Source organism: Phascolarctos cinereus, unplaced genomic scaffold, assembly GCF_003287225.1.
Source record: "Phascolarctos cinereus isolate Bilbo 61053 unplaced genomic scaffold, phaCin_HiC Scaffold_4;HRSCAF=312, whole genome shotgun sequence".
NCBI lineage: Eukaryota > Metazoa > Chordata > Mammalia > Diprotodontia > Phascolarctidae > Phascolarctos > Phascolarctos cinereus.
In genome coordinates, this window is record NW_027555847.1 from 479,546,348 (window position 1) to 479,690,526 (window position 144,179).

At 36.8% G+C, this 144,179-nt stretch overlaps 1 protein-coding gene across 3 annotated transcripts; it reads left to right on the forward strand.

The window, feature by feature from the left end:
• The first annotated feature begins 2,206 nt into the window (after window positions 1-2,206).
• On the forward strand, window positions 2,207-114,217 carry ATP6V1H (ATPase H+ transporting V1 subunit H). Of its 3 annotated transcripts, XR_013486223.1 has the most exons (15): window positions 2,207-2,347; window positions 3,952-4,120; window positions 20,652-20,754; window positions 23,276-23,365; window positions 25,399-25,512; window positions 28,436-28,540; window positions 31,490-31,543; window positions 43,167-43,264; window positions 45,509-45,701; window positions 52,331-52,509; window positions 60,715-60,840; window positions 73,008-73,109; window positions 78,894-79,007; window positions 107,831-108,115; window positions 113,799-114,217. XR_013486223.1 is itself a non-coding variant. In XM_021005913.2 (14 exons), the coding sequence occupies exons 2-14, from the start codon at window positions 4,008-4,010 to the stop codon at window positions 113,857-113,859; spliced, it is 1,452 nt and encodes a 483-aa protein (XP_020861572.1). In that variant the 5' UTR covers window positions 2,209-2,347; window positions 3,952-4,007; the 3' UTR covers window positions 113,860-114,217. The 3 variants fall into 3 exon arrangements, 2 of the variants coding, with proteins under 2 accessions (XP_020861573.1, XP_020861572.1); XM_021005913.2 differs by lacking the exon at window positions 107,831-108,115 and having other exon boundaries at window positions 2,209-2,347; XM_021005914.2 differs by lacking the exons at window positions 31,490-31,543; window positions 107,831-108,115 and having other exon boundaries at window positions 2,208-2,347.
• Window positions 114,218-144,179: the final 29,962 nt, after the last annotated feature.

Sequence of the window (144,179 nt, forward strand, 5' to 3'; positions counted from 1 at the left end):
ATGTCTTTGCTATTCAGTTTTACCTCACATCTGGACTACTGAAATAATCATTTGGTTGATCTCCCTGCCTTAAATCACTTTCCATTCTAGTCTATCCTTTACTCAGGGTCAAATTAATTCTCCTAAAGTGCAGTTCTGATCATGTTGCCCCTCTATTCAGTAAACTTCAATGGCCCCCTATGAAGTTCAGGATCAAATATAAAATTCTCCATTTAGCATTCAAACCCATTTATAACCTGCTCCCCTCCTACCTTTCCAGTCTTCTTACACCTAACACCCCCTATTTCCCCCAATCCCCATCCTCTGGGATCCAGTAACGCTAGTCTTGATATTCCGTCAACAAAACAAGACACCCCTCTCTGGGTGTTGTGACTGGTTGTCCCCCCTGCCTGGAAATCTAGCCCTGCTCATCACTGCCTCCTGGCTTCCCTTGTAGAGGGAAGGCACTAGCAACTAGAAGCGGGGCAATCAAGCTAGAGATTGGAGGTGATACTTGACCTGAACTTTGAAGGAAGCTAGGATCCTAGGAGGTAGATGTGAGGAAGGGTGCATTCCAGGCATAAGGGGCAACAAGTATAAAGGCAAGGAGATGGGGGGTGGAATATCCTATATGGGTGAAAAAGCAAGCAGGGTAGTTTGAAATGTAGAGTCCATTTAGGAAAGTAATGTGCAATAAGCCATAAAGGATAAGCTGGTACTAGATTGTGAAAGGCTTTAAAAGCCAGATAAATTTGCATTTTATCCTAGGGGCGAAAGGGAGCCACTGGAGTTTCTTAGGAAGGGAGTGACACGAGATATTTATCCTAGAAAAAGTTTAAACTTGGTATATTTAACTTAGGGGTCATGATACCTGTGCTCAAAAATCTGATTTGCTATCACATAGAAAAAGTATTCAATTTGTTGTGCTTGGTCCTAAAGGATTCAAGCAGCAGGCAAGTTCTGAGAGGCAGATTCAGGTTTAGTGTATCGGGAAAACTTCAATAACAATAACAATCAGAGTTACCCAAAAGTCGAAAGGGCTGCCTCAGGAACTAGTATAGTCCCTTGACTGGAAGTCTTTAAGCAAATGTCAGTTGACTTTTTGTTGGGGATGCAGAAGGGATTCTTACGAAACGTTGAACTAAGGTTTCTTCCAACTATGATATTCTAAATCTGTTCTTATGTGGAGCAGTCTGAAGAAAGTTGAAATCATTTAATCCCCTTTAATATTAGTTTAGGATTCTACTTACATTTTTTTTTCTTTTTAAATGGCCATTTGATTTAATCAAACGCTTTAAGGTTAGAAAAAAGAGTAGACATAGCAAAATCAACTGGGAGAAGAGAACAGTGAGTGAGTGTTGTCTGTTGGACCTCAAAGCTCGATGAGTACTGACGGAATCGGTCCAGTCAGAGGGCTGGGGGAAGGTGAAGGGACTTCTCCTGCAGTGGTCTCAGCCCAGCTCAGCTCCAGCCGCAGAGTTCAAAGAAACTTTGGAAGAAAAACTCAAAATGGAGCCTGACCGTCCCATGCCCTCTTCAAGGTCAGCCAACAAGAAGCGATGACCCTGGCACACGTAAACCCACCTACACCTTTTCAGGCATGCCCAACCTTAGCACATTCTCTACCCCAAGACCCTTCGGGGAAGACTTGGAAAAACCTCATGGTTGTAAATTAGATAAACTGTATCACTTAACAACTTTACTACGATTCGATGCGAAAGAGTGATAGAAGAGGGGGTGGGGGTGGGGCAATTCAAATCCCAGCTCTGCGGACTACCGTGGTCAATGCACTTAAATCTCTCTGGGCCTGAGTTTCCAATCTGTATAACGGGTGCTGGGGCTGGACGATCTCCGAGGACTCTTCCAGGTCTAGATCCACGTGCTTGGGGCCTCATTACGAGGTATGGGAGCGAAGGTTCCGGATTTGGGGGCGGAGGCCACTGCCTCAGGTGCCCCTTTCTGCCCGCACCGTGAGCAGGGGTCTCCACTATCTCTGGTCCGGCCTGGGCACGGTGGGCGGTCCCCGAGGACATGCCTCGCTCTCGGTCCTCCAGCTTCTCCGCCGGGCACAGGCCGAGCCTCCAGGACCGCAGGGTGACGGAGCGACGTCCCTCCGGACTGAGCCCCGCCTCCTGCTCCATCCTTCCCCACACCCTGCGAGCCCCCAGAACCCTCCCGGCTTCCGCAGTCTGGGCTCGTCACGTGCCGGCCCATCACATGACCCGCTCTCTGTCAGTTCGAGACGGCCACAGCCGGTTTCCCTGTGGTTTCTCCGCGGCCCCAGCTTGTCCTGGGGCTAGCGCTCTCGGCGTCTTCTCCGTTCACACCCACGCTCCGGGACCTCTGCAGACCGCGCGCCCAGGACCGGGTAAGAGACAGACGCCAGTGCGGGGCCAGAGCGGAGGCTGGGGCTGCACCGGGAGTGGAGGAGAAGGCGCCCCGGGCCCGCCTCCGCGCCCGTAGCCCCTGCCACTCTTTGGTTCGCCTCCAGTGGGATGTCCTCGTCTGGGGTTTAGAGGCCTGGGCTTGGACGATTCCTAGCTTTCTCAGACGAGGATGTAGGTAAAGGAGAGGAAGAGGTGGGAGGCTGGGGAGCCGCTGACTCACCTTTCCAGACTCGCCTCGGGTCTCTTTCCCCCGCCCCTACTTCCTTCTCGTCCCCTGCTGCCCTTCCCTTAAGACTGAGTGTGGAGTCCTTGTTGCTGGATGATAGGAGACCGGGGGAGGAAGGCTCCCCCGCAGAGTAGCTGGGAGGTGGCCGTTCCCCAAAGCTGCGACACATTCTCTTCTTCCTCCCCCTCCCCCCTTTTCTCCATTTGGGCCCTAGAGCGTGAGGACTGGTTCGGTTTAGGCTTTAGGTTGATAGGGGCTCCTCTGATAAAGGTTGTTTCTAGTACTCAAGTAATTATCTTCGTCTCTGATTGCCACAATAGGAAAACCTGATTAGGCCTGGGCCAGTTGGTTGCAGAGATCACCTGCTGCTTCTCTCTGGTCTGGCCTGTCCTATCCTTGTTATAACCGTTTGTTTAGGTAGCAAATCCTTAGATAATGAAATTAGCACTAAAACTGAAGGTCTTTGGTTATGTACAATAGAAAATGGCAGGTTGATCTTCGATTTTTTTTGTGGGGATATATAAAACTGGCAATATTGGAAACGTATTTTGTATGTTGGCAACATAGCAGTTGTATACCTGAGGAAAAAGTCATTTATTACATAAAGACGTTAGATGTCCTTGATCATAATAGACTTTCAGTACTGTTTACCCTTGGATATTAGTTGTTTGCAGCACAGTCTTGCAGGAGAACTGATATGTTTGTGAAATAACAGAAGAATTTATTTCTACTTGGAGCAATAACTTTTCCACTCTCTCAAAAATTTCATTTTAACTGATAAGTCAGTCTTTTAGATCAGAAATATTACCCTTTAAAAAGTTAAAAAAATTTTTTTTTGCAATGTCATTCTTTTAGTCAATTGATAAAATAAGTAAATTGATGATTTGTATGGCTTTACTTTCACTTTAGAGGTTCTGCACATTTACATTCTCCCAGGAGAACACAGAAGGGAAGTTGATCCTATTTGCATAAATTTGAAGCATTTTCCTTATATTTTTGTATCTTAAATAATTTCTGATGTGTTATTTTAAATGATCTCTAGTATGATGTTACCTTTACATTAATGGAAATATTTTGAAGAGTCTTTTTTTCCTGGAAAAATGAAAGTTCAAGATGAAAATATCTCTCTTAGGCTATAATCCAGAGTTGGATGCCAGGAATCTTAGAGCTGGAAGTTCTTTGCAATCATCTGTTCTGCAGTGAAAGCTGCCAGTCCTCCCACCTCCCCCATTTTACATTATATCCAGACACTAGAGGGTTAGTTTTATGTCTAAATAATTAAAATTTAGGAAGTATAATGTAATTTTGTTTAATTTTTGGTGTGTTTTTTCTTTACATCTGACTTTATGATTACTGAAGATCTAACTCATTAATTATTGAAGATTTGTTGAAAAAGTTCAAGACTACAAATTTAGATGACCAAAATGGATATCCGAGGTGCTGTGGATAATGCTGTCCCAACAAACATCATTGCTGCCAAGGCTGCAGAAGTTCGGGCCAACAAAGTCAACTGGCAATCTTATCTTCAGTAAGTATAGATTTATAATGAATCATAGGAAGTCAGCTGCTTCTCATTCAATCTGGCAGGCTTTTTTCCATGGTCACGTTTCTGTGATGGATCCTGGAAAAACATTTATGATCTGAGTAAGTGGAAAAACCTATTTGAAATAAATGGCTGTCTTTTTTGTATATTAAGATTTAATGTGTTTGGGTTTTCACTGCTCTTCATCTGCATATGGTCCTCTTTTTGTTTTCTTGAGACCTGGTTTTATCATCAGAGATATTATTGTGTATATTGATGGATAGTTATGATAGAATGGATTCCTTTTTTATTAAAATACATATATTTGATATATATATATATATATACACATACACATACCCGTGTGTGTGTGTGTGTGTGTGTGTGTGTGTGTGTGTGTGTACATCGTGAATAATGAAACTTAGAAATTTCTAGCTACAAATTTTAATTGTTTTCTAAGTGGAGGAACTTGAGTTACAAAGATAATTCTTTTAATCACTCCTTTTGTGTTTATGTGTGCTACTATAATAATTTGTAGGCAGTGAAATGTTGGGGTCTGGTTATGTATCCTGATTTCTCTAGTCTGGAGTCAGTTTAGGCTAGAGAGGGCCTAAAGAGACCTAGAGAGGTCTATTTATAACCCTCTAGATCTGTTTACACTTTAAACAATGCTGTTGTTATTCATTATGAAACACAGACTGGTAGGGTTTAATATATAATGGTGGCCCCTTAAAAAATGTTTTAAGTTTGGTGAACTTTTTATAATGCTCCATTTCCTTTTATAAAGTTACTTTTTATAAGGTTGTTTCCCTTTTCTACTTCCTATACATCTGCATATTCTTTTCTCCTGTATGTCTTCATTGTACTTCACATGTCCTCCATGAAAGCCATTGTAACTGTTATAGGGAATATAAGAAGTAGATTCCTGTTCTCAAACAACTTACGATATGTTAGGGGAGTTAAGACATACAAATGAAAACCCAAGTTCTGGTTTCATATTTATAGCTGTTTACTGTATGTGCTACCAGCATTCCAAACCCAGCTAAATTAACCATCCAATTTAATTTTTGTTCTTCCTCTTGATTTTCCCTATTTCTGTCAACAGAATCTTATTCCTGGTCACTGACTTTCAAAACAATCCAATTTCTTTTCTCTTACTTCCAGTATACTTACTGTATTTCAGGTACTTATTACCCCTCTCCTGGACTATTGCAATAGCTCTTAACTTGTCTTCATTCAAACTGTTTCCTCTATAATCCCCTATACAAATAGTTATTGGAGCCTGAATTTGCCTCTTTGCAACTTCTACCTACCTGTTGCTCCTAGGTCTCCATTCTGGGGCCCAACAGAATAAATCTAATCCCTCTTCTATATGACAACACTTTAAACCTTTGAATATGGCACCCCTCTTCATGAAGTCTTTTTTCCTCTAGACTAAAATCTCAACCAATCTTCATATGTTATGCACCCTGGGCCTTTTATCCATCTGATTACTTTTCTCTGGACTCCCCAGTGTATCAGTGTGGTATGAAGAACTGAGAGCAATTCTCAGGTTGGAGATCTGTTCAGGATAGAGCATAACAAGATTGCTGTGGTCGTTTAGTTATGTCTGACTTTTTGTGACCCCATGTACCATGCAGTCCGTAGGGTTTTCTTAGCAAATATGCTAGAATGGTTTGCCATTTCCTTCTTCAGTGGATTAAGGCAAATAGAGAATAAGTATGTTGTTCCCATTTAGTTAGTGTCTGAGGCCTTATTTAAAAAACTTAGCTCTTCCTGACTCCAGACCCAGTGCTCTATCCAGTGAGCCATATAGCTGCTACCTTAAGTTTACATTCTAATGGGTTGTCGTGGTTTGGTTGATTAGTAGTGTCCGATTCTTCATGACCCCACTTGGGGTTTTCTTCATAAAGATCCTGAAGTGGTTGGCTGTTTCCTTCTCTGGCTCATTTTACAGATGAGGAAACCGAGGCAAACAGGGTTAAGTGACTTGCCTAAGGTCACCCAATTAATAAATCTCTGAGGTGAGATTTGAATTCGTGAAGATGAATCTTCCTGACTTCAGGCCTGGCACCTTCTCTACTGTGTCACCTAACGAGATTATTCCTTCTGCAATCCTTGATAATACCTACTTTTTGATTACTAAATCATGTTTTTTGTCTCATTGAGCTTGTGGTCCACTAAAAGCCACAGATCTTTTTCAGATAGACTGTTACAAGGTATGTATGCTTTATTAATCTTTACCTGTGAAGTTGATTTTTTGAACTGAAAGATAAGAAATTACATTTATTTCTTAAAAATTTCTACTTAATACATTCAACCCAGCATTCTGGCTTGTCGTTATCTTATTGTATCTTGAAATTTAGAATGATAACTGTCCCTCCTAAATTTATGTTATCTGCAAATTTGGTAAATATGTTCATCTAAACCTCCAGCATTTTAAAATCAGTGACTCAGTTAAGCAACATTGGACAAACCACAGATCTCTGGGACATTTTACTGAAGATCTTCCTCTGGGTTGATAGGACAGCCCTTTGGATCTGGCCAATGTACTATTGTAGTCCACTTAGCATGAGAGACATCATCAAATGCTTTGCCAAAATCTAGGTATAATCACTATCTATAACATTTACCTTGGTCTTATTTAGTAATCAAAAGAGGTGGATTTATTCTTGCAGGACCTATTTATTTTTTAAATTTTGAACTTAAAAAAATGGGAAAAACAAAGGACATTTCCATGTACCTAGCAGAACATAGAGGATTCAATATAAAACCATGAATTTCCACTTCAGACTGTTTCCTTAAAAAAAAAAAACTTACGTAATAAATACTATACATTGTTTTCAAACCTACCTTGTTTTTCTGTGCTTCCGTCAAAATTTTCTTTTGTTCTCTGCTGTGCGTGTTTAATTTTTTTCCCCTTGCTGTAGAGAAGGCTGCAATTAAACACAAGTACACGTACGTGTGTGTGTGTGTGTGTGTGTGTGTGTGTGTGTGTAAAACCATGCTATACATACTTCTGTTTATCAGTTCTTTCTCTGGAGGTGGATTAACATGTTCTTTCATAGTTCCTTTGTAGTTGGTTTGAGTATTTATGATACTGAAGATGAATTAGTCATCCTGAGTTGTTCTTAGTACCGTATTTCTGTTACTATGTATGACATTCTCTTGGTACTGCTTATTTCACATTTCATTATTTCATCTAAGTCTTTCCATGTTTTTTCTGAAACCAATCAGCTCATCATTTCTCATGGCACCGTAGTATTCCATCACAATCTTTTTTTTTTTTTTTTTTGACGAGGCAGTTGAAGTTAAGTGACTTGTTCAGGGTTACATAGTTAGTAAATGTCAAGTGTCTGAGGCTGGTTTTGAATTCGGGTCCTCCTGACTCTAGGGCATTCCATCACAATCATATACCACAGCTTGTTTAGCTGTTACCCAATTGAAGGGCATCTGTCATTTTAGCCAGTCTGGTAGGTGTAAGATGATATCTCAAAGTTGTTTAATTTGCATTTCTCCCAGGGGTAGGGAACCTGCAGCCTCAAGGCCATGTGTGAACCTCTAAGTCCTCAAGTGCAGCCCTTTGACTGAATCCGAATTTCACAGAACAAATGCCCTTAATAAAAGGATTTGTTCTGTAAAACTTGGACTCAGTCAAGAGCAGCCACACCCAATGACCTAGAAGGTGACATGTGGCTTCGAGTCCACAGGTTCCCCACCCCTGCATCTATAATGATTTAGAGCGTCCTCTCATATGTCTCTATATAGGTTTGATTTCTTCCTAGAAAAACTGTTCATATCGTTTGATCATTTATCAATTGAGAAATGACGCATTCTTATAAATTTGACGAAGTTCCTTATATATTGAGAAATGAGATCTTTATCTGAGAGACTATGAAAAATTTTCCCAATTTTCCGCTTTTCTTCTAATCTTGACTACATTGGTTTTATTTGTACAAACCTTTTAAAATTTAATATAATTGAAATTATCCATTTTACGTCTCACAATATTCCCTATCTCATGTTCATTCATAAATTGTTCACTTATCCTTAGGTCTGATAGGTAATATGTTCTCATATGTTCTAATATGATGGGTAATAAGTTCTGAAAGATAATATACGCTTTATATCTAGGTCATGTATTCATTTTGACCTTATCTTGGTAAATGATTGAAGATACTCGTCTATGCCCAATTTCTTCCAGACAGCTCTCCAGCTTTCCCAACAATTTTTACCAAATAATGAGTTCTTATCCCCCAGACTTAAATCTTTACATTTGTCAAACACAAAATTACTACAGTCCTTTACTGTGTATTGTATATCTATTCAGTTCTACTGATTGACCTTTCTGTTTCTTAGCTGGTATTAGATAGTTTGGTTATTTACTGCCTTATAATATGTTTTAAGGTCTGGTACTGCTAGGTATCCTTCCTTTACTTTTTTTTTGCATTTTGGTGAGGCAGTTAGGATTAAGTGACTTGTTAAGGTCACACAGCTAGTAAGTGTCAAGTGTATGAGGTTGGATTTGAACTCAGGTGCTCCTGACTTCAAGGTAAGAGCTGTATCAGCTGTGCCACTTAGCTGCCCCTCCTTTACTTTTTTTTTTATTAGTATCTCTGAAATTCTTGACCTTTTGTTCTTCCAGATGAATTTTGTTATTATTTTTTTCTAATTCAGTAAAATATATTTTTTTAGTTATTTAATTGGGATGGCATTGAATAAATAAATTGGTAAACTTGTCTTTTTTATTATGTTGGCTTTGCCTACTATGAACGATTGATATTTCTCCAATTATTTAAATTTGTATAAAGAGTATTTTATAATTATGATCATATAGTACCTATTTTGGCAGGTATGCTTTTAGGTATGTTATACAGTCTGCAGTTATTTTAAATGGGGTGTCTTATTATTTCTTTTTGCAGGGTTTTGTTGGTGATATATAAAAATACTGATTATTTATGTGGGTTTATTTTACATCCTTCTACTTTGCTAAAATTATTATTTTAACTTTTTAGTTGTATCTTTAGGATTTTCCAAATATATCATCATATTGTCTGCAAAAAGAGGTAGTTTATTACCTCATTTCCTATTCTGATTCCTTCAATTTCTTTTTCTTCTCTTGTTGCTATTGCTAGCATTTCTAAAACAGTTTTGAATACTGTTGGTAACACATAATATAACTTTCCTGTTTATTTCTTTTAATTAAATCTGTTTTAGCTTTAAGATCATGGTTGCTACCCCTACTTTTTTATATCAGCTGAAACGTAATAAATTCTATTGCAGCCCTTTATTTTAACTCTGTTTGTATCTCATTTTTTAAAAACTGTGTTTCTTGTAAGCAACATAATATTGAATTTAGATTTTAAATCTGTTCTGCTATCTGTTTTCCTTTTATGGGTAAATTCTTCCTATTCATGTTCAAAATTATAATTACTAGTTGTGTATTTCCCTCCATCCTATTTTTTTCTCACTGTCCTTCTCATCCCTCCTCAGGAGTCTAATTTACTTCTAACCATTACCTTGCCCTCCTGTTCCTACCCACCCCTCTAAGATTCCCTCACTTATCCTTTTCTCCCCTCCTAATTCTTATTCTTCATACCCTTCTAAAAGTCCCTTCCTTATCCTATCCCTATCCCTCTAAACGTAGAAGACTCTTATGCCCTTCTAGATGTATATGTTGTTACCTCTTTAACCCATTTCCCATGAGAGTAAGTTTCCAGCACTACTCGCCGTCTACCCCCCACTTGCTTCTTCTGTATCAGTTCTTCCTTTCAGCCCTCATTTTTTATATTTGCTCCTTTCCCCCTCTTCTTATCCAGTTTAATTTTTAGAATCAACACATCATATTCAGCTCAGCCCAAGCCTTGCTTTCAAACTACCCAAGTAATGATGACAGTCTTAAGAGTACTTATAACATTTTCACTTATAGGAAGTAAACAGTTTGACCTTATTGAGTCCTTTATTAAGAAATGTACCGTACGTTTCTCCTGGATCTTATATCTTGAATTTTCTATGAAGTTCTGATCTTTTTGTCACAAATACCTGAAAGTCTTTTCAGTTATTGTATGTCCTTCCCCTCCCCCCCCCATTCAGGATTATATTCAACTTTGCTGGATAAGTTATTTTTGGTTGCAACCCCAGCTCTTTTGCTCTTTGAAATATAATGTTCCCAAGACCTATGGCATTTTAATCAGAATCTGCTAGGTCTTGTGTGATCCTGATTTTAGCTCCCTGGTACTTAATTTTGTTGTTGTTGTTTGTAGTGTTTTCTCTTTAATCTGGGAGCTTTGAAACTTGGCTATGTAATATTCCTGGGATCTCTTTTCAGGTGGTGATTGTTGAATTTTTCAATTTCTACTTTGCCCTCTTGTTCTAAAACTTCAGGGCAATTTTCCTTAATGATTTCTTGTAATACTGTATCAAGACCCTTATTTTGATTGTAACTTTCATGTAGTCCAACAATTTTTATATTGTCTCTCCTTGATCTGTTCTCCAGATCAGTTTTTCTAATAAGATGTTTCACATTCTCTTCTGTTTTTCATTCTTTTGATTTTGGTTCATTATTTCTTAGTGTCTTATAATGTCATTAGCTTCCCCTTGCCTAATTCTAGTTTTCAAGGAGTTACTTTCTTCCTTAAGTTTTTGGATCTCTTTTTTCTAATTGGTTGACTTTTTCCGTAATTAAAAAAAATTTTTTCTTGGATTGCCTTATTTTTTTCCCCTAATTTTTCCTCACCCTCTCTTATTTGATTTTTGAAGTCCTTAAGAATGCAAAAGTTATTCCAGGAACTCTTTTTGGGCTTAACATTTCTTTTTGTAAGAATGGCTTTTTTTTAAAAACTTCACTGTCTTCCTCTGAAAATGAACCTAGATCTTCTCTATCCCCGTACTAGCTGCCAGTGGTTGATTCTTTTTCCTCTGGTTACCCATTTTTCTGTTTGTATTTTGTTTTATTTTTAGTGGCTTATTATTGTAATCAGGCTGTAGCTCTGAGTTGTGGGGAATGGTGCCCCAAGCCTCAGATCCTTCTTACTCTTATTTTCTGAGCTCTGTTCTGGAGCCCAGCCTTCGGCACTCCTTCCTCTCTACCCTAAGCCACAGCTAGGGCCCCCAGCCACCTGTCCCTGAAATGCTCTTCCTCTTGGTGGTCCCTCCCAGGAGTGCAAACCAGGGACTCAGCTCTCCTCTAAGTGCCCACAGCCAGCAGGGTCCCTGCCCCTGTGCTGCTGAACTCACCTAGCCTGTGCTTGCTCCATCTGGCCCACAGCCACAGCCTGGGACTGTGTCTGGTCAACACGGGCGGGACTGGTGCCCTGAGAAAGCAGAGGGTCCTTCAGCCTTCCCCTACTCAGCTGTCTAACCCCTACGCTGTCTGTGAAGTGAAAGTTCTGAAGCTGAGGCTGCAGTCCCAGCCCAGCTGTCTGAAGGGCGTGTTTGTTGACTTGGTGGATCCCTGGAGGTCACGTTTTTCTTCAGGTCCTCTCGAGTTGTCTTCGAAGGACAAATGCTTTACCCTACATTTTTTATTTCTGCTGCTCTGCGTTCACTTTAAGGGGATGTTCTGCCTTTTTTGCGGAGGACATCTAAAGAGCCTGGAGTTTACTGACCTTTTCATAGGACTATATGCTGGATAAATTCCCTGTGCATCTTCCTCATTACATTTGTTTCTTGTTGAATTTTGAGAATTTGAGAATTTTATTCTTCAGCTTTCCCAGCTCTCCCAGGCTGACTTCATGGTTTTCTTTACTTATAACACTGCTTTTTCTTAAAATGCTTAGTGTCTCCCCACTATTTAACTTACTGAAATCAATCTAAACTCCTTTGCCTGGCATTCAAAACCCACCACTATTTGGTCCCAGTTTACCTTTCCAACCTTACCTCCTTCTTCTCCCCTTTATATACTTTATATTTCAGTCAAATTGAATTACTTGCTTTTCCCTAACTGTATCCTTTGCTTTTCTTGCCTTTGTTCATGTTATTCCCACTTCTTGAAGTGTCCTTTACTCTTGGTTCTACCTTGTATAATTTTTAATTACCCTTCAAAGCCCTGTTCAGATGCCTTCTATTTCATGAAGTCTTTCTTCCCTGATTCCCCTCAAAGAGAAGTAATTTCTTCTGAATTACCTCTTTGGGTCTATTTCTATACTTTTTCATTTTCTTCCTCATATTTTAGTTATTTGAGTAGTGTAATAAATGAACTCCAGTAGACTGGAAGCTCCATTAGGACAGAGATTGTGTCTTATTCATCATTGTATCTTTCACAATGTCATGCATATAGTCAGTGCCCAATAATTGTTTAATGATGAAAGAATAAATTGAATGAAGATATTATTGAATAATAATAATGCCTTATGTGATCCTTGCAGTTTTAAAAGTGCTTTCACTTTGCCATTTGAATCCAGTTAGATGGGGAGAAGAGGTATTAATCTCCATTTTACAGATAGGGCTTAAAAGGCTTAAATGTCTTGACTGTTGTAACACATCTAGTAAATGTCACGGAGGTATTTGAAATCTGATGTCTTCTGATCCATCCAAGCTCTGTACTCTTTCCACTATGCTTATGAAGCTTTGGAAAACTGCCTTTGGCCTTAGGGCTGTTTGGTTTTCTATCTCCAAATAAAGATATAAATTGTGTTGCTCACGAGGTTGGAAAGAGTTAGAGAAAAGATAAATAAATGTGAGATGTAATTTATAGGGAGGATTTTGAGGAGAAGGTTCAACTTCAAATTGGTCTTGAAGAATGGTAGTATGTAGATAGAGGTAATGGAACGGGGAAGGAGGGCAGAGCACGTAGACTAGTCATGCCTGACTTCTTTACCCATACATCTTTTTCCCACTTCCTTTCAAATAACTTTAATATGTTCGGGGGTTTGGAAGAAGAGACAAATATTGGAAGCTGTCAGGGTGTTTACTGTGGACATTGAACAGTAATTTAGAACTTAGATTGCATTGTGTGTGTTTTTTCTTAGTAACTTTAATGAGTTATAATTTAGACTGTTCATTAAGACTTTTTGTGATATACTTCTTCATATGTGGATAATTCTGTCAGAATTGCTGAAATTTTATAATCATATTTTTGAAAAGTTTTATGAATATTTTTTGAGTACAGTTTCATGTTAATTCAGTGTTCTGAATAAATGAGAGAATGAATAGATGTGAGCAAAGGGAATTTATGTTAAGGCCACACTTTCAATTAAGAAAATGGATTTTTGTATAAATGATGTTTTAAAATTAGTTTTTTTATGTTAGTAAAAAAAATCATTTCAAAATACATCTTGTTCCCCTTCTTAAATTTCTTTTAGCAGCTTCTTTCTTCTTTATGTATAGGACTATGAAGTTGGCATAGGGGAGATGCTGCCTCTGATTCTACTGGCTCTTCTCTGTCTTTACAGTGCTCACTTCTGTCTAACCACAGTGTGGGTGCTGCCTTCCACATGAGGTCTTTACTTCCTGCCCACCTCTGTCTCCAGTGTTTGTTTTCACTTCCTCTTGAAATTAATTTGCATTTATATGTACGTGTTCTGTCTCCTAGAACGTAAGCTTTGAGGGCAGGGACTATTTTACTTTTGGCTTTATATCCTTAGTGGCAGGCAGCAAGGTTTTGCTGTAAATCATGCTGTTTTGATGCTGTCTCAGGCACATACTAGTTCTCCAAACTTTTCTTAGCCTCATTTTCCTTATCCATAAAATGGAGATAATGATAACACCTACTTCATAGGATCATTGTGTGGCCTCAAATGAGACAACATATGTAAAGTGCTTTTTAAATTTTAAGGCACTCTGTAAATGATAGCTGTTATTATTATCACAATTATTAGTGCCTAACACAGCCCCCTACTCATAGGGGGCTTATTAAATGTTAAATGGAATTGACTTTCCTAGTGAATATTAGGGAAGCCAACTTTGCCAGATTTTACATTTGTTGTGGCTCCTTTGTGGCTGTAGGAATCACTTACTTAGCTTGTTAACTTGTTTTGTTGTTGTTTGGTTGTTTCAGGCTTGTTTGACTCTTTGTGACCGCATTTTGGGATTTTCTTGGCAAAGATACTGGGGTGGTTTGCCATTTCCTTCTCAAGCTCATTTTACAGAGGAACTGACTTGCCCACATTCACTAGTAAGTGTCTGAGGCCAGATTTGAATTCAGGAAGATGAGTCTTCCCAATTCCAAACCCAGTGCTCTATGCACTGCACCACCTAGCTGCCTTGATAACTTGCTTAGCTCCTTTTAAAATGTGTTGCCTTTTAGTAGGTATTTATGTTTATGCCTGAGGTATCACTGTTAAGACATATGTATTAGGGCATCCTATAACTATTTTAGTACTTAAAAGATCTAGATTTCATCAGCTCTTACTATGTGCACATATTGCAACTTCTTTAATAGCATTGGGTCATTCCTCTCAGGGAACGGGGAAGGAGGGCAGAGCATGTAGACTAGTTATGCCTGACTTCTTTCTTTACCCATACATCTCAGAGAATCTTGCCCACTAGTGGGTTTCCACATTAGAGTCCAATAACTTCAGAGATTGGTTGAAAAGGAAATAAAAGGGGGGCCCATTTGCTAGTAAGTACGCCCCTGAACAGTTAGGATTGCTTTGAGTAGAACTTGTATCCCAATTCCTAGCTCCCACTGCAAAAGTCACAGGCAGCAAGCAGCATTCTGCGGCAGTTTGGGTCAGATTAGTAATAGTTTTCAAAGCACAGAGGAAAGAGAAGAGGAAAGGGGGTGTCCAAAGAGAGAAAAGGAGGTTTCTAGGGATGTGTTTGTCCTGCAGCTGGTAGGATGTTACCAGGTGGGAAAGCAATTTCTGTTCCAGGGCAGGAAGGAGGAGGTGACCATATGGATAAAATTGTTATGATCTGTTAAGACAAGAAACCTGTTTGATTCAAGGCAGCAGGGGTGAGGTAGTCTTGTCTAAGGACACCAGATGGGTTTTACAACAGAGAATAAAGCCATCTGTTAGACAGTGACCTGGAGCCTTTTCTCCTTCAGTGATTTGTTGTCTTGAGTTGCTGTGACCCTCACAGTTAGTTACCAGGGGTTTGACCTTGTGGTGATGACCCTGTATAACATAGCTAGACTAGTTTTTGGAGGACAGTTATGCTTTCTCATCCTTGCCAGCTTTATGTGAACTTGCTGTCAGAACCTTCATGCTTTAACCCCTCCCGGTTCTGTTCTGACTTTTCTGGACTCCCTCCTAACTCCTCCTTAGCTGCCATCTCACCCTGGAACTTCTCTTAGCCCCTGGGACTTCCTTACTTTAGAACGGGAGAGGGGAACCTGTGGCCTCAAGGCTGGATGTAGCCTAGGTCCTTGGGTGCAGCCTTTTGAATGAGTCAAAGTTTTACAGAACAAATTCTTTAGTTAAAGGGGTTTGTTCTGTGAAGTTTGGATTCATTTAAAGGGCCACACTTGAGGACTTAGAGGGTCACACATGGCCTTGAGGTCACAGGTTCCCCAGCCCTGCTCTAGAGCATCCAACTGACCTTTCAGCCCTCTCACTTGGAATGTCCCTGAACCAAGCTGTTTCCCTTTCTTCCACTGGTGTGTTCCTCTAAGGGCTTCCATTTTGTAGAGGGGTGCAGGCCAGCCAGCTTTCATTCCTCTTCAGGTTTTACTTCTGACATTCTGGACTTGCTACTGACTTCCCTCCCACCTTGGGAAGCACCACGGCCTGCCCCTGCCCCCGCACCACATTAGGACTGCCTTACAGTAGGGTTTTAGTGGAGATACTTTATCAAGAGATGTAGCCAAATTTTCCAGAATTTGTTTTTTACTCGCTCAGTATGAATTATTTTCCTTTTTTCCAGGGCTAATTTTAATGTAGAGTGTATCTTGATTTAGGAAAGCTTGATGTATAAACTCTGGAATTTAAAAAGAGATACATTAGGGAATGATTATATCACATTAGGATTCATAGCATGTTATTTAAAATATAGAACACCCTTAGTTCATTTAGAATGATTATCCGGTTTCCAAAAATTTGGTTTATATGACATTTTTCATGAACTCATGAATTATTTGTTGTATAAGTGAAGTTTATTGTATTTTAAGGAAAGTATTTTGAATCATGCTAAAACACATAGATTCTCATGATTTTGCTAAAGGAAAATATACTGAAGTATCTCTTTTTTGGCAAAGTAGATTTTGTATTTATACAAATGGCAGGATCTCTTGATGAAGAAAATTTATTTGTAAGTTTTAATTTAAAATTCATCTAATGCTGCATATATGGTATGGTGAAAGAGAAAATTGGAAATGCCACTTGGCTTTCTGATGTCATAGTTTAGTAACTTAAGGAGGTATCTGTCATTTCATTGTTTAGGCACTTTCAAAAGAAGGGGATTACAAACCTTGATTAGCTTAGTGGATGGTCTTTGAGAATTACTCTCATCCTCAAATTCATCATTTTATTGCCAACCTGATGAGCTTTTCTGAACTTAGGCTATTTCTTGGATGAAAAGCCTTTAGTCCATTACTAACTTCTTACTAACTTCTACCAGACCTTTCTAGCTTGTTAGGAACTTTGAGAGCTAGTATTCCATTGGCATGGCCTTCAAGAAGACAGGAAGATGTTCATGCAGAGATGAGGCTTTGGAGTAGGATTTTAGTGGAGGTGAATAATGTAATATTGAAATATAAAATGCCTTCTTATTTGCTTGGATTTAAAAAAATTTTTGATTTGAAAGTTTTTTTTTAGTTAAATTGATCAGTTCTATTTTGACTCCTATGAAACCTCCATTATGCTCAGGTTTGAATCTGCCATGGTCTGTAAGTTAAGGAAAACAGGATGAAAGAATTATTGTGACTAATAGTACTTGCATGTAACCTTATACTTAAGTAGTTTTACATTTTTTTAAGAGAAAAGTGTTTGTGCTAAGCTTCCAATTTTTAAAAAATCTGTATTTTATTGCCCTTTAAAAATGTCTTCATTTATATAGTTGTATATATTGTTATTTTGGTTCTTCTTTGCTCACCCTGTATTACTTCATAAAACTCTTCCTATGGTTATATTAGATCTTTGAGCATATATTGGCTAGTAATCTTTTTTTTATAAAATTAAGCTTGTGCTTAAATTTATTGGCATTGGTATGGTAAACATTAGCTGAGTGTTTATGCTGCTTTGTTTTTGTTTGTTTTGGTTTTTAGATTGTCTTCTATCTCACCCAAGCTGAAAGTGCAGCAACCACTCATGGGCTAGATTCTACTACTAATTGGCATGGTAGCTTTATCCTATTCTGTTTTTCTGACTGGGGCTGTTTTACCTCTCCTCAGCTAGTCTTTGCTGCCTGACCTGTGCTTGGGCCCTCTGATTACTTAATAAGATGTCCTAGTCCCGATGTGACTCAGAACTCCTGAACTCAAGCGATCCCACCAGCCTTAGCTCTAGCCCTCTTTAGTAGCAGGAATTACAGAACTATAGGTATGCCCTACCATGATGGGCCTGGCTTTTAAGTTATATGATATTTTAGTTGTTAAAATACTTTATAATTTTATTTTCTACCAAGTTTGAACTTTAATTTGGATTTCTATATTTTAGTGCTGAAACCTTAAAGACCCTTAAGTTGTAAGGATTTATTTTTCTCTTCTAGCATCTTACCTTTGATTAGATGTTGATGTAAAATGTTAAGCTAAATAATAATAATGATCCATAGGTATATTCATCATTGTAATATTATTACATTTATACTAGTTCTAATTTCTAAGGGATGTTTTGGTAGAAAGGCCTCTTCTATGGTGTGGACTTATTTTTTACTTAATCTTGGACATTCTAAGCATCTCAGTTTAGGTCCTCGATTGTTTAACTTCAGGACTTTATATAATCTTTCTGTTGTGCTTTCAGTTTTCTGCCTATAAAATAAATGGTAATTGCTACCAGTATTTTCAAGTTATGTGATAGTCATACATAATTTAAAAGATTGTGTAATAACAGGAGTCTGGGGGGGGCACCCTTCCCCACCTTCCCATTTTGCAAATAAGGGAACTGTGGCCCAGACTGAAGTCACATACTAATAGCAGAACTAGAATTTAGATTTCTTAGCTCTCATGTTTTAGGTTTTTTTTTTTTTGGCAGTTGGGGTTAAGTGACTTGCCCAGGGTCACACAGCTAGTAAGTGTCAAGTGTTTGGTTTGAGACCGGATTTGACCTCAGGTCCTCCTGACTTCAGGGCCAGTGCTCTATTCACTGCGCCACCTAGCTGCCCCTTCTTGGCTCTCATGACAGTGCTCTGTTATTCCTTGATATTCTTGAAACAGAATATCTAAATCGTTTTTTGAGCCTGTTAACTGTTACATGACAGTGCTCTGTTATTCCTTGATATTCTTGAAACAGAATATCTAAATCGTTTTTTGAGCCTGTTAACTGTTACAGGGAGTTTTGTTAGGATAGTTATCTGATGCTGGAAATTGATTGAATGGAATGTTTTTTTAAAGGTCATGGTAAATTGTGTGTGGGGGTGTTTGTGTGTTTTTAGCTTAGGTATATTCCATTCAAAAAACATTTCAGCATTTTAATTTCGGTTATTGAGTTGTTTCTGATGTGGAATTTCCAATTTATTCATTATAATAATGTTTGTCCTAAACAGCCCATGAACAAATAAATGATCTGCAATTATATTGTAGGTTTAGGAGGATTCCTAGAGAGAATTAAATCGCTCCCTGTCATTTTATGTATTTTTATAGCAAGTGAAAAGTAATTTCAAATAGTCTTAAGAATCTGTGTAAAATCCCACCTGTGATTCTTACTACTTTGGACAAGTCATGTAAAGTTCCTGAACCTCTCCTAATCTCTAAAATGAAGGGATAGCTAGGTGACTGAATGTATAGAGTATTGGGCTTCAAGTCCAGAAAACTCAAGTTCAAATCATGCCTCAGACACTTACTCACTGTGTGACCCAGTACAAATTATTTAACTGCTGTTACTCTTAGTCTCCTTATCTGTAAAATGCAGATAATAACAGCACCTACATCCCAGGGTTGTTGTGAAGATAAAAGGAGTTAATATTTGTAAAGTACTTTGTGAACATTAAAGTGCTCAATAAATTATTGTAATTGTTATGACAATGCCTCTGAGGGGGTCTTTTCTAGTTTTAGCTCTCTGATCCTATGATCACTTTAATGGAAAATATTTTCTAAATGTTGCATGAATCAGAATGATTTGGACTATGACCACATACTGAGAGGGAGTCAGGAGCATAGAAGGGGAATGAATCCTCCCTTATGCCTAGAATGGAACTATTTTTGATCATTCTTGGAAAAATGCCTTAAAACTAGCAAAATCTCTTTTTTGGGGAGATAAATCAAAGTAATCATTACCTATATCGTCTTCCACATTTAAGGATTTAGTATTCTTATTTAACCCAGGAGAATATATAGGACATTGAGGTCATAAAGTTTTGAGTAGGCAGACCAAGCATCCCAAAAGAGTTATGTTTTTAGAGCAAAGGAGGCTAGCAAGGAAAATGTTTGCAATAGGATGTAATAAGAGCATAATGTAGTTGTGGCAGTGTGAGTGGAAAGAGAGGGGTGGATATAGAGATTTTAGTGTCTTTTGAAGGGCATTTAGTTGTCTGAGCTGGTTAAATGGGGCAATGATGAGTTTAATTTTGGACATTTTTAATTTGCAGTGTTAGTAAGATATAAGAGTAGAATTGTCTAGTAGATACTTGCAAATAAGGGATTGGATCAAAGGGAAGAAGAGTTTTTATACACAGATACACATATTTATTTATTTAAAGAAATTGTCAATATTTTACTTTCTATGTGAGCTAATCTAAAGAAAAGACCAAGGATTGCATCTTGGGGGAGAACCAAAAGAAGTAAGAGGAGTTTATGAAGAAAACATAGGCGTGAAGAATGAGTTTCAGATTATATTATGGAGCAGATTTCTTTTTGAAGTAGAAAATGGTTGAGATCAGGGAACTGGAAGAGATGTACTCTTTGGAGAAGAGCAGGGTTACATCCTTACATTAGGGAGAAGAATGAAAGGATAGATATGGTGATAGAATTGGATTGAAGGAAGATGGATAAGTGCCACAGATTATTCCTTTGTTGCTTCTATGAAATAGGAAATAAAATATAGGAGACTCATATATTGAATATGAGTCATTTTGCTTTGGGGTAGGATATGTGTCTTTACTATCAATGTTTTATTTTTGATTTCTCTTATTAAATATTGTCATTTTTATTCTCCTTCCCCCAACTCCCCATCAAACCCCATCATGTAACAAAAACAGTTAAGTAAAACCAACCAGCATCTGACAAGGTATGCAACATTCTACATCTATACTCCTCTCTACCTTTCTACCAAGAGGACTAAAATTTGTTTTATCATCTGTCATCTTGTGCAGATATTGATGCAGAGTTTACATTTAATCTGAGCTGTATTTTAGTGCTATTTTAATTTCCACTTTTTAGGATAGGGGCTTTAGAAGAGAGAAGAAAATCTAAAATGACCTCTGGGTGGTTCATTGGAAGCCAGCCTAAGTATACACATATTAACTTTTATTTAACAAAGTAAATTTTATGCTTGTTTTCTAGGGGACAGATGATTTCAGGTGAAGATTGTGAATTTATTCAGAGGTTTGAGATGAAAAGAAGTCCAGAAGAGAAGCAAGAAATGCTTCAAAGTGAAGGCAGCCAGGTATTTTATTCTGAGACTTTTTCATGCTTCAAGTGTTTTGATAAAATTTAGATGTCTGGGTTCATATGACTCAAGTAATTTAAATATGTTATAGTAATATCTTATAATAAATATGGTCTTTGGTGTTTGGATTTGGCTATATGAATGAACCCTTTTAAAAAAATAATAAAATCTTAGATTTTGAATACTTTATCATTCTTAAGGATACACTAGGACAAATGGGGATGAATTTCATACATCATTCTGTAGAAGGGATTCTATTATTCTTTTATTGAATTTTGGTAATTTTTGATAGCCTTTTAAAAGTTCTGGCTAAAAATATCAACTTCCATAAAGCTCTCATTGGATTTTAGGGCACATTATGTACTAGCTTAAACTCACAGGCTTAAGGAAAAAGTATAACTGACTTAGAAGGGTGTGGCATCCAAGTGGAAATCTCTGCTTCTGCACATAGCTAATACCAATCTGATAGACAAATTGATTCTTGTAATTATTCTGTGAGATAGCCAGGATAACACCTCTCACTTGCTCTTTTGGGCTCTTTTAATTTTTATTTGTAGGTTAGTAAGTGGTTTTGTAGGTTCTAAACGATTGTACAAATAAATGTTAAATTACTGGCAAGATCATCTGTGTTTCCTTTCTTCTTTTCTAGCCAGCCCATATGTTTGATCTTTGGAAGTCCATTTATGTGGCTGGTCTAGTTTATTACGTCTTCCAAAGTATGATCAACATTCACTTTGGTTTTAGTTGATAACATTAGAGTCATTAGGGAGATGACTGTCAGTAGAGTTAAATCCATACAAAAAGGCTGTGTGGCTAGAAGGAACTGCAAAGAGAATATGAAAGTTCTTTTGCGTTGACATTTGCTTATTCATCTATTTGTTACTTTGGTGATTTTTGTTAAGAAACTGTTGACATATGTTTATGATTATTACTTTTGTGTAATATGACTTCATGTGGATGTTTCTTACATGTATCACCTTTGTAATCTTTTCAGTGAGTGTGGTATTTGTTATATATGGTGCAGAGTTAACTAGCTAATCTGAGAAAAGGTCCTGGATGGCCTAAAGAAGATACTTACTTGAATACCTGCTTGTTTACATATGGAATACAAGTCAAGATTTTGGCCTTAAAGCCCTAAATGTTTTGAATATTTGAAATAGTTTCCCCCCCCACCCCAGAATGCCACTCTTTTGATAAAATATTTTTACTGTATGGTTCTCAGCTTCGAGTGAATTTTCATTTTCAGCATGGTCCTCAGGACTGTCATTTGCTTCCTTTCCCTATGGGGTTAGGTAAAGCTTGAGATTGCAGACCTTAAAGGAAAGATGAGAAGATCTGTAATTAGGTGCAATCAGTTTGTCCTAAGCTAGAGTTAGAGTGAAATTACCCACATTATCTTGATGTATGTAATTTGTAGTTTTATAGTGTAAGGGAGAATTAAAAATTGCATTTTTTCCAATTTGGTCATCATTTCTTATAGCTCAAAGATTTTTGTATCTTCACATAAAAGATTTATACTTGTATTAGATTGTAAACTTCTTGAGGACAGTATTTGTCTTATTTAACTTTGAGTTTCCTATAGCACCAGTACATACATTGTACATAATAGACATTTATTTAGTCAGTGTTATGAATGAATGAATAAGTAAAATGTCTTTTACAAAGGCAATTAAAATATTTTATATTGTAGAATAGTTAATTGTGTACTTGCCTTATCCTCTCTATTTTTATTAGTGTCTGCATCTAGCTCGTCTTTGAATCTCCCTATAGCAGCGTGGCAGAGGGCCTCACCCATCATATTTTTTGTTTGTTTTTTGGATTACATCTGGCATTTCATCCATGTAGGGATATCTCAGTGAGAAAACTCTGTTCACTAATGCAGTTAGGTACCTGTTTTGCAACTTTTGGTCTGTCTGTCAGTCCAAAGGCATTTATTATGTGCCAGGCACTATGATAGTTGTGCCTTTGCCTAGGATCCCACAGCCAGTAGGTGTCAGTGCGAAAGACATAAACCCAAATCTTTCTGATTCCAAGGCCAGCTCTATCTATTATACCACACTGCCTCTCTTCCAATAATATATGCTCAATAAATAATTAGTTGAATTTAACCTCTTTTAGCTGTTATGGTGTTCCTTTTCAACATATTGTCTTTTAGAAGGTGTCAGAATCCCAAAGCTTCTCTTTCCTGAAAGATTTGGAGGCAATGTATTTTAATATGACAGTGGTGATCTTACTTATAGAGAAAAAAATGTCTTTTTTCTTTAATACACTCTCTTATGTGGCAGTCAACTCTTTTATCTGTTTGCTGATTTTCTGTGGCAAATGTTTAACCTCAGACTTAGCTTCCACTGTTCTCAGGGTGCTTGGAGGCTGTTTCACCCAAATTTTAAGCTGGTAAATGCATAAGCATATGGAGTAACTTTAGCTGGTAGTAAACATAATTATCAAGTGTGAAACTCCTGTTAAAGTTAGAGATTGCAATATTTAATATAAATTTGAATGTATTTTTATTTTCTAGTGTGCCAAAACATTTATAAACCTGATGACTCATATCTCCAAAGAACAGACAGTTCAATACATACTAACTCTGGTTGATGATATGCTTCAGGTAGGTTAATACTCCATTTAGTTTATATGATAGCTTACCTTTTTGTTTAGAGTAACTAAAATTTTAGAAATTTCACTTATAGATGGTGATAGTAAATTTTTCCCAATTCTGTAATTGTGAGAATTGTGATTTGGTAATTATGGGCTTGTGTGTAGGTGTGATTTGTTTTTCAGGGTGATTGATATATGCAGAGTTTCCTCTTTTTCAGTACTTAGGTGGTCTTTGTTGAACATATATACTAATTTTGCTAGCAGCTTTTCTTTTAAAATTGGCTAATTGTCACTATGTGCAGAACAAGGTGTTTTCTGTGTTTCTAGTCCAGCTTGCTACCTAAGAGTACAAGTCATAGAAAAATAGGCAGGTTATTAAAACTTCTTTTCAGAAAGAATTGAAAATATTTTAGGTTTTTAGGGACATCTCCTGAGAACATGAATGTCCATGGACTGCAATGTGACTTGTGGTGATTTTATGGACTACTGCCTACCATAGATAGGTATGGTAACTATGTATGGTATCAACTGTCTGCTCTGTAATCTATAGATTCAGAGAATCAGGATGAATAAAATTTTTCCATCATAACCAAACTTTCCACCTCAGATTTGAAGACTTAGATAACAGTTAACCATGACTTATTTAAATCAGACATTTAGATCTGTATTTTCCCTATCTTTCAAAGTACTGTAACTAGGCTAGTGCCTGTGAGTTAAGTGGATTAATCACTTATAGAGCTGCTCGAAGATGAGGATAAATATGTTGAAAACCAGGAAAAATTTAAAGTTGCAAACTTCAAAAGATTACATATTTAACATGAAAAATGAACAAGTAATTTCCTGCCTGCCTTCTAGAGCACTGAGAGATTAAATGATTTGCTGAGGGCCCTACAGACAGTGTATGTCAAGGGGGGTACTTGAACCCAAAGGCCAGATCTTGAGCACTTTGCCCTCTCCCCCAAACCCCCTCCACCCCCGCCTCTTAAAGGGATAAGGCTCTAGAGCAACTGATTGAATAATCAATCAATAATTAATAAATATTGATTAAGTGTCTACTGTGTGCCAGGCACTGTGCTAAGTTATGGGTTGTTTTTATTAGATAAAAGCAAAGATCTTTTTACGATCAGATCAAATGCTTCCTCTTCCTTGAAGACTTCTTTTATTATTGTAATTACCTCATCTACTATTAGGGCACTTAAGACATTGGTGTGTATCTTCTATGACCACATGCATATTATTCTGGCTATATTTAAACAGAGGCTGAGGTATTATTTAAGTCAAATCATGAACTTGTGTTTTTGTCAATTCTTTTATAATTGAATGTAGTAACAAGAGTAGGACATGCAAATTTGAAGGAATGATATGACCATATATGGAGGCTGGGAATGAGTTTGGCCTTTTCAGGGAGACAGAAGATGATTAACTTTATTGGAACCAGAGGGTTTATCTTAGTTATGTGAGTTGGAGGGTAGGTTAGATCATATGATATCAGGTTATGACTTATTTTGAAAGTCATAAGTTTAGAGTTAGTGAAATAGGAATTTTTTATACTTTCTTGAGCAGAAGTATGGAATGGCAAAGTGGTCGTTTAGGAAAATAAATAACTTTCTTTTTTATAAAAAATAATACTTTATGAAACACACATTCATTGATGCTCAGTTCTTTTAACCATAAAATTATTTTATGTATTAACTTTCATAGCATTATCAGACTAAGGATAAAAACATTTAAAAGTGTTTTGTATCTGAATTAAATCCCTGTTATAGAAGTACTTTTACATGTCTCAATAGAATAAGCATTCCACAATGTAAGGAGGTGAAATCCTTTGCCAAACAGCAAGTAATTGTTAACAACCAGAAAACAAACAAACGAAAAACTGACATGAATAAAATAGACTTTTTTATGATCTGAAAATAGGAAAAAGTCATTTAACAATATTTTAGTGCATTACTATTTGTATGTTTAATAATGAGGAAAATATTTTATTTTCATGTATAAAAATTGACGTGAAAATGACATTTCTGAATATTTATGTTTCTTCAGGAAAATCACCAACGAGTTAGTATTTTCTTTGATTATGCTAAACGTAGCAAGACTACAGCATGGTCCTACTTTCTGCCAATGTTGAATCGCCAGGATCTTTTCACTGTCCACATGGTAAGCATTTAGTTGATCACTGTACAAAGCTGGGGCAAGATGCAATTTAAGCCTCATCATCCAAAGGACATATATCATTGGAACTAATGGTGAGCAACAAACAAATTAAATGGAAATGATTTATCTGTGTTCCTATTATAATGTCTTCTTCTTATTTTTTGTATAACCACACCACCACAATGGGACTCTTACCTCCACAAAGGCAATGGCAGTGACATTTAGGAAGTTAGAGTTCATGCTCAAGAGTGGCTGAACTTGATATAACCAGTACAGAAAATATTGAAATGAATATGGTATTAAAGGTACTTAGGGATTGATATTCAAGCTATCTCAGAGAGGAGAAAATTCCAAAAAGAATGAAAAAAAATCACAGATGGTATTATTACCAAAAAAAAAAAAGCAACTGAGAAGAAGGCCTCATCAACTACTTATTAATATAGCTTCTTTCTCATCTCTATAAAATATTTGAGAACAGTCTTTGCACTCATTAAAGGTATCTTTCATGAAAGGCATGAAAAGAAAATAGGCAGACTTTTATAGTTTTCTTCAACATTTTGCATTGGTTGTCACACTATGGAATAACAAAACTTGTAAAGAATATAAGATCCTAATATGTTTATTGTTTGATTATAAAAGCAGATTTTGACTTTGTTGAACAAAATGTGGCCTTTGGTACTCTTCTTCAATAAGTCATCTCCTATGCATATCATAAAATCATAAGACTTTATGATAAACCAAAGAAAATAACTTTATTCACTTATCTCTTACCAACATTATACTTCATGTTACTTCAGCAGATCTCATGTTGGGCACTGTAGAACAGTGCTAGGTTATCTGTGCCTTTTCATCCTTTGCATATGTGTATGTGTAGTCTTCTGGTGATTTTATATGTCTGTAAACTGTAAAGTACTACCAAAAAAATCAAAACTGTAATTGATCCAAAAGTCATTGGAAAGATGTGTGGCAGAATCAGATAGCCTCCCGATAGTTCAATTTAACTAACTGATCTCCAGAAGTTCTTTGTAGATGATATATTGAATATGATGAAGACCTTCATTTCAGTCTTTTAAAATTGTGTGGGTACCAGAATAACTTGGCTGCTTGTTTGCTATCCTTATTCTTGCTATGTGGCTTTTCCACTTCCATTTATGTTTATACATTTTCTGGATAAAGTATGAAGTCCAAATAAAAGAGGAATTTACCATAGATATAGATGATGGAGCATATCTGAATAAACTCCTTTGTTTATCTTTTAAAGCCCTTAACAGTGCTGTTCCAAACCATCTTTCTAGCTTCATGTATTACTACCTCCTTTCCATACTCTGTGATCTAGCCAAACTGGCCTTTTTTTTCTGTTCTTTCATACCTGGCACTCAAACTTACTGCATATAATTAGGTTGCCTTGAGTTGGCCTGAGGTGCTGACAGCTGTGTCAGAATGGAGGAAGGAGCTTGGGAATTTGGGCTTGGAGAGAGGGAGTCTTGGTGGATAAGGATAAATGTGGTTGTGTTGGACACAAGCTCTGTGATTGGCTTATGTAGGGAGAGTGGAATCTGGCCCATCTTTCTACCTACTTATTTATTGATCTCATACCCTTTGGGGTCAGGTTAAGGCCTTCACTTTGAAGAAAACAGTTCTAGTATACTTGTTTGTGGTTGATGTACTGATTACATTAAATCCTGGTGAACTGCAGGGCCTCTTTAGTGGTGTCCACAACCATTCCAGTGCATTCTGCATAAGAAAAAATAGAAAAAGAATGTATGTTACCCAGATATTGTTTAGTTGTTTTTCATTTGTATCTGACTCTTTGTGACCCCTTTTGGAATTTGTTGGCAGAGATACTGGAGTGGTTTGCCATTTTCTTTTCCAGTTCATTTTACAAATGAGGAAATTGAGGCGAACAGAGTTAAGTGACTTGCTCAGCATCACACAGCTAGTAAGTGTCTGAGGCCATATTTGAATTCAGGAAGAAGATTTTTCCTGACTCCAGGTCTATCACTTTATCCACTGTGCCACCTAGCTGCTTTGTTACTCAGATGAGGACATGGAATTGTATGGAAAAGTTTTATATTTAGAATTGAAAGGGAAAAAGTTGAGATGAATTGCTTTTAGGTAATTTTTAGGACCTCTCCCTGGTCAGGTAATCTGAAGGACAGTAGAAATGTGAGTGGTAGGCGTAAAGCTATAGAACACGTTTCCAATTATGAGTTGTGTGAGAAAAGTGGCATAAAAGATTTTCTGAAAGATGTGTTATGACTAGAAAAGTATGTGGACTAGTCATATAGCAAGAGCAAATGATAACAGATGAACAGGCTGAATATTGCATTGGTGTCCAACAAATATCAATCATAGTAATGCTTCTGTAGTCTTAAGTATGTCCTTGATGGAAGATTTGTGGAGAGAGGAGAGTCCCATGGAATAAAAAGGTGTAAATGGGTTGTGATTTGTAAAAGTAAGAAGTACGAACATCCATGAGATCATGGATTGATTTCTCAAAGTATTTAAGTGAGATTGCAAAAATGAATGATTTCATAATAGCCTACATTTATGTAGCATTTTATGTACATTATTTCATTTGATCCTCACTATAGCTCATTTGAGGAATATATTTTTCTGTGATTTCCCCCTCAGAACACATTTTTAAAAAATAAATTTTTATTGGTATCTTTTTTTTACATCATCAGAATTTTCTCCTATATCCCTTTTCTTCTTTCCAAGACAGTTATCATATATGACAAATAGTAATTTTAAAGTATATTAAAAAAACTGAAGCAGTGAAGCAAATTCATAAGGTAGGATTTTGAAACTCTGAAACATATTATCGGGATTCAAAGATTTAAGGATACTTAATCTGTTTTAGGAATTAAATGTTGTTGATGATTATTCATTCCTTGTAATGCAAGCATTTCTTCTTTGTTTTTAGGCAGCAAGAATTATTGCCAAATTGGCAGCTTGGGGAAAAGAATTGATGGAAGGCAGCGACTTAAATTATTATTTCAACTGGATAAAAACTCAACTGAGTTCGCAGGTAAAAGAAATTTCAGTTTTAATCTTGAAAGGAATATTTAATTTAGATTATGGTGCTGAAGTCTAATAGTTTTGGTAGTAAATTGAAATGCCGCACATTACTAGTAACCTTCGTCTGCTCTCTGACGGGAGCCTGCTTCTTTGGGTTAGACCTGGATCCCCTACTTGCCTTCTCTTCTGCTCGCTCTCTCGTCCTACATCTTCTGTTTCTTCTTCATTATATACTTTCACCCCATGGTAGAATTCTGTGTCTCTTTAACTCCCTTTTGTAGCATTTCTTTATCAGCCAGTATCTTATTTGTATTTAACTTCCTGTTGGTGATTTCCTACTTCATTGCATTTTCCTGCTGTTGAACATTAACACCTAAAGTTGTTGGTGAGATTCTTTTATTGGGGCTAGCCCTATTGATTCCAGACCTATCCATTCCTGCTCTTTCTTGGAACAAAAAAAATAGCTAGGTGGCCTATTGGCTGTAGCTTTTCAGTTTTATTGCTGTATTGTTTATTGCTCTCAAGAGTGAGGTCAAAGCCAGAAAACACAGAAAGGCTCTTTGGATGGGAGTTAAATCTCTTGGTATATTGGAGCTTTCAGTAAGCGTGCTACTTTTCTCATAGCCTTCAGACAGGTAGGTGGTGAAGATGAGAACACTTAAGACTTATTTCCAGATAGAGTGAAATAAGGAGTGGGGTTCCTGGAAGAGGATCCTGGAGAAGAAGTGATGGAAGAGAGTAGAATAAGCATATCATTGAAGTGGTCTGGTGGTTCTAGTGATGGAGGCATGTCAGGGCAGGATAATGTCATATGAAAGGTAATGGGAGGTGGTGATTCACTAGAAGGATTTTGTTCGTGAGTCATAGGAAGGGGGCAGATACTGATGTGCTGCACTTATGGCATTGAGTTTCTAATTAAATGTTATATTTGAGTAAGCTTTCTGCAAGATATAGACATTTGAGTATGTGAATGCAGTGTTTAAATGGGTTTTAATTTCAGGCATGTGAAATATGACATTTCCCATTTATTTCCTATAGCTGATTCTTGGTACTTTAAAAAATTCTACAATATATTTAAGAGTAATGAAAATTGGGATAGTTATACTTTGAAAAAATAGTTCTGTAGATGTTTAGTAATGTAAAATACTTGGCTGGTGCAGTAGCTTCATTGAAGTAAGAGCCTACTATTTATATTTTAAAATGCCTTTTTGGGCTTCATTTTGAAAATAATTATATCTAGAAGAGAACAAGTTAATTCCAAATCAGTCATGTTTCTTCATAGATCCTTCAAAGCAAGATACTTAGAATATGAAAGATATAGAAGTTTGAAAGTGGGACTTTGTTTTTAAATATATCAGCACTCTAAATTTTAATGTGCTTCATTAACCAACTAGCATTTTAGATTTCTTCTGCACTCTTACTATTTGAAATAAGCATTCTTTAAACAACTGTCACTCTAATTTTAGAATTCTAGCATGGTAACAGCATTAACATTTCAGTCAACCTTTGTGTAGTAACTTGATTCATTCTCTAATTTTTGGAGTAAACATTGATAGTAAAGAAGTAACACTGTAATTTACAATTAGTATTTTGGGTGGTTTCATTTCATTTTTGTTTAGTCTTAAACTTTTTGGAAATAAAATTTATTCTGTGACTCACAACTGAGAGAATGGGTGTTATTGTAAGAGCCTGTGGTTACAGTTATTCATACCTAGTTTGCTTTTTTCCTTTTAACAATGAAATAGTATTGGCAAAATCGATCATAAAAATTTCAGTGTCTGTAAGAGTTTTTCTTAGAATTGAATTCACTTCATGTTAGAGAAGTCATTTTGAAAGGGCATGTGTCTGTCAAAGATTAGAGACTTTGAGCTTCTTTGTTTTCTTCTTTTTTTTCTTTGTATTTACTCTTACTTCATGGCTTTTCATAGTACCTGGGTGCTGTTTTACTTTTTAGAGCCATGGGTATTGTTTGTCTCTTGAGAATTGTTGCAATTACTAGAATTGTTGCAATTGAATTGTTGCAATTACTAGAATGCATTCATTGTACTTGTGCTAGGATCGACTTTGTAATCTGTCTTTAAAGCTTATCGCTATGATAATTATTTTCAATTGTATTTAATGTTTTTTTTCCAAGTACCATGTGATAGTATAGATGGGAGACAACTTTTAAATGGTTTGGATGACTTTTTTTTTCTCCTCATAAACGCTAGAAATGCACCATTACATATGAAAGAGATTCTTTAAATTCAAAGTAATTGCAAGGTCACATCCTTGACACTTTTATTGTTTAGTGGCATCAATCAACAACATTTATTAAGTTCCTACTTCTAAGATTGTGGGCAAATAAAAAACAAACCCAGTTTATTTCGTTAAGGAACTTCTCATGACCCTTTTGTATGCTCATTTTTTGTTCATTTCAATTACTCTTCTAAATATATAAAAAAAAATTTTTGATTGCATATAAGTTGTTAATACTACTATTGGTATGGCAGTTGTTAGCTCTAGGGCATTGACCCAAATCTCAGGTGATTGTCTCCTCAAGTCTGTTCGAGGAGAGAAACATGGTTGATTTAGCACAAATTTTTGAATACTTCTTGAAGTCTAACTCAAAGCGCATGGCCTATTGAGAGAAACATCTTCCTTTCCTTAGGAAATTCTGTGTGACTCTAGGTTTTATTTTTCCTGTATTGTCATTTAGTACTTCAGTGACAATGCTTTACTCTACATAACATGATTCCTTTATAATAAGGATACACATATTTGCAAGTACTTAATACTATTTAAAGAAAAATCTTTGGAATATTTTTTACATTATACTCATGGCAACATTACCTTGTTATATATTTGACTAAATAGAATTAGATAAAAATTAAAATTTGCTTAGTTCCTTTTCCTAAATTGTTATGTTAGGATAAAATTAAAAACAAAACTAAGTAATGAGTTATTTATTTTGCAATAGAAACTGAGTGGTAGCGGGAGTGCTGTTGAAACAGGAACGGTCTCTACAAGTGAGGTAAGTATCTATACCATCTTAATACACTGCCCTAGCATACTACATTTGTTATTGTTAATAAGTGATACTTAATTTTAAAAAAATGTTGACTGGTCTCAATTTATTTTAACTTGTCTTGGCATCATTTAAATCTGTTTATCATCCACTTTAGGTTTTGGCTATAAATCAAACTTTTTTGGCAGTCCATATTTATAAATTATTTTTAGCACATAGACATCATTCTTTCTTCTTGATCTGTTCCACAAGTCATCTCTGCATCATAAAAATCTAAGCAAGGCTGAATATTTGCTTGGGTTGTTTCTTAGTCGAATATTGAAATTCTACCATTAGGCTTCTTATCACCATTTTGAACTTCATTTGTTTAGGCATCTGGACTAATTGTCTTGTAGATGATATTCCTTATGGATAGTGGGACAGTGAATGATTAGCAGGTTTGTCAATTATTTATCCATAATATTAAAGAGCATTGAGTTGGATAGCATCAAGACACCTGAATAATAGTCCCTGTTTTCCCACTATGAGTGTGGGCAAGTCACTTAGTTTCTTTAGGTCTCAATTTCCTTATTTGTAAAATTAAAGTGTTGTTCTAGGTATCTCTTAAGAGCCTGGGAAGCTCTGATATTCTGTGATTACAAAGCAACTAAACTTTTTGTTATCTTTAGCACTCAATTATCCAAATACCTCAGAACTGTGTCTGGAAGGGTAGGAGTGCCTTGGGCAAGTGCTTTCTTTCTCTATTCCCTTCCTTCCCCAAGATTCATACAAGGAAATTGATTGCACTTGGAGTTGAAGCAGGCATGTAGATGGTCAGGCACAAAGGGTCAACACAGGGACCTTGAAAGGGTGTGTGTATAAAGATCTTCATTAAGGCAGCCTCATTGTGCAATCATGGAGTGTTAGAACTGGAGAAAGCATCAAAAAGCAACGAGACTAACCCTCTAATTTGCGAGGTGGAAAAATGGCCCACTTTGTTGAGGGGATTATAGGTATGGGTAGAGGCTGAATATATGTATGGATGTGTACACTCTCTCTGTTCCTAAAAAATTATTGTAGAAATTAATTAGTTAATAAGCATTTCTTCTATCTCTCTTCTTCCTTTTTTTTTTTTGAGCCTTCATCTTCCTACCTTCCTTAGGCTGGAAGTTTAGTGGCCACTCGTGGGCCCAGTCCCAGTATCGATGGGCATGGAAGCTTTAATCTGCTCTGTTGTTCCATTTCAGGCTGGTTCATCCCTCAGGCAGCCTGGTGGCCCCTAGATCCTGAGGGCTTATCATACTGGTTCCACACTTAGTGTGGACACCTGGTTGAGTTGGCCCATATCAGCCAACTGCTTGAGCTCGATAGATCTGTTAACTTCATCCTCCCCAATAGACCAGGTACAAACATGAGCCACCACTCTTGGCAATAGGAGGAACAAATTCTATATAACTATATATTTATAAGATATATACAGAGTAGAGAGGAAGGCTCCAGTGGCTAGGGAGACTGGGACAGCCTCCTATAGGAAATGGGATTTGAGTTGAGTCTTGAAGGAATCTAGGGATTCTAGGAGGTGGAAAGGAAGTGGGAGAACATTCCAAGTATAGAGGATAGCTATGGCAAAGGCAAGGACATGGGAGATATATTGGCTTGTTGGAGGAATGACAAGTAGGCTATTACCACAAATCATGAGTGTTCTGAGGGCAATACATCATAAGAAAACTGGAAAGGTAAGAAAGGGTAGGAAGTGCTCTAAATGCCAAATAGATTAATTGATTAATTATTGATTAAGAAGCTGATAGGGTCATCTGTGATTTAGGAAAGTCACCTTGGCAGCTGTGTTGAAGATGGATTGGAGTTGGGAGATACCTGAGGCAGGAGACCAATTAGGTGACTGTTGCTTTAGGCTATGTGAGAGGCAAGAAGGGCCTGAAGTAGAGTGGTAGCTGTGGGAGTGGAGAAAAGGGGAAATATCTGAGGGATGTTTTGAAGGTAGAAATGATAAAATTTGGCAACTGAATGTAGACATGTAGTGAATGAGAGTGAGGAATCTAGGATGACTGTTTCAAAGCTGGATTACTGGGAAATTGGTTTTGTTGTTATTGTTTGGGGTAGCTAGGTAGTCCATTGAATAGAGTGCTGGGCCTGGAGTCAGGAAGATTAAGAAAGACTTCTTGACTTCAAATCTGGCAGGCATTGAGGCTAGTTTGTAAGGAGGGTCTTTTCAGAATCGGGGTTAATACTGTGGGCAATAAATAGGTACCAGGCACCAGTAGCAGAAAGGATTTCAGTTGGTAGAAGCATCCTTTTGCTTCAGTGAAGAATAAAATAATTTCCTCTCTCTGCTCTATGGCAAGAGACAGTTCTCAAGTATTGCTAGCTTGTGATTTGCAGATGGAAGTAAGACTCACTTGGCTGTAAAAGGGGGGAGAGGTATAGAGAAAGAGGGAGAGAGAGCCAGAGACATGGATATGAAGACGACAGGTGCTATAATCAGATCTTTTCTTCTTTTTTTTTTTTTAAATGAGTATCTAATATGACATAAATAATGTTTTGACTGCTTCAGGGTTCCATAGTTTTATCATTCTGTGATTACTTCCTTCTACTAATGTAAATTACAATGTCTCTATAATGGCCAATTTGGTGATGAATCTCTTGTGTTAAAAATTGAGAAAACTGAAGTTTAGCTTCATTTCATGGAACATGTAGTTTTAAGATCTGGAAGGGACCTTAGAGGTCACTTAGTCTGGTTTCATAAAAATTGAAGTTCATAGTACCAAGTGATTTTTGTGTTTTTTAGGCTTTTTCATTTTGAGTTTCCCTGGAAATTTATTTGTCTTTATTTCTGAAGAGGCTTTCCTCTCAGTCAGGTTGGAATGCCATCTTTTTACATGTGTTCATTTATAAAGGCAATTTTTTTTATTCTTTCCTGAAATTTTTGAATTTTTATAAGAGATTCTTAAGACTCAGGCCTCAAAGAAATAAATCTCAAATAGTGAAGTTTCAAACGTTGGTGACTGGAGATGTGGGAGATAATTTCAGATACTGGATTTTGGTGTCTGTCAGAAGCCTACCATGTGGGCAGCTAATCTGTTCTATCTTCTGGTAAGACTTTTAGCCCAGAGCCTCAGGTTTTCAGATATAAGTGGAAAGCAGTTTTGACAGATTAGCAGTGCATGATTTTGCCACTTGATGTCAGTATAAAATAACATTTTATTCTGATAAATACTACAAAATGAAAAAGAACTCAAAATGTTGATAGGCCACATATCATTCTTTTAAAATGGTTGCAGAGACTTGCCTTAAGGTTGTGAATGACATCCTCCATTTCTTGATACTCTTTTAAAATGTGCTTGTACTTTTCTAAGTATATGAAAGCAACAATCTCACTTTCAACTGTGAGGATTAAGTGGTCTCTGGATATCTTAAGATGTATAAAGTAATCTGCTTTTCTGAGGTATTAAGCACACTGCTAAAAAATTTTTTTTTTGGTACTTTGTTAATCAGTGAAATCACTGGACGTTGTGCTGCTTCATTAGCTAAATTTAATAACAGGTTTCAGGTCTGTAGTTGAGATTTTTCTCTTGCAGGATAATATAGCATTTTAATCTTCTCTTGGCCTATGTTTAATTCAGAGTTTTTTGGGGGACTTACTAGAGTGGTTCATGATCAATTATGTACCATCTTGTATGCTTCAAGAACAGTCATTTATATACAGTATTTAAATATGAAAGACTGCTTGAATAACTTTCCTTTGTATATTCTATGTCAGAGAATTAATGTTAATAATACTTTGGTAGATTATTTTTTTGATTGTAAATGGTATTTTATTTTTTCTAATTACGTGTGTGTGTGTGTGTGTGTGTGTGTGTGTGTGTGTGTGTTAATTTTGGAGGCAGTGGGGGGTTAAGTGACTTGCCCAGGGTCACACAGCTAACTAATAAGTGTCTGAGACCGGACTTGAACTCAGGTCTTCCTGACTCCAGGGCTGGTGCTCCTAGCTGCCTCCCTCTAATTACATGTAAAGATAGATTTCAAAATTCATTTTTAATAAGATTTTGAGTTCCACATTTTTCTCCCTCTCTTGTCTCCTCCTCAAGATGGAAAGCAGTCTGATATAGGTTATACATGCACAGTCATGTTAAACATATTTCCACATTAATCATGTTGTGAAAGAAGAAACAGAACAAAATGGAAAAACTATGAAAACCCCCCCCCAACAAACAAAAACCAAAAAAATAGTGAAAATAGTATGCTTCAGTCTGTGTTCAGATTCCATAGTTCTTTCTCTGGATGTAGATAGCATTTTCTATCATGAGTCTTTTGGATTTGTCTTGGATGATTGTATTGCAGAGAAGAGCTAAATCTATCATAGTTGATCATTGCATAATATTGCTGTTACTTTGTACCCTGTTCACATCACTCAGCATCAGTTCATGTAAGTCTTTCCAGGTTTTTCTGAAATCTTCCTGCTTATTGTTTCTTATAGCACAGTAGTATTCCATTACATTCATATACCATATTTACCTTCCCCAATTGATGGTCATTTCCTCAATTTCCATTTCTTTGCTACTACAAAAAGAGCTGCTATAAATATTTTTGTACATGTAGGCTCTTTTCCCTTTTTTTATGATCTCTTTGGAATACAGAGTTAGTAGCTGTATTACTGGATCAAAAGGTATGCCCAGTTTGATTACCCTTTGGGCATAGTTCCAAATTGTTCTCTGGAATGGTTGGGTCAGTTCACAGCTCCATCAGAAAGGCATTAGTGTCCCAATTTTGCCACATCTTCTCCAACGTTTATCATTTTCCCGTTCTGTCATATTGGCTGATCTGATAGGTGTGAGGTGGTACCTCCGAGTTGTTTTAATTTGCATTTTTCTTATCAGTAGTGATTTAGAGCATTTTTTTAATATGACCATAGATAGCTTTAATTTCTTCATCTGAAAACTGCCTGTTCACGTCCTTTGACCATTTATCAATTGGGGAATGACTTGTATTCTTATAAATATGACTCAGTTCTCTATATATTGTAGAAATGAGGCCCTCATCAGAAACACTTACTGGAAATTTTTTCCTCCAGCTTTCTGCTTTTTTTCTAATCTTGGTTGCATTGGTTTTGTTTGTGCAAACCCCTTTGAATTTAATGTAATAAAAATTATCCATTTTGCATTTCATAATGTTCTCTATTTCTATTTTGGTCACAAATTCTTCCCTCTCTGTAGATCTGACGGGCAAATTATTCCTTGCTCTCCTACTTTGCTTATGGTATTACCCTTTATGTCTAAATCATGTACCCATTTTGACTTTATCTTGATATGTAATGTGATATGTTGGTCTGTGCCTAGTTTCTGCCATATTATTTCCCAATTTTCTTAGCAGTTTTTGTCAGATAGTGATTTCTTATACCAGAAGCTGGAGTCTTTGTGTTTATCAGGCAGTAGGTTACTCTAGTCATTTACTACTGTCTTGTGTGCCTAATCTGTTCCACTGAGCCACCACTCTATTTCTTAGCTAGTACAAAATAGTTTTCATAATTGCTGCTTTATACTATAGTTTTAGATCTGGTGTGGCTAGGCCACCTTGCTTTGCATTTGTTCCATTAATTCCTTTGATATTCTTGACCTTTTGTCCTTCCAGACGAATTTTGTCATTATTTTTCCTAGCTCTATAAAATAATTTTTTGGTAGTTTGATTGGTATGGAATAAATTAATTTAGGTAGAATTGTCATTTTTACTATATTAGCTTGGCCTACCCATCCATGAGCAATTTATATTTTTCTAGTTGTTTAGATCTGACTTTATCTGTGTGAAAAGTTTTTGTGTTCATGTGGTTCCTGGGTTTGTCTCAGCAGGTAGACTCCCAGATATTTTATATTGTCTACAGTTACTTAAATGGAATTTTTCTTTCTAAATCTTCTTGGTGAGCTTTGTTGGTAATATATAGAAATACTGATGATTTATGTGGGTTTATTTTATATCCTGCAACTTTGCTAAAGTTGTTAATTATTTCAAGTAGTTTTTTAGTTTATTCCCTTGAATTCTCTAAGTATACTATCGTATCATCTGCATAGAGTGATAGGTTTGTTTCCTCATTGCCTATCTGACTCCTTTCATTTCTTTTTCTCCTTTTACTGCTAAAGCTAACATTTCTAGTACAATACTGTGTAATAGTGGTGATAATGGACATCCTTGTTTCACCCCTGATCATATTGGGAAGGCTTATTCCCATTGTAGATAATGCTACTGATGGTTTTAGATAAATATTACTTATCATTTTAAGGAAAGCTCCATTTATTCCTGTATTCTCTAGTGTTTTTAATAGTTATAAGTTATGTATTTTTTTCTGAAGGCCTTTTCTGCATCTATTGCGATATCATATGCTTTCTGTTGATTTTGTTGTTGATATAGTCAATTTTGCTGATAGTTTTCCTAATATTGAACCAGTCCTGCATTCCTGGTATAAATTCTACCTGGTCATAGTATATTATCCTGGTGATAAATTGCTGTAATCTTTTGCTAATATTTTATTTAAAATTTTTATATCAATATTCATTAGGGAAATTGGTTTATAATTTGCTTTCTGTCTTTTAGCTCTTCCTGGTTTAGGTATCAGCACCATATTTGTGTTATAAAAAAAATTTGGTAGGACTTTTTGACCTGTTTTTCAAAATAGCTTATATGGTATTGGAATTAATTGTTTTTTAAATGTTTGGTAGAATTCACTTGTAAATCCATCTGGCCCTGGAGATATTTTTCTTAGGGAGTTCACTGATGGCTCGTTCAGTTTATTTTTCTAAAATGTAGTTATTTAAGTATTTTATTTCTTTTATCAATCTAGGCAATTTATATTTTTGTAAATATTTATCCATTTCACTTAGATTGTCAGATTTATTGGCATACAGTTGGGTAAAATGGCTCCTAATTATTGCTTTAATTTCCTCTTTATTAGTGGTGAACTCACTGTTTTCATTTTTGATACTGGTGATTTGGTTTTCTTCTTTTTTTAAATCAAATTAACCAAAGGTTTATCAATTTTATTGTTTTTTCCCCCATAAAATCAGCTCTTAGTCTTACTTATTAGTTCAATAGTTTTCTTTCAATTTTATTAATCTCTCTTTTGATTTTCAGAATTTCCAATTTGGTGTTTAATTGGGGATTTTTAATTTGTTCTTTTTCTAGCTTTTTTAGTGGCACGCCCAATTCATTGATCTGCTCTTTCCCTATTTCATTCATGTAAGCGTTTAGATATTTAAATTTCCCCCAAGTATTACTTTGGCTGCATCTGATAAATTTTGGTATGTTGTCTCATTGTTATTCTCTTTGATGAAATTATTGTTTCTATGATTTGTTGTTTAACTCACTCATTCTTTAGGATTAGAGTATTTTATTTCCAATTAATTTTTAATCTATCTTCCAATTAACTTTTATCTGTCTTTCCATGGCTTTTTATTACATGTAGTTTTTATTGCATCAAGATCTGAAAAGGATGCATTTAATATTTCTGCTTTCTGCATTTGTGAGGTTTTATGCCCCAATACATGGTCAGTTTTTGTGTAGGTGCTGTGTACCACTGAGAAAAAGGTATATTCCTTTCTGTCCCCATTCATTTTTTTTTTCCGGCAGTCTGTTGTATCTAACTTTTCTAAAATTCTATTCATCTCCTTAATTTTTTTTCTTGTTTATTTTGTGGTTAGATTTATCTAGTTCTCAGAGGGGCAGGTTGAGTTCCCAGCTAGTATAGTTTACTGTCTATTTCCTCCTGCAACTTATTTAACTTTTATTTTTGAAATTTAGATGCTCTACCATTTGGTGATTATATTTAGTATTGACATTACTTCATTGTCTGTGGTCCCTTTTAGCAAGCTGTAGTTTCCTTCCTTGTCTCTTTTAGTTAGATCTATTTTTGCATTTGCCTTGTTCTGAGATCATTTTTTTACTTCAGCTGAAGCATAATGTGCTCCAGCCTTTTACCTTTACTCTGTGTGTGTCTCTCTGCTTCAGATGTGTTTCTTGTAAACAACATATTGTAAGATTCTGTTTTTTAATCCACTTTGTTAACCAGTTTTGTTTTATGGGAGAATCCATTCCATTCACATTCACAGTTATGATTATTGTGTATTTCCCTCCACCTTATTTTCCCCCCTTTTTATAATTTTCTCTCCCCCTTTACTTTCACCTTGTCCCTGCTCACCAGTGTTTTGCTTTTGACCACCTCCTCCCCCAATCTGCCCTCCATTCTGGCAGCCCCTCCCCCTTTCTTTTTTCCTTCCCCTTGTGCTTCCCTGTAGAGTAAGATATATTCCTGTCTTTTGTATGTTATTCTCACTTTGAACCAAATCTGATGAGTAAAGTTCAAACAGTGCTTGTCCTCAACCCCTCTCCTGTAATAGATCTTTTGTAGATAGAATTTTGCTCTGTCTTTTTGTGGGTTCTGTTGCTCCAGAATTCATTTAGAGACTTGATTTAACATTGTTTCCGAGGGAAACTGGGGAGAGCTGGGGCAACTTCCTCTCTTTTCTCTGCCTTCTTGGCTCCTCCTCCTATCTCGGTAGATCTTTAGACAAAAGGCGCACAGTTGTAATCTGAAAGTTTTTTTTCCTTTTTAAAAATTTTAAGTAACCGTCAAACTGTGTTGGAAGAACTGGCAAGGATTGTATGCAGGTAGTTTGGAAAATAGAATCTATTGTAAACTCTTGAGTTGCTGTCATTCTCAAAGTATAGCACCACAGTAATATAGGATGACACTACTTTATATATTAGTTGCTTTCCTTCAAAGTTCTTTGTGAAGCAGATATTTGCAGAATGAATCTTATTTTCATGTTGTCTTCCATTATATTTTTAGTGTCTGTTTGTAATACAATCACTGGAAAAAAACCCTGATTAAAACGTAATTTTAGTAAGTTCAAAATTTAAGCTACAGTGAGGACTATGTTGGAAGCTAGTTTTAACTTTTAAAAAAATTTTGCAAGATGGTTGCTGATATAGAATGTAATCTGTTATATTATGAACATTAAATATAATCTTAATAATATCAAATGGCATTCTTAGTGCTTTGGGGCAGGAGTGTGTGTGTGTAACTTTCTACGTAGGAGTTGCTTTGAAACTATTGAAATAAAGAAAAATGAAAGAAGTCTCAGCATCAGCGAAACAAAGAGCAGTAGACATTATTTAATTTCTTATATGTGGTTCTGTGTTGATGATGGCAGATTTGTGACAAGTGGAATACTGCATGGGGTGGGGCTTGGAGGACTGGGAAGGGTGCTGAATCAGATCGATCTTGGACATTTTTGCAATCTGTTTTGCATTTACGTATAGAGACAACAAGAAACATTTCAGGGGTATCTGGTCATCTTATTCACAGTATTCGTGGTAAGTATTTGCAATAAGTCCACCATGAAAATAAATGCAGCTTTTGTGTTATCATCAGTTGCAAAGTATGAAGAGGTAGAACGATTCTGTGAAGAATTTGATAAGGTCCATCAAATTAAATCACTATGTATTCTGCTACATGGTAGATAACTTTACAGCAAAGGTGGGAAAAGGTGAAAATCTTCAGAAATATATGGGAAAGTGTAATTAATGAAAAAGGAATGAGAAGAGGTCAACAACTACCCTGAAGACAACTAATGCCTTTATATCATGAATGCTTCAAGAAAAGATTTAATAGCACTTGACATGACAGGCAACAAATAACATTGCAGGAAAAAAAAAAGATTACATTTTAAACTGACAGGAAAAGACTTGTTATTTATGTGGGAGATATCCCTGAATCAGCTCATTTTGTATAATGAGACCTTTGAATTGTCAGGGCAAAGATCATCATTAGTAAAACACAAGAAACAGCAGCTACTAATTTATATTCTTATTCTCCTATCGTTGTACAAGTCTTCTATATACAGATTAAGGGCATTGGCATCCAAGATGAAGGTATTAGTAAGAAATACAGGCTTTTGCAAGTGATGTTAAATTACAGGCTACATCTTTACCATTTTACCTTGAGGGTGGTATTCCCAGGGAGTCCCTTTGCCTGCCATTGTCATTCTGTATAACTCCTTGTAAGAATTTGGACACTTTGAACTTTTCTGATGCTTGGTTTGTGGATGGCTATGCCTGTTACAGGCTTAGTGTCTCATTCTGTTCTCTACCAAGTTCAACTCAGTCTCTGGTAAGTCTCTGAGGGATGGGGAACCTAGGCTGTTGTTACAGTGAACTATTACTGTGAGTGGTTGAGAACCTAGATAGTCAGTGGCTGATCCTTGTGGCATAGATTAACTTCACAGAATTTTGCTGGTGCATATTTGGGTATACCATATTAATGCTTATCATCAAGCAGCTGTTCCTTTGAATGAAATAATGCTGTGGACAGACTCTTTCCCTATGGCTATCTTTCCATCATATTCTTTGATCAAGGAACCCGTCTTGACTCTAGCATTGTACAGGATAGTCTCCTCAATGTCATGTCATTGTTTTTTTCCTGAATGGTTTGAGCAAATCACTTCTGAATGCAAAGGAACGCTTGGCAGTTGAGGAGGGAATAGTGGACACTGACCATCTGGGTGGGAGAAAAGGGGTTGGACTGGGGCAGAAGGTTTGTTGCCTGATTAATCCTTTTGCCTAGTCCATGGATAAAAGTAAAGGTATGGGCAGTGGTACCTCTGGACAAATTTGACTATCATTATGTTTTGTTTAAGAGAGTGTGATTTCATTCACCTAGGGAGTAGATGTCCCTGAGTGGAAAGTAGCAGCCTGGTAGAATACCAAATGGGTAGTGGAGTGACAAAAGGGGAGAAAATATGTCAGACCAAGGGACGTAATGTTTATGTATTAGAAATTTATCATCTTGTGGCTAGCCTGCTGATGAACCTCTCCAAACTTAGGTAGGTTTGCCCAATTTGCTAGGCCAGTAGATGATAATGGATAAATAGTTCATTGCCAGGAAGTCTTTAAAAAGCTCTGAATTATAGACACTGCCTTAGTTTTGGTATTTGGTATACTTTATCTATAATGACAATATGGTTCCGTATACAGTGTTTTTAGAATAAATTATATAAATATTAACTTATTTTAAGCCTGTTAGAATTAAACATTCATAGAACATGCTTATAAATTTAGAAGAGTATTTAATGCTAAGAAAACATTTAAAAAATCAGATTGTTTTAGTTTGTATACTATGTATGATGTTATATGTATCTCTATACTTGAAGGTTCATTAAGAATTGCTTGCCTCTCATTTTATCATTAATTCTTACCCTTACAAGCACGTTTGATCTCTGTACAGTGCCACTTTTTCAGGGTAAATGGTAATTTGAAAGACTGTGCTTAACTGACAGCATATAAGCTGTACTTCCTCCTGCTTTTCCTTGAGTCTCTTTAAATATAAATAGTTTCTAATTGTTCGAGAGTTTAATATGTCAGATAATAATGTGGAAAGAGCTTAGAACCAGGAGAGAATGATTGTTCCATAAGGTCAGTTAATTGAATTACCTAGCTCCAAGGAGAACAGAAGGTCTCCTCTAGTTAGAAGATATACATGTATGTGTGAGTGTGTGTGTATGAGCAGCTTTTTTTTTTTTTTAGGTTCAGGGGTCTATGGATTGAAACTTTATGCTATCTTTAAGATTTCATTCTTTTTCTTACTTAGTGTTCCCAGTATGTTCAGTGTGTTGCTGGATGTCTTCAGCTGATGCTCCGTGTTAATGAATATCGCTTTGCATGGGTAGAAGCTGATGGGGTTAACTGGTGAGTATCTTTTTGTTTGTGAAAGAAAGTGACATTTTAAGCATATAAGGCAATTTTTGCTAATAATTTTCAGGGAAACAGGTCCAGTTAAACATCTAGAATGTTGGTTTCATTTTCATGCCTTTTTCAGTTCTCTTCAACCAGTATTTGTTATTTATCTTCTAGGCAATTTGGCCATGTGTTTTGAAGCTAGAGAGAGAAAAGATGACATTACCCACTCAACTATAATACAGATTAGGCAATGAATACCAAAGTGTGAAGATCATACAAAGTTCTCTGGGAAACTGAGGAAGGAGAGCTCACTTTCTCAGCTGGAGAATTATGTGAAGGTTAGATGAGGTAGAACCTGAGCTGGGGGTTTTAGTAGAATGAAGCTCAGTGTAAATCAGCAGTGTGACATTATAGCATCCAGAGATAATGGTGTGTCGTAGTCTGCTTTGAAAGAAGCATAATGTGTTTTATATTCTGCCCCAGTCTAGAGTACTGTGTTCACTTATGGGCACCATATTTTTTTAAAGACATAGACAAGCAGGAGTTCATCCAGAAGAGTGCACCTAACATGAGGATTAGCTAGATGAAATCAAGGTGTTTAGCCTGGAAGGGGACTATGCGGAAGAGAACCTGACAACTGTCTTCAAATCATTAAGCATATATTAAGTATCTGCTATGTGCCAAGCACTGTGCTAGGTGCTAGGGATTCCAAAATAGTTATTTTATAAGATGAGTTAGACTGGTTCTGTTTGACTTCAGAGGGGGCAGAATTAGGAGCATTGAGCAGAAGTTTGCAGGAGGCAGATTTAGATATGATATAAAGAAAAACTTTCCAACGTTTAGAATGTTCCTGAAGTGAATGAGTTGTTTTGGGAGATTATAGTTTCTCCATAGTTTAGAGGGTCATAGATTTATTGGAGCTTGAAGAGAGACCTGTAGGACCTCTCTAGTCAAACTGCCATTTTACAGGTGAGGAAGTTGAGACACAGATTAAGTTAAATGGCTTTCACAGGGTCACGGAGTCTGAGGAGCGATTTGTACACAGTTCTTCATAAGTCTTAAGTCCAGTACTTTATCCACTTTCAAATGGAGATGGAAAGACCACTTGATTAAAGTGTTGTAGAAGTGGACTAGATGGCCTCAGAGGTCCCTTCTGGTTGCTGAAATTTGACAGAAGGGAAGGATTTAAAAAGCAGAGGTGGGATGTGGGATTTTAAAGGCATAGAGGCATAATTAGAATGGAGGATAAGCAACAAGTCTGTTTTGGCTGGAATGCAGAATGGGTGGAGATTAATGTAAAGTGAAATAATAGGCTGGAATGGTAGACTACAGCCAGGTTTACTAGAGTCTTGAATGTCAGGCATTTAAAGAGTTTTTATTGTTGTTTGTCCTTCATATTCATTACTTTTTTTTTGGTAGGTACTTGGTAACCATTGAAGGGTTTTGAGAAGGGGAAAGGAGGATGTGATTACAAAATATATGGTGGTGTGAAGTATGAGCTGAAGTGAGAGTAGAGGTAGGAAGACTGGTTAAGAGGGAATGAAATCCTGAACTAAGGTGGTAGATGTGAAGAATTGACAATAGATTAAATATCTTTTTCACAAGTAGAAACAATAAGAATTGGCATGTGACTGAAAGGGGATGAGGGAGATGGAATGTCAAAAGTAACTCCAAGGTTTGAACTTGAGTGACTGGAAAAATGACAGTAAACTTAAAATGAGGGGCAGGTTTTTGTGAGATGATGAGTGTAGTTTTTAACATGAAGCTTGAAATGCAGTAGTACATTTATTTAGTTGGTAGTTGGAAATTCAGAACTGAAACTCTTGGGAAGAAGTTGAGAGATAGAGATTGGTCAGTCATGTACATAGCTCTGATAAGTGAAGCAGTGAAAGTTGATGAGATTACATCTCTTCAGGGACAGACAGCTAGGTGACTGTTGCTCCACATGGTCAGCAGTAGTTTTGGGGAGAGGGCACTTGAAAGCAGTGAGGGAGCCAGGATCCAGGGTTTTGTAACCTTGTCACTGCCCCTGTTTCCTAGACTGAGTCTAGAGCGAGAACACAATTTGAGGCTGGAACTCAAGCTGGCCCTCAATAAGTGGGCTCTTCGCTGTTTAATCTGTATTGCTGAGAGGAGGGAAAAAACTGTGTGAATGTAATTTGTGGTGATTTGTTTTATTAGCTATTATACTTAAATATGATTTTCCTTTGTTTTATAGCTTACCATAATTTTAAAAATATGTTTATTTTTTAGTATAATGGGAGTTTTGAGTAACAAATGTGGCTTCCAACTCCAGTATCAAATGATTTTCTCAATATGGCTACTGGCATTTAGCCCCCAAATGTGTGAACATCTTCGTCGATATAACATTATTCCTGTTCTGTCTGATATCCTTCAAGAATCTGTTAAAGAAAAAGTAACTAGAATCATTCTTGCTGCATTCCGGGTAAGTCTTTGATTGTGGTAACATTGTGATAGTAATGAATCTCAGAGTTGGAAGGGACCTCAGGGAATGATTTAATTCAATGTATACCTTAAACAAAATCCCCTCTGCAACATACCTAATTAAGTGGTCAGCTAGAATTTTGTTGGAGACTTCCAAGTGGTGATGGAGAACTTATCACCTCCCAGGGGCATCCTGTTCCACTGTTGTATAGGTCTAATTGTAATGAAAGAACAGAATGGAAGAAAATAAAAATATGCAGAACATATTTCTCATCATATGGTTCCTATATTTTTAATCTCAGTACTTGATTTCAAATTTGATGTGTTTGAAAGTTCTTTCTAAGGAGAAAGCGAAATGCAGCAATCTTTAGTCTGAAGCGGTTTATTACAAAAAGTCCATCTTAACTCTATTACTTTTTTTAGAGATCCTAAAATATTCATGTTAAGCCATTTATCTAAGAATCCACTTTAGATTCATTGTTTTCAAAGGGTAACAGTTTTCTTTTTAACTATATTGATATTGCTTTTTAATTGACTGCCTTTATTCCTTTATGGATATTAGTTTTGTTTATTTTACTAAAAATAGTTATAATATTCTAAAAATGGGTATAGTATACCACAAAATTATTTGGGATCTGTTTTTAAAAGAGAAAATTTAGTTGCTAGAAAGAGCATTGGAGTCAGGTGATCCAAATTTTATTCTGCTTCTACTGAACCACAGTACAAAATCATTTAACCTATGCTTGTTTTTCTCATGTCTATGGCTGGGAGAAGAGTTCATAAAACTGTTGAAATTAGATAGGGTTTAAGTGCTCTGAGCTTCTAGGAGTGAGAGATCAGACAAGTACAAAGAAGTATGATCATTTTAGATGATGGCTACAGAATTACACTGCCCAAGCCATATCAACAGACTAGAAAATTTAATAGTTTCTCAAAAAGTAAATCTTACCTCTTTGCATTTTTTTTCTGTAATTTTTTAAAAAAGCTTATTCTCATGCCCTTATTTTGGAAAATAGTTACGTAGTATAAAGAGATTTAGAGATGTCTAAAATTGGATATGCCAGGCAAGAGAAATGTTAAATCTCTTGTTTGAATCATAGCTTTAAACATGAGTCAATTTTTGTTTGACTCTTACTTGACAGGTCCAATGTAAAGCATGCTTTTTGAAATGGCATGGTTAAAAAAAAGACAAAAGGTTATATACGACAGGCTTATGATCTTTCATCTATAGTGACTTGAAAGAACCTTTCTCTTCCTTGGGGGAATATCAGTAATGAAGATTAAAGGTGAAGAGGATAAGGGACACAGCTTTCTTCTCATTTCAGTCTTTCCGCATATTAAAGTATGACTGCTACTCTTGTGGCTAGTCAAGGATTTTAGCATTACTTTATCTCATAATCTTGACATTTCTCTTTTAATAGTTTTAATATGTATAACAGTTTAAAAATATTTAAATTGTACCAGAATTACTTTAATTAAATTGTAACCTTGGCATTTAATGTGAGCCATATTATTTTTGTGACATTTGTAAACAGATCTAAACCTGGATTCAAGACTATTTAAGTGACTACACTCAGTATACTGGAAGGCAGTGTATTGTAACACAAAGAACATGGCACTGGAAATCAGGAGATTTGGAGATATGGATCCAAGCTGGCCACTAACTTCTTGTACTGCTTTGAGAATGTCATTTAATTGCTCTGAGCCTGTCTTCCCAACTGCAAAAAGGAGATAAATAACTTAATGATCTCTGAGGTCTATTCCATCTCTAACATTTCATTAGTTCTATAATTTTTATTTTAGTGAAAGGCATTTAACTCAATAGATCTTAAGTCTCTTCTGCTAAATGTGAGATGATATCTCATATGCCCTGAGATATAAAGAACCCCCCCCCTTTTTTTTGCCTTCCTTCTGTTCTGAATATCTGTGGGCATGCATAATTTTTATATACAGGATAAAGTTTTGATACTGAACAGTAATAGATTGTTATCCAGTTAGAGGCCATGCACTAGGATAAACTTAGGTATATTAATTTTTGTCATTCTGATATCCTTCTAAATTTTTAAAAAGACCCACTAGGGAGCCTGATCGGAACTAGTCTACTCTTGTATTCTCTACTGCATCCTGAATCTTAGGAAAACTTTAATGCTAAAGAATTTAGTGGGGGCAGCTAGGTGGCTCAGTAGATAGAGCACAAGCCCTGAAGTCAGGAGGACCTGAGTTCAAATCTGGCCTCAGACCAAACACTTAACACTAGCTGAGTGACCCTGGGCAAGTCACTTCACCCCAATTGCCTAAAAAAAAACCCAAAAAAGAAAAACCAAAATAAAAGAACTAGGGATATTTAAAAAAAAAAGAATTTAGTGAGCCTGCTAATCTGCCATAAGTTGAATGAATTAAGTAGCTGTTGACTTTTTAAAAATTAGCTGTACACATTCTTTTGGGAAATATCAGTTAGTTATTCTTAGCAGCATTAGGTCTCTGTAAACTTTCTAAGACTTGAATTATATTTGGATTGATTAGTCAGTCTTTAGCACCCAAAATAAATTAGAATGTTGACAAGATATAACAGATAAAGTTAGTAATATCCCTCTGTTGTTTAGAACCTTATACCTACTATAATTCTTCATTTGATTTTCTTCAGTATTAGTAAGCTCATAAACTTAAAATGACCATTAAGGTAAGTGAACAACTTAATAAATATTTGCTGTGTGTCAGACGCTGTTCTAAAAACTGGGGATAAAAATGCAAGTGAAAGGAAAGATAATCCCTGCCCTCAAGATTCTTAAATTCTAATGGTGGAAGACAACACTTGTAAAGGAAACTGAAAAGCCAGGGAAGAGGAGTGGTGGTAGAGTCCAGATAATGAAAGATGTCTAGTCTTCAAAATGGAGGTTCCAACAATGGGAGAAGGCAGCTGAGGCATGGTGGTGAAGTCTGGATAATGAAGCCTTTTTTTTTTTGTTTTTGTTGTTTTGTTTGTTTTGTTTTGAATCCGGGTCCTCTTGACTCCAAAGCTGGAGCTCTATCCACTGTGCCGCCTAGCTGCCCCTAAGACATTTCTTCATAGTGATTTTTGTTAGCTGCTTTTGGTATTGATGATTGTAGCTTATTGAAATAATTGATTCTGTGGCTTAGTTAAAACCAGCATTGCTATAGAGCAGGCCTGCACAACCAGAGGCTTGCCAAAGGACATGCTCTACATTTTTTGCAGGCCACCCAAAATCTTTTGGTGGGCCACAGGTTGTGCAGGCCTGGTATAGAGCTATATTTCAGGATTCTGTTGTGATGATATATCAGCAAACATTTATTAAACATCTTTTGTTTGCCTAGTACTGTGCTAAATACTTGGGGGAGAGCACTGGAGCTAATTATTTTATATGTTGCTGGAGATAAAATAATCATGTGAAATAACTAATATAAGACACTATATAATAACTTACAATAAACTGCTAAGTTTTATTTCCACAGACTTGTTGAAATCTTGCCCATCCTTAAAGACCTAGCTTACATATCTTTTACTTTGTGAAACTTTTTTCTGTCTTTCCCAATCAAAAATCATTTTCTCTTTCTCAGACATTTATAATTAGCTTTGTGTACCTTTCTTATGTCCTTATCATATGCTTTTCTGCATTATAATTATGTGTGGGTCATATCCTCCATTAGAATTTAAGTTCCATAATAATAGGGGCTGTCTTAATCATATGTACTGGGGGCCAGTACAGTGCTTTGTGCATAGATAGGGAGAGAATAATCACAAGCACACAAATGTAGTACAAGGAAAACTGGCAGAGCAGAGAACTAAAATGAGGGATGTGGGTATTGTTTAATGGAGGAGGTAGTTCCAAGCTGGATTCTTTCTATTTCTACTTTGCCCTCTGGTTCTAAGACATCTGGGCAGTTTTCTTTTAAGATTTCTTGAAACATAATGTTTGTCCTTTATTTTGGTTATAGCTTTCAGGTAGTCCAGTAATTCTTAAATTTTTTTCTCCTTGAGCTATTTTTTAGATCAGTTATTTTTGCTATGAGATGACTTAGCTTTCCTTTCCTTTTTTTCAGTCTTTTGCCTTTGTTTTAATTTTTTTTTTTCTCATGGAGTCATTGGCTTCTTTTTGGTCCATTCTAATTTTCAGGGAGTTTGTGGCTCCAACAAGGTTTTGTACCTCTAAACTGTTATTTCCCTTCCCAATTCTTTCTTGCATGATTAATTTCTTTTCTTGATTTTTCCTCTAGCATTCTCTTATCATTTATAAAAATATTCTTTAACTCTTAACTCTTGCTTTATGTCTTCCAAGAATTCAGGATGAATTTGTGCCCAAGCTAAGTTTTTCATTGAGACTTTATTTGTAGATGTTTTAGAGTCATTCTTTTCTTCTGGGTTTTGAGTATAGGTCTTGAGCATCCTTTCACCATAATAGCATTTTATCATGGGACTTTAAGAATTACTGTTTGTTCTTTATTACTCTCTGACTTTGGACTTGACATTAGGGCTAGGCTCTGAGTACTTCTTGAGGAAAGGTCTGGGCCAGTCTTGTTGCTGCTTTCATGGGGGTATTGAGTGTTGTGTTATTCCAGGTTTTCAGGGATAGCCCAGGCTGGAGACCAAGAAGCTTTCAGTGCTTCCAACATGGTCTTATGTAGCACAAAGTCTGATCACTAATCCACTGATCTGAGCTTTGAAAGTTTCTAGCTTGGTTTTGATTCTGAGCAACAGAAGAGTCTTTTAGGACTTGGCCACTGTTAGTCAGCTGGCAAGCTGTGATAGTTCAAAAAGACAAGTACGAGTTTCCTTTGTGTCTGAGATTCCTGCCTTGGCTATTTCTATGCATGCTTTAGATTGGAATGGAAGCTGGAACTGAAATCCTATTCCACTCCCGGGTTCTGAGCCACATATCTGCTGCACACTTCTGAATTTCCTTCTTGTGCAGCTGATGAAACAAAAAATACAAAATGGTCATCATTTTGTACAGTCCACTCTCTTTGGGGAGAGTGGGGAAGATGGGGAAGAGTATGCTAAAAATTTTTTAAAAATCACAATTTTAGCTAATTTATAAACATTAATTTAGTTGTCAAATGATAAAGATTGGTGATATCAGTGTTTGGTGATGTAAAGACTTTTAAGTGCAACAGGCGAATAGCCATTTCAACAAAATTTTAGCCTCTGCTTTAACCTTTTGGCATGTTGTGGGGATGTGAAATATCTGATGTTAACTGGTTTGCCAGATGATTTAATGTCATCTGGCCTTTTGGGCAGATACCAAGAGTTCACAAAACCATTGAGGCATACAGTAGTAAATCTTTACCATAGCTTTTTAAGTCCTGAGTGACAATATCCTCCAATGTCCACAATATAGGCAGTACTCTTTTCATAAAATCTGTTCTCTGTATATAAACCTCCATTCTCTCTTTTTCTTCCTTTTTTCCCCTAATTGATCCAACCAAAATGTTTTTTCCTTGCATTCATTTCTTTTAATTTTCTTTATTAATTTAAAAATCAAATGAATTGATCATTGATTTTTTTTTCCTAAACATTTTTTTTTAACTTATGTGGCCCTTATTAGATATTTTCCCTCTTTTGGGTTACTGGCTTTTGTTTAGAAAGACAGGTTCCACATCTGATAAAGATATACAACATTAATATTATTGCAGAATTTGAGACTTTTCAGGACATTACTAAGGTCTAGCAGTGATTTGTATTTGCTATTGGTTATTTTGTTAAAATTTTGGAAAATATTTTGAGGAGTCATTTCACCTGAATCAGTGATCAAATACTATATAATTAAGTGTTAAATTATAGTATGTGAGTACTGTCAAATGAATGCTATAGCAGGCCTTTGAAAAATTATTAGGTTATCTGAGGAGAGAAAGGAGGGCAATTTTAGATGAAAGGTACCACAAGTAAAGATGCCTTGTATAGGTGAGGGACACTAAGGAGATCAGCATAATTAAAGTAGATGTTTCTGTTAAGGTATAGTGAGAGATAAGAATTGAACTTGTATTTGAAGGGCCTTGAATACCAGTATAGAAAGCTAGCCATGACGCTATGGACTCATGTGCTAGGAAGTTATTTAAGGGTTTTGAGCAGGAGAGTGACATAACGAAAAGAATTTCAAGAAGATAAATCTGGTGGCATTGGTCAGGGTGAATCAGTGACGTCAATTCAAGGATTATTTTAAATAATGGGCTTTCAAGCTGTGGTGGGGAGCTATACAAGTGACACAGCCTCAGGGCGGTTACCAGGCATAGCCCCCTTAGTGTATAATAATGACAAGGGCCTTTGATTAGAATGGTGGGGGAAAAAAAGTGGAAAAAAAAGTGTGAACCTAAGAGAGTCTGTTTTAGGTAGAAAATAGAGTCGGTGATGTGACCTTTCCTTAAAAGGTTAGAACTCTGTGTAGTAATTTTGACTAGGTACTTTGGACTTAGGTAGTCGTGGTTTCATATTTTTTCCTAGTAATAACATGGGATATAAATTAGTCACCCAAATTATAAATCTGTCACCCAAATTCATTAATAGATGTTCATTTATTAATACTTAATATAAATGCCATATAATTACGTGTTTTCTCTTCCATACATTTCACTCCTTATGTTTAAGTCTGATTTGAAATTTACATTTTTCTAATTTAGAACCTTTTAGAAAAATCAATTGAAAGGGAAACACGCCAAGAATATGCCCTGGCTATGATTCAGTGCAAAGTTCTGAAACAGTTGGAGAACTTGGAGCAGCAAAAGTATGATGATGAAGATATAAGTGAAGATATAAAATTTCTTTTGGACAAACTTGGTGAAAGTGTCCAGGATCTTAGGTATGTTGTAGCATGACTTAATTTGAATTAACTTATTTTAAGGTTTTGAGTAAGTGTACACATAGGAATGCATATGTTTTAGGCAAATCGGGGAGATTAGTATTGAATAATTGTGTTTTAAAATAGAATTAGACAAAGATTCAACCCTTTTCTTCCCTCACCCCCAAATATAATTTAGTAGACATAGTAACGCTATGGTGGGTTACCAAAACTAACAGTATGATCTCTTGGAGATTTGAATTTGGTAAGGGAGCGTGATGATGAGACACATATGCAGTTATAATACTTAGTAATAAAGGCATTATGAAGATATAAAAGCAAGGTTTATGTGATGTTCCAAGAGGAAGATCATTTCTGACTAAGGGATGGGAGGGAGTCAGGGTATAAGATTTTGAAAGGCAAGTGTCATTTTATAATTGAGTAAGAATTTATTTAGGAAGACAGTGGAGTAGGTCAGAAAACTTTCCTCCACACACACAAAAAGAGAATATCACCTTAAAGTGAACATAGAGTGGCAGAGATAAATGACAGTCATGGTAAAACAGTTGTCCTTCTACTACCTTGAAACAAGGTAGTAACAAGATTGCCCCACTTGTGGTTCCTGAATAGTTTTGCCTTCTTGTATTTAGAAAAGTGTTTTATTGATACTCTTTCTGGAGGAGCATCTTTGTCACTATTCATTAATTCATCTCCCAGCCCCAACCAAAGAGAAGCCCTCCTTTTTAACAAGTGCACATAGTCAGAAAAAACACATCCGTCCACATTTTGACTGTATCTAAAAATGTTGTATCTCTTTCTGCGTCTCTTATCTCTTACCTCTTTGCCAAGCGATAGGAGACATGCTTTGTTATCAGTATTCTGAAGTCATGATTGGTCATAGAATTGGTCAGATTTCTCAAGTCTTTTATAGCTATAATACTGTGATCATCATGGAAATTATTGTCCTGGTATTGCCCGTTTTGGCTTGCATCAGTTCATGTAAGTTCCTGAGCCTCTCTTAATCCATTATAATTATTATTTTTTATGGCATAAAAACAATTACATTCATATACAACAATCTGTTCACACATGCCCCTATTAATGGGCACCACTTTGTTCTTTACTATAACAAAAAGTGCTGCTATAAATATTTTTGTGCATTTGGATCCTTTCCTTTTCTTGGAACATTTTGGTGTCTGTACATAGTAGTGGTATTTGGTTTTCCCAAATGGCTGGACCATTTACAGCTCCAACAGCAGTGCTTTTAGTAAGGTGCCTGTCCTCTGTCAGGCCCTCCAGTTATTGTTGTTTTTACTTTTTGTCATCTTTATTTTGTGGGGCAGAATTTTAGTTTTCATTCACATTTCTCTTGTTAAGATGGCTTTTCTTTTTTAAAATGTGGAGGTCTATAACTTGCATTTCTTCATTTGAAAATGGCCTGTTTCCTTTAACCATTTATCAACTAGTGAATGACTCTTGTTCTGATATATTTATATTAATTCTCCATATATATTAGTTGTCAGACCTTTTTCAGACAAATCTGTTCAGAGGTTTTATCCCATTTAACGGATTCTGTACACGTTCTTATTGTATTAGTTTAGCTTGTACAAAAGTTTTTAGTTTTTATTAAAAAAATCCATTTATCTTGACATGTCATCCAACCCCTGTTTAGTTAAGAATTCTGTCCCTTGGTATAGTTGTGAAAGATCTCTCCTCTTCACTGATTTATTTATGAGATGACATTTTACATTTTGATCTTATTTCAATTTCGTATTTTTTTTCTCGTGTTACATTCAAACTATGTTGCTGTGTTCTGTTGGTTTTGGATTTTGTATACCTAATCTATTCCATCGATCAACTTTTAAGTTTCTGGACCAGTACCAGTTTCAGTGGTTACTGTATTATAGTATAATTTGAGATTTTTCACTCCTGGACCCCATCATTCCTACTTTTTTTTCCCCATTATTTTTGAGATTCTTGATCTTTTGTTTCTTTGGATAATTTGTGTTATGATTTTGAAGTAAGCCTTTCATGGTTTGGTATGGCAACACATTTATGAATTGGTTTAGTGATATTTCTGTTGGCAGAAAGCTGAACAAAAAATATTTTTCCAATTATTTAAGTCTTCCTCTATATTTCCATAAAGAGTGTTTTATAGTTGTTTATATTCATATAAACACTAAGTATCATGGTAGATTGATTACCAGATACTTTATATATTTGTATTTACTTTGAAAATTATTTTTATATATTCTTTTATTTGGTCTTGTTAGCAATATATAGAAAGGCTGACAGTTTTTGTGAGTTTATTTTTATAATATTGCTAATTTATTGAAGTTATTTTTCTGTTGATTTTTAATTAAATTTTTAGTGTTCTGAAAGTAAGCAGTCCTGTCATCTACAAAGAACAATACTTTTGTTTATCAATTGCTTATATTTTATTTCTCAATTTATTTTTCTTGTCTTATTGCTGTAGCTGTCAAATAATTTAGTAGTAACTATGGTCATTATTGCTTTAGGGGAAGGGAATAAGTATTTACATAGTACTACTGCGTGCCAGGCAGTGGGCTAAGCACTTAAAAAAAAATCTCATTAGATCTTCACAACCAACCCTTGGAGGTGGGTGCTATTATTATCCCCACTTTACAGATGAGGAAACTGAGACAAACAGAGGTTAAGTTACTTGTCCAGGGTCACAGCTGATAAGTGTCTGAGGTCAGATTTGAACTTAGTTTTTCCTGACTAGGCTCAGTGCTCTAACTACTGTGCTATCACTGTGCTACCAGCTGCTTCTTTAATCCTGTTCCTGTTGTTGCTTTAACCTTGGTTCTTAACAGAAAGATGTCTACAGATAATGCTAGCTTTCGGATTTAAGTACTTTTTACTACATTAAAGAAAAGTCTGTTTAGTTCTATGATTCTTAGTATTTTTTAGCATAAATTAGTTGTATTTGGTTTGAAGATTTTTTCTGATACAACCATGTGATTTTTATAGTATTTGTCATTAATATGGCCTGTTGTTTGTAGTTTTCCTAATGTTGACCAAAGCCCATATTCCTTATACAAATCTGATCTGCACATGTACAATAGTAGTCTTTTGAATCTGTTGTTGTAACTTCTTTGGTAATATTTTGTTCAGTGTTTTTGTATCACTAGTCATTAGAGATACTGGTCTGTAGTTCTCTTCTTTATCACTTCCTGGTTTGGACCTCAATATCATATTTGTCTTTTAGAAGAAATTTGTTAGAATTCCTTCTTTATCTATTTGGTTAACAATTTTTCTAATGTTGAAGTTAGGGCATTGGACTTTGTAGTCAGGAAAACCCGAGTTGGTTCAGATCCCTTCTCAGATACTGTGTGACTCTGAGGAAATCACTTAACCACTCCTTACTTATAAAATGAGGCTTCCAAGATCTCTTTCAGATCTAAATTTATGATACTTTTTCCTTCCCTTTTAAAAGGTCTTAAAAAAAAAAAGGCAAAACCACACCCAGGTCCAGAGTTTTTCTTTCTTTGATCCTTGAAGACCATGAGATTCTGAGCAAACAGTTGTCTTGTATTCTCTCCCTATTAAGCATTCAATATTTGATTGTCATTTAACTCCTTCATGTCCTAATAGATGTGCTATTCTGGGTTTCTCATGATTCTTGTGTTTATGTTTCAGGGATTATACCCAGAATCAATATTTGTTTCTGGAATGCTTGGAAGTATTTTATAAAAGGTCCATTTTTTTCAGTATAGAATTTTATTCAGTTTTGTGGGATATGTTGCTCTTGGATGTAAGCCCTTTTTTTCTTTTATCTTTTTGTATAAGATATTACAAGGTTTTTATTTTATTGTTATTGTTGTGTATAGACCCAACCAGATTTGTGTCTCAACTCCTGTAGTTTTGGGCAGACTGGAAGAGCTCACTGGTTTTTGTCTTTGGTTTTATATTAAATCTTTTTATCATCTGATAGTCTTGTTTGTTGTGTCTGAGCCCTGGGCTTGGTTAGTACCTTTGCCACGAAGTCCTCATAACACACATTTTCCTGAGTACTTATTAAGGTAAAGATGACAATGCTCATCAAATGTCTTTTAAACTGTTTTTTTTTTCTGATATCATTGGACCTGAAATATAGGAACATGTGCTCATGTACCCGAGTCCTTTAACTGATGACTGTCCTGGTGATAAATAGAAAACTTGGTTCTCTTTCTCTCCTCTCCTGACTCATTTGCTTTCTTTGCACCTAAATGTCAGTTACTTCCTACAGTACAGTTTGAGGATAGCATGGAGACATAAGTGATACTTTGTTCAGAACAGTTGGAGATTTTAAAAGCCATCCGCTTCTAACAGCTAATTATTAATTTTAAACCAAAGAGTTTAGTGCCTAAAGACATTGTTCAAGTTCTGAATTTGTGGCAAAAATGTAAATTGACAATATTGCATTCATGTTTTTGTATTTATGATCATAGAAATTTTAGTGGTGAAAGGGGCCTAGGAGGTTGTTTAGTTCAACTTGTTACTTTTTTCATGAATTCCCTGTACATTGCGGATAAATGGTCCTCCAGTTTCTGCTTGAACACCTGTAGTAGTAGGAGACTCAATGTCTCACAAAATACCCCATTCCATTTTCAAGCATTCTTAATTGTTAGGAAGTTCTTTCTGTCACTGAACCAAAATTTATCTTTTTGTAACTCCTATTTATTCATCCTGGGTCTGCATTGTGGACTTAATATAGATTTAGTCTAATCTCCCCACTAATTGACAGGTATTATGCTCTCCCTCCCCTTCCCCAGCTAAGTTGTCATTTTTTTTTAGGTTAAAACACTACTTTGTAAGTGAATCAGAGGTCCTTTTACTATCCAGTACACTTCTCCATAGATATGCTTCAGCTTATGAATATAAAATATGAAATTTGAGTAGTGCAAAGTGAGACTATTAACTCTCTTGTTTTGGGTACTGTACTTCTATTAATACAGTATGAGATTATCCCCCCACCTTTTTGGGTGTGCAGACCTATCATTTTATCAATAAAGGGTAGTAGTTCTCAAGAAGACCACCCTTTGAGGGTATCTGTGAAGTCAAAGTTATTTTCATAATAATACTAATAGGTTTTAATTTTTAATATGGTAAATATATTTAGATATGACCCACATAAACAAAAGCTCTTTGGGATTCCTCAGTAATTTTTATGTGTGTAACGGGGTCCTGAGACCAAAAAGTTTGAGGACTGTGGGCATAGGGAAATCTGGTTGAGAAACTCACTTAAGTGACTTATCTACTCAGTTGCCAGTTATAGCCTGAGAGTTTTTCCTGGAGCCGCTGAGAAGTTCAGTGACTTTCTCACAGCTAGTATGTGTTGGAGTCAAGATTCCAACCTAGCTGTTCTTGTCTTAAAGGCCAAGCTTCTTTCTACCCTGTTAACATTAGGAGCCCATTAATTCCTCCTCTTCCTCTTACCTGGGTGGGGAGGGTTGGGGATCAGGTGGGTTCAGAAAAGGATGGCTAAACCTAAAACTCTTCATGTATTTTTCTCAACACGTTAACTGCTTTCTAGTCTTCATTTCATTCCATATTCTTGTACTAGATTCTTTGTATCTATGTTCAGGGCTTATATTTATCCCATTACAATTCATATTTAGAAATACAGAATTTCAAAGTTGGAAGGGACTAGAGAGATCACCTAATCTAACCTTTTTCTGAATAAGAATCCCTTTTATATCATACACAAAGCTTCAAAGCTTAAACTTGCCCTTTCCACCACTGGATAGTTTTAATTTTAAGCAAATTTTTGGTTATATCAAATCTGAATACTTTTCTTTGAAACTTATACCCATTGTTCTTCTGTGGGCTAAGCAGAGCAAAACCTCTCCTTCTGCTGACAGTTCCTCAGATAACTTAAAGACAATCACATTTTTTGAATACCTAAAGATGTAAATATTTACTTGATAATCTGTCCAAGAATTTTACTGGGGACTTTTATCAAGTACATTGGTTTATAGTTTTTGGAATTTATCCTTTTCCCCTATCAAAATTGGGGCATTTAATCATCTCCAGTGTTCTGGAATGTCTTCATTATTGACAGATCTTTAAAGGTGTTTGATTCTGGTTTCATGATGAAAAATTAAGAATATATATATTTTTCTCCCAGCATTTTTGATTCGTGGATTCAGAAAAGCAGATATAATTTCCTAGATTTGAACTTGCTTGCTTTTTGCCCTACCTGTCCTATTCTCCCTTAACCATGTTTGTTCTATCTTCCTTTTCCAGTAAAAATATAGTTCCTCATAATTAAGAAGACAGAAGCAAAAGAGATATTTGAAAAGTTTGTCTTTGCCTCCTACATTATCTTTATCAGTTGCTTTTCCCTTCCTAATTTTTCCTTCTTGTAGTAGTAAGAACTTTTTTTAAAAACACTTTTTATTTTCTTTTTCACAAGTCTGTTCTCATTTATATCCTTCTGACCCTTTTCTTATTGACCCATTCCACTCTTTCATTCTTTCTTGGTTATGTGACCCCTGTTTCTGTATTTTATATATGACCTTCAAAAACTTAGGCTCATCAGAGAGCTCCCATTAAATTATATACATCCTTTTATGTGGCTCCTCATTTCCTTCATCCTTCATAAAAATTTAATTTTTGAGAGATTTTAATTTCTTTTTAGAGCCCATGACCACATGGGATCATGACTATCTTTTATTTAAACTTTTGAAATCTGTCTCCTAATTTTTAGGGCATATTTTTATATTCAGAGTTTCACTGCTTGTCTGTCACAAACTTTAATTATAAATGTTTACTCAGTAGGTTCCATTTGCATCCTCTTCCAACAGTCATTTCTTTCTTGGTTATCTGGATTCAATTCAAGATTCTTTTCAGTGTATCTTGTATCTATGAACATCTCAAATTATCAGAAAGACACTCTATCAATTTATCTGCCACTCTGTATTTAGCAGAAGAGACTTCAACTAGTTGTTTGGATAGCTGAGAAATTCTTCTTTAATTACTTTATCTTACATCTACCAGTTTTCTTGCTTATGTCACACAGCTATATAATTTTCTATTTCTGATGCATGGTGAACACTGAAGGAATGTTTGTTGACTGACTACCTGTTCCTTGCCTTCAATTTTCAACCAAATCTTCTGCACTATGCCTTCCCGTCATTCATGTATTTAAAAGGTATTTGTACTTTACATAATAGGGCTACTTCACCTTCCCCTCAATTAGATTTCATTGAATCACAGAATATCATTTAGGTCTAGTCATCTAGTTCAAAATATAGCAAGAATTCTTTCTATAACATCTCCAAGAGGAAGTCATATAAGCTCTACTGGACCTCCAGAGATGAGGAAATTCCCTCACTATCAAGGTAGCCCATTCCACTTTTGCTACTTATAAGGAAACCTTTTCACTTAATAGAACTGAAATCTGCCTCTGGATTTTTTTCCCTTTGTTCCTACTTCTGTCTCTGGCATGGTGGTTTTTGTTTTTTTTTTTTTAATTATAAAATTGCTTAGGTCCTCTTACAAAGGGGCCTTCAAGTAGTTGAAAATAGTTCTTTGTTCTTTTAAAATGACAAAGGTATATATTTTTCCTCTGATATATTCTAATTGTGAATCCCATATTATCAAGTCTCACTTATACTTGTGAAGTCATATATACACCCCTCTGCCTCCTAGTGTTACATAATTTTGTTTACTTAGTCTATTTCCTCGTAAAGAATTGAAAGACAGAAACTGATTTTGGGTGTGATCTACTTCATACAAAGCATTTTAGCTTGACTGTAACATTTCATACTTATGATTAGGTTTTACAGTGAAAGTAGCATCAGATTTGGGGGCAGAGGACATGAGGTCATGTGCCAGCTCTGTCTCAATACCTCTTTGACTTGTAGTTGAATCATCTTCTTTGTGTCTCAGTTTTCCCATCTGTAAATGAAGAGTTTAGATTATCACAGAGGTCCTATCTGGTCTAAATCTGTGAGCCTCTTGTCTTTTCCAGTTCTACTATCTTGTGACTTCATATACTTATTCATGTGTGGTGCCATACTGTCCTGATAGTGAATTTTATTTAAATTTTGTAAAAGATACTAACTTTTCACTGTTAGTAGTTTCCTTATTTTTGTATATATCTCACTTAAAGTTCAGAATATTTGAATTTAGGGGTAATGGGGAAAACCTTTTGGCTCAGGCTGTGAATTATTAGAGACTTAACTTTTTAAATTTCTTTAAAAAATATTTTTATAGCTCATTTGATGAATACAGTTCAGAACTCAAGTCGGGAAGGCTGGAATGGAGCCCTGTTCACAAATCAGAGAAATTTTGGAGGGAGAATGCTGCGAGGTTAAATGAAAAGAACTATGAGCTGTTGAAGTAAGTTCTTAATCTATTAAAAAAAAATTTGACCTTGAATCATGCTTCATATTTAGATTCTTTAGATTGAAATTAATTTATGTTTCTTTAAACGTTTTAAATTAGCAAGCATTTGTTAAGTACCTACTATATTCCAGACACTGGAAATACAGAGGCAAAAGTGAGACAATTTGTTCTGCAGTTGCTTACATTCTATTGGAGTGAAGGACATGGCATGGTCACAGATAAAAACAGGATATGTGCTAAGTATATGCTACCTTTTGGCCAGAGAATTGATTCATGGATCTAGGTTCATTTTGGGAGGACTTTGATGTACATATTTCTAATAACACCTGATGGTACTTAAATCTTTTATATTTATATATGTTAAATATTTTAAAATGACTTATTTGCTTATGATATCTTTCATGTAAATAATTGTGATATAGTGAACAACTCACAAGAAATCCAGATCTGACCAAAATACATATCTAATACCAAGGAAAGCATTTATTACAAAATCCTTTTATCTAAGGCGAAGCTATCCTTGATTTGCTTTTATGTTGACTGAAAATTCAACTTAAAAATACCTCTATTTTATGAATTGTTAGCTTGAAGGAAAGTAATAGAGCAGAATCTTTGCTCTCTTATGATATTTCTATCTTAAAACAAGAAAAGATTTATGTTTTGTGACCTTGTTTGTAAAGTTGTGAGAAAATATTTTGTAAACCTTGCAGAACTCTATAAATGTGAGGAAGTTGAGGTAGTTGTCATTTCTTCAAGATCACATGTGTGCTAATGGACAGTGATGACTAAAGTTATCTGCAGGTTGAACTAAAGTTTATATTGATTTAATTTTACTTTTTTAATGAAGATTTCTAAAGCCCTCCTTGTGTTATAAAAATTGCAATTATCAATAATCATTTACCATGCAACATATTTTACTGTAGGTTATGTGCTAACAATTCAGGATATAAAGAAATGTAGCTTCTGCAGATACAATTTTTGTTTCAGGTATGTATGTAAGTAAGATTACAAAAAAGGCTAGGGGCAATAAAAGGAAAGAATTCTTAAGTTTTATATCATAATTATTTATTCATATATATGAATATGCAAGTAAGCTTCTTGAGGACAGAAACTATATCTTATTTTGTCTTTGTAGCCCTAATTATGTTCCACAGGGCCTTGTAAATAATATGTACTTAATAAATGTTGATTGACTTTATATCAGTTATTTTGATTTAATTAATTTAAATTTTCATTTTAATAAATTAAGTATTTCCTGACATTTGAACTACTTATGCTATTAGTCTATTTTAAAGTTGTTATTTATCTTGTATACAGTTTTAATATGGTGTTATTGGTGTATTATGTTTAATTTCAAGTGTCACTTTTTAAAGAAAAGGCAGTTCACGAACATATTGGAAAGCACTTTTGTGTAGTGGATCTAGTGTTGATTTGGGAACTGGAAGAGCTCTGTTCAGTTATGTCCCTGACACTTACTAGCTATATGACAGTAGGCAATTTCTGAGACTCAATTTCCTCATTTGAAAAATGAGTCTAATACTCCTTGTAATTCCTACCTTATTAGGGTGGTTGTGAGGCTCAAAAAAGGCTCAAATAATATAATAAATGTTTAAGGCTTCATACATATGTATGTTGGTTGTTGCATTTTTTTGGTATAATTAAAAATAATGGTACTAATTTCAAAGGATAGTGAATAAAGTGGTGGGCCTGGAGTCAGGAAGACCTAGGTTCGAATCAGGCCTCAGATACTTGATAGCTGTGTGAGCCTGGGCAGGTCACTTAACCTCTGTTTGCTTTAATCCACCAGAGAAGGAAATGGCAGACCACTCCAGTATCCTTGCCAAGAAAACCCCATGGACAATATGGTCCATAGGGTCATGAAGACTCTGACATGACTGAATGATTGAACAACAAATTTGCTATAATTCTCGAAATAACGTATTGTAGAATCAATTTTTAACTTACTTTTTAGTTAAACCTTTAGGCTTACTGGAGATGAGAGGGAAGTGTTCAAATCTGCCTGTCTGTAGGAATCAAATACTTCCTTTCCTGCCATGGGATCCCCCTCCTCTCCAGCTTGCTACATGTGGATGGCCTCTTAGCTGGAATGGAATGGAATGAAAAAGCAGACACAACACTTACTATATGCCAAGTACTTCCTTAAGTACTAGAGATACAAATAGAAAAACCAAGACAGTCACTGTTCTTGTGAGATAATACATAAAGGATGGCTCAGTTTTATGGTGACAGAAAGGCCAAATGGTACCTAGGTTCAGAATGCAAGTAGCAGGGGAGATGGCAAGTCCCCAAGGACCTTGGGCAGCAAAGATAGAGCAGATGGTCTTTAAGAAACGAGATAGTGGATTCAAGGGTCAGAGTGCAGTGGGATTCTGGATTGCCTCTGACAGAACTGGACATTGTTTTGGAGTACAGCATCTAATGCCTGGTGGGAATCAAGGAGTGTAGCAATGGGGGTTGGGTTGGGGAAGGAGAAGATCCATAGCCACCTTAGTTAGTGGTGGTGCTGATCACAATAGTTGCGATACCTATTTGTATGCTGGTTTTAGCAACATTTGGGAAAAGCACCAAGCATGTACTGGTTTGCAGGCATTTTCCTATATGGGCCCAAAATTAATATTCTCACACTTTTATAACTCTGACACAATTTAAATTGCTCCTGAGGTTCTGGGGTTTTATCTCCCTAACTGTTAACATTTGTTATTCAAGCTGATTCTGAAATGTATGTATTTTCTTTTGGCATGGAATACATAAGTATATTCATAGTTTTATAAGCATGTATGTAGAACCTCATTTCAGTGCTGTTGTATGAGTACTATCCAATGACAGGTGTATACTTACTGTGGTAATCAGAAAAAGAATAATGCTATGTGTATAATTGTTTTCTGTGGTCAAAGGCCTGAAGTTGAGATTATTATTTCTGTGCGCATTTCCTCAGTGTAGTTACCAAGCCAGATTTTCAGGTCACAAGTTGCATATTTCATGTTCTGCCTTTACTTAGTCAAAAATATACCAGAAGCAGTAATAAATCATTTAGCCAGTAAATTCCTAATTGGAAAAAAAAAATATTTTAGGCCTTTCAGAGATAAAAAATGCCTCTGCCCATTGAAAGTGCTGTTTTTGAACATCAGAACTATTAAGAATTATTCTCTAAGCTATCAGTAGTGTCAACTTCTAAGTCATCTTTATTCATAAAAGACTTAATAGCAAGCTTCTTGTGTTTCTTTTTGGTACATAATGAAAATATTACCTTGTACTTTTGACATTTATTTAAGGCAAGGTTCTACTTGCTAAGTTTTACATTTACTTATCAGTCTATCCCTTTTTTTTCCTTCCCTTAATTTGACAGAAAAGTATCTGAGTAATGTTAAATATTTATCCAACTTAATGCTTATTTGTTAGTACAAAAGACCCTAAAACAAGAGCTCCATTTTTGCAAAATAGAGACATTGAGAGGCGATATGGTATAGTAGATAGAAAACTGCTCTTGGAACCAGGAAGATCTGTGTTCAAGGCCCATCTCTACCAGAAAGGTGGCAGAATCTAAGCTTAGACCAGTATTTTGTACCATTTACCAAGATAAACTCTAAATGGATATGTAACTCATACATAAAGACTGATTTCACAGAGGGCAAAGGAAGGAATTATTCTACATATTTGTGGATAGGTATGACCAATCAAGGAATAGAGTATCACAGAAAATAAAATAGACAATTTTGGTTAGTAAAACTTAAAAGTTTTTGTGCAGTCTAAACCAACACAGCTAAAATGATAATGGAAACAGAAAATTGATGATGAAGAGAAATCTGTGTAGCAAGTTTCTTTGATAATGGTCTCATTTTCAAGATACACAAAAGAATGGGTCAAAATTTATAAAAATAAAAGATTCCCAGATGATAAATGGCCAAAGGATATAAAAAGGCAGTTTCTAAAGAAGCAATCAGATTTTTGTTAATTGAAAAAAAACGTTAAAAAAAAGACTGCAACAAGGTCTTATTCTTCTTTTAGCACTGAGCACTCGTTACTGTCTTAGTAAATAATAATGTTTCATTAAGCCATCCATAAAACTAAAGTAGGTAGGTGGTAGTTGCCAGTCCCATTTTATCTTCTATATTAGCACCCATTCCTCTTATCAGTGAATGTAGAAGAGGAGAGTCCTACTCCTAGCTTCTGTCAAGTACAGGTTTGGGATGCTGTCTCACTCTGGAACCTACTTCCTTATGTGTAATAATAATAACAATAACAAACAACACTAATAGTAATAATACCAATGACAACAGCAACAATAATAACAACAATCATATGTGTGTTAAGGTTTGCAGGGTGCTTTACAAATATCTCATTTTATCCTTACATAAAACCTTAGAGGTAAGGCAAACAGAGGTTAAGTGACTTATTTAGGTCACACAGCTTATGAGTCAGACAACAAAACTGAATGTAACTACTACCTATACCACCACCCTGCACTGAACTGTTCTTTAAGAAAAGAAATAAAGCCTTTGCCCTCCATAATCAAGTGAACAGATAACTTGCCTTTTCCTTCCAGAATCTTGTCCTGGACCAGAGCCTCAGAAAAAAGGCCTGGCCAGGGGCCAAGCACATACTCGTGGATGAGGCCTTCTTGATATAGTTGTTATTGTTGAGTCATTTCAGTTATATCCCACTCTTTATGGCCTCTTATTGCAGTTTTCTTGGCAGAGATACTGAAATTGTATGCCATATCCTTTTCCAGCTCATTTTACAGGTGAGAAAACCAAGTCAGATAGAGTTAAGTGACTTGCCTAGGGTCATACAGCTAGTAAGTATCTAAGGCTGGAGTTGAACTCTGGTTTCCTGACTCCAGGCCCGGTGTTATATCCACTGTGCCATCTACCTGCCAGCCTTTTCTTTATATAGATGTCTGTACAGTTAATGCCATCCTAATGTCTGAAGGTACCAAGAAATTTATATTTCTTTATGGGAATCTTCAGGCAGAAAGATATGGGCATATGGCCACCAACTATTTGTAGTCTCTAAATATGCATATGGTAGTACTGTATAAAGAACATTTTCAGTACATTTCTATACCAAAGGGAGATTTGGCACCTTTGCTTGGCTTTTTGGAGACTAATGAATACCAAGTCCTTGACAAAGCCCATGGAGTGCCGAGGTACTGGTACCTCTTAAATACTAAAGAGAAGAGCCTCCTGGGGGCTGAGCCAAAATGGCAGAGAGGCCAGGAAGTTGCTTGAGCTCTCCCCAGTTTCCCTCAGAAGCAGTGTTAAATCAAGCCTCTATAAGAATTCTGGAGTGACAGAATCTGAAAAATGATGGAGTGAAACAGTTTTCCAGCCCAAGATAACTTAGAAGGACTACAGAAAAGGTCTGTCTCATTTGGGTAAAAGGGGAGCACAGCCCAGCACAGGTGGTGTTTGGGCAAACCAGTGGGATACTCTTAGTTACAGCACAGATCAGCAACTGAGGCTCCATGGTTCTGGCTCAGCAGACCAGGGCACAGCAGGCCAGCCTTCAGCCCCAGGACTCAGGGCATAACAGGTGCAACTAGGCCAGGCCACCCTAGTGCAGTGGGCAAGTCACCAACTCCAGAGGCCCTGACTCAGAAAACGAGTGACCAGGCCCTTGGCCCCCCGTGCAAGAAGCTTGGGACAGTGCCCCCGGTATCCCAGAAGCAGAGCTCAAATTTAAAAAACAAGAAAAGAAAAGGAAATGAAAGGAATTAGAATAGACAATGAAGAAATAAACTATGACTGTGCAGATGATATGATGGTATATTTAGAGAATTCTAGAGAATCAACTAAAATGACTTAAAATAATCAACGCTTTTAGCAAAGTTGTAGGATATAAAATAAAGACATATAAATCATCAGCGTTTCTATATGTTACATCAGAGCTCAACAAGAAGAGATAAAAAGAGAAATTCCATTTAAAATCAATGTAGACAGTATAAAATATTTGGGAATTTACTTGCTGAGACAAACCGAGGAACTATATGAACACAATTACAAAACACTTTTCATGCAAATAAAGTCAGATCTAAACAACTGGAAACATGTTGTTGCTCATGGATGTGTAGTAGGCCAAGCTAATATAATAAAAATAACAATTCTACCTAAATTAGTTTATTAGTGTCATGCCAATCAAACTACCAAAAATTATTTTATAGAGCTAGAAAAAATGACAAATTTCATCTGGAAGAACAAAAGGTCAAGAATATCAAGGGAATTAATGAAAAAAAAATGCAAAGGAAGGTGTCCTAGCCATACCATAATCATCAAAACTACTTTGTACTGGCTAAGAAATAGAGTGGTGGATCAGTGGAATAGATTAGGTACGCAAGACACACTAGTAAATGATTATAGTAATCTACTGTTTGATAAATCCAGAGACTCCAGTTACTATTTGACAAAAACTGCTGGGAAAAATTGGAAAATAGTATGGCAGAAACTACGCATAGACCAACATCTCACACCGTTTACCAAGATAAGATCAAGGTGGATACATGATTCAGACATAAAGGGTGATACCATAAGCAAATTAGGAGAGCAAGGAATAGTTTACCTTTCAGATCTATGGAAAAGGGCAGAATTTATGACCAAACGAGATAGGAAACATTATGAAATGCAAAATGGGTAATTTTGATTACATTAAACTAAAAAGGGTTTGCACAAACAAAACCATTGCAACCAAGATTAGAAGGAAAGCAGAAAGATGGGAAACAATTTTTACAGACAGTATTTCTGATGAAGGCCTCATTTCTCTAATATGTAGAGAATGCAGTCAAATTTATAAGAATATAAGCCATTCCCCAACTGATAAATGTTCAAAGGATATGAACAGGCAGTTTTCAGATGAAGAAATTAAAGCTATCTATAGTCATATGAAAAAATGCTCTATTGATAAGAGAAATACAAATTAAAACAACTCTGAGGTACCACCTCACATTTGCCAAATTGGCTAATATGACAGAAGAGGAAAATGATAACTATTGGAGATGTGGGAAAATTGGGACACTAATGCATTGTAGGTAGAGTTGTGAATTGATCCAACTGTTTTGGAGAGCAATTTGGTACTATGCCCAAAGGACAGTCAAACTGTGCATACCTTTTGATCCACCAATACCATTACTAGATCTATATTCCAAAGGGATCATAAAAAAGGGAAAAGGACCTGCATGTACAAAAATATTTATAGCAGCTCTTTTTGTGGTAGCAAAGATATGGAAATTGAAGGAATGCTTATCAGTTGGGGAATGGCTGAACAAGCTGTAGTATATGAATTTAATGGAATACTATTGTGCTGTAAGAAATGTTGAGCAAGTGGATTTCAGAAAAACCTGGAAAGACTTACATGATCTGATGCTGAGTGAAGTGAGCAGAACCAGGAGAACATTGTACACAGTAACAACACCATTGTGCAGTGACTGACTTTGATAGACTAAGCTGTTCTCAGCAATAAAATGATTCAAGACAATTCCAAAAGGCTCATGATGGAAAATGCTACCCCGATTCAGAGAAAGAATGATGGATTATGAATGCAAATTGAAGCATACTATTTTCACTTTTTTTTGTGGCTTTTACCTTTTGTTCTGTTTCTTCTTTCATAACATGACTAATGTGGAAATGTGTTTACAGGATTGCACATGTATAACTGATATAAGATTGCTTGGGGAGGGGAGAGGAGGAAAGGAGGGAGAAAAAAAATTGAAAATCAAAGTCTTATTAAAAATGGATGTTAAAAACTTTTTTTACGTATAACTGGAGAAGGTAAAATACTGTTTACAAAAAAGTAAAGAACCTCCTGGAACAAGAGACCAAGCTTGCTCAGTTGATTAATAAATTAACAAGCATTCATCAAGAGCTCGCTGAACCACTTCTTCCTTTTTACCACTTATTCCTTCCTCTCGTAATCTTCTCCAAGATTCAAGTACTCTTCACTACCAGCTTTCCTCTCTTTCAGCAGTGGTTCTTGTCTTTTACTTTAATGAGAAAATTGAGACCATCTATCACTGTGTTAGGTGCTAGGGATAGACAAAAATGAAACAGTCCCTTCCTGTCAGGTAAATGACAGAATAACATTTTCCTTGCAAAGACTTGACCACCCAAGAGTCGTTAAATCAGTAGGAGTTGCTCTTAGAGGAACTATGTTTGAACAGCACCATTGAGGTTTTTACCTTAACCCTTGGTACTGAGAGGGACTAGACTGACACTGTCCATTGTCGTTAGAAGATCTTTCATGGTGGTGTCCTAGACAAATGGTCCTTCTCCCACCTCTTCTTTTCTCTGTAACTTAGAGGTCCCTGTCTAAGAAAAAACTTCTTTCTCTGCTATGACTGCTTTATGCTTGTTTATCTACAGTTGTCTCATCACTACCTTTGCCATCTGAAACACATTCTATCATTAGTCAATTCGTCTTGAGCCCAGAATTTTTCCTTTCACTCTATTTCCATCTTTTTTCATTTACAAAATCCTGGCTCTGTCTAGAATATGTTTCATCCCCCCATGCCCCCTCCAGTACCATGAGTTCCTCTCATGGACCCTGACTTACTGGTCAAGAGGAGTGATTGGTATGTACCTTGTTCTTCATTGCCCTTTCCAGTCTCTTTATTCATCACCATAACTCTGCAACTTCACCTTTAAGATTCACTCAGTCCATCTGTCTACATCCCTTTCTTTGGTTTAGGAACCCTGTGGTTGTTTTCCTTCCTTTTTCAAGGAGTACAGCACCTGACTTAGTCTTCCCTGAGGGGAATTTTAGGATACCTTTTGATGATTCCCTCAAACACTTTTGCTTCCTAATTCTTTAGCTTCCTCTCCCATGACCTAGCTCTTCACTTTATTTTGGCGCACCCATCTTCACATAGATGAGAATGCCATTGATCTTACTATCCCCCATAACTGTGCCACCTTTATAGTTCTGAACTCTTAATTGTAATTCTACTCTAATCATAATTTCCTATTCATCTGTCTTTTCCTTTACATATTCCTAACAGTTATGTGCCTGGCACATAGTGGATGCTCAGTAAATATATGCTGATTAATTGCATCTATCCTTTGGCCTAACTGCCATCTCTAATATACTCTATGCCCATCTACTGCTTATTTTACCAATCCATCTTGCTCTGATCCCTCTTTCCTCCCTCCACAGTCTTCATCCTGTGATTCACCAGTTCAGTAATATATTGTCCTCTTCTCTTGAATGTCCTTGTTTTCAGATCCTCTCAACCCTCTTGTCTTTCTAAATTTGAGCATGGGATTATTGGCACCAACTACTTTCTCCATTCCTACTTGCATATTGTTGAACCATTCTGATAGGGCCTACCGTAAAGACATTATCTAATCTTAACTAGGACCTAATTATTACATTACAATTTTTTTTCCCCTTATTTACTATCACATTCCTCCCAGAATCTTCTCCAAGTACTCTTCACTACTAGCTTTCCTCTCTTTCAGCAGTGGTTCTTGTCTTTTACTTTAATGAGAAAATTTGAGACCATCTGTCATGAACTCCTTCATATATAGTAGGTCATACCTTTTCTAGATCATCAGTCAATCAACATTCCTTATTTATTAAATATTTAGTATGAGGCAGCCTCTGTGCTAAGCACTGGGGATACAAACACAAAGAAAGTCTGTGCCTGTCAGGAGCTTACATACTATGGAAGTAGGCAATATATATAATATATTATATACATATTACATATATATGCATATATATATATATACACACATGTATATGTATATACACATATGCATATATGTATGTGTGTGTGTATATATGTGTGTGTGTGTGTGTGTGTGTGTGTGTGTAGTTCAGTAATAAAATGAATGCAGAATGTATGGAAGATAACCTTAGATAATACCTTTGATTTGATCTCTGATAAAGAGGTGACCCTTCTTGCCAAGACCAACTTCCCTCTTCCCACATTTGTAACCTTAATCTGGTTGTTTCTGTCTCCTGTGGGAGCTTGCCCCTTTCCTTATTCCCTTTCCTGTCTTCTTCATTCTGTCCATTTTTGAGATTGTCATCTTGATATTCTCTCTAGTTTTTCATGACACCACTGTCTGTTGATTCTTGGTCCTTCTCAGTCTCCTTTGCTGCATCTTTTTTCAGTAATCCTCACTAACCATGAATGTCCCTCAGCATTCTTTCCTGTTCTCTTCTCCCTCTTTATTTTTTTCCTTTGGTGATTCTGTCAGTTCTCATGGATTCAGTTATCATGGTCCTGATGATTCCTCAGCCTGACATTTTAAGCTCATCACAATTTAATTCAAACTCTCATATTTTTTCTCTTCATGTATTCTCTATTCCAGCCAAATGGACCTATGTTTTTTTTCCTTTTCTTTTTAAAAATAGTATTTTATTTTCCTCCCAATTACAATTTTATTTTTTCCCCAGTAAATTTCCCTAATTTTTTTCTCCAAAACAGTTTAAAAAATTTCCAAATTCTATCCTTCTCTTCCCCCCCAGATGGTAAGCAATCCTATATAGATTTTATGTGTGCAGTCACGTAAAACATTTCCATGTTAGTCATTTTGCTCAAGAAAATGCGAACCAAAAGAGAGAAAAATAGCATGCTTCAATCTGTACTCAAACCATATTAGTTCTTTCTCTGGAGGTGGATAACATGCTTTATCATGAGTCCTTAAGGATCGTCTTGGATCATTGTGTTGCTGAGAATAGCTAAGTTATTCACAGTTCTTCATTGTACAATGTTTCTATTACTGTGTGTGATGTTCTCTTGGTTCTGCTCACTTCACTCAGCATCAGTTCATATGTATCTCCAGGTTTTTCTGAAGTCTGCCTGCTCATCATTCTTTATAGCATGATAGTATTCCATCACAATTATATACCACAACTTGTTCACCCATTCCTCGATTGATGGTATCCCCCTTGACCAATTCTTGTCTACCACAAATAGAACTGCTGTAAATATTTTTGAACAAATACGTATTTTTCTTTCTTTTGGATCCCTTTATGATACAGACCTAACAATTGACCTACAGTCTTTTGATGAACCATGTATTTAATTTCCTTTCTCTGTAACTTTTTAAAATAGTATTTTATTTTTTCTAATTACATGTAAAGACAAATTTTAACATGATCTCAAAGTTAAAGTTAAAATAGATTTAACCAAAAGTTAAAATTGGGAAACCACACCATGTGTCAGCAATTTTATTCAGTATTGTTTTAGACCATTTAAAATAACTAGATAATATAAAAACTTGAGAGTATACCTGCCAAAACAGACACATGAACTATATGACCACAAACACCAAACACTTTTTATGCAAATAAAGTTAGATCTAAATAAGTGAAATAATGTTTATTGTTCATGGGTAGGTAAAGCCAATATAATTTAAAAAATGACAATTTTACCTAACTAATCTATTTATTCAATGCCATCCCAATTAAAATACTAAAAAAAATTATCTTACTGAGTTAGAAGAGTTCATATGGAAGAACAAAAGGTCAGGAACTTGAAAGAAAGTAGGGAAAAAAGATGTAAAGGAAACAGATTCAGCAGTATCAGACCTCAAACTATAAGGTAGCATGTTGAAATGTAAAATGGATAATTTTGATTATTTTAAATTAAAATTTTCTTATATAAATAAAACCTGCATAGCCAAAGATAGAAGGAATGCAGAAAATTGGGAAAAAGCTTTCATAGATCTCTCAGATAAGATCTGATTGTGTTGGAATATTGCTGTGGTATAGGAAATGATGAGCTGGTTGATTTAGAAAAACATGGAAAAAGTTGGACTTAGGAAGGAAGATGCTATCCACTTCCAGAGAAAAAGATGACAGGTGGAAATAAGCATAGTATGGTCTTCATGTGTGTGTGTGTGTGTGTGTGTGTGTGTGTGTAGCCACATTTAATTGTAACCTTCTTTAGGGTGGGAGGGAGTAAAAAGAGTGCAGCAGAGAACAAAAGAAAACCTATAAGGAAGCAAAAAAGAAAAAGCTGGACAGCTTTGAAAACAAAGTGTAGTAATTATTATAAAGGTTTTCTTGAAATGGATATTTATTATTTTATATTGAATCCTCTGTGTTCTGCTGTGTACATGGCCATGTTTTTTTTCTCCTTTTGTATTTAAGTTTAAAGAAAAAAATTTACAAAAAATATATTAAAATTTTTTTTTTAGGATCTTGACAAAGCTTCTGGAGGTGTCAGATGATCCACAGGTCTTAGCTGTTGCTGCTCATGATGTGGGAGAATATGTACGACATTACCCACGAGGCAAACGGTAAACATCTTTTCAGTATCTGAAAAATGACTAGCATCAATATTTTTATTTTAATGTTGTAATGGAGCCTCTTTTATTTCTTTAAAAATATTTTGTGTTCATATTTGAAGGGCAATTTGCATTACACTTTACTCATGGCTGACTCTTTCAGTTGAACAAATATTAATTAAATTCCTGCTGTCTATAAAGCATCGTGCTGGTAGGCATTGAAAATAGAGAGTTGGAGAACAACACAGCCCCTTTTGTGAGAAAGCTTGTCATCTAATAGAAGGGATGAAATATGGTGGCCTTACAGTAAGGTGGCCTGCTGCAGTCTCTGCTCCCATGGCCTTTTCTTGTTTCTCATTGGCCTCGGTCTCTTTGCTATTGGGCATTCCAGTTTCTTGACCTTCCTAGCATTGCAGTATTGCGTTCTTTTTTCTCTTTGACCGTTCCATTGTTGGTTTCTTTTAATAAATGTTAGAAACAAGTGAAATGATTTGTATGCAAAAGGCAGTTTTTTGTAGGGTGATTAGTGAGTTATCATTTTAGGGATTGTATTTCATAGAGGGTTCTGTCTCTTATGATTAGGAAAGTCTTCACAGAGAAGGAAGGGATTTCTACTGGCAACTTGAATTACTCAGTAAGTTGATTCTTGGAGAGCATTTCAGTTAAGGAACATGGCTAGAAGTGAGAGGGTGATAATTACCTTTTTTTTTTTTGGCTAGGCAGTGGGGTTAAGTGACTTGCCTAAGGTCACACAACTAGTTAGTGTCAAATGTCTGAGGCTGGATTTTAACTCAGGTCTTCCTGACTCCAGGGCTACAAAAATGTGCATACTCTTTGACCCAGCAATAGGACTACTAGGGCTATATCCCAAAGGGATCATACAAATGGGAAAGGGACCCACATGTACAAAAATACTTGTAGCAGCTCCTTCTGTGGTGACAAAGAATTGGAAATTGAGAGGAAGCCCATCAACTGGGGAATGGCTGAACAAGTTGTGGTATATGAATGTAATGGAATACTATTGTGCTATAAGAAATGATGAGCAAGTAGACTTCAGAAAAACTTGGAAAGACTTGTATGGACCAACGCTGAGTGAAGTGAGCAGAACCAGGAGAACATTGTACACAGTAATAGCCATGTTGTGTGATGACTAACTTTGATAGACTTAGCTCTTTTCAGCAATGCAAGGATCTAAGACATCTCCAAAAGTCTCATGATGGAAAATGCTATCCGGATTCAGACAAACAGTGATGGATTATGAATGCAGATCAAAGCATACTATTTGCTCTTTTTTTTCTTCTGTTTTGTCTAGTTTCTTCTTTCTTGTGGTTCTTCCTATTGGTTCTAATTCTTCTTTACAACAAGACTAATGTGAAAATATGTAATAAAAATGTATATGTAGAGCCTAGATTACATGCCAATTTGGGGAGGGAGGAGGAGAAAATTTAAAACTCAAAAGCTTATGGAAGTGATTGTTGAAAACTAAAAATAAATAATTTAAGTTTTTAAAAAATTAGATATGGTTTAGAGTAGCATAAGAAAGAAAAGTTTAGCAATTAAAGGAGCAGGAAGTAGGAATTTGCTGGCTATAATATGTTCTCTAACCATAAAGGAAAAAAGGAAACCAACTTATATATAGGTTAAGCTGTAATTTAATGGAATTTAATATTATGACATTTGTGTTTTGAAGTTCTGACTGGCTTACAGAAAAAGTCAAAAGCTGGGGTAGAACTCCATCAATACCAACAGCAAATCGAGAAAATATGAATTATATGTAACACATGTTAAGGTTTCTAATAATACCACCTACTTCCCATTACTATTAAAATATCCTTACTCAACAAGAGTGTTTTCATATATTTCTTTTAAATACACAACTAATCTACTCAACCAGAAAGGTACAGAGAAAAAGTTTTTGTGCAAACCATGTCTAATTCACTGCTATCCTCCAGCCTTTATCCTCCTCTGTACCTTCCTTTTCATGTCTTCTAGAAGGAACTTTGCTGTTAAGATGATGTCTCTGCATTTTAGTATGTTGTCCAGATTTGCCATAACTTTCCTTCTGAGGAACAAGTGTCTTTTAATTTCATGGTTGGAGTCTCAGTCTACAGGTCTTTGAGCCCAAGGACATAAAATCTGACCTTGCTTCTGTTTCTTCTCCCTCTATTTGCCAGGAAGTGATGGGACCAGTTACCAAGATCTTAGTTTTTTGCATGTTAAGTTTCAAGCTAGCTTTTATACTCTCCTCTTTCACTCTCATCAAGTGGCTTCTGAATTCTTCACTTTCTTTCATCAGAGTGGTATCATTTGCATATCTGAGATTATCAATATCTCCTGGCAGCCATAATTCTGGCTTTTGATTCATCTAGCTTGGTGTTTTGTATGATGTACTCTGCATATAAGTTAAATAAATAAAGTGACAATATACATCCTTGTCATACTCCTTTTCCAATCTTAAACCAATCAGTTGGTCCATGTTTAGTTTTTGGGTTTTTTTTTGGCAATTGGGGTTAAGTGACTTGCCCAGGGTCACACAGCTAGTAAGTGTCAAGTGTTTGGTCTGAGGCCGGATTTGAACTCATGTCCTCCTGACTTCAGGGCTGGTGCTCTATCCACTTCACCACCTAGCTGCCCCCTAAAATTCATTTCTTTTTTTTCTTTTTTTGGCTTGGCAATGGGGTTAAGTGACTTGCCAAGGATCACACAGCTAGTAAATGTCAAGTGTCTGAGGCCAGATTTGAACTCAGGTCCTCCTGACTTCAGGGCTGGTGCTCTATCCATTATGCCACCTAGTTGCCCCTCATGTTCAGTTCTAATTGTTGCTTCCTGGTCTTCATACTGGTTCCTCAGGAGACAAGTAAGATGATCTGGTACTCCCATCTCTTTGAGGACTTGCCACATTTTGTTGTGATCCACATAGCCAAAAGTTTTTGTGTAGTCAGTGAAACAGAGGTAGCATTTGACTTTCCTTTATCACCAGAGAAATCTGCAGCTGATCTTCCTTTTTGACTTTGGCCCAGCCGCTTAATTAGTACTGGTGATATTTGTAATTGTCTCTGCTCTTCCCCAGTAGTGTGTTAAATACTTTCTGACCTGAGAGGCTCATCTCTCAGTTTCATGTCATTTTTCATTTTAGTACTGCCCATGAGGTTTTCTTGGCACAGATACCAGAGTGTTTCAATGCTTCTATTTCCAGTGGATCAGAACTGTTGTCAGAACTCTTCACTATGGCTTGTCCATCTTGGGCAACCCTGCATGGCATGGCTCATGGTTTCATTGAGCTATACAAACTCCTTGGGACACCATGACAAAGTCCTTTTCAGTTAGCTTCTCCTAAATCTATCATGCCATCCTCATTCTTGTTTCTATCAGCTATTGACCTCCAGGTCATGCTCTTTCTTTCTTTAGTGAGTTTAGTATCTAGATTATTGATTTCCTGGCTACTCCTGGCTTATCCTACTTGCTTGGGTACCTAAATATTCATGGTAGTTCCTTACCTTTCAAAAGACTAGCTTTCACATAATCTACCTTCTTAACTCTAATAACATCCATTTCCACTATACCTCACCTGCCTTCTCCTTTCCCTTCCTTTATTTCTTGGCATAAAGATATCCTGTATCTTCATTATCATCTCAAACTATTCCTCTCCAAACTATTGACCTGTGAAGATTGTACTCTCTGAAAACTCTCTGGATGTTTCACTTTTCCCACTGCCACACTTCTCTTGTAATCTGATTTCACAACCCATATTTCTTCTAAAATTACTGTCTCAAAGATCACCAAATAAATTGTCCTCTCTCATTTGTCATCTTTCTTGACCTTTTATGCATTTGGCACTTTGACTAGCCCTCTTGTCTTCCTTACTATTGCTCTTTCCTGATATCCCCTGTGTTTCTTACCCTCTTGTTTTGTCTCCTTAGCTCTTTCCTTCTACTTGTTAAGTGTGGGAAACCTGGAAAGTTCTTTCCTACACATTCTTTTCCATTTATATACTTTCCCATGGTGATGTCACCAGCTTATTTTGGTTCAGTTGTCTCTGAAGAGTTTGATCCCAAGTATAGATGGCCAAATTTAATTCCCTATCCTGTCCCCACTCCCCCCCCCCCAACTCCAGTCATGTATTAGCAACTGCTCCCCAGACAACTGTACCTGTATATTCTGGCAGACCTTAGCCAAAACTGAACTCATAGAATTTGAGAGTTGGAAGGGACGTCAGCAGTATCTAGTTCAGCCTGTATGTGAAAGGGATTTCCACATACCCAACAAATAATTATCTGGCTTCTGCTTGAAGGACCTCCAAAGGGGAGGAACCCATCATTCCTAGAAGGCTGCCCATGCCGCTTTGGGACAGTTCTGTTTGTTGAAATGTTGCACAAATTATCTAGGACAAAGTAAAATAATTAAACCTTACAACTTTTCACATACTTAAAAAAGAGACCAGAACAACCTTTTACCATGCAGTATGTTCTTAACTCTTAATCACTTGTTATGATTACTAAATTCTTGGGGACCACCTCCTCCGAAGAACCTGAAGTGCAGTTAGGCCTGTAAAGAGGAAAACCAGGAAGAGGTAGTTTTGTTTTGTTTATGCAAAAGTTTTCATATTTCATGTAGTCATTGAAATTGTCTATTGCATCTCTTGTGATTTCCTTCATCTCCCTTGTTAGCTTAAGAATTTTCTTTCCTTGGCCACAGCATCGTTGCAGTGACTGGGGAAGAATAGCTGTGGACTGTAGGGTAGTATATTCACGTGACAAGGATGGAGTCTCCAAACCAATCTTGCATAGAGCTAGGCCTGCAACATCCACTGTGACTGGTAAAGGGTAGCATCTCCTTCTTGCATTCTGCTGGGTATCCATGGAAGGGCACAGTGGTGTTGTTTCACTGACCTGCACCAAAGTAACACCAGACCATAGGTCACTAGGTTCCTCCAGGTGAAGGGCTTCCATGCCCAGCCCCTCAGTAGAGCCAGTGCTGAAGCTTTGTAGTCTGTCCCCTGCATGGCTTCCTGAATATGCTTCCCACTATATTGGTATGATGATATTCCTTTTTTACTCAGGAAAGTTTTAGTGCTGCTCATTCCCTAGTAAAGTAAAGTACAAACTACAGGCCCTTTAAATCCTGCCTTTATTTGGATTTGGAGTTAGAGGGTTTGCATTCAAGTCTCAACTTTGCCACTTACCATGTAGATGATCTTGGGCAAGTTTTATCACCTCAGTGAGCCCAAGTTTCTTCCTCCATAAAGTGAAGATGGTGAACTAGATACTTACCGCTGCAGTCCTGTCACCTTGAAATAGAAGAGTCTGTTATACTGATCTCTACTTTCCTTATCTTCAAGTAGGGACGAAAACTATCTTTTGTGAGGATGAAATGGGAATGTGTGTAAAATGCTTCATAAATCTTAAATCACTATAAAGAGGTGAGCTGTAATTATTATTCTTCCTCATCTCTTGCCTATTGAAGCTCCTTCTTTCAAAGCCCAACCTCTTTGTGGAGCTTTTCATGCACACATGTGTACACACATACACATGCACATGATATGGCAGGAAATGGAAATAACAGACTTTTCATCTTAGAGCCTAAAATAGAGCATAAATGCCTCCAATATATACTTCAAGCTTCAGGGAAAAATGTGCAAGCTACAAGTACACACATTTTTGGTACAGTTACTAATGTTATTAAATTTACTTTTAAAATCCCTTTATGTCTATCTATAACTAGTTGAACTTTTTATTCTTAACAGCAAGGAATTGAAAATAATTGCATCATCATCACAAAGTCTCCTCTCTTCCACAGGGTTATTGAGCAGCTTGGTGGGAAGCAGCTGGTAATGAACCATATGCATCATGAGGACCAGCAGGTTCGCTATAATGCCCTTCTGGCTGTGCAGAAGTTAATGGTTCACAACTGGTATGTGAGAGCTTTGTGTTTTTTCCCTCTCATATATCTGTCTAAAATTTCAAGTGTTGTGTTCTGAAAATTCTTTATCTAAATATCCTGAAATGACAGTTTTTAAAGCATTAGTATTGGGTTAAAGTTCTGAAAATGTATTTATCGTAAATGAAATAATAAGTGACGGTTTTAAAGATGAACTGTTTGTCTCTCTGAGAATATGTATTCACAGTGCCAACATCAAAAGCAGTTAATATTCTTTCTTTTTTGAACTGATAAAACTCTTTTTGGGATACAAATTTAGTTTTGACTTTGAAGGGTTGAGTGAAATATAAATTGCTTCACAGTTAAACTTAAGCACCAATTATTCATGGCTTTAAAAACTCTCCATGGTTTTGAAACCTTTCATTTTACTTTATGTGTTTGTTATTGGATTTTATCAGTTCAAACATGATAATAAAACAGCTTAATACATTTAGTTATAACTCAATTAATATATTATATATATAGTATATATATATATATACACTATAGTATATATATATATATAGTATGGTATATTATATATGCATATATACTCTTTGTGTGGCAGTATCAGATGTTTTTTGCTTTCTCCCCTTTTTGCTTTTCTAGTTTATTTTATTATTATTACTGTTATTTTTTTTTGGTTAGGCAATGGGGTTAAGTGACTTGCCCAGGGTCACACAGCTAGTAAGTGTTATATGTCTGAGGCCAGATTTGAACTCAGGTCCTCCTGAATCCAGGGCCAGTACTCTGTCCACTATGCCATGTAGCTGCCATTTCTAGTTATTTTTTAAACAAAATTATGACCCTTTCACCTGTAATTTAATGTATATGAAATGTAGCATTAGCAGCTCGATATTACTAAACCTTCTTCTGAGGGCAGATAGTTTGGTTGTTTGTCTTTTGGCTATAACATGTTTGGGGGTGTCATCATTGGCCCATATTCTTTATGGTCAGTATTTTCAAAGTAGTATCAAATTATCAAAGATATTTCTGTACTTTGCCACTTTTAAGCAAATATGAATTTACATTGAGCTATTTTTACTCTGCCATTGTGAATATATTTGGTGTAGACTGAGCAAAACTGCTATGTCTGAAGGCAAGAGTTAATATAGAATTGGGATGGATTTTTAAAAAATGTACCATTGTACCATATATAGTTACAGTAAACTAGTCAGGAGGGACTACTGTTGGATTATACATTAAGTATTTTGATCTTGCCACTCAGGAATATCTTTGGTATGACTACCAAGTGAATAATTATGCCTAGGGGAGAGTGAAAAAAAGGAAAAGATATAGGTTTCTTCTCCCTCCAACCCCCCCCCCCAAAGTGTAAGCAAAGAATTAAAGTAGAGAACATTCTGGAATGGTTTTCATCTACCTAGCGTTAAGACATAGTTTAATATTCAGCTTCCATTTTTTTCTAAGTATGTTTATTCACAGTGAATTGTTTCCCTCTCTGGAAAGTATACCTTAAAATCGTCTCTCTCCATTGCCCTCCTCACTACTTCCTTGTCCCTCTTGCCTTCCCTCCCAACCCTCAACCAGGAAGTCTTGTGCTTTGGCTAGTGCAAGCCAAATTGCATTTAGCTCTGTGTGTGTGTGTGTGTGTGTGTGCATTATACCATATTTATATATTTGTGTGTGTGTATCTTATACACATCTATACACTTATCAGTATATACTTGTGTGCATGTGTATCACATACATGCAGGCTAAAAGTATTATATATATCTATATGTGTCTATACACACAAAATTTGTTATATACATATAGACTTAGTATATATTTGAAATCATTCATTGCACATCCAAACTGCTTGTGGATTGTCCATGATTTAAGTTTATCTGTACTTATGTCTTCCATTTCTGGGGACAATTGATAGTTGGCAGTATAGTAAAACTAGAATCTATTTGACTTTAGGTATACTTGAGAGGCATGGAATCTAGAGAGTTATGGATTTGGAGTCAGAAAATCCAGGTTCAAATCTGCCTTCTATACATAATGAGCTATGTGACCATGGTCAAATCCCTTAACATCTCTGGACCACAGGCAGCTCTCTGAGACTTCCATACTAAGTTTTAGATAGGTGGAAATCTGTCAATGCAGTGACAGAGTTGTGGATCATTGACTATTGCCATAGACTTTAAACTTCAAATTTATTTTAAGAACTTTTGAAATTGTGTCGTAATGCTTGTGGTGGCAATTCATTAGAATTTCGTTTGTGGAATTCAAGTCTAAAGTTTCCCAAATCTATTGAGGTAATAGAAGGAGTTGATATAATCTGTAAAAATACTGGCATGAGTTATTTATTTTCTGCCACTGACAGTTTCGTGATTTTTTAAAAGAATCTTTCCATTAATTTGAAGTGCTGGAAATAACCAGTGCCCTGGATCTTTCTCCGAATTCCACACTATGACCTTAGTCATAAGAGGGTTAGATAAAGCTCTTTATGTTTGTTTTGGTGCTGTAGTGATGGGGGTAGAGTGGTAGTTGCAGTGGAGTACCCTTTACGAGCAGTAGATGTAGGACTTTATTAGTAGATCAGATCTCAGCTCATGGCACGTATGAATTATATGTATTTTTTTTTTTCTGGTGAGGCAGTTGGGGTTAAATGACTTGCCCAGGGTTATACAGCTAGCAAGTGTCAAATATTTGAGGCTGAATTTGAACTGAGGTCCTCCTCCACTGTACCACCTAGTCACCCACGTATGAATTATATGAGTGGTTATTGATCTCACCATAAAGGCACAACTACTATCCTTTAGTCTTTGGAGTAGTATTAGCTTTATGCATTACATATAGAAAGCAATATGAAATGACAGCATGCTCTAATATGAATTGATAGGTATACCTAGGCTGTATAATCTGACATCATAAAATTTCATCATTTTTCTCCTACAGAATGATTTTAAAATTTAATCAGTCAGCTCATAATTCAGAAGCAACATTCTGTGTATATGGAAAGCTCAGGGCATCAGGAAAGAAACACTGAATTTTGTAGGTAGAGGATGATAAATGAATTCTAATACATAGATTATTTGGCGAATCACCTTTGTGTTTGAATTTTCCTTCAGTTTTTTTTTTCCACCAATGTGTAATAATAAATGGTAAGAACTTTGGTCCTTTACATATTTTTCTACAGGCACCAGAATTTTTCCAGTAGAGGCAGATAAATTGAAATATATATATAGAGAGAAATTTAAGCATGAGAAAGAGTACTAAGGCAAATGGTTAAGTGAATTTTGTCTTGTTCTCCCACCAGATGATTTTCCAGCCCCATTCTAGGTTTAGTTATTAGTCAAATGATTCAGTAAATGTTTGTTGAGTGCCAGGCTCTGACTGCCATGTAGATCTGCTCAGTAGGGTACCAGGAACGCTCACTTAACCTCCAGGAAATTCACTCTTGGTTATCGTTAGGCAAGAAAAACCTATAGTGCTTAGATTGAACTAGTATTATCTTAATACATATGGGGCAGCTAGGTGGTTCAGTGGATAGAGCACTTGACCGGGATTCAGGAAGACTCATCTTTCTGAGTTCAAATCTGGCCTTGGACACTTCCTAGCTTTGTGACCCTGGGCAAGTCAGTTATCCTTGTTTGCCTCAGTGCCTCATCTGTAAAATGGGTTGGGGAAGGATATGGTAAACCACTGCAGTATCTGTGCCAAAAAAACTCCAACTGGAGTCATGAAGAGTTGGACAGGACTGAACAACAACAACAATCTTAATTACAGACCTGAAACTGTTTACTTTGGAACACTAATGACTTGTAACAATTCTCTATCATCATCATCATCATCATCATCAAGATGTCTTTGTCAAGGACTAATGTTCTGTGGTACTATTCTAGAAGCTGTTTAGGTATAATCAATCTTTTCACCCCCTAGAAACAAGTAATCCAAACACCTGGCCCTTGCATAAAAACCCAAAGAATTCTATCTCCATAGGGTAAGAACAGTAATCACCCCTACGTAGACCATAACAAGATTTGTTTAATATGCACACCAAAGAGAACTTCAAATTTTCTGGACCTGTTCCAAACCTATAGACTAGTGTTAGACTGTGGATATAAGTAGAAGACAAATTTTTTGTTTTTATCTATCACCAAGCATCTGCCACTGTGTTTTTGTGTGAAGTAGGTGTTTAATAAATGTTTGATTTGAATTAAATTTAATCACATTGGCATTCTTCATGTCAGTAACCATAAAATTAAAGTCATAGTAGTTAAAGGAAGACATGTTCATTATATAGGTTAAAAGAAACAGGAGCTTAATGTAAAACTTAGGCTTTATATCTCCTTATCTTCTTTCTAACTTTTTATTCTTTTTCACAATTGAGTACATGGTTATGATTCTAATAATGTTTTAGTCAATTTTGTAATGTGGAGAACACAAATACAGTGATTAACATTGTGACACTTGAATTGGATCTGAATAAAGGCATTATAGGTTTTTCGGCATAGTAGCACTAACATCCTAATGATAAAACAATTCCGTTTGAATTTTAATAACCTAAACCTAGTTTCAGACATTTTCCAGAGTAATTTAGGTCTTGTTCATCTGCTTAGACTTTTTGATGCTATTCCTGTTAGCTTTTAGTGGGTGATCCTTTTAAAAATCTACTTACGTGTTTCTATTAAGTGTACACTTACATATATGTTCTTATTTAGAAAAGGAAAAAGGTTTAGAACTTGGTTCTTAACAAGTATAAAACAATTCACATGTAGATAAAGCTGTCATAAACTTTGCAAATCATAATCTCTTACTCTGATGCTACTATAGCCATGTATTCCTTTTGAAGTTTTGTAAACTTTTTTGTTTACACATACTAAGATATTATATTTTCTATTTTGAGATGAAACATAAAATCACTGCTTGTACTAGTGTAAAGTAGCACCCTATGTGTAGCCACCCTTTTTTTCCTCTCTAAACTTACTTTCTGTCTCATAGCTGTTCCAGGAGTAATGAGGAATTGGTGGTCAGTGGTTTTAAAGATTCCCTGTGGCTAGACTGCAAAGTATATTTTGTTGTTCTTCATTCCATTCAGTTGTATCTGACCCTTCATAACCCCATTTGGGGTCTTCTTGGCAAAGGTACTAGAGTGGTTTACCATTTCCTTCTCCAGTTCATTTTGTAGATGAGGAAACTGAGGAAAACAGGGTTAAGTGACTTGCTCAGTGTCACAGAGCTAGGAGGTGTGTGAGGCTGGATTTTAACTCGGCTCCTCCCGACTCTAGGCCCAGCACTCTATCAACTGTGCCACCAAGCTGCCGGCTGAGAAGATGCTGACTTGCATTCGTAGAGGGCATTTCTTCTTTTGTGAATGAGTTCTGTATCCAGTGAAATCTGAATCCCTTTCCCTGTCGTTGGCTCTGGGTTACAGAGACAAACAAAAGCAGTCCCTGCCTTCAAGGAGCTCACTTTCTGCTGGGGAGATGCACTATATACACACATAAGGGAATATATTGCGAAGTATATATAAAGTGATTTCAAGAGTGAGAAAGCACTAAGTGGTGGTGACTAGTGGTAGTGGAAGGGTTGGGGTAGGAAGAGTGACATATTAGAGATGGAGCCTGAGCTGTGCTTTGAAGAAAGCAAGGTGTGCATCCCAGGCATAGATCACCTTTAAAAGGGCAGCAACATGGGAGCTGGGATGTCATGTAGAGAAAGTTTGAAGCAGAGAGTGTAGGGAGAGGGAATAATATGGAATGAATCTGGAAAGGTGGTTGAGAACCATACTGTTTAGGACTTCAAATGCCAGGCTGAGGATTTTGTTTTATTGAAGACCACTCTGTGAGGTGCAGTTAAGTACCAGACAAAATCCATACAACAAAAACGGGAGTAAAACGTTCAAGTAAGACTTACTTTTGCCTTTGCCTAGACAAGGAGGACAGTTTGAAAAGAGAACTGAAATGGATTTTGATCAGTCAACAAATATTTATTAAGTACTGTTATATGTCAGCTAGGAGGCAGTTTGGTGGCTCAGTGGCCTGGAATCAGGAACACCTGAGTTCAAATCGTGCCTCAGACCCTTACTAGCTATGTGACCCTGGACAAGTCATTTACTCTGTTTGCCTTAAGCCAACTGGAGAAGGAAATGGCAAACCAGTTGTGTCAGATACTATGTTAGGTGCTAGGGGTAACAAATACGAAATCACTCCTACTCCCAAGTAGTGTACAGTCTGAAGGATGGGTGTGGTATAGGGAGAGTGAAAGGTTGTTCCAGGCATGAGTAATAACTATAACAGCAAGAAACTGGACTGAGGAGTAGTGTACATGTGAAACAAAGTATTCTAGACTTACTGCCTTTTCTTTTTTGAGATGATTGACAGATCACGTGTAATCTAGTTTTGTGATGTTTTAGTCTGCTTTTCTATAACTGATAGATAGCTGTACAACAGCCCTTAGGATATTTCTGAAATGGAACAAATAAAAATTAATGTAGCAAAAAAAAATAGTTATTATTTATTAAGGTAAGCAAATAGACTTTCATTTTGAGGTTATTTTCTTAATTTCCTTTAATCTAAGGCACCCAAGTATTTCATCTCATTTAGAAAAGATGTTTGTGGGGGTAGCTAGGTGGTGCAGTGGATAGAGCACTGGCCCTGAAGTCAGGAGTACCTGACTCAGACCAAACACCTGACACTTACTAGCTGTGTGACCTTGGGCAAATCACTTAACCCCAATTGCCTTAAAAAAAAAAAAGAAGTTTGTGGGAGAAGGATATAGTTGACCAAGCTTTCCTTTATTGAAAATTTAAGGTACCTAAGAGAGGCAGTGGTAAAACCTATTATCTTGAGAGATACTTTTTGATCAGAATATTCCTGAATTGAAATTACACTTTAAAAAACTACTACAAAGATGTAGGTACTGAATACAGTTTGTTAGCTACTTAATATAAATTATATAGTTCTATCACTTGCCATTAGTTGCGTTTTTAAAAGTGGATTCAGGAGAAAAGATGCATGATTTGAGTATTTGGAAATAGTTATTTACCCAAAACAAAAATCCTCCCCCAAAACAAACAGGCTGCGTGCATACAACATTAACACACTAGAATGTTTCTTTGTATACTAGATATCCTTAATGGCTGTCACTCTACATCCTTCCCAGATCCTTAATGTGACAGTTGTTTGTTGAGGACTGAAACTTAGAATCTTCTGGAGCAGGAGTTTATTCCACCTTCCCCCAAGAGCCCAGGGGGTTGTTTCTGTCAGTAATGGGAAACAAAGAACATCAGTTGCTTGTTCTCTTACTGATTTTGCAGGTAATGTCATGGGGATTTTATTTAGTTTTTATCCAGTTGTTTTCTAATAAGAAAAAAATATATCCCTTTCCTTTCCTTTCCTTTCCTTTTTAGAAAGTTGAGCTGGAGAAGTCCTCCATGGTTTTCCATGCTTTGAGTAATTGCCATATATGTAGGCAGGTGAACTAGGAGAGTGGCTAGCTAGGATATTATGAATTATAAATGTCAGCCAAATACAAATAACTATAGGGCAAGTGCATATAAATCATGCTAGCTTTCTCTTCTGAAGATGAGCATAATTGAAAGAGGCATTTTTATTATTTATATCTGGTTAAGAATAAGTATTGCCATGTGCCAAGTCAGGAAGTTTGTGGTTCAAGAATCATGAAGCACAACTACGTATATATGATAAGTGTTACTTTTGGAAGGGTGACACAGGTGGTAAAGTTATATATTCAGATGTCTCTGGGATCTCATTCATGTGGTTGCAGTGATGTACATTGCAATCCGTCCTGCCTATACATTCTGTGCAACTTTATCCATGCCATTTCGTAAATTTGCCCCAAAGGATCTGCTTAATGTTCTGGGGGCCTTCTGTCATTTCTCTTGACATCAAGAAGGTTCTTTTGGAGCACACAGGCTATTAGTTCACTTCACTCTTGCCCCATGATCAGTCTATCTTTTTCACTCCTACATTTGGTTGATCATATTCTTTTCTCTAATGTTATAGTCTTTCCACATCTATGTGCTTTTCTATTGCCTTAGAGTTACACTTATTCTTAATTCTGTGGACACTGTAGTGCAGGACTGTAAGTAAGGGAAAACAACACCAGTAGAATATTGGTATTAAAAATATGGGCCTTTGTTTCAGGGAGAAGATTGAGGTCATTAAGTGAACTTTGCAGTTCCCTAAATGCAATCCTACCTATTCTGTTACTTATTCTTAAATAAGTCTGGACTCAAGTTATTGTCCATGTTTAATACGAGTCCAAGATATCTGCATACACATGCAAATACATGTATGTTTATGTGCATATATACATAGTAGATCTATTTCTGCTGATAAATTAGCTCTATTGGTTGCCCATATTTCTCCATCATCGTTTGAAAAATGGGCATTCTTCAATCCACCTGGATTTTCCAGGTGGATAATTAGGCCAAAAACTCTTCAATATGGTTATGGATCTCATCTGTGAGGCTCTTCAGGGTTCTGGAGTATTATACAACAAGAATATCTGGAAGGTAATCTCTCTGGACCTCAATTTCCTAAATGAGAGTTTGATTCATTGACCTCTAAGGTCAACCTTTAACTCTATGAGGCTACAAATCTATGAGGACCTCACTATAGAGAATTACTCTTTGCCTAGAATTCTTTCTTGGATCTTCACCATGACAGTGGCTGCACCTTTCTTATGCCTTACTTGGCACTGTTCAGGAGGTTGTGAAATAGTTTTATCTCTGTCATTACATGTGTAATTTTGACATATGCATAGAAGGCTCCCTGTTGGTATGAGAGTCTTTAAGACAAGTGCTTTTTTAATAGTCATTTAATTAATCGTGACGCATTAAGTACAAATAAATGCACCAGGCATTGTGTCTGGGACATTTTGTTGTGGAGATACAAAAACAAAAGTGGAATAGTTTCTTCCCTCGTTGAGCTTATAGTCTAATGATGGAGACAATGTAAATATGTTAAGTATTTGTGTAACATACAAAATAAATAGTAACTTGGGGAGGAAGTACTCTGGCAACGGTGTTCAGCAAAGGCCAAATGTAGAATTTGATGCTTGAGCAGTTTTAGCTTTAGTTAATAATAAAATATTATCTTATATTCTCTTTCAGTCAGTTGTATGATGGTGAAATTGTGCTCCATCATGGAATATTACTTGAGAAAAGTGATCTGTTCCCTACTAAGACCCTCAGCTAGGATTTCCTTAATGCATGTGTTGATTATTTTCATAAACATTTTATATAGATAGGATTTAGCTTACATTTTGGTATTTGTTAATGTTTTTTGGTCATCTTTTTTAAGGTTTGAAATTTTTTCCATGCCTTTAGTGGCTTCCCCTTCCTTTAGATCACTTTGTAAATCAGTTTGTCAATTTCATCAAAGTTCTAATTCTAATCCTACACGATCCTCCTCTCTGTCTACTTGCTTTGCCCTTAATGATATTTTTACCTCCTCTGTAAGCATTATCAGGACTTTGAAGTTAGTTCAAGTCTAGTGACTATTCTGTCTTTGATGGTAAAAAGATTGTTATACACATCTTTGTTATCCTCCTATTTTCATCCTTATGCTTTCAGGATGACTTTGTTTATTTCTCTGTTCTGTCAATATTGCCATAATTTTCAGCATCATTGTCTGTAAAATTTTACAAAATAATTTCTATTCTAAACTGGCACTGCCCTTGGCTTCCATAATTCCCCACTTGGCAAGTAGATCAAGTGTTTGTTGTCTAAGGTCCTTTTGTAGTCTTTTAAGTTTTTTTTTTTTAATGGCAATTGATTTACATCATGTATATAAGAAATTGTTGTATGAAAATACTGTAACCTGTCTCTGTTTTCCTTCTTCTGTTAGAGTCCTTTAAAGCTACTCTGTATACATCTTTTACTTATTCAAAATTTCCTCTTCTCTCCTTTTCCTCATTGCATATCACTCAGATATCTTTCCCCCACTACCTCCCCTTTCACCTCTGTGTCACATGAAGAGGTGGCTCTTTTCCTTGCCAAGGCAAAGCCTTCTGAATGCATCTGTAAGCTCACTCCATCTTGTCTTCTTTAGCAGATTGTCTACTTTCATCCCCTCTCTTTCACTAATCCTAAGTCTCTTCTTGCTTGCCTGCTGATTATTCTTCTTATTCACATAGGCTCACAATCTAGATGTCATCCTCAACTCCTAACTCATTACTCCCTCACCCCTATCCCATATTCAGTCTGTTACCAAATCCTATCATTTCTACTTTCAAAACCTCTCCCCTATGTGTCCCTCTTCTTTTCTTTGACACTGCTACTACCTTAATGTAGCCCTCATTACCTCATGCCTATACTGTTGCGGTAGGCTGCTGATTGGGGTCCCTGCTTCAAGTCTCTTCCCACTCCAGTCAGCCTTCCACTCAGTTATCAAATTGATCTTCTAAAGCTCAAGATTGACAATGTCACCTGCCAACTCCCTTCAGTACACTTGAGTGGTTCCCTATTGATGATGATGATGGTAGCTAATAGCATTTGCTGTATTCCAGGAATTGTGTTAAGCACATTACAGTTATCTTATTTGATACTCACAACAACTCCGTGAGATAGATACTATTATTATCCTCATTTTTCCTATTGGGAAACTGAGGTAAACAAGTTAAATGACTTGTCCAGAGTCAGCTAGTAAGTATCTCTAGACAGGTTTGAACTCAGGTGTTCCTGACTTCAGTTCTAGTGTTTTATCCATTGCATCACCTAGCTTTCCTTAATCCTAAAATCCTCTGGTTTTAAAAAACTCTTTATAACCTGACCCTTTCCTACCATCCCATTCATTTTCATCCCTTTCTTCTCTCCTTGTTCTCTATGTCTGGCTTCTTTGTTATCCCTTGAATAAGACATTCCATCTTTTGGCTCTGGGCATTTTCACTGGCTGTCCCCCAGGCCCAGAATTCTCTCCTTTCTCTATTCTGTCTCTTGGTTTCCATAGCTCCTGTCACATCTCAGCTAAAGTTTCACCTTCTATAAGAGGCCTTTCTCTACAAGAGTCTTTATTTATATTAATGCTTTCTCTCCAAGAACATCTCCATTTTATGTTGTATTTATCTTGTTTGTAGATAGTTGTTTGCATATTGTCTCCCTTATTAGACAGTAAACTCTTTGAGGGTTGGGACTGTTTTTGCCTTTCCTTATATTGTCAGTGCTTAGCACAATGCCTTACACATAGTAAACCCGTAACCAAATACTTGTTAATTTGGTTTGATCCTCTCTTGATACAGCCATCTTCCCGTGGGTATTATCTCTTATGTCTTGTCCTGTTCATGACTGAATTCCTCCAGAAAGCTTTCTATACTAGCTGCATCTACTTCCTCTCTTCCCACTCTTTCCTAAACTCACTACAGTCTGCATTCTGATCTTATCATTCAGCTGTCTCTAAAGTTACCATTGATCTCTTAATTGCAAATCTAGTAGCCTTTTCTCAGTCTTTATCCTTCTTGCTCTTTGACAGTCGGTCATTTTCTCCTGTATACTCTTCCCTCTATTTCACGACGTTGTTCTCTCCTAGTTCTATTTGTCTGACCACTATTTGGTCTCAGTTGCTGGATTTTCATCTAGGTTACACCCACTGACTGTAGGTTTACCCTTGGGATCTATCATTGTTCTATTTTTTTTTCTCTTCTCTCTCTAAATTAACTTTCTTGGCGATCTTATTTGCTTGCATGAGTTCAGTTTTCAGTCATCATCTCTATGCAGATGATTCTCCTATCTATTTTTCCAGTCCTAGCATCTCCCCTGACCTCCATTCTCACATCCACAGCTTGCCTATTGCACAGGTTCAACTGGATTTCCTATAGATAGCTATCAAAGCAGAACTAATTTTTTCCCCAAGCCCTCCCTGTAAATATTCCTCTTACTGTTGAAAGTACCCCATCCATCCCATTTATAATCTTTAGTGTCATCCTTGAAATCCCACTTTCATTTTTGTACCCTCTTCCTTATATCCAATCTGTTGCCAAGCCCAGTAAAGACCATTTTGCAACATCTGTTATATACATCCGCATGTTTCTAGTCAAATAGGTACCACCTTTTGTGTTTTCCCTCACTTCATGCCTGAATTACTTTAATAGCCTTCTCATTGATTTCCTTGCCTCAAGCTTCTCACTGTTCTCTTCTCTACTCAGATGCCAAATGATCTTCCTAAAGAACAGGTCTGATCATGTTACCCTTCACTTCCTCAACTCAGCAAATTCTGGTGGCTCCTTATTCCTTCCAGTTTAAATATAAAATTCTCTCTTTGGCTTTTAAAGCCCTTCACAATGTGGCTCCTTCCAAATTTTTTCATTCTTACACTCTACTATTCTCCACATACTCTATAATCCAGTGACACTGACCTTGAGGCTCTCACATGACACTTTGTGCTTTTTTTTTGGCTCTTCCCTGTGAAGGTTCTAGATTCTGAGCATATCGATTTATTAAGCAATACATTGCATAACCAATCAAGACCAGGCTTCTTCACCTTGGCACACTGGACCCCAAATACAGGGGGAGACAGATTTTTATGCATTAAGAGAAAAATATTAACAGGATATAATCCTGTTTCTAATTAGAGGAAGGATTAGGGACTTTCCAAGTTAGGAGGGAGAGAGCAAGCAGGTGCAATTCTCTGAAATCAGAAAAAGGGCTATTTGTCCTTCCCTCCAAGCATCTGTATTCAGTCAAAGGAACATGGAAACAATAACTGATTGACCAGTATGAGGCCGGTTTTCAGATAAGACATGTGGATCGCTTGAGATGTATAATTGTGAGAAAACTTCTTACATCAATCTTTGGATTTGACTGGATTTCTGGTTAACAGTAAATGAGAGATAATTTGAGAAGACTTGCAGAAAGTGGGAATTGAAATGATATTTGAAAGAATCCAGGAAATCTAGGAGGTAAAAATGAGGAAGGTAGTACATTCCAAGCTTATGTGTAGGTGGGTGGGTGACAGTCAGTGAAAAGGATATACAGTGTTATGTTTAGGGAACAGCAAGATGTAGAGTACAGTATATGGCAGGTTCTAAAATGTAAGAAGCCTGAAATGGTAGGAAAGGGCTAGATTGTGAAGGGCTTTAAAAGACAGAGGAATTTATAGTTGATCCTAAAGCTAATGGAGCCATTGGAATTTATTGCTAACTCTTCACTTTCCATCATTTGGTTTGGACTCCAGGAACATCATGGCCCACCTAAGATAAGCTGATCACCTGAAATCTATGTCATCATCATGCTGATTGACTCAGCTTTGGATACTCTAGTTCTCAATTCCCTCAGCTTCCTCTCCCTTGTGATTGGAGGGCTAGAGGTCCATCCTCCAGCTAAACTTCTCCCAAAGCTTTCCGTTACCAAGGGCTGAGATCTGAATTTGCCAATGAACTCTTTACTTTCCATCAGTTGCTTTGCTTGTTTTGGTCTCCATGGAACATCATGCTCCTGTACCCTGGTCATATTCCCTCCTTCCACTCTGATGTGCGGCGTGTGTGCCCCCCCCATTCCCGCCACTTCCTAGCTTTCATTTTGTATTGTTTTTCCCCATTAGATAGTAAGATCATTGAGGGTAGGGATTGTTTTTCTTATTTGTAGCTTCAATGCTTAGCACAATGACAGGCACATAGTAGACATTTAATAAATTATTGAATTGAATTATTGAGCAAAGCAGTGACTTGTTCAGACTTGTACTTTAGGAATTTGACTTTGGTGGTGGCAGTATGGATATTAATTGGAGAGGTAGTGACTTGAGGCAGAGGGACCAATTAGAAGGTTCAAAATGATCCAGACAATATAGGTGGTGAAGTCCTGAACTTGAATGTTGTCTGTGAGTATCAATAGCAAGGTATGAATTTGAGAGATATGTGGAGGTAGAATTGACAAGACTTAGAACCTAATTAGAAATGTGCAGTGAGGGACAGTGAGGATTTGAGAATAATTTGGAATCTGGGTCATGTAAGGATAATATTGCTCATGACAGTAGAAAGTTCAGAAGAGGGCTAAGATTTTAGGGAAAAGAACTAAACATTCTTTTGGAGATACTTACTTTATGGTGCATATAGTAGACAGTGCCTATGGTGCATGTAGTAGACAGTGTCTAGTAGGAGATGTTTGTTTTGGACCTGAAGCTTAGGAGAGATCAGGCCTGTATCTATAGGTCTAGAAGTTATCAGCATAGAGATGGTAATGGAAACCATGGGAGCTGGTGAGATTACCAAGAGTCATTGTAGAAGAAGATGAGAGAGCCTAAGTCAGAGCCTTAGTGTTTACCTGAATATCTAGAGTTAGTAAGGTTATGTGGTGAACTAGCAAAGGAGACTGAAAAGGAATAATCAGGGAAGTAGGAAGAAGGGAGAGGGAGAGGGGGAGGGAGGAAGGAAGGGAAGGAGAGAGAAGAGAAGAGAAAGACAGGGCAGGGCATGGGAGGGAAGGAGAAGGAAGAAAATATTGTCACAAAAATCTAGAGGAAGGACTGTCCAGTAGTGGAGAGTTGAAGAAGGATGAACATTAAGAATACGTCATCATTTTTGCATGCTAACACATGTATAAACTATATTGAATTGCTTGCCATCTCAGGGCAGGGGGGAGAGGAAAGGGAGAGATAGAATTTGGAATTCAAAACCTAAAAAAAAGTTAAAAATCGTTTTAACGTGTAATTGGAAAAAAAAATTAAAAACAGAAAAAAATTAAGTAACATAGCAACAATTAAAAAAAGAATACACCATCAGCTTTTTCAATTGAGAGGTGGTTGGTAACTTTAAAAAGAGGGTAGTTTCATTTGAAAATTGAGTTCAGAAGCTTGATTCAGGCGAGAAGGGATTCAGAAGTAACTAAGAGGAGACAAAGTGGAGGCAGTGAGCAGAGATACTTTTTTCCTAAGAATTTGTTGACTTAGGACAGTTATGGAAAGATAGCTTGAGAATATTACAGTCAAGTGAGAGGTTTTTTTGTTTTTTTTTGTTTTTGTTTTTTTAGGATGGGGCAGACTTGTGCATGTTTGTAAGCACCAAGGAATCATTCCATTAATAAATATCTATTAACATGCCAAGCATTGTACAAAGTGCTGGAAGCACAGAGATGAAAAAGTCAAATAGCCACTGCCTTCACATAGCTTACATTCTATCAAAGGAGGCAACAAAAACATGTATAGATATATATAAAATAAATGCAAGATTATTTGGATGGGGAAATATTTGTAGGGATCAAGAAAGATATGGAGAAGGTAATTCTTGAGCTGGGTATTGAAAGAAACTAGGGCTTCTTAGTGATAGAAGTGAGGAAGGAATGAATTCCTAGCATGAGGGACAGGAAATGTCATAGAAAAGCATGAAAATGGAAATGGAGTGTCATGTGTGAATGAAAAGTAAAAAGGCCAGATTGGTCAGACCACAAAGTATACAAGGAAATAATGTGTAATAAAATTGGAAAGGTAGGTTGGAGCTAGTTTTTAAAAGGGAAGGGATTTACAAAGGGGAATGAGCAAGATAAATAAGCAGAGATTGAAGATTAGAGAAATGATGATTATGGTGGAAATTGTCTGGAGACAGTGTGATCATGGATACAAGTAGAGTGGTTGACTTTGAAGAAAAGATCAACCTTCATTAGAGACTAAAGGAAAGAATGAGGGACAAGGAGTTTTGAGATAGAATGTGAGAGAGAGAAGAGAAACTTGCAGTAAAGTTTGAGATGAGGTCATCAAGTGGGAGACTGACGGGAAGAGTGATGGGAAGATGATGAGAATAGAAGACTGAGAATGGCCACTGTGGAGGAGAGTACAAGAGAGAAACAGAGAAGGGCAAGTGGATTGCCTTGCTTTGGTGAACAGCCAGTTGATAGATTAGACAATTGAATTTTGTAATGGACCCAGTTTGGATGGTTGTGTGACTTATTCCAGCCCATGAGTAGGAGGGGAGATGGTGGTTGGGGTTTGGAAAGGTGTGAGTGTTGTTAGGATTAAGGGAACATATATATGACATGTAATACTAATTGAAAGGTCATTGGTAAGCCGAGAAAAGCATCCTGAGGAGGTGGAATGGCAGGGTGGTGAAAGCCCTTGAGCCTATGTTATATGAAGGTGGTTTGAAGGAACTGGAGGTAGGGTGGGGAAGTGGGGTTAATTTAGAAAAGAAAAGGCTGAGGCTGGCAGGTGGGGTTTAGGGCTTTAAGTATTTGAAGGACTGTCATGTGGAAGATGGATTAAACTTGTTCTGCTTGGCTCCAAAGGAAGGGACTAAAGAGCAGTGGGTAGAAGTTGAAAAGAGGCAAGGTTAGACTTGACATTAAGAAACCTTCCTGCTCCTTTTCTTTTTTTAAAGTTAAAAGCCCGGCTTATTACTCAAATGCAACTGCTGGTGTCCTGTACCAAAGCAGGAGTTCACTGTTTATCTCTAATCCCAGCTGCAAAGTCCCTCCTCTGTTTCCTCATTGGCTGAGTACTCCAGAGTGTACAACTTCCTGGTACGCCTATTACACATGTACTCCTTGACGTGTCTTCTCTCCTTCTTCATACATCCCATGCTCAGAAAATGGCATCTTAGCCCCTCCTAGATGTGGAGAAGCTAATATTTATAAGCCTATTAAGCATGCGCACTGTAAGCAAAGCTTAACCTTTGTCCTATTTACTAATTTCTTCTTTTTTTTTTGCAATGTTTGTCAAAGAATTTTATTTTTTTAAATTTATTTTTAGTTTTCAACATTCACTTCCACAAGATCTTGATCCAAATTTTCTCCCCATCTCACCTGTCCCTCTACCCCAAGATGGCGTGCATTCTGAATACCCCTTCCCCTAATCTGCTGTCCTTTCTATCACCCCCTCCCCTTCTCTTATCCCCTTCCCCTTCTATTTTCCTGTAGGGCAGGATAGATTTCTATACCCCATTGCCTGTATATCTTATTTCCCAATTGCATGTAAAAGCAGTTTTTAACATTTGTTTTTAAAACTTTGGGTTCCAAGTTCTTTCCCTTCCTCCCTCCCCACCCACCCTTATTGAGAAGGCAGGCAACTTGATGCAGGTTATACATGTGTAATCATGCAAAGAACTTCCAAAGTAGCCATGTTGTGAATAACTATATTTCCTTTCATCCTATCCCATCCCCACCATTTATTCTATTCTCTCCTTTGACCCTGTCCCTCCTCAAAAATGTTTGCTTCTGATTGCCCTCTACCCCAATCTGCCCTCCCTTCTATCATCCCCACCTCTCTTATCTCCTTCCCCTTTATTTTCCTGTAGGGTTAGATAGATTTCCATACCCAGTTGAGTGTGTATGTTATTCCCTCTGTAATCCAAATCCAGTGAGAGTAAGATTCATTCATTCCCTCTCAACTCCATCCTCTTTCCCTCCATGGTAAAAGCTTTTTCTTCCCTCCTTTATGTGAGATAATTCTACCTCTCCCTTTCTCCTTCTCCCTATACAATTCTCTCTTACCCCTTAATTTTATCTTTTTAGATATCATCCCTTCATATTCAACTCACCCTGTGCCCCTCTGTTTATATGCGTACCCTAACACTGAGAAAGGTGTTATGAATTACAGATATCATCTTTCCATGTAGAAATGTAAACACTTCAACTTGAATAAGTCCCTTATGATTTCTCTTGTTTATCTTTTCATGCTTCTCTTGAGTCTTATATTTGAAAGTCAAATTTTCTATTCAGCTGTTGTCTTTTCATCAAGAATGCTTGAAAGTCCTCTCTTTCACTGAACGTCCATTTTTTACCCTGAAGGATTGTACTCAGTTTTGCTGGATAGGTGATTCTTGGTTGTAATTCTACTTCTTTTGATCTCCGGAATATCATATTCCAAGCCCTCAGATCCCTTAATGTAGAAGCTACTAAATCTTGTGTTATCCTGATTCTGTTTCTATAATACTTGAACTGTTTGTTTCTTTCTGGCTGCTTGCAATATTTTCTCCTTGACCTGGAAATTCTGGAATTTGACTATAATATTCCTAGTAGTTTTCCTTTGGGGATCTCTTTCAGGAGGTGATGGGTGGATTCTTTCAATTTCTATTTTAGAATAGAATATGGTTCTAGAATATCAGGGCAGTTTTCCCTGATAATTTTTGGAAAAATGATGTCTAGGTTCTCTTTTTGATCTTGGCTTTCAGGTAGTCCAATAATTTTTAAATTCTCTCTCCTGGATCTATTTTCCAGGTCAGTTGTTTTTCCAATGAGATATTTCACCTTATCTTCTCTTTTTTCATTCTTTTGGTTTTGTTTTACATCATCTTGATTTCTCATAAAGTCATTAGCTTCCATTTGCTCCATTCTAATTTTTAAGGAAGTATTTTCTTCAGTGAGCTTTTGTACTTCCTTTTCCATTTGGCCAATTCTGCTTCTTAAGGCATTCTTCTCCTCATTGGCTTTTTGGACCTCTTTTGCCATTTGGGTTAGGCTATTTTTTTTAAGGCAATTGGGATTAAGTAACTTGCCCAGGGTCACACAGCTAGCAAGTATCAAGTGTTTGGTCTGAGGCCGGATTTGAACTCAGGTCCTCCTTGACCTCAGGGCTGGTGCTCCAGCCACTGTGCCACCTAGCTGCCCCAAAATGGGATTTTTTGGGGGGAGAGGCTAGGAAATGGGGTTAAGTGACTTGCCCAGGGTCACACAGCTAATTAGTAAGTCTCAAGTGTTTGGTGTGAGGCTGGATTTGAACTCGGGTCCTCCTGACTCCAGGGCCAATGCTCTATCCACTGCGCCATCTAGCTGCCACGGGTTAGGCTATTTTTTTAAGGTGTTATTTTCTTCAGTATTTTTTTGGGTCTCCTTTAGCAGGCTGTTGACTTGTTTTGTGTGATTTTCTTGCATCACTCTCATTTCTCTTCCCAGTTTTTCCTCTACTTCTCTTACTTGCTTCTCAAAATCCTTTTTGAGCTCTTCCATGGCCTGGGACCAATTCATATTTTTCTTGGAGGCTTTTTGTAGGAGCTTTGACTTTGTTGTCTTATTCTGGTTGTATGTTTTGATCTTCTTTGTCATCAAAGTAAGATTCTATCATCTGAATTTTTTTGTGCTGTTTGCTCATGTTCCCAGCCAATTACTTGACTATTAAACTCTTTGTTTAAATTCTTTTGTTTTGTTAAACTCTCTTGTTAAGGTAGGGGTCTGCTTCCAGTGTGAAGAATGTACTGTCCCAAGCTTCAGGGGTTTTGTGCAGCTGTTTTCACAGATACTTCTAGAGACTTATAAATTTTCAGTTCTTGCAAAGTAATGTGATCAAAGATGAGATGTTTACTCCTTTTCTGGCCTGTGCTCTGGTCTGTGAGTAACCACAAGCACTCTTTTCTGCTTGGAACTGTGAGGAGGATTCTCTCTCCACTGCTGCCACAAGTTCCGCCACACCAGCGCACCTCCATGCGCCAGGACCGCCACTTAGGACTGTGACTCAGATCCAAGCATGAGCAAAGCAAGAGCATCCTATGCCTCAGCACCAGCGAAGAGATCCCTGTAATTCTGTTCTGATCAGCCACTCGATCCCCCTTTCATCTGTGGACTGAGAGCTCCAGAAGCAGTTGCCAACCTGGGGCTGTGCTGGGACTAGGGCTGGACTGAGCTCCTCTCTCACCGAGGTCTGACAGACCGTTCCTATTCACCTTTTAAGTTGTCTTTGGTGTTTGTGGGTTGAGAAGTCTGGAAACCTCCACAGCTGCCTGGGATTCAATCCCCTGAGGCCAGTTCCAGGTTCACTGAGGCCTGGTTTTTGCCTGCATGGCCCACACTGAACTGTGTTCCTCTCCCAGCCCAGCCCAATAGACCTTTCCAATCAACCATCCAGGTTGTCTTGGGCTAGAAATTTGTCTCACTCTGTCTTTTTGTGGGTTCTGCTGCTCTAGAATTTGTTTAGAGCCATTTTTTACAGATATTTGGAGGGGTTTGGGGGAGAGCTCAAGCAAGTCACTGCTTTTACTCCACCATCTTGGTTCTGCCCCACCTTACTAGCTCCTGCTCCTTCTTCTGCCACTCAGCCATCCTTCATGCAGAATTGGAGAGGGAATGGGACACTGGATAGGACTGAGGGCCACTTGAGGTTTTTTTTGCCCCGTATGTTACCATGGACAAAGAATTCATTACCAGATCGAGAGTGTGCAGGTAATCTGCCTTTTTCTGGTAATGTGTCTTTTTTTCTTAAGTCATCTGATAGTTGGACAGCCATTCATTCTATGGTGGGACCATGCCTGAAGCTTTTCCAGTGTGCTAGAATCTGGGGGAGCTTGGCCCACTGTCATAGATTTCAAGAACTCAGTCGTTTCCAAAGCACCAAGATCTCTCAGAGTAGGACTTTTGTGGAGGGCTATATTTGTGATATGAAAAAAGTCGTCATTTTACTTAGAAAAGATTAAAAGAGGATGAGAAAAGCTGGATAAAGCTGAAAAGAAGTTTAATGGAGAAATGTTTTTGACTAAGCTGATTATTATCTTAGATGTTATTGTTGTTTTCTTTTAATACGTCATGCACACATTTGCCTACTAAGGTTGCATTGATGCCATTTAAAAATTTTAATTTCATTAACAAGTACACAGTTACAACTTTTGGCTGGGAAATAAATAGTTCTGTGTCTAATTCTTTTAATCATCTTAGTATCTAATTCTTAGTTTCTTTGGTGAAGCTGTCGTTTTACTGTATCATCAGGGAGATGAGGTTTGTTTTTTTTTAATATATGTATTTGGAAGCCCAATACAATAATATTGGTATAGTGAATCTACTTGGTGCTTTAAGTACCAGCTGTATCTATCTGTCTGTCTTTTGTTATTGTTCAGTTGTTTCTGATTCTATGATAGCATTTGGAGTTTTCTTTTCAAAGATACTTGGAATAGTTTGCCATTTCCTTCTTCAGCTCATTTTTACATATGAGGAAACTGAGGTAAACAGGGTTGAGTGACTTACCCAGGATCACAAAGCTATTAAGTCTCTGAGGCCAGATTTGAATTCAGGAAGATGAGTCTTCCTGACTTTAGGCCTCGCACCCTATCCACTTCGGGTGTGTGTGTGTGTGTGTGTGTGTGTGTGTGTGTGTGTGTGTTTAGACAGAGACAGACGTTAGAAACCCATTATCCGAAAGTATGTGTTTTTGAAGCCACAATTTTGCTTCTGAAAGAGGTAATGTTTTGTTGAGTCTATAATTTGTCATCACTAGCGCTTAGGCAGTAAAATAGCATCCTTAAGGAGAGCAGTAGTTCCAAATGCATCACAAAGTACTTTTGTAGATAATCAAATCTTTAAGAAAATTTTATGCAGTGGCTTACGGGATTCAAGGTGTGATGACTGAAATATATGAATCCAGTTAGAAGGGCCCTTATAGTTACCCCAGCTGCCTAGACCATATCTTTGCTGAGCCACTAAGAATCAGACCTTACTTCTTTTCTCTCCTTTGCTTTAAACCTAAAATAAATGAGTTTCCCTTAAGCAGAAATTTTGTACTGGAAAATTAATTATGTATAAAGTTCTTGTCACAATTCCAGGTCTAGCATGAGAACCTTGATTTATTTTAGCATTTTGTATGATAACTACTGCTTATGAAAATTTAAAAAATTGTAATAAGTCAGCCCCCAAAAACTTATTACAGTATTGACTGCCAGAGATTTGATTTGGAATACTGTTCTTGAACATTCTTCTATAGCAAAATACAACAAAGAAAAATTTTAAAGCACAGCATGTATTTATCCTATTATTCAAGTATTCTTTAATTATGAGGCTTACACGTATGGAGGAATGGGTAACAGTGGTTGGGAAGATGGTGGTGATATGCTTATATCTTCATAGAAATTCTTATGAACTTATAATATTTTATCTATCATGAAACTACTTTCTTTTTAAAAACTTTTTTCCCCCTTCCTGATCTTGTTCTCCCAAATTTTGAAGCTTATTTTCATGTGTGTGTGTGTGTGTGTGTGTGTGTGTGTGTGTATGTGTGTATGTATGTATATATGTGTGTGTGTGTATGTATGTGTGTGTGTGTATATCTATCTATCTTTTTTAAACGGAATTTTTGTGTGGCTAAGGAAAAATGTTGATAATTAAGTGGACATGCTTCATTTTTTGCCTGTTGACAAACTGCAAAGTTTGATTGTAGTCTTCATCTGAAAGTGGCTTATGCCTTATGTCAGTAATTTAAAAAGCCAAGAGTTTAGTCATGAAGTAACCATACATAATGTAATTATGGAAGCAAGTCAGATACTTGTGCTAGAATTTGTTACTTTCTTCTAAAACACAGTAACAGTTTCATAGGTGATGCCAGAAAGAAAGAGTGTAACAATAAATAATAAGAAATGTTATAAGTAAACTTTTTTTTGCTTTTTATTAGAAACTTGACAAAAATCAACAATAGAATATTTCCATATACAAAAAAACAGAAAAAGGATTGTATGTGAAAGTGAATCTTTTATGTACAGCTTGGTTTTTTAAAAGTATATATTAAATTTAACACAGTAACCATACAGCTTTGGTTGAGAAAGAGAGGGAGACATAGGATAATAACTATCTGGAATTGCAGAATCTAGAGAGGTTTTTTTTTTTTAAAAGATGGGGGAGATAGTGTATTTTTAGGCAGTAGGGAAGGAACCAGTATATAGTGATAGATGAAAGATTGTAGAGGAGGGAATTTTTTTTTAAGTAGTTGGGGTTAAGTGACTTGCCTAGGGTCACACAGTAAGTGTCAAGTGTTTGGTCTGAGGCCAGATTTGAACTCAGGTCCTCCTGACTTCAGGGCTGGTCCTCTATCCACTGTGCCACCTAGCTGCCCCCATCTGGTGTTTTCTTGGCAAAGATACTGAAGTGGTTTGCTCTTTCCTTCCCTAGCTCATTTTACAGATGAGGAAACTGAGGTAAACAGGGTTAAGTGACCTGTCCAGGTCTACACAGCTAGTAAGTATCTGAGGCTGGATTTGAACTCAGGAAGATGTGTCTTCCTAATTCCAAACCCAGTGCGCTATCCACTGTGCCACCTAGCTACTCCTAGGATCAAGTGTAGTATGATAAAGAAATGAGGTGTTATGGATTAGTAAGGATGATTAATATCTGGCCCAAGACACTCTTAGTATCTCATATGATGCAACCACAAGGATAGCTCTTAGCAATACAAAGAGTTTAGATAAGGCAGTAACCAGAAGACATACTTTTTCTAGTTTCATGGAGGGTAACCTATTCAAAATCCAGATTAGAAAAGAGATTGTCTATAGAAAAATTTTCCAGGTACTACTCTTCACAAGTAAGATGCTGATTGTACTAAGCACAGAATGCTACTGGGCTTCTTCAATATAATCATGACCACTCAAAGGATATTGACTTAGTAAATCATGGTGCCAAAACCAAGTAAATAAAGTATGCATATTGCTTAAATTATGACATGCAGTTGTATGGAATCCATTGGATTAGTCTGTCAGTACCTGTATCATGACAGTTATTGCCAGTAAACAATCTAGAATTGAATTGGAATAAATGAGTGGGCTGGACCAGTATAGGGAAATTGTTCAGCTCTTTCAGTAATCTAAGATAATTCCTGCCAACCAAAGCTGTTATTATTAACACAGCAAATGATGATGTATGCTTGTTGGTAGGACACTGTTATTTCTGACTAGTCAGCTACTGTAGAATGCAGTAGGAAGACTCATGGTCGATGCAAGTAGCACAAAGCATATTGACAACAATAAGATATTATCCATATTTATCTCTGTAGAAGAGGATGTGCTGGACATGTAGCAAGAATATGACAGCCTTGATGTTACATATGTTTTTGTGAAATATTAAGATTTAAATTTTTAAGTTGAAAATATAGGCTAATAAGGATATATACCTGTTTGGTAGAGAGAACTGTGAGGAAGAAATGTTAACTTTAATATAGAAATAAAAAGAAATAGAATACTAAGTGTAGGCATATAAGCAAGATAGATGTTTAGGCAGCTCCACCCCCACTGTCCCCAATACATATTCCAGATTGATTTTACAGTTTTGTCTGTCACAAGGACATTCGCCATTTTTTGAAAAGTTATTTTCCCTGAAGCAGCAACAACAAATACCATCACTACCACCAATCCTTGATTGTAAAAGCATGAACTGATACTCTTAGGTGACTAGTAGCAGATACATTAACTTTTAATTTTTCAAAAAATGAACAGCCTTTGACAGTGCCCACTGATATAATCTGTGAACTAAAATATAGGTAATAGTTTGAATCAACAGTCTAACGGTCTAAAGTAGGATTTATTTATTTATTTATTTTTGCTGTTGTTACTGAAAAAGGAAGGTTGTCTTTATAGGTAATAAAGATATCTGGCCTATTTTTCTTTGTTCTTATAACAGATTTGTTGCCAGTTGTCTGGTTTCAGAAATTGGCTTCTAATGTTGTTTCTTTTAGTTATTAGTATTTCTCCTGAAACTTAGAACATCCATGTAAAGACTGAGAAAGCTAGTCATATTCTACTGTTGATTACTTCTATTTATGCTTTTTCTGTTTTGCATCACTGGTACTTTCTTATTAAGTTATTTATGAATAACAGCTTGTTTAAAATTTTGAAGGGACTTGATTTTATTTTAAAAAGTTGAATTATTTGAGGCATTGGTATATCGTTGGTGTCTAAAGATTTGTTCAAGTTCATTTTTTGGCCATTTTTAGACATTTCTAAGTTTAGAATCAATAGTGTAAACTGCTGTTCTCATGAGCTATTTGTTTCCATGGAGGAGAAAACTTTTTTTTTTAAATGGGTTTAAATTTAAATAAGAAGTTAGGAAAAAAACAATGGTTAGTGTTTTAAAATACTAGAATAGGTGTTTTTTTTGTTGTTGTTTTTTTCAGCTGAAGACAAGGTTTGTTAGAACATCTTCCATATTGGGCAGACTCTTAAGGAGTCTGAACAGCAGTGAGCTATTGGCTAGATTATAAGAATCTGAGCATCTTAGTGGAGACAAGATGGACCTTATATACAGAAAGCCTGTGGGAGGGATCTACAAGTGGCCAAGTAGTCTATGAGGTAATGGAGCCTAGATGGGAGCAAGGGTGGGAAGTGGCCTGGGGCCATAGGGAGGCAAGACAATGGAGGGGATATTGGGTGTATCCACAATGAAAGGCCAGTTGATGGGATTATAGAAGTCCAGGGTTTTTGCTTTCTGGGGCCCAGATCCCAACCCCATCATTTCCCCCCTCAAACAAATGGGACTCAAATTCTTTTGGAGTAAAGGGTGAAGGTCTCAGCTTCTGAAACTGCTTCCTGCTGGCGAGGGGTGTAGAGCTGTCCCTACTTCGAGGGGGTCCCAAAGAGGAGGTTGACTGGAACCAAGCACAGGTTGCATCCAGGGAATGATGTGGGGACATTGGCTACCAACTGTAGTTGAGTGGCCTATGATCTGGAAGACATAAATCTTCCAGTCTTGGCTGGAGAAGAAGTTGGGGTTATGCAGTTTCCCCGTACGGGCCACCAAAGTGGGGCGGTTTAGAAGTTCAGGGGTGCTGGAACCCCAAAATCACAGCACGCGGGTCCTGTCGCAAAGAATTCGACTTAAGGCTTTTTTCAGCCAAAGACAAGGTTTATTAGAACATCTGCCATATTGGGCAGACTCTTAAGGAGTCTGAACATTACTAAGCTATTGGCTAGATTATAAGAATCTGAGCCTAGAGTAGGTTTTTGAGGGAGAATATACAGATTAGATTCTCTTTTCCTTAAAGTTTTTCAATATCAGTTCTGCAGCCATATTTCTTGAATTATTTTGGCAGGTAGTTAGCATCGAAGTAGTCACCTGTCTAATTAGTGGCAACTAATTTTTAATCCCAAGTTGTTTGCTGCTTGTTACTATCCAGCATACTGGGAAGCTAGGTGGTACAGTGGATAATGTACTGTGAGTCAAGAAGACCCAAACTCCAGTCCGGCCTCAGACACTTATTAGCTGTGTTACCCTGGGCAAGTCACTTACCTCTGTTTGCCCCAGTTTCCTTACCTGTAAAAGGAGCTGGAGAAGGAAATGGTAAACCACTCCAGGACTTTTGCCAAGAAAGCCCCAAATGGGGTCACGAAGAGTTGAACGTGACTGAAATGACTGAACAGCAACAACAAATCCAGCATCCTACACTGTCACCTGCTCTTATGTTCTTATAGTTTAGACTTAAAGAATCTAAGCTGTTCTTAAACTTATTATGTTATGGGCAAAGTTGAAAGGTACGGTATTTCAGCAGATTTTTCATAGTGCAAATTACATGACACATTCTAAATATAAATGGTGTTTTTGATTCTCATCACCTGGTACAGTGGCTCTGGAGTAGGAGTAAGAGGACCTGGGTTCAGGTTATGACTTTAGTACTCGGTACCTGTGTCCTTGGTCCTTATCTTCTCTGGGCCTCAGTTTTCTCATTTGTAAAATGAGGCCTTTAAACTTACATGATATCGGAGGTTCCTTGTAGCTATAAATTGGTGATCCAATAATCTTAATTGAATATTTTTATTAACATCTTCTGTTTGCATGGATGATCAAGGAAGAACTGTAATTGTGCTTCATACCGATTATTTACATAGGGTCCTGTATTTACAGCTTGATGAGACCTTAGAGGCTATCTATAGTCCAGCCTCCTCATTTTCTGTATAAGGAAACTGGGGCCTTGAGAAGTTTAATGACTTGCCCATGGCCATACAGATAGTAAATGTGGGATTTGAATCCAGGTCTTCCTAACTCTAGACCCTGCTCTCTATCCACTATGGATAGAGAACTTTTGTAATGGAGTGCCATAGGGTTTTTTAGATTAAAGTTTTATTGATGTGTTTTATTTTTATGTTGCATTTACATTCCAAACATTTATAGATTATTCTTAATATGTGAGAGATCTTTTGTAATAAATATGACAGTTAAGTAAAAGTAATAAAACATAGTGACCTTATCTGAAAGTGCATCCAACATTTTTTTTATAACTTTCAAATTTAATTGCATGATTATCTTTTTCACCATCAATTTCTTAAGATTAGACCATCAATAAAACAATAAATCAAGTCCATGTTTGTAGCACAACCCTGGATGGAGGTGTTCCTTCATTTCTTTTTTTTTAAATTCGGTTTTAACCCTTACTAGCTGTGTGACCTTGGACAAGTCACTTAACCACAATTGCCCAAAAATAAAATAAAATTCAGTTTTAGTTTCACTTCTGAATTCCCTCCCTTCCTTCTCTCCCTTCTCTACCCGTAGAAAAGGCAAGAAAAACAAAACTCATTACAAATATATGTAGTCAAATAAAACAAGTTTTAATATTAGCATTCATTGTTCCCCCTCCTATCCTTCCCCTCCAAAAAAAAAAAAAGAAAACAAAACAAAAATGAAAATAAGCTTCGGTCTTCACTCTGAGTCCATTAGCTTTCCATCTGGAGCTGGATAGCATGTTTTATCATGAGGCCTTTGGATTCATGTTTGATCATTGTGTTCATCGGAGTTCCTAAGTTTTTCAGAGTTGTTTATCTTTTCAACATTATAGCTACTGTATAAATTGTACTCTTGGTTCTGCTCACTCTACTTTGTATCAGTTTACAGAAGTCTTCTCAGATTTTTCTAAAACCATTCCCTTCATCATTCTTACAGTACAGTTTTCATATACCATAAGTTATTCAGCTATTCCCCATTTGACGGACACCCCTAGAGTTTCCATTTCTTTGCCACTATGAAAAGAGCTGCTATAAATATTTTTGTACATAATGTTTTTCCTCATCTTTTTTGTTCTCCTTGGATATAGATCTAGTAATGGTTTCATTGAGTACTGTTCTTTTCAACGTTTTTATGAATGACTTGGAGGACAGAGTAGTTGCCATGCTTATCAAGTTTGTGGGTGGCAGAACCAGGATCCAAAAAGATTGAGACAACCTGATGTATAAAATTTGTAACTGTAAGATGGATTAAGACTGGCAGCTAGGTGGCTGAGTTGCTAGCGTACCCGGCCTTGGAGTCAGGAGGACCTGAGTTCAAATCTGGCCTCTCAGATACTAGACACTTACTAGCTGTGTAACTCTAAGCAAGTCACTTAACCCCGGTTGCCTCTCCAAATTAATGTGCATTAGGCATCTTAAACTCAGCGTGTCTGAAACTGAACTGTCATTATTTTTCTTCCCCAAATTATTTCCAACTTCCTTGTCACTGTTGAGGGTACCACCATCCTCCCAGTCATCCAGATTTATAAACCAGGTGTCATTATGAACTCCTCCCCGCCTCTCTCTCACTCCCCTATGCAATTTCTTACTGCGGCCTATTGATTTTACTTGCACAACATCTCTTGAATATATCTCATTTTCTCATCTGACACAGCCACCCCACTCTTACACAGGCCCTCATCACCTAATATGTGAACCAGTGAAATAGTCAGCTGATTGGCCTCCCTGTCTCAGATCTTTCTCTCCTCCAGCACATTCTCCACCCAGCTATCAAATGTATCTTCCTAAAGTGCAGTTGTGACCCTGTCACCTCCCTATTCAGTAATCTCCAGTGACTCCCTATTGCTTTCAGGCTCATTATTTTCACTGGTTGTCCCTCATGCCTGGCTGTCTCCTTAAGTCTCCTTCCTGACTTCCCTGCCTAGCTTCAAGACTCAGCTTAAGTCCCACCTTTTGCTTTTCCCTATCCTCATTATTGCCAGTACTTTCCCTCTGTCATTATCTCCAGTTTATCCTTTCTGTATTGTGTCTATACCTAGTTGTTTGTCATATTGTTTCCTCCATTAGACTGTGAGCTCCTTGACTCCAGAGATTCATTTTGTTTGCCTTTCTTTCTATCTCCAGTATTTAGCATATAGTAACTGGCACCTTAGGAGACACTTAATAAATGCTTGTTAACTTGATTTTGCTCGACTTATGTTTAGTTTGATTTTGTTCACTGAGTGAAGGAAATTAAACCTCTGTCTTTCCAGGTGGAGGGTGAGCTTGACCTAGAGGTGGCTGGAATCACTGTTATGCCACATCCAACAAGCAGTCCTTGTGTTGTTGGAAATAATGTGGTCTATAATGGATGGAGTGCTAGATTTGGAGTTAGGACCTGGATTTGGAGTCTCTCTTTGCAACGTCTTCCGAACTGAATTTTGGCAGTTCCAGAAAGAGGAGGAAAAACATTATGTACGAAAATATTTATAGCAGCTCTTTTCATAGTGGCAAAGAAATGGAAACTCTAAGGTGTCTTTCAAATAGGGAATAGCTGGGTAAGTTATAGTATATGATGGTGATAGAATATTATCGTACTGTAAGAATGATGAAGGGAATGGTTTTAGAAAAGTCTGAGAAGACTTGTGTAAACTGATGCAAATTTGACAACTTTGACAAAACTGAAATTTGACAAACACAACCTTATTTTCCTCGTCTGTAAAATTAGTTTGTACTAGATGACCCTCTCCAGCTCTAATTCCTGTTATCCTTGTAAAAATCATTTAACATCTCTGAGCCACATTTTCCTTATCTGTGTAACAGAGAGATTATTCCTACTACCTGCTTCACAAGGCTGTTTCAAGGGTCAGTGTAAATGTATCATGAAAGTATTACCTAAATGTTAAAAGTGTCATGTAAAAGTAGGTTATTTTTGTTGCATACAATGAGTTTTCAAGATACCTTTAACACAAGGACAGGATGAGATAGATGTGACTAGAAAGTAGTTTATGTGAGAAAGATAATAATTTAAATAGACTGCAAACTCAGCAGAAGTCATTAGTGTGACTCCACTTTACTAATGCTATAGCCCCCTGCTAGTAGTCCTGCTAAATTCTTCTTTGATTACACTATCTCTTCTGTTTTGAGGGCCACATTTTAGGAAGAATTTTAGCAAACTGTAACATGTCTAAGATTATGAGGGGCTTGAAGCCAAGCCAAACCATGATTGTTTGAAAGAACTGGGCACATTACTTGGGGAATAGAAAGCTTAGAGAACAACTTTAAATATTTGAAGGGAGGAGTATAATGCGAAAGACTGATTTTATTCTGCCTGAGCCTAGAAAACATCTTTGGGACCAGTGAATAAGAAGACGTTATAAGGAGACAGATTTTAGCTCTTTAAAATTAAATATTTCCTTAAATTACAGCTGTCCATAAATGAAATGGGCTGTGTAGTGAAGTTGCTGATATTCTCCATGATTTGGAGGTATTAAAGTAGAACCTGTGTGATTGCTTGCCTGGTAATCTTGTAGGATAGATGCCTGCTTGGATATGAGTTAGACTAGTTGGCCCTAAGGCTTCTTCCAGTGGTCTTTGTTTCAATCATTTTTGTTTTCTTTTAGAGGTAGGATTCCTTGGAATATCATCACTATCCATTTTTAAGAGGTTTGGGGCTTTTAGTAGTAGATTGTAAGCTCAATATGAGTCAGCAGTCTGCCATGGCAGCCAAAAAAACCCTTGAGATCTTGGGCCTCAAAGATCAAGGTGTGGTCCCTTTGCACCTTGCTCTGATCTGTCCTTATCTGGAATATTGTCTTCTGGTCTGTGGAACACATTTTAGGAATGTCATTGATGTTAGCAAAAATGTCCAAAGGAGAGTGACCAGAGTGGTAAAGGGCCTTGAGTCCTTCCCTTGTGAGAATGTTTAAAGGAAGTAGGCAAGTTTAACTGGAGAAGAGAAGGCTATGATGTATGTGGGAGGTGGAGAAGGAAAGGGGCTGATGTCCTTGTTCAAGGATATAAAAGACCATCCTTTAAAAGCGGGATTAGATATATTCTTTTGGCTTCAGGGATCAGAATTAGGAGCAACAGGTAGAAGTTGCAAAGAGATTAATTTCAGCTTGATAAAAGGAAAATTTCCAAACAGTCAAAACTCTTTGAAAATAGAATGGGTTGGGGCAGCTAGGTGGCGCAGTGGATAGAGCATTGGCCCAAAAGTCAGGAGGACCTGAATTCAAATCCGGCCTCAGACCAAACACTTGATGTGTACTAGCTATGTGACCCTGGGCAAGTCATTTAACCCCAATTGCCTTAAAAAAAAAAAGAAACTAGAATGGGCTACACCTTGGTTATGGTGTGTTCCCCAGCATTGGAAGTCTTCAAGCAGAAACTGGATGAGCATTTGTTAGGAATTTTATATTGGAGAAATGAGACAGTAGCTTAAGTGATAGGCCTTTGGATCACAGATTCAGAGCTAGATCAATCCTCAGAAGTCCAACCTTCTCGTTTTACAGATGAGGAACTGAGGCTAAGAGATGTTGATCAAACTGCCTAGGCCCTAGGGTCACCCAGCTAGTAACTCTCTGTGGAAGGATTTGGACCCAGGTTTTCCAAAACTCTATCCATTACATTATGCTGCCATATTGGGATTCCTTCCAATTCTAAAATTCTGTGCAAGGGGGCAGCTAGGTGGCACAGTGGATAGAGCACCGGCCCTGAAGCCAGGAGGACCTGAGTTCAAATCTGGCCTCAGACCAAATACTTGACACTTAACTAGCTGTGTGACCCTGGGCAAGTCACTTAATCCCAATTGCCTAAAAAAAAATTTTTTTTAAAAAATTCTGTGCAAAACTAAGTTGATGAAGATTATTTGTTGCCTGGGATTGTGTAACTTGACTAGGGTCACACAGTTGGTAAACATTATTCTAGTCACTGTGCTACATTGCTGCTTTATAAGAAAGTCGTAAGTGACCAAAAATAAATTTTATTTCACACTGTGGTGCATAGTGCTGCCAAGTAAAATGTCATCATATTTACATTTTTCTTTAGCATCTCATTATGCCAATATGTTGGCTCTAATAAGGGGACGGCTTCTGATACTTCATTTGTAAGTACTGGTTACAAGTAGCATAGCCTTGCAGAATGTGTTCTGGGTCTGGCTAGCTTTATAGGTTCTTTCATTTGTTCTCTGATGAAAGCTCAATACTTCACTTAAACAATACTTGTTTTTTTCCCAAGTTCTTTCTTCCCCAGAGTAATGTATCTTGCCTTTCATTCTGGCTATGAACATACTTTACTTTTGTTTCCCATCAGTGTCACTTTGAATGAGTCAAGTGCAAAAAATATGTATTGTTTTCTTGAAGGATGAGTATTTGATCTCTTCCTCCCTCCCAAGTCACTTCAACAACATTACTCAAAAGATCACACAGTTAAAGCTGAAATGGTCCTCTAGTCCAGATTAGAGAAGGGAAGAGGCCATCTGGTACAAACTTCTCATTTTAAAGATGAGGAAACTGAGGCCGAGAGAGGTTGTAATTTGCCCAAAGTCACGTAGATGGCAAGAGTTAGAGGTGCTTGAACTCAGGCCCCCTGACTCCTGAGCCAGTGGCAGACCCTTTGCATTTTCATCATTGTATATTTGTTTCAGGAGATTTAGCAGAATTTTTTGTGTGTTTTCAGTAGTATGTAATAAAGGAATCAAATGACTAAGGGCTCTTTGAATTTGCTTCTTTGTTTCATATGTGAATTTCCTTGAAGTAAATTCTGTTTTCTTGCTTCATTCGGGTGATAGTATAGGTAGGACATTGAGTTCTAACATTTGGAAATATAGTGCTAGTTTTGACAAGCACTTTTACTAGTAAATATTTAGGTAGATTTTTGAAATTTTTTAGATTTCAAAAGCTATTTGATTATTTAGTCCCTTTGAATAACCTTTCCTACTTTACTTAAAAAAATGTGAGTACCTTCTACTGTTGCCTTATCTGCTTTAAAATCTCTCCATATTTCCACCTCCTATAATCATATCTCTAGGGAAGAAGGGTCTTACCTCCTCCTCCCTCTCAAGTCTTTAATCTTAACAGTGTTTCTTTCCTAAGATCTTGTTCCATTTTTCTTACCCTTTTATGCATCTTTAATCACTTTCCCCACTAGTGTCTTCCCACTGTATATAAACATGCTTATATTTCTTCTCTCCTAAAAAAAATACTTCCCTACGCTTAAAAATTACTAACTCTAAAGTAAAAAAAAGACTGGGTTCAAATCCTGCTTCTCATGCTTACTGTCATTTTCTCTCGCTGGAGTTCAGTGTCTTCATCTCTAACATGTGAGGGTTGAACCTGAGGCCTTTTCTAACTTAGAAACTTATCCTATGGCCTCCTTGAGCTACTATCTCATTTATCATCTTTTCACTGCAAAAATTCTTTAAAGAGTGACTTGACCTTGCTGTCACCACTTCTAGACAACTGATTTATTCCTCAGTCTCTTTCAATCTCTCCTCTTCCCTACTGAACTATCTCATCTCAAAAATCAGCTTCCCAATAGCTAAATCAAAATGCCTTGTCTTAGTCCTCATCCATTTCTTTGATAGCTCTCTTAGATTCTCTTTGTACTCTTTGACTTCTCTTCCCTTTCTGACCACTCATTTAAGTTCTTTTCCTTCTAAATCAGGGGTTCTTAACCTATTTTGTGTCATAGACTGCTTTGGCAGTTTGTTAAAGCTTCTGGACCCCTTCTCACAATAATATTTGTTGCCTGTATTCATGATTGAAGGAAATAATCAGTTTTGGTTAGAAACTAGTGGAAATAAAAATGTAATTTTGCCCCCCGAATAAAGTTCATAGACACCTTTGTAGTCCATCCACAGACCCAACCCTTGGTTAAGAGCTCCTGTTCTAAATGTAGACAATCCCCAGGATTCTTTTCTTGGTCTCCTCTTCCCCATTCATTCTCTCTTCACCTCTCTGTGCATACACAGACATGCCCATGTTATTCACGTGCACTGTCAGGTAAATGCTTCACAAGCATTTATTAAGCTCCTACTATTGTGCTAATTTCTGGGAATACAAAGAAAGGCAAAAACATCCTGTGTCCTCAAGGAATTCACATTATAGTGAGGGAGATATATTATAAATAGCATGTTACAAATATAAATAACTAGGAACCTAAGGTATACACATGCACACACAGAATAAATGGTATGTAATCGGTGGAGTGAAAAGCCTTAGTATCTAGGAGGCTGGAGGTTGGGGCTAGGGAAGTAGGAGACAGACCTGTTGAAGGCAGAATTTGAACTGTCTCAGACAAAGCCAGCGAAGCTAGTAAGTGGAGATGAGAGTATTGCAAGCATAGTAACAGCCAGTGGAAAGGCAGGGAGCTGGAAGATGGAGGTGGGCTACCCTAGGGAAAGAACAGCAAGTAGCTCAATTTAGCTGGATCATTAGAGAGTGTGGAAGGAAGTCAAATGTAGAATATGGGAAACATAGGAAGGGCCAGGTTATGAAAGCTTTAAATGCCAGAGGGTTTTGTATTTAATTTTCTAAGTGAATGGTATCACATTCAAGTAGAAATGAGAGCCACTAAACCATCCATAAGAATACCTGTGGACCACATATTGACTTAGAAAACTGCACGTTAACATTCTCTGTGTTCTGTTGTATTTTTATTTTTTTTTTTGTCAACTTTCCTAGTTACATTTCAGTCTGGTTCAGGGCTACATTTAGTGTTGCTGGCCTGTGTTTGACACCTCCTCTGTAGGAATAAGGAACCACTGGAGTGTCTATCTCTCTGTCGTTGTCCCTGTCCCCACTACCGTCTCTTCCCCCCTCCCCCCATCACAACTTTGATTATTGCCTCTGTGCAGATAACTCTCAACAAAGGAGCATTCTAGAAATCAGAGTGAGAAGCAAGAAGTCCACTTCCCTTCTGGCCCAGTGATTCAGGAAGTACCCAGGGACATGGCTGGGGCTGGATATATTTTCTGGGTAGAGCCAGAATTAATATTGTTAGTGTCCAAGTCTGAGATTTAGGAATTCTTAGTTTCCCAGAAGTTGCTGACTATCAACATTTACGAATCTTTTGTGGTAAGCAAAAGTTACGGTCACACAACGTTTTGGTGTGAAAGAGAAGTATCTGTAGCAGCATGGTTTGTGCCTTTATTTGCTAGAAGTTGGGGATTGGAGTTGAAGATGGAGTGGCATCTTTATTGTGTTTATAAATGCTAATTTTATTTTATTTTTTTTTCAGGGAATATCTTGGTAAACAACTACAGTCAGAACAACCTCAAACAGCTACTGCAAGAAGTTGAATAGTGATGTCTGTTTTCAAAATTTCCAGCTCTCTATACAGCGGCATAACTGGAGTGTGAATCTTAATATTTAGATTCAAGAGTAAATGATTTTATTTGTAGTGTTCACCTCCTGCTATGCAGATATTTCTTCTCCTCAGTTTCTTTTTTTTCTTATGCTGTCTCCTAGTCAAAGTGATTATTTGTTAAGTTGTATCATTTGAATAAGTTTAACAATTGCCTTTTAAAAAGCTAGTCCTTTCCCATATCTGCAAAAACATAGCTATTCCATGAATTGCCTTTGTTTTCTGTATTTATTGTTGTCTTGAAATGAATATAGCTATTAAAAGATAGACATTCCAGAGTGTTCTTGTCAAAACATCTTCTCCAAATATTTTTCTTCCCTGGCTTTTCAGAAATTGAATGTTTCAAACATTCTCCTTGTGCTTTAGAATCATTCTTATCCCAAAGTAAATCCTTAAAAAGTTATTGTAAAATAGTGTAAAGAAAAAAATTTACCTCTTTTAGATATTTATACAGAATGGTCAGTTTCAAAAGTTGGGCTTCAAAAATGGGTGTTGGGGTTCAACAAAAGGAAGAGGGCGTTCCAGGAATGGTGAATAAATGGTACGCACATGCTCCGTGGAGTAAAGAGGGGACAGAGAATAGTCCGATTTGGGTGGAACATATACTCTATAAATGAGAATAATATGAGAAGGCTAAAAAATCAGGGTGGCTCCTGATTGTAGGAGATAATAGAGTGATTTTGAGAGGTAGAAAAATGGCCCTATTAAAGTAGTGTTTTAGAAAAAATTCAGTTGATAACGTTAGAGAATCTGGAGGCAGGGAGACATTAGAAGGTTATTGTCTGAACTTAAAAAAGATCACAAATTGAGTCTTGATGGTGGGACCTGAAAGGATGAAAATGAGTATGATTGCCAATATAAAAATAATTCTCATTTGAGCTGCACAATAGCCCAGTGAAGTAAATTCTACAGATTTTATCATCCTTGTTTTACAGATGAAGGAACTTGAGCTTAGAGAATTTAAGTGACCTGGCCGTAGGCATACATACAGCCAGTGAGTATGAGATCCTCTCCTTAAGTCCAGCAATCTTTATATACCACACTGCCTGTCAATGAACTAATATAGTCTGGAGTTTAGAAAAATATGTTTTCCATAGAGGTAGGGGAGAGGCCCTGGACGTGTGATTTAAATGGCACAGGGAACTCCTGGGTGAGCAAACACCTTCTACCAGTGCAGATTGACACCTCTAGGAGAGCACTGAGAGATTAAATGGTTTGCCCAGGGTCACACAATCAGTGTGAGAGAGGCAGCAGCACTTGACCCAAAATCTTCCTGGCTTTAAGACCAGTTCTCTGTACATCACACCAAATGTTATTTCTCTAGCTGTAAGCAAACATTTATAATTTTACTTTTCAGTTCTGAGTTTAATGAACAACCCCCAACCCCAGCCCCCCCCCCAAAAAAAAGACACTTCTATGTACAAAATAGAACAGAAAGAGGATTGTTAGAAAAATCTGACACAAAAATCTACTACAGGAGTGAGTGAAGGAAGGCCTTTATTGTGTTTCTCGCAAGAAGCGGGCACACTGCACTCTTGTAGCACATCCGAGCTGGCATAGCGGTAGAATCAATATTTAAATGGTTAGTAAGATCCATACTCCAACCACATGAGCCTAGGATTGGACTAGCTCATGTGAGTTACACTCTTCCTGAACTGCCCATCCCATGTTCCTCCATGTCATGTTAATTCATGCATCCCATGTATCCCATGTTAAAAAATGGCGGCTATCTCTGCCCTCAGGGTGTGTCAGTTAATATTTAATTAACTTATTAAGCAAGCCTAGTGGAGAAGAGCCTTTGCCCCATCTTTGACCCCACAGGTTGCAACCGGTTTAGCCTCCAGGGCTCTGTCTTAAGGAACTAGTTGTTTGCAGAATGTTTGGGGTATTTTCTGATTGGTTGAAGGACTATCCACAAGATTTTCAAAGTCCTCAGAATTCCCTTGTTCTGTTGTGGAAGCCTAACTTCTGATCCTTTCTCACAGGATGATATATGCAACTGTGGGTCTTTAGTCATACTGCTTGCTTTTAAGAAAGTATATAATAAATTCAACAGGCTACTTTTAAAGCTGTCCTGCTTGTCTATTTTACTTCTGTGCTTTAGTGACCCACTTCTTTTTTCTTTCTTTCTTTCTCTTTCTTTCTTTCTTTCTTTCTTTCTTTCTTTCTTTCTTTCTTTCTTTCTTTCTTTCTTTCTTTTCTTTCTTTCGGCAGCACTGTCATTAACTTTCTTCTCCTTTCTGTATATCCCCCACCCCCACTCCCCTGCCAAAGGCAAAAAAAGAAAGAAAAACACAATCTTTATAACATATTTAATTTAAAAACCAAATTCACACATTTTCCATGTCCAAAAATACATATGATATTCTGCACCTTGGGCCTGTCAGTCCTCTGCAATATGTCATCTCATTGATTAGAGTACTTTAAAGTCTTTTTGAGTTGTTTTTCTTTACAGAGTTGTCACTTTGTAAATTTTTCTCCTTCCATTCATTTCACTGTGGATCAGTTCACACAAGTCTTCCCAAGTTTCTATGAAACCATCCCTTTCATCATTTTCTTATGTACAATGATGTTCTTTTACATTTGTATATCGTAATTTGTTGTTCAGCCATTTTCTGACTGATGGTTCTCTTTCCCTGCCTCTTCCCTTACAGTTCTTTAGTGCAACAAAAACTGATATAAATATTTTTGTATTCACGAGTCTTCTTTCTTTGATCTCTTTTGGGTTGAGTCCTAGTAATATTATTAGTGAGTCGAAAAGTCTGCACAGCTCAGTGACTTTGGGAGCATAGTTGCAAATACTTTTCAGAATGACTGGATTAGTTCACAACTCCACCCATGGTGCATTTCTGCAGTCTATGCAATTGTAATTTTCCTTTTTTGTCATTTTTGCAAATGTGAAGGGTATGGACTGGAACCTCAGGACTGGTTTAATTTGCATTAATTTAATTAATTATTAAATAATTATTAATGATTTTGGAGCATTTTTTCATATATTTTAGTTTGGATTTCTTCCTTTGACAACTGCCTTCTAATATCCTTTCACGATTTATCTGTTGAGAATCACTGTCATTCTTACATATTTCAATTAGTTTCTTAGATAGGGTGATCTGAAAGTGTTAGTGCAGTTTTAAGCTATTAAAGCTTTGAATCAAAGCTTATTTATACCAGTTTTTAATAGTGAAAAGCTTTTAAAGCTTAAACCTGCACTAAGACTTTTGGACCACCATGAATCAGATCTTTCTTTGCAGAGGAACTGGCTAGAAGATTTGTTTCACTGTTAAATGATTTCCCTAACTTGAACTGCATTAATTTTAATCATATGTTAGAAAACAACAAATTTGGATGTCACTTAAACAATTTTCAGCCTTCTGTTGAAGAAGTTAGGTCTTTTTCAGTGATCTAAGATTGGGAATTGTTTTTCCTTTGAAAACAAGCTTTCAGATTTGGCAAATGATTTCTCTTAGATGAAACACCTTAATGTCTATGTGGCACATAGCTCATATTTAATGAGCTTTTAGAAGTTCTTGCTTGCATTTATACTGGCATCTACATAGCAGTCATCCTTGCCAGGTATGCCAGTACAACTCAGAATTTCACATTATTTCCTTCTGTTTGCCTGTAAGCTGCAAAGTCATCTTCAAGAAGGTCTGAATAGATCCTGTAGTTTACAATACATTTTTGTACTCATATATTCATTCTTTTTTATTATTATGACATTGATTTTTAAAATTTTGATTTCCATGTTCTCCCTCTCCCTCCAAGCCATTGAGAAGGCAAGCAATATGATACCCATTATAAGTGTGAAGTTATGCAAAACATATTTCTATATTTATCTTATCAATATATTTAAAATGAGTTTACTTCTTTTCTTGTTATCATGTCATCACCATCATGTGTTTTCTTCTGGGTAACTGTAATCTATAAATCTTATTTATGCTGCTGTATGTTTTATTTCAAAACAACAGATTTTTTTTTAACGCTTCAAGATTTTTCATACTTCTAACCAGCAGCGGCACCAGCCTGTTAATCTTGACCATGAGAAATCCAGACTCCTCAACAAGCATTCCCACATGATAACTCCCAGCCACTTCCCACCACTGTCATGGTGAAGAAGCCCTGTTCTATCTGCAGCCTGCTATGGGATGTTTCAGTATTGTTCTTTCTCTTAGACCTCACAACTTCCTTCCATCAATCCTAGTTCTGCCCTTTGGGTCTTAGCAAAACAGTATGAATTTTTCTTCCATGTGAGAGACCGTCAAATACTTGAAAACAGTTTGGACTGTTTTTCCAGGCTAAAAGGCCCCTGGTCCATTTTTTGAGTCCTCACATGGCCCTTTGCTGTCTCAGGTGCCTCTTCTGTTTGCTATCCAGTTTATCAATGGCTTTCATAAAATGTGGTGTCCAGAGCTGAACCTAATTCTTTAGTTCTGACCAGGGTAACATGAAGATGAGTACTCATCTTTCTAGTCACTACCTGTCTAAATTCTGTCTAAGATAATATTAACTTTCTTGGCTGCCAAGAAATTTTTAACTTAGCCTTATGAGGTAAGTGCTTACTAAACTTTAAAATGCTATTAATATAAGTGGCATATAGGGTTAATTTTAGGCAGCTAGGTGGCACAGAGAATGGAGTGCTGGGCCTAAAGTCATGGGGACTCATCTTCCCGAGTTCAAATCTGTTCTCAAACATTTAGTAGCTGTGTGATCCTGGGCAAGTCACTTAACTCTATTTGCCTCAGTTTCCTCATCTGTAAAATGAGCTGGAGAAGGAAATGGCAAGCTATTTCAGTATCTTTGGTAAGAAAACCTTAAAAGGGTTCGTAAAGAGTTGAAAACAACTGAACAACAAGGGTTAATTTTGATGATGTTGATATTTCATCAGGAGCTTTAGAGGTTCACTGTAACTCTACCACTAATCCATGAACTAATTCACTGTCCCATCAGTACTCTCTTTACAGCCTGGTGATAAAGATATAAAAGTTTTACCTCGAGGAGGTAAGAAATGGCTTCAGGAATTGCACATATTAACATTTCAGATTGAGGCCTCCTAAATGTGTATGTTTGGCCTTCTAGATAAATCAGGTGCAAAATTATTCAAGGGAATTAAGACAGCTACCTCTTCTTTGATAATCTCCCTTTTGTGATATTTTTAAGCAGTAAATTGGCTGAGTTGATAGCAGCTATTCACTTTGTAAACCTGTCTTCTTGGTCCACCCTGGGTCTGTGACCTCAAATTATGTAGTGGATGGACAAAACTGCCTATTCACATCTGTCCTTGTTGCTATGACCCACTATGGTTCTGGTGGTGACCTTATGTGGGTCTGAGACTTCCACTTGCCTTGCTGCACAGACTCTGCCTAGGTGCTGGAGTGAGTGGGCATGTTTCTGCCTGGACCCCATCCCAAGTGTTTGCAGACCCCCCTGTCTGTTTCGATGCCAACCTGGGCCAGACACATGTGATTTTTTTCACTATATTTCCCCATCAGAATTTAGTCTGGTGCATTTTCTAGATTTGTTTGGAGGAGTTTGTGGAAGGAAGCTCACTGCATACCTTTCTAGCACTCCACCATCTCAGCTTCATCCCCTCTCTCCTTCCTTCGAAAGTCAGAATCCTAAGAAAAATCCTTATCTCTACTTTTTCACTTCCCACTCACTTTTCAACCCTTGCAGTCTGGCTTCCTTCCTAATGACTGAAAATCAACTGAAAATATACTAAGATAATTGCCTCTTTACTGCTAAATCCAATAGCCTCTCCTCAGTTCTCATCATTCTTAGCTTTTCTGTAACATTTGATAGCACTGACCACCCTACCTTCTAGACGTTTTCTCTTCCCTGGGTTTTTGTGACACTGTTCTGTCATGGTTCTTTCTCTACCTTGCTATTGCTTCTCATCCTTTGTACAGGATCAGTCATAAATGTCTCGCCTTCTATATGTGTGGGTGTCACATAGTTCTTTCCTGGGTCCTGCTTCTTCCCTTATTTACATGTATCTTGGTGATATCAGCTCCAATTGATTAAAATATTATCTCTGTATGAATGACTGAAATCTGTCTGTCCAGCTTTTGTCTCTCCTGACCTCCAATCCTGTATCTTTAATGGCCCTCTGGTTATTTATTTCCACCTGCATATCTCATAGACATATCAAATTCAACATACCGAAAACAGAATTCATTCTTCCTCGGCTCAACCTAGGCCTCAGAGGGTAACATCATTCATTGTCCTAGTCTCTCAACCTCAAAGTCATCCTCAATGCTTCACTCATTGTCCCTTAAATATCCAAATCTTGGAAATTATACCTCTACAGCATCTCTTGCATCCATCGTCTTTTCTCCACTCATAACATAACCAACCCAGTTCTGGTCCTCATCACCTTCCATTGGGATTATTGGAATAACCTTCCAATTTGTCCCCCTTCTCCAGTTCTTCCTCTCCTTACCTGCCAAATCAATATTCCTAAAGCACAATTCTGACTGTATTGTTCTCAAGAATCTTCAGGAGATCACTATTGCTTCTAAGTAAAATGCAAACTGGAGTCAGGTTTTTTTTCTGCAGGTTCCCTACACATCACTCCTTCTCATAGGGTCCACAGTCCAGCATGCTGGCTCTGCTTGATATTCCAGGTCCATTATATTATGTCATCCATTGCTGTGCCTTTTCACAGCCTGATTCCCCCTCCCCACCCATCTGCCTAGAAAGTACTGCCTACTTATCTCTTTCCCTTGCAACACCATTTTTTCTTCTGTTTTCAAAATTAGGACAACCTTTGAGCTTCTCGAATCTTGAAGTACCTCTCCCATTCTCAATGTCCTTATAAAGATCGTGGAAAAGTAGCTCAGTAATCATATTTGTTGTTATTTTTTAGCACCTAAGAATGTCTTTCAGTCATACATGGTGCCTTGGATCATTCAAAGGAATCCCAGTTCTCCCTTATTTTCTCCCTACTTATCTTGGGTATCAACTTCCTATTAACTTTTTTTTTTATTGTTGTTTAATCCTTTATAGTCTCTTCAACAGGGAAACAAGCAAAATATGGATTGAGCAGTACTGTCTTCATTTCCTCTGACATCCATTATTGTCCTATTTGCCACAAACAAATGGTCCTAGCCTTTCTCCGATAACTTTCAGTCTTGCTAAAATAGTCAATCAAAAAAAAAAAAGAAAGAAAACCTTTATGTTTGTATTTTACTCACCAACTTTAATTCATTTTGAATTTTGGCCCTTGATAATATTTTATGACAGCTGCACACTTTCATATTTGTGGTGAAAGATTAAATGACAGGAAACAAAGGTTCACGCTTCTGAGCATTTTGAATTATTAAATAATCCATGCCAGTTGTATAACAAATTGAGACCAGGCCTCCTCAGCTCTGGTACTGGACCCCAAATACAGGGGAAGACAGGTTTTTAATGCATTAAAACAATTGATCAAATAAGATGAATTAATTAAAACAACCAGGATATAAAATTATTCTAATTGGAGGAAAGATTAGAGACTTTCCAAGTTGGAAGGGGAAAAGCGAACAGGTGCAATTCCCTGAAATCAGAAAAAAGAGATATTCCCATTTCACCTCTCCCAGTGTCTTTTTGAAGGAACATGGAAACAGTAACTGATTTGGCCAGTAGGGGGCCAGTTTTCAGATACGGCATGGGTTGCTTGAGATGTGTAATTGTAAGAAAACACATTGCATCAGTCTTCAAATGTGACTGGGTTTCTGGTCAGTGTAACCTAGGTCCTTAGTTAAGGGTCTCTAAATAGCAAGTAGAAGTGGTCCAGCTTCCCAGGTATGCAAGGTTAGGTTCAAACAATGCAATAAAGTCCCACAATTGAATAAAGTTTTCTTAAAAAAAAATTTGGACTAGACCCATAATTGAATCGAAAGGGAACTGATGTACAATCCAGAATTGAGTCACAAGATTGAGTTAGTGTGGTTCACTAAATTCCCACAGTATCCATCCTCTGTTCCCTACCTTGCCTTCTGTCTTCTGTGCGTGCCCTTTTTACATATATACATACATATGTATGTGTGTGTATATATATATATATATATATATATATATATATATATATATGTTATACCTCCTTGTGTAACCAAATAGGATTTTTTTTACAACTTCCCCTATTCCTCCTCAGCTATATTTCTTTTTCCTCTTTTTGTCTTTAGAATTTTATTCTAGAGAGCTTGCCATGTACCTTTTTGGCCAAATTGCCATGTAGATTTTAGATCTTTGGATCTTATCTATTCTTTCTCTTTTTCTGAGTGAACTTTGAAAGATCATGAAAGAGCTTGTGGAAACTTGGGATAATCTTCACAAGATTGAAGAAGACTAAAATGGCCTATTTTTTTTTAAAATCATATAGACAAAGCTATAATTTCGTGAGTTTTTCTTTAGTTCTAGAATATTTCTAGCACACATGATTAAAGGTATGGTTGGTGAACACAGAGAAAAGGAAGCAGGGAATGCCAAGAGCCAGCATAGCCTCAGTAAGATCAGGCCACAGTAGACTTACTTCATTTCCTTTTTCCAACCAGATTACAAGACTGATAGATCAGGAAATTGCTGTGGCTGTAGTTCACCTATATTTTAGTATTTGACAGACTCATGATATTCTTGTAGAAAATGTAGAGAGATATGGGCTAGCTAAAACAACTAGGTGGATTCAGAGATGATTGAATGACTGGACCCCTAGAAAGTAGATATTAATGGTTCAATGTCGTCTTGGAGAGAGGTCCAGTGTAGTACTCTCAGTAATCTGACCTTGGCAGTGTTCATTTGATAGTTTTATCAATAATTTATACTATAACATAGATGACATTTTTTTTTAAATTTGCAGGTGATACAAAGCTTGCAGTTGATAACAAAGCTAAAACACTTGGGCATAGATAGGATATGAAAAGATTAATAGACTAGACCTTAGGCTGAATCTAATGAGTCAGAATTTAATAGGGACAAAATCTAAACGCAGGTTCAAAAAATCAATTTCACAAATACGAAGAGAAAAGTTATTCATCAGTTTTTCTGAAAATCTGAGTGTTTTTAGTGGACGGAAAGTTCACTATGTCAATCTTCCAGCTAGTTGCCTTCCTCCCAGAACAAAGACCATACCCCAGGGGACTTAACCCTTGTAGCTCCAAAACTCTTCCTCTAGTGCCTCTGCTGTCCTGACTGATGAATGATGGCCTCACATGCTAACCTCCTTGCTTCTACACATGGACCACGAACATTACTAAAATCTCAACCTTGCCTGTTATATATATATATATATATATATATGTGTGTGTGTGTGTGTGTGTAATGTGTGTAACATGTATACATACACATTACATAAATATATATTTATATACACATGTATTATACATTTATACTTATATAATATATACTATACATACATATTTTATATATCATACATATATTATACATTTATATTTATATAAGATATACATATATGTTACACATATTTATACATGTTACATAAATATATATTTATACATGCATTTTATATATGTATATGTATATCTATATCTATATCTATATATATATATTTAGAGAGAGAGAGAGAGAGTATTTGTTTATAGCTATCAGAGTTGTACATTTTATTACTGGGTCCTTTAATGAATTTTTATCTCCTGTTAATTTCTGGACTCCTTTACTATTTTCTTCCTATGTTATAGCCACTGTCTATGGTATCTTCCATGACTTGTGTATGTAGAAATTTTCTTTCTTTTATTTCCCTTGCAATTTGATGCCTTTTCAATTAGATTTGCAAGTCTCCAATCAAATCCTTAACAGTGTTCAACAGTTACAATCCATTTCTGGGTAGAATCCATCATTCTTATATTTTATATCTTGTTTCAGAAATCCAAAGACTGTTTTCAGAAACCGTCTTCTTAACAGGGTATTTCTCTTCTCAAACTTATCTTTCAGCTCTAGAGCCTTTTGCCTTTAACTGGCATTAGTGATGCCCTACCTGTACCCATGAGGGCACAGGTTTTCCATTGGGGTTTTCAGTTGCTTTCCTGTGACTTCATAATGTTTAGAATACTTTGCAGATTTTTTCTGGTTGTATCATTTGTGCAAGATGCGCCAGAATTGAGGAGCAGTCATTTGAACGGACAAGTCCAGGGAGGTTTTCTGTAACTTACTGGATAAATCTAGAATTCCTTCCTTGGGGACCCCATTCTGCTAACAGGTGAGTGCTTCAAATAATCTACTATCTCTAGGAATAAACTAGAAGAGTACTGATCTCTCTTATCATTGTATCAGACCAAGAAATATCTGTTTCAAAACTGCTCAGGAGGAAATCACCAACCACCACTATTTGTCTCTTTTTTCCCTTTTGCTTTTCCTGGATGACATCTCACTTGATAGTACCTGTGAGTTCATGTCATCATTCCTTTGAAAATAAGTAGATACTTTCTTCTCAAAGAATGTAGCTCACCTCTCTTTTGTAAGAGTATTTTCTGTTATTTAGCTCCAATTGTTTTTTAATCTTTTTCCTTCCTTTTCTCTTGTATCCCTCTCAAACTTTTTGAAATAGGTCAGGATTCTTGTCTGCCCCTTGAGATCCTTTCTTTTCTGTCTGCACTTTGAAGTCTTCCATTTAAAAAAAATACCTCTAGTGAATATACATGAGACCTTATTAGTGTTAACATGTCTCCAATTGTGAGTTTGCAGTCTATCCATACCTATTTATCCTATACACATATAGATAGACAGGGCATTTACTGTATACCAGGTACTATGCATATCATTCTTGTCCATTCATAAATTGTCCAGGAAGGACCTACAGAACATGATGGAAATCTTCCTCTAGGTCTAATATTCCATGGGCACTTGTGCATTCTTCAGGACTGTCTATGTGATATCCTTCCTTTATTCTTGCTACCTGGCCTTTTTTTTTTTGATCGTGCATTTTTTAGAGGATATGTTTTAATACCATTTCTTGTAAGAAGGCTACAATAAAGTTAGTCTAACAATAAAGAACTTATACTGGGCCAAAGAGCCTGGGCAACTCCATCCACTCTCTTCTCCACTAAAGATCCTCTCAGCTCTGTACCCAAAGAAATGATCTGGGTCAGATTCAGTCCTAGAAGAATCTAATTTCTAATGAGAGGGGATAGGTTTCTTTTTCTCATACTCTTCAGCTCATTAATTCCCTCACCTGGTGCCTTGGGGAAAAATTACTTCAAGTGTAGATTTGGGCTTATATCTAGAACCTCCCTCCAAAAGTGATGTATAAGGTACTCAGTGTATGATATGAATCAGGGACTTCCAGGGCCAGAACTGAGTTGGCAGAGTAGAGAAAGCACCCAGTTAAGTTCTCCCAACATTCCCATCCAAACAACTGTAAAATAATACTTTGTATTGAATTCTGGAGTGGCTGAGCCAACAAAAGGACAGAGGAGGATATTTCCCCAGTCCAAGACAACTTAGGAGGTTGGAAAGACAGATCTGTGATGTGGGGATGGAGGCTGGCCCAGAGCCCATGTGGATGAAACACCAGTGATAGGACTAGATAGTGGTGGCAGAAGCAGCAGCAGTTTCAGGATCTCTCAAGCCAGAGGAAGTAAGGGGACCCAGCAGCTGGTCAGAAAGAGGTTATAGGAAACCCCAGTGCTACTTGGCAAATCCATTGCTTATAACAACCTCTGGGTCCTTTTCAAGAGTGGAAAAGAGCAATTTCAGTCAAAAGGGAGTGGGAATCCTGAGGAGCAGTATTGCTTTTGGTCACAAGGAACCAAAGACCCTGAGGAGCAGTATAGATTGAAATCCCAAGAGTCTTTCCTGTGTAAAGAACAGAGTGCAGAGCAGTAGAGCAGTGACCACACCTCTCCCGATCATATCACCTTGGAAGTACTGAAAACTTCCAGATTCCCAGAACTAGCTCTGAGAACAGCAGAGTGAAAAAGCCTGAAGCATGAGACAGTGACCCTCACCACTTCATGCTGGCATCGGAGCCCAACTTTAATATAAAGTTCAAAATCAAGAAAGAGCATGGAAAAATGAGTACATAACCAAAAACAAAACACCTTACCATAAAAAGCTACTATGGTGACAGGGAAAATTAAGACACAAACTCAGAAGAAGACAATGAAGTCAAAACAGCTACAAACAAAACCTCAAAAAAAAGGGAATTAAACACAAGTCAAACAAGAATTCCTCAGAGAGCTAAAAAATTATTTTCAAAATTAAATAAGACTGGTTGAAAAATTAGGTAAAGAAATTAGACAGGGCAGTGAGGTGGTACAATGGACAGAGCACCAGCCCTGGACTCAGGAGGACCTGAGTTCAAGTCCAGTCTCAGACACATAACATTTACTAGGTGTGTGACCCTGGGCAAGTCACTTAATCCCATTGCCTAGCAAAAAAACAAAAACAAAAAACAAACAAAAAAAAGAAATTAGAGCAAAGGAAAAATTATGAAAAAACAACAGCTTGGTAAAAGAGGCAAAAAAAATGCTAAAGAAAATAACACCTTAAAAAACAGAATTGTCCAACTAGAAAAAGAAGCACAAAAAATTCACTGAAGAAAATAACTCCTTAAAAATGAGAATTGGGCAAATGGAAGCTAATGACTCCATGAGCAATCAAGAAACAAAATCAAAAGAATGAAAAAGAAGAAAATAAGAAATCTCTCATCAGAAAAAATGGACACAAAACAGATCAAGGAAGATAATTTAAAAATTATTGGACTACCTGAAAGTCATGATTAAAGAAAGAGCCTAGACCTCATATTTCAAGAAATTATTGAGGAAAACTGCCCTGGTATCCTAGAGCCAGAGAGTAAAATAGAAACAGAAAGAATCCAGTGATCACCACCTGAAAGAGATCCTAAAATGAAAACTCCCAGGAATTTTATAGCCAAATTCCAGAGCTCTGAGGTCAAAGAGAAAATACTTCAAGCAGTTAGAAAGAAACCATTCAAATGCTATGGAGCCACAGTTAGAATCACACAAGATTTAGCAGCTACCACATTAAAGGAGCAGAGTTTCAAATGTGATATTCTGGGAGGAAAAAGAGCTGGGATAATAACCAAGAACAACCCGCCCAGCAACACTGAGTATAATCCTTCAGGGGAAGAAATGGATATTTAACGAAATAGAGGGCTTTTATGAATTCCTGTTGAAAAGACCAGGGCAGAATAGAAAATTTGACTTTTAAATACAAGACTCAAGAGAAGCATAAAAAGGTAAACATGAAAGGGAAATTATAAGGGATTCAATAAAGTTAAATTGTTTACCTTCCTATATGGGAAGATGAAACATGTAACTCCTAAGAACTTTATCATTATTAGGGCAGTTAGAAGGAGTGTATATAGGCAGAGGGCATGAGTGTGAGTTAAATATGGTGGGATGATCTCAAAAAATGGATAAGTGAGAAAGAGATGCACTAGAAGAAGGGGGAAGGGAGAGAAAGAATGGGAAAAATCTCACATAAAAGAGTCACACAAGGAAGAGCTTTTACAGTGGAGGGGCAAATGGTGGTGGGGAGGCCAAAACTTGAACCTTATTCATTTGAATTAACCAATTCAAATGAGTAAGGTTCAAGTAAGAAAGTGCATATGTACACACACACATACACACACACACACACACACACACAATTGAATATAGAAATCTATTTTAGCCAACAGGGAAGTAGGAGGGGAAACAAATAAGAGAAAAAAGAGAAAAGGGGATAGTGATAAAAAGTTGGGCACATTAAGGGAGGCAGTGGTCAGAAGCAATACAGATTTTTGAGGAGAGACAGGCTAAAATGAGAGGAATAAATAGAAGAAAATACGATGGACAGAAATGCACAGTTAGTAATCATAACTGTGAATGTGAATGGAGGAACTCGCCCATAAAATGGAAGCAGAGAGCAGAATGGATTAGAAACCAGAATCCAATAATATGTTGTTTACAAGAAACACACATGAAACAGAGAGAGGCACACAGAGTGAAAATAAGAAGCTAGAGCAGAATCAGTCATGCTTCAGCTGAAGTTAAAAAGGCAAGGGTAGCAATCATGATCTCAGTTAAAGCAAATAAAAAACCAGACCCAATTAAAAAAAGATAAGCAGGAAAATACACCTTGCTAAAAGGCACTATAGACCTGAAGTAATATCAATACTTAACATACATTCACCAACAACATGGCATCCAGATTCTTAAAGGAAAAGTTAAATGAGTTATAGGAGAAACTAGACAATAAAACTATACTGGTGGGTGACCTCAACTTTCCTCTCTCAGAGCTAGGTAAATCTAACCATAAAATGAATAAGAAATATCTTAAGGAGATGAATAGGTTCTTAGAAAAGTTAGATATGATAACTTCTGGAGAAAATTGAATGGAAATAGAAAGGAATATATCTTTTTTATTTTTTGCGAGGCAGTAGGGGTTAAGTGACTTGCCCAGGGTCACACAGCTAGTAAGTATCAACTGTCTGGTCTGAGACCTGATTTGAACTCAGGTCTTCCTGACTCCAGGGCCACTATGCCACCTAGCTGCTCTAGGAATATACTTTTTTTTTATCAGCTGTGTATAACATGACAAAAATTGACCATGTGTTAGTCCATAAAAACCTCACAAACAAATGCAGAAAAGTAGAAATGCACCCTTTTAAGACCATAATGCAATAAGAATTACATTCAATAAGGGGCCAAGCAAGCACAGATTAAAAGTTCATTGGAAACAAAATATTCTAGTCCTAAAGAATGAGTGGATCAAAGAACAAATCATAAAAACAATAATTTCATTAAAGAAAATGACAACAATGAGACAACATATCAAAATTTGTGGGATGTGGCCAAAGCAGTGCTTAGGGGAACTTTTATATCTCTAAATGCCTACATCAGTAAAAGAGAGAAAGAGCAGATCAATGAATTGGGTATGCAACTAACAAACTGTAGTACTGGTAGAATTGTGAACTAGTCCAACCATTCTGGAGAACAATTTGGAAGTACATCCATGAAACTGTGCATACCTTTGACCCAGAAATACCACTAGTAGGTGTGGATCCCAAAGAGATCAAGAAAAGGAAAAAAGAACCTATTTGTACAAAAATATAGCAGCTTGTTTCATGATGCCAAAGAATTAGAAATTGAAGGAATGCCCATCAATTGGGGAATGACTGAGCGAGTCATGGTATATGATTGTGACAGATTGTGATATAAGAAATTGTAAGCAGGATGGTTTCAGAAAAACCTGGGAAGACATATGAACTCATGCAAAATGAAATGAGTAGAACCAGGAGAACATTGTACCCAGCTACACTGTTGTAAGCACAATCAACTATCGTTGTTACTTTGATCAAGACAGTGATCCAAGACAATTCCAAAAGACCCAAGATGAAAAATGCTGTCTACCTCCAGAGTGAGAACTAGTGAACTCTAAATGCAGTTTGAAGCATACTTTTAGAACCTTTATTTTTCTCCTTTTTCTTTTGTGTTTTCTTTTGTAATATGGTTACTATGGAAATATGTTTTGCCTGACTTCACCTGTATAATTGATATTAAATTGCTTGCCTTCTCAAGGAGAGGGGAAGAGTAGAAGGGAGAGAACTAAAAAAAATGTTAAAATTGTTTTTACATGTAATTGGTAAATATTTAATAAATTAAAAATGTACTGGAAAAAAGCAATATGAATCAGGTATAGGACAGGTAACAATTTCCTGCTCATAAAATAAGTACTTCGCACAAAACTCTCACAAGTGTTCATAGATAGAAAGACTTGAATTAACTAAGTGGCAGTACTAACTTCTGCTATGGTCTACAGATCAGGTGTTTTACATTTCACAGTGGCTTGGCATTGTCCTCCTTAAAGTCCACGTACTTTGGCAAGTCAGGTCAGGGGTAGGGTTCATCTTCTACCCTGTAGTCATCTTCAAGAATGTTACCGCAGTTTCTGGGGACTCCTTCCAAAGTTCAGCCAACATTGATAGGATTTCTGAACCTCTTGAATTCACAATGTGGCCTCCAAGCCTGAGCACTGCATGAATACTCACCATGGATCAGGAAAGGACAAAAAGAGAACAAAACCAGAAACTTTCTTTATTTCTATGATCCTAAGTAACATTACTTCATATACAGTATCATTTAGTACTTATTAAGCACCAATTATGTGCCAAACACTATTTTAGCTAAAAATACAAAAGCAAAAATAAAACTGTCTCTTCCCTCATGAAAGTGACATTCTAACAAGGAAGAAAATCTGTACATATATGTACATATATGTATGTACATATGTATATATGTACACATATGTATGCTGTCAACCATTACTGAGTTCATTCTTGGAAAGACAAAATTAGTCTGAATATGAGTGTTTATTTCTCTCAAAGCTTATGGAACATGCATATAGAGATAATCATGGGAGCTCATTGTGTAAATAAACACAAAGATTGACAAAGAGGATTTTTATATGTTCAGAGCAATTCTCTTTCACCCCTCCCTCCCTTCCTGGCTCAGGATGCCTATGTCAGCCAAAATTATGGTCTCCAAATGTTTAACCATGATATGAGAATGGAATTTCTTAAGTGAATAGGTTGTAAATATGGTAAGATAGGAGAATGTTAAAGTGTCAATTGAAATTATAAATCCAAGATATGTGTTTCTTTTACCATTGACATGACATAACACTAACATAAGTCCCATTATTCAAGGTAGTGTCTGTGTCAAGGTGCCTTAGTGGTCATAAACAGAAGAATGCTCTTGGTCAGCTTCAGCAGTTGACACAGGAAGGGGGATTCTGGGTTCACTCAGAGAGCAATACAATGCAAAGCATTATGGTAGATTAATCCCCAGAGTGGGCCAAAATGTCTCTCCTGATTAGCCAATCCATGTTTTAGGCCTTTCTCAGGTGCTGGGGTTCACAATGGTTTGGAGAGGGGTCTACAATACACATGTATGTACATCTGTGTATATACCTACATACACATATAAGTCTGTACAAAACATATACAAAGAATACAAGCTAACTTTAGATGGGGAAGTACTTACTAATAGTTGGCAGATCCAGGAGAAATCTTAGCAAAAGATTATGTTGCTGCCAGTGGTGGAGATTAGAGATTCCAAGAGTCAGAGGTGAAGAGGTTGTGTGTTCTTAGTATAGGGATTGGGAAGGAGAGGGAGGGCAGGCAGCCTGTGCAAAGACATGGAAATAAGAAAGTCTTGTATGAAGACATTCCCAGCAAGGAACAATTTGGCTAAATAGTTTGGCTAACCCTACTTTTCATCTGCAGCTCTGCTTGGAATGTTCTAGCGGAACATTGAACATCTTGCCCCTCCCCCCACCCCCCTGGATAGGCTGATAGTCTGAAATTCCATCATTATGCTGTCAATTCAGCTTTGCAGACTCAATACCTTTTTAAACTCCCTCAGCTTCCTCTCCCCTCTGATTGCAGCATCGAGGTCATACAGTGGAACACAGGGCCTGGAATCAGGAAGATTTGAGTTCACATCCAGCTTCAGACTCTTGGTAGCTGTGTACCTGCTACCTTGTGCAAGTCATTTAACCCCTATTTTCCTCAGTTTCCTCATCTATAAAATGGGAATAATAATAGCACCTGGGCAACTAGGTGGTGCAGGGATAGAGTGCCTGGACTGAAGTCAGGAAGATTCATCTTCAGCGGTTCCTCAGACACTTACTAGTTGTGTGACCCTGTGTCACTTAACCTTGTTTGCCTCAGTTTCCTCATCTGTAAAATAAACTAGAGAAGGAATTGGCAAACCACTCCAGTATCTTTGCCAAGAAAACCCTAAATGGGGTCACAAAGAATTGAATGGGATTGAAACACCTGAACAATAACAAAATAGCACCTACCTTTCAGGTTTTTGTGAGGATCAAATGAAATAAGAATTGTAAAGGGCTTGGTACATAGTAAGCATTATATGAATGTTAGCTATTATTATTAATTTTATTATTAGAGGCCTGGAAAAGCTTTCCTTTATAAAGGTCTGGAATTTGAACTTTTTAGGATCTCTCCACTTTCCATTTGCAGCTCAGCAGTTTAAACTTCATGGTATACCCTTGACCCTCCCCCCCTTCCTTTTGTGCATGTCTTCTTCCATTAGATTATAAATTCCTTGTCTATAGAGTGTATGCCTTTTTCTTTATTTGTATTCCCATCACTTAGCTTGGTGCCTGGCACATAGTAGGCACTTAATAAATGTTTATTGAGTCAAATTGAAGTGAATAGACTGTAGAGTGCTTGAAGGGGAGCAGTGTGTACTAAGATTGGAAAGGAAGGTTGGAGCCAAGTTGTGAGGGGCTTTAAATGCCAAACTGAGTTCTTATTTGAGCTTAGAGGCAAAAATGAACCACTGAAGTTTATTGAGTAGTGGGGGGGTGTATGTGTGACAGGAAAATGACTTTTTCTTAGGGGAGCCGGTTAGGAACTTTTTGCAGTCATCAAAAACAAAACAAAACAAAACATGATGAGTTCCTAAACTGGAATGCTGCCTGTATGAGTGTAGACAAGGGGGAGCATATACAAAATATGTCGTGGAGCTAGAAAGGACAAGATTTTGTAACTGACTGGATATATTGGGGGGAGTGAGAATGAGGAGTCACAAATGACTCTGGTTGCAAATCAACTTTTGATCACTTTTCTAAGATAAAATTCTTACTGCTGAAATTGCATTGTCATATGATGAGCCAGCAAATGAGATATAAATAGCCTGAATTAATTTCAATAATTTAAGGCTTCATGACTTCATTTGTGTGGTTGGTCCCTTGACTGATACAGGGGGCATTCCTTCTTCACCCCAGTAAATTGTTTAATGGGTCTTGTATGGTTAAAAAAGAAAATCACCTGGTGGGCCTCCCTTTGGGGTTAGAGCTTCCCAAACTTGGCCAGGCTGGTCCTTGGGTGACAGACACCAGGCCAGATTATAAACTCTTCTAGTTTGTGAAGACCTGCCAGGGTTTGATCTCTTTCAGGATTGTGCTCCATGATGAGGCAATGGGGCAGGATCTTATTTGAGCAATAGTTTGAATGCTTCAGATAAATGTGCCTTTTCAACATGAACCTATTGTATCTTATGGGAGCAAAGTATAAAGTCCTAAACAAATAAATATGAGGTATAAAACATGTAATAATCATTCTCCCCCGAGATTTTTGACACTGAGGTTTTTAAAAGCAGCTTAAATGAAATTCTGATTAAAAGAGTTAAGCTCATTTTAATATATTGAACTTTGGTGACCTTACCCAGTTAGTCACACAAATCTTTTTTTTTTTTTAAAGAATACCATCAATTAAAAAAAATTCTTCTCTTCCCCTTTGGATTTAACTGTACCAGAATAATCTTAGCTAATTTTCATACAATTAAGGTAATTTTGTGAACATCATCTGGTTGTAGTCATGTCAAATCTTTGAAAACGTTTACAGGTGTAACATTTTTTGATGAATATGATATCTCTGACAACTGTTTTAAATTCCCTTTGTTCTCATTATGCAATCTTTGAAAACAAAGTGAGAACACTTTGGCCTAAGTTCTGAATTTCATTCGAAGTTAGTAGATGTCAAAGTTGCTTTTCCATATCGAACCTTATAATGAAGTCAATTATGTGTTAAAATTCCTGTTTAATTTTGCTGCTTGAAATGTGCTGCTCCATATCTTTAAACTTTTTGAGGCCGTCTCAAAAAGGAAAGCCTGTTACTAAGAAGAACCAGGGGAGAACTGTTTAATTATCTTATCAATGGATAAAAATAATAAGGATGTTGATAGAATATGTCAATAGTATTTTTAAACTTTACAAACCATGTGAGGAAGACAGTAAAATACTATTGTGCCCACTTTAAAGATGTCCAGCTGTCATATGGTTTGTGAGTGTTGAAGCCAAAATGTGAACTCAGATCTCTTATGTGCAATAAATCAATACACCAATAAGCAATTCTTAAGAATCTTCTACATATCACCGTACTAGGCACTAGAGATATGAAAAACGAGATAATATCTACTCTCAACCCACATTCACAGGTCTTCTCCTTTGAAAACTATGTTGACCCAGGTACTCATTCATTGTAACAGTACTTGGGGAGGCTCTGTTGGGGAATGACACACTAAGTCTGCAGTTTTTGTATCACCTGCTCTTTATCATGTACCCCTACCTGCAAATTGCCATGTTCTTGCTACCTTGGGGAGGAACTGATTCAAGGTCCTCACCTCTTTTGCTGAAGTGGACCTATCAGGATTACCTTAAAGTTACCTATAAAAGCCATTCCCACCTTGAAGCCATTGCTGATGATCTTCACTGATCAGCCCCTCATTGTGTTGCTACCTTGATGTACTTATAATAAAATCCTTTTAATTCTCTTTATCCTGAATTTTGCCTTGTTAGTAAGGGCGAAAGCCCAAATGAAGAATTTTCCTTTCAACACCCCGATTTGAATGTGAGCTCCTGGAAGGCAGGGATCATAATTTTTTTTCTTTCCTTTCTTTGCATCCCCAGCTTAGTATAATGCTTAAGGCATAGTTAGTACTTGATAAATACTCAGTGACTTGTCTTGACAGGTTGGGTCCCCTATACTAGGTTCAAGGCGCTCTGTACATCTTCACTGTAGTCTGTGAGCCTTCAGCATTATGTTCCGTCTTCCATAGTCAGAGGATGCATTTAGTTCAAAACTGAGGCATTTACTGAAGTGGCCTGGTAAGAAACATAACATTTCCTCTATAAACTTGGAGCATACTCTCCCACAAATACAAAATCGCAAAAGTGGTAGAGACACAGTTGCCCAATTAGGGAAAGCACGTGGCCATGTTTTTGAAGGTGGGCATGTGAGGTGGGGCAACTAATATCTCTGAGGCATCAGGTCTTCACACTTTTGCTGTCTCTAAGCTTGTAGTTTCTGCCACTCCTGGACACTGTTCTATGGACAACTGCTCCTCTGCTGAACATTGCTGGAAATGGTTCTGCTGAAATCCTGGACCAGGGTGCTACAATGTTCTATTAACCAACTCAGTATCAGAAAAATCTGATACTTATAACCTAGAATAACCAATTGTAGAGCTCTTCAAGAGGAAAAGCATCATCATCCCACTAACCTATTGCCCTTAGGCTCAATCTCCTCCCCCCCATTTCCTGGTATACATCCCAGTCTCGCCCAGCTCCCCTTCAGAGACTTCACGCTGTCTTTTGGTGGTTATCTAATCATTACACTTGTGAATTTTGCATCTCTGAAGACCTGGCCATAACCCAAGAGAAAAAGCCCTCACCCATGAAAATGAGTGGAGCTGGTGGAACAATGGATACTTAAAGTCTAGAGGCAATCTGTGCCCACGAGGCAAGGTCTTTGACTTGGCTAATTGCTAAGTGAAGTCTCGACTTTCTAGTTCACAAATGCTGCCCCCATAAAGTCTTCAAAGGGAAAAGTCTGAAAGGTGCTTACCTGCCCCTGCAGAAAGAATTGTAGATTATGGCACAGAGCAAGCATTTGAAAAAATTGACTATTTATTGTGTAGAAGAGAAGATAGTGAGAAACTTTAAAGGTCTTTTGAAGTTTTTGAGGATCTGACACTGGCAGAGGGATAAGATTTGTTCTACTTGACACCAGGAAAAAGAACAAAAAAGAAGCAGACATTGGAGCAATGGTTAGAAGTTGCAAAAAAAGCCAATTTCATGAGGTGAGGATGGGGGTGGTGGGAAGCTTCCTAAGAATTAGAGCTATTTGTAAATGGAAGGGGCTGCCTCAGGAAGTACCTCTACCTGGAAATGTTAACCAAAATGCTAAATGACAACTTGTGTTTACTGTAGAGAGGATTCCTGGTCAGGTGTGGCTGGACAAGATGGACTTGAAGGTCACTTCCAGCTTCCAGTGATTCTGTGAAATGATCCTGGATATGATAGATTTCTTAAGGCATTCAGGGGTCAGTTTTTCCAATATTTCAAAGAGAGGAAAGACTCTTTTTTTTTAAAGGCAGTTGGGGTTAAGTGACTCGCACAGGGTCACACAGCTAGTAAGTGTCAAGTATTTGGTCTGAGGTTGAATTTGAACTCAGGTCCTCCTGACTTCAGGTCCGGTGCTCTATCCACTGCGCCACCTAGCTGCCCCAAGAAGGAAGATTCTAAAAGAATGAAAGAGATTATCAAGATAATTTATTGGGGGAAATGTGGGTGGGAAGACATTAATACCTACCAACACATATACTTAGTTTCTCTTCTTTTTAAAGACAATGAAAACAATCTAGACCAGCCTTGATGAAAAAAAAAAAGATGGGAACAGGCAGGTTTTCACAGGCAATTTTCCTACTAACTTCATGGTCAGATGATATAACATGGTCAAGGACATAACATCCTGCTATATTTACTATTTATTGATTTCAAGAAAGCATTTGATTCTGAAACAAAATGCAATCTTAATGTTTTTTTTAAACAAAGGGCCTCTCATATAGGTATCACAATTATAGGAGACTTTATGACAGATATAACTACAGAAATGACTTTGTTCAATGACATTTGGAGAGTTCTCATGAAGAAAGGCTTCAAACAGAGGAATTGTAGAGAGTCCTAATTACCACACTTCAGTTTGTGTTTGGTTTTGGGGAACCGCTGAAAATTCCCCACTGAAGGAGGAATGACCTGATTAGATCTATGCCTTGCAGAAATTATTTTGGCAGCTATGTGAAGAACAGAACATATGGGCCAGTGATGTGCCAAAAATTGAGAGGTCCACGCAAAGTAGAGCTGGAGTAAGGTCCCTAGCACACTGAATGTATTCCCAGTGGAATACTGATGGTATGATATAGCAAGATGACATGGCAAGAATTGAAAATGGGAAGAGGGCCTGGATATGTTGGAATCTGTATTGTTGGAGTTATGTTATCAAAGAGATCACAGATCCATTGAAGTTTAGAAGCAAAGGATGGGGAGAGGATTCTGGGAAGATGGTGGAGTAGGTTAGAAAATTTTCAGCTCTCCAGATTTCCTCCACAAAAAAGACAGAACATTACCTCAGGGGGAATATAGAGCAGTGGAAATAAACAAAAGTCAGGGTAAAGGAGTTGTTCTCCTAAGACCATTTGAGAAGAACGCCAGGAAAGAACCAACTTCCCTGGGCAGAGGTTCAGCCTGAGTGAACTTGAACACCTTCAGGGCAACTCTGTGGAATCAATGAACAACAAGCCCTGGGGGCAGCTCGGGTTGGCAGGCAGCCTCAGCCTTAGAAATTTTCATCTCAGACAGTGAGGAGGGAGATCTGAGGGCTGACTAGGAAAAGACTGAAAGACCTTCTGCTGTCTAGGGACCTCAAGCACAGCTGTGCTGACCAGAGTCCTCCCAGGCTGGACTGCTGCAGTGGGGGACAAGGAGTTAGCACACACCTGGTGAGTGTAGCAGCAGAGGGGTTGGGACCCTGTTGACTGTGGGCACTCTCAGGAGAGCAGAGTCCCTGGTTTCAGTTCTGGGGCAGAGAAGACAGCTGTAGTTTGCAGCCACCTGAAGGACAGCAGGGAGCAAGATCATTTGGGGGACAGTGCAGCTGGGGGCCCTAACAGTGGCTTAGGAATGAAGAGGGGAGCCCAAGGTTGAGCCATAGGACAGACGTCAGAAAATAACAGCAAGCAGGACCTGAAGATTGGGGCATCATTCCCCATACTTCAGGAATACAACTGGATTATACTAATAGTTGCTAAAAACAAAATAAAGCAAAAAAATAAAAATAAAAATGAGTAAGCAAAGGAAAAAGAATCCAACCATAGATAGCTACTATAAGGTTAGAGAAGATCTGGTTCACATTGAGAGGAAGATAACGGAGCTAAAAAAGACACTCCTTTTTCAATGAGAAACATCAAATGAGCCCAAGCATTAAAAGAGTTCTTGGAAGAACTTAAAAAGTATTTTAAAAATCAAAGAAGAAATATCAAGGAAAAATTAGAAAAAAAATGAGAGCAATCCAAGAAAATCAAGAAAATTATGAAAAGAAACTCAACTAACTTGAAATAGAGAATCAAAAGCTTAAGGAAGAAGATAATTTCTTGAAAACTGGAATTGGGCAAAGGGAAGCTAATGACATTCAAAGACACTAAAGGAAATAATAAAACAAAATAAAATAATGAAAAAAGTAGAAGAGAATGTCAAACATCTCATCAGAAAAACAACTGATCTGGAGGACAGATCAAGGAGAAATAATATAAAAATAATTGGACTACCTGAAAATTATGATTAAAAAAAGAATCTTGATACAATATTACAATAAATTATCAAGGAAAATTGCCCTGAAGTTCTAGAACAAAAAGGCAAAGTAGAAATAGAAAAAAAAATCCACTGATCACCACCTGAAAGAAGTCCCAGGAGGATGACTTATAACAATATCATAGCCAAATTTCAAAGCTCATAGGTTAGGGAGAAAATATTGAAGCGACAAGAAAAAACAATTTAGATACCATGGAGTTACAATAAGGATTATACAAGACCTAGCAGCTACTACATTGAAGGGTAGTAGGTCTTAGAATACTATATTTTGTAGAACAAAAGAACTGGGGTTATGACCAAGGGTAAGTTACCCAGCAAAGTTAAGTATAAGCTTGAATTTTTTTTAAAAAACCCCAGACATTGTAACAAACTGAAAGACTTTCAGGTATTTGTAACAAAAACAACAGAACTTAAGGGAAAATTTAACACATAACATCCAGGAGAAGTATAAGGTAAACATTAAAGATCAATTATAAGGGACTCAATGAGGTCAACTTGCTTACTTCTTATATGTGAAAATATTATCAATTATTTTATGATTTTTATTTGGGTAGTTTGAAAGAAAGACAGGGTGAGCTGAGTATGATGGGATGATTCTATAAAAATAAAACTGTGTAGGGAAACGTATAAAGGAGTAGTTATCTCAGACAAATGAGACATAAAAGGAAAAACTGATACAGAAAAAGCTAGTAGGGTTGAGGGCAGGTAGTACTGGAAACTTACTTTCATCTGGAATGGATTAAAGAGGGAAAACACAAACAGACACAGACACACACAGACACACACATATGTAGAAGGGTATAAAAGCCTTCTAATTTCAGAAAGAAGTAGGAGGTCAAGGGGATAAGGAGAGGTTAAGGGAGGGACTCTTGGAGGAGTGGGTAGGTTAAGCAGTAGGAGGGCAATGTAACAGGGAAGCAGAAGAGTGAGGAGGGATAGGAATAAAGTGAAAAAATAGTGAGAAAAATAGGGAAGAGGAAAATACACAAGTAATTATCACTTAGAATGTGAATGGGATGAATTTACCCATAAAATGGAAACTGAAAGCAGATTAAAAATTTGAATTAAAAAAAATATGTTGCTTTTAGGAAATGCTATAAAAATGAGAGATACACACAAAGGTAAAGTAAAAGTCAGGAGTAGAATTTATTATGTAAAGAAAGCAGGCATACTAATCATGATCTCAGACAAAGTTAAAGCTAAAACAGATTTACTCAAAAAAGAAAAATAGGAAAATGACACTATGTATCTGTAATTTTATTTAATATTGTTTTAGACCATTCAAAATAACTAGACAGTATAAGATACTTGACAGTATATCTGGCATAAGAGATACAGGAACTATGTGAGCACAGACATAAACTACTTTTTATACAAATAAAGTCAGATCTAAATAACTGAAGAAATATTTATTGTTCTTGAAGTAAAGCCAATATAATAAAAAAATGACAAATTTATTTTTCTAACTAATCTCTTTATGTAATACCATCCCAATTAGATTACTAAAAATATCTTACTGAGTTAGAAAAAAAATAATAAGAAATATCATTTGGAAGAATAAAAGGTCAGGAACTTCAAAGAAACCATGGGAAAAAGATGCAAAGGAAACAGATTCAGTAGTATCAGACCTTAAACTATGTTATAAGGTGAGAGCATTGTTGAAGTATAAATAAATAATTTTGACTATTTAAAATTTAAAATTTCTTGTATAAATAAAACCTATGCAGCCAAGAATAGAAGGAATGCAGAAAATAGGAAAAAAATCGTTTCATAGACAGTCTCTCAGATAGGATGTAACTGGGTTGGAATATTTCTGTAGTATAGGAAATGATGAGCTGGTTGATTTAGAAAAACTTGGACTTGAGAAGGAAGATGCTATCCACCCTCAGAGAAACAGATGACAAGTGGAAATAAGCATAGTATCATCTTACATATACGTATATGAGTATATATATGTGTATGTTATAGTGTATATATGTGTGTATCTATCTATCTATCTATCTATCTATCTATCTATCTATCTGTGTATGTATATGTATATGCACACTTAATTGTAGCTTTCTTTGGGGTGGGATAGAAGGGAAAAATAAAATAAAAAACAGCAGAGAACAAAAGAAAACCTACAAGGAAGCAAAGAAAAGCTGGGCAGCTTTGAAAACAATTATATAGGTTTCCTTGAAATGGAAATTTGTTGTTTCATATTGAATCCTCTCATGTTCTGCTGTATACATGGCAATTTTTTTTTCTGGAGGTGGATAGCATTTTTCATCATAAGACCTTTGAAATTGTCTCAGATCATTGTATTGCTAAGAATAGCTAAGTCATTAAGAGTTGATCATCTTACAATATTGTTGTTACTCTGTACAGTGTTCTCCTGGTTCTGCTCATTTCACTTTGCATCAGTTCATGTGTGTCTTCTAGGTTTTTATGAGAGCATCCTGCTTGTCATTTCTTATAGCACTATAGTATTCTATTGCAATCATATACCACAACTTGTTCAGCTGTTCCCCAGTTGATGGGTATCTCCTCAATTTTCAATTCTTTGACATCACAAAAAGAACTGCTATGAATATAGGTCCTTTTCCTTTTTGTTTTTTATCTCTTTGGGATACGGACCTAGTAGTGGTATTGCTGGGTCAAAGGGTATGCATGGTTTTTATAGCCCTGTATAGTTTCAAATTATTCTCTAGAATGATTGAATCAGTTCACAACTCCACCAACAGTACATTGGTTTCTTAATTTTCTCATGTATTTTCCAACATTTGTCATTTTCCTTTTCTGTAATGTTAATCAGTCTGATAGGTGTAGGATGGTACCTCAGAATTGTTTTAATTTGCATTTCTGTACTCAATACTGATTTAGAGTATTTTTTCATATGACTAGATAACTTTGATTTCATCTTGTGAAATCTGCAAGTTCATGTCCTTTGGCCATTTAGCAGTTGAGGAATGATTTGAATTTTATAAATTTGACTTAATTCTCTATTTGAGAAATGAATCTTTTATCAGAGGAACTTGCTGCAAATTTTTTCACAATTATGATTAATGTGAATTTACCTCCATCCTATCTCCCCTTCTCTCTGTCTCTCTCTCTCTCTCTCTCTCTCTCTCTCTCTCTCTCTCTCTCTCTCTCTCTCTCCTCTGTCCATCCTCAAAAGTATTTTACTTCTAATTATTGCCTCCCCCAATCCACCCTCAGTTCTATTAGCAACTCCGCCCCCCACTTCTCTCAGTGCATTCCTCTTCCTCTTCCTTTAATTTAATTTAATTTTTTAGATGTCATTCCATCATATTCAACTCACACCCAGGCCCTCTGCCTATGTATACTCTTAACTGCCCTAATAATGATAAAATCCTTAAGAGTTATGATTATCATCTTTCTATATAGGAATCTAAACAATTTAACTATTGAATCACTTATGATTTCTTTTTCATTTTTACCTTTTTATGCTTCTCTTGAGTCTATTTGGCTCTGGTTTTTAATATTTAAAGGAAAACCACTTCCCAGTGGATAGCCAGATACATGCTCATACCTTCATTTATGTTCTGTACATTGGCTGTTGCTTATGCTTGAAACTCTTTCCCTCCTCATCTCTGCCTCCCAGCTTCTCTGGCTCCTTTCAAGTACCAGCTGAAGTCCCACCTTCTGTAAGAAGACTTTACCAGTGCCTTCCCTCTGAGATTACTTGTAATTTATTCTATTTACATGTTATTTGTATGTAGTCATTTATATGTCTCCCCTACTTGACTGTGAGCTCCTGGAGAGAAGAAACTGTCCCCCCCTCCCCCACCTTTTTTGTATTCCCAGTGCTTAGCACAGTGCTTGCTTTATAGTAGGTGAATAGTAATTGCTAGTTGACTAACAAAGCCAAAGCAGTCCATGACAGACAAAAAAGGTTTGACTTAGAGAACATTTTAAGAGTTAAAACATGTGAAATAAAAAGTAAGAGGTAAAATAACTTCTAATATGTAGAAAAGTGGAAATAGAATTGGAAGTTTAAGGAAAGAGGAAAAGTTTTGGAATAACGACTATGGAAATTTTGATATGGAGTAAATCACATGTAAATAAAAAGATTGTTTCAGGACTGTGAAGCCCCAGCTAAGGTTGAATAATCCACATTAATTTTTAAGGACCTAGCCAGCATGGCTTTATTACATAGACATAACCATCTATTCTGGAAAAATAAAGCTGATGAAAATTTTATTTTGTGTAAAGCATGATATACATTAGGATGGACAGTACATGAAACTGGTCCAGAAATATGCATATTATGAACAAGTATTACAGGTGGGTAATGAGCTGAGTTCTGAATTAGTAGGATTAGGCTGTATTGGATCTGGGAAAACACAGTGCTTCCATTGATCCCAGGATGCTCATTGTCAGTAAAAATTCATCTTTTTAATACCACTATTCTCCTGATGATTTCCATATAGTTTAAAAATCACAGAGTACAAGTAACAGAGAAGAACTGAAGTTACAAACAACCCAAAGGACAATGAAAAGATATATTTTGGGTTTTACCGGGCTGTATAGCATGTTAGTAACAATGACATAAATGTAAAAAGCAGAGTAAATTGTATCACTTAGGATATGTTTGACTGGAAAAGAAAACAAGTTTTTCATGTGGTGAAATTGAGAGACAATACATGGACTGTCTGAGTGCTACACTGTTATCTTTGAGGTAGAAAAAAAAAGAGGATGTCAGTTTTGGGGGAATTTATGGTAAAATTTGGATGGTAGCTGCATGAGGAAAGAAATCAGGGAAGCATAGGAGGTTTATAATCCATGCCAGTGAAGGGAATACCTATTCTAAGAAAAGCACCAATCATTCTAGGTGTTTAAAGCATATAACCTAAATCATTCATATTTTTGTTATACCTCTGAAGTAGAGTTGGTTTGTTTTGGGTTGTTTTCTATTTGAATCTGCTGTTTCTAGACATAAGCTCAGATCAATTGCATACTGTTTTTCTTGTTTATTATTCCTGAATCATTCATATATATATATATATATATATATATATATATATATATATATATACATACATACATACACACACATACATACATATATATGTATATACACACATATATCTCCACCCACTACATATAATACATACATGCACACAGACACACACACACACATATACATATTTGTGATTCTCTATGTACATCTTTGAATTAGAGTCACTGTGTATTAAAGTATAGTTTGATTTAATTTGGGATGCTTTTTGTGAATTCCTCATGGAATTAATTAGTTAAGTGTAGCATGCTGGCACAAAAACAATTAGTTTCATAGTTGACTTCTTGAAAATACTTATGAATATTGCAAGATAATGAATAATGTTTCATGCAGCCTTTGGATGCATGGTAAAATCAATTCCACCAATTCTTTTATTTCTCGTCTTCCAAGGAGAAAATGTAAACCATTCTTCCATTTAGCTGCAATTTCCATTTTCCCTCTGGTTTAATTTATAGCAAGAAAAGAGATAAGAACTAGACTTGTGATTTAATTAGTACATGGAAATTCCAGGTGAGGAAACCTTCTCTGCCAATGCAGGTCATCACCTTTTCTGCAATTTATAGTTTTAGAGTTGTCTGCTGCACTGAAAAGTTAAATGACCTATTCTAGGTGGTATAACCAGTAATTATTAGAGGTAGAACTTGAACCCAGGTCTTCCTGACTTCTAGGCCCTCTCTTTATCCACTATACCACATTTGTGTAAAGATTAGTATGTCTCAGTTCCTCCAGTAGTGTGTAACTCATTGGTTACCATACAATGATCTATATTTAGAGTACCAACAGCCAAGTTAACATTCATAGTCCAAAAACCTTGGGACTGTTAGCATCCTTTGCCCCTTTATACCCCCCTCTGTCAACACTACTGTGGAAGTAGACCACAAAAGACTAACACCATATATATTCTTCTTTATTTCATTGGTTTCCTTGGTCAATAAATTCATAACCAATTGATCAGTCTGCCAGCTTCTCCATACATAGTTAGGCTTTGACTCAGAGAAGAAAAATAGACTCTGGCTTGGACTGTATTTCAAGCCATGCCAGTATGGTAGAACTTGCCTCCA

Coding starts and splice junctions, on each gene's coding strand:
- ATP6V1H (XM_021005913.2), top strand. CDS start 4,008: ATGACCAAAATGGATATCCGAGGTGCTGTGGATAATGCTGTCCCAACA. Junction 52,510..60,714: donor GAAAGTGTCCAGGATCTTAG/GTATGTTGTAGC, acceptor ATATTTTTATAG/CTCATTTGATGAATACAGTT. Junction 79,008..113,798: donor AAGTTAATGGTTCACAACTG/GTATGTGAGAGC, acceptor TTTTTTTTTCAG/GGAATATCTTGGTAAACAAC.